The 144,179-nt window shown below is 42.3% G+C and overlaps 2 protein-coding genes across 8 annotated transcripts; one reads left to right on the top strand and one right to left on the bottom strand.

Annotated features, from left to right (window-relative positions):
* The first annotated feature begins 5,542 nt into the window (after window positions 1-5,542).
* Window positions 5,543-45,608, top strand: LOC114589451 (uncharacterized). 6 transcript variants are annotated; one of them, XM_077922346.1, is made up of 13 exons: window positions 5,724-5,991; window positions 7,704-7,904; window positions 23,215-23,438; window positions 24,752-24,870; window positions 26,063-26,319; window positions 29,221-29,372; window positions 29,481-29,609; window positions 30,059-30,226; window positions 32,840-33,007; window positions 38,142-38,182; window positions 40,802-40,917; window positions 42,366-43,709; window positions 45,443-45,608. In XM_077922346.1, the coding sequence occupies exons 7-13, from the start codon at window positions 29,569-29,571 to the stop codon at window positions 45,473-45,475; spliced, it is 1,911 nt and encodes a 636-aa protein (XP_077778472.1). In that variant the 5' UTR covers window positions 5,724-5,991; window positions 7,704-7,904; window positions 23,215-23,438; window positions 24,752-24,870; window positions 26,063-26,319; window positions 29,221-29,372; window positions 29,481-29,568; the 3' UTR covers window positions 45,476-45,608. The 6 variants fall into 6 exon arrangements, with proteins under 6 accessions (XP_077778475.1, XP_077778476.1, XP_077778472.1 ...); XM_077922345.1 differs by having other exon boundaries at window positions 26,063-29,372; XM_077922347.1 differs by having other exon boundaries at window positions 26,063-29,372; window positions 29,484-29,609.
* Window positions 45,609-59,414: 13,806 nt separating this feature from the next.
* Window positions 59,415-119,130, bottom strand: RPS6KA6 (ribosomal protein S6 kinase A6). 2 transcript variants are annotated; one of them, XM_028715941.2, is made up of 22 exons: window positions 118,406-119,130; window positions 106,434-106,493; window positions 98,981-99,097; window positions 95,501-95,582; window positions 94,268-94,348; window positions 93,516-93,595; window positions 91,630-91,736; window positions 90,624-90,661; window positions 85,671-85,813; window positions 85,006-85,076; window positions 83,804-83,892; window positions 81,036-81,100; window positions 78,872-78,974; window positions 78,627-78,751; window positions 77,554-77,679; window positions 74,758-74,847; window positions 72,057-72,215; window positions 71,308-71,469; window positions 70,803-70,879; window positions 69,681-69,798; window positions 68,383-68,523; window positions 59,415-68,274 (listed from the first exon to the last, which is right to left on the bottom strand). In XM_028715941.2, exons 1-22 carry the CDS (start codon window positions 118,577-118,579, stop codon window positions 68,149-68,151), a joined length of 2,334 nt encoding a protein of 777 aa, XP_028571774.2. In that variant the 5' UTR covers window positions 118,580-119,130; the 3' UTR covers window positions 59,415-68,148. The 2 variants fall into 2 exon arrangements, with proteins under 2 accessions (XP_028571774.2, XP_028571775.1); XM_028715942.2 differs by lacking the exon at window positions 118,406-119,130 and adding an exon at window positions 118,366-118,384.
* Between the last annotated feature and the right edge of the window lie 25,049 nt (window positions 119,131-144,179).

Consider the following 144,179-nt stretch of genomic DNA (forward strand, 5'->3'; position numbering starts at 1 on the left):
CCAAGCTCAGTCTGCTCTCAACCAGCCCCAACCTGTTTGCCTTCTTACTAGCAACCAGCCTAGGACATGGCCACAGCTGGCTTCCTCATCCTTTGTCTCAGCCTTCCCCTTTTAGTTCTTGGCAGGGAGGAGGAAAGGGGACAAAACAAGCAATTGTTGGGTCTGCTTGTTGTTGGTTCTGGCTCCACCTGCCTTTGATTTATTCTGTCTTCTGCCACACCAGTTCCAAAGGGCACCAGTCACTATCGCCTTGATGAGTCAAGGAATGGAACATTTCTCAATATTTAGGACCTGTCAGAAATATAAGCTGGTGTTGCTGGTAAATTCTAATTACACTTTTGGCTCTATTCTTTATTTCTAAACTCATTCCTGGCTTGGTATGATCCCTCATCAAATGTTATAAAAGATAGAAGGTTGAAAATTGCACAGAAATAGTTGATTGCCATGGGGGGGGGGGCCGGGAAGTAACGTGCAATCTCTATTACTTCCCATCTTCACTCCCCCGTAATTGCTGGATGTTGAATCTCAATAATTACCCCCATTGCTTTAGGGTTCTTTAAAGGTATAAGAAATAAATACTTGTTCTCCAAAATAATCATTAGTCGCGTAGGACACAAAGTCAGTGCATTAGTCTGTCTTCAGCTTGTTTTCTTAATGATGTAGGAGTTGAACTCCTGCACTCAGGAGTACAAATAATATTTATCTACTTTGCAAGTTCTGCTATTTTAGATCTAGCAGGTTTATTTATTTATTGCCCCCTCCCTTCTCTCCTATATATAAAGGGGGGGGGGAATAGTGATTTCGTTTCTTAGTTCAGTTTATAATGTATAAATAAATAAATAAATAAAATGACATGATGATGAATTAAATGCCTCCTAATTGCTTCTCTTGCAGCTTCTTCCCACCTACCTGTCTATCAAGAATGTCATTAGGACTTGTTTGTAGTTTAGGTTACTCTGGAGCAGGGGTGAGGAATCTTTCTCAGTCGAAGAGGTCCATATTACTTCATAGACAACCATCCAGGGGCCACATTCTAATGAAGGGCAGGTGAAGAACACTGGATGTGATTCTTAGCCTTTGCAGAGTAAGCTATATTCCAGTCAGTGGATTCGACACACACAGTCACCTCTCCATTCTCTATCCAGTTAAGCAAGAGGCATTATACTAATTCGAGGACACATCCTAGCTAGACATACTTGTGGAGGGTGCAAAGCAGTGGTGTGACCTGGGGGCGGTGGATAGGCTTGTTTCTAAGCTAAATCTAGAGGGCTGGAATCCCACATTCAGCCTCCAGCACTGAGGTCCCCACCAATGCCATTGTGATTCTGAGGAGTTTTAGGCAGTATGTTTTTACATGCCTGAAGATTTGGATTCTGGGGCCTTTAAGTGGTTAATTCTGTTTCTATCTTCCCCTGCCCCTTAAAATATGATTCTCCCACAGTTAGTTATACGCCAGGGTGGTACTATGTGGGAATTTATATCTCTAGAAATGCTTTAGCAGTGTCCTATGGTGGCACCTGTTATAGGAAGTATCTGCTGTGTTGTCTACCTGCCATTTAAACACCCTTGTTTGTCAGCTCCTTGAAGCAGGCTAGGTCTGGAAAGGGCTGCATCACAGCCAAGTTCCAGAGGTCATGTCATTTGCTGAAAGGGTTCCCATCATCTAAAGTGAGGGATGTAAGATGATTGTAATGCTTTGTAGTTTTTATAAATAAAATTGATAGCATTCAGCTCAGCTGCACGTTACATTCCAAATCCAAAAATAACCTCTGCCCCCTGACAGAGCCAGTTTGCCAGGAAACAGGGCCTTGTGGTCATGAGGGCTCCACTGAATGACCTGAACTGCCCTTTGGTTGGGTTCAGGATACAGTTCAAAGTGCTAGTTTTGCTCAAGGCCTAAATAGACTCCTGGGTTAAACCACAGAGCCTAGGACTTGCTGATCAGAAGGTCGGCCGTTCGAATCCCCGCGACGGGGTGAGTTCCCGTTGCTCGGTCCCTGCTCCTGCCAACCTAGCAGTTCTAAAGCATGTCAAAGTGCAAGTAGATAAATAGGTACCACTCCGCCGGGAAGATAAACGGCATTTCCGTGCGCTGCTCTGGTTCGCCAGAAGCGGCTTAGTCATGCTGGCCACATGACCCAGAAGCTGTACGCCGGCTCCCTCGGCCAATAAAGCGAAATGAGCGCCGCAACCCCAGAGTTGGCCACGATTGGACCTAATGGTCAGGGGTCCCTTTACCTTTACCTTTTACCAGGGTGCCTTTCTCCCCATGAACCTGCCTGTCCATGCAAGCTCTAGGTTTAAGAGGACACAAGAGCAAGATGATTGTGTCTACTTCCTGCTCGTCACTGTCGCCACATTGCTCACTCACCTGACCTGTCCTTTCCTCTGGGTTCAATGTGTATTTCTGCCAAGGAAGAGTTAGGCAGACAAACCAAGGCTGCTGCCACTTCTCCTTGCTTTTTCTTCTGCTGATGCTTGTTTGCTTGCATACTTAGATCATGCAAAGAGGCAATGGCTGTGAGGAAGAGGAGCTCCAAATAGGTCTCAACAGGTGCGCAAGGATGCTGGCACTGCTGTCTGTTCAAGATCAAAGCCAGCTAGCCTGCCCCCCACCCTGCCCAATATTGCAGGACTAGTCTATCAACCTTGACAACTGAGCATGCTGGCTGGGGCTGATGGGAGTCCAGCAACATCTGGAGAGTCCACAGGATCCCCACCCCTGACTTAGGTCTTCATCAGACGTTCTCTTGGAAGGATTCTCACCCTCAGGGGGTAGGCAAGCAGCTATAGGTGGATAGGGCCATTTTTGTGGTGCCCCCCCCTGCATCCCTGGAACACCCACTGCAGAAATATCTTCTTGGCTATTAATGCTGTCATCGGTTAGGTACTAGGCAAAGACCATTTTATTTTCCTGGGACCTTTGCTTAAATGATTTTTGGCATCTTGCTTCTTGGAATTTTCTTTCTGAAATGGTGATTATCTGTTTTTAAATTTTGCTTCATAAATTGTCTTGATCACAAACTGCAGAAAGGTGGGCTATAGAGAAATAAAATAATAAATCATTGCCATCATCCTCACAGCAGCTTCTTGAAAAATGGATCGCACTAAGGCCGGGTCTTTTTTCTGCCATTATTACAAGCTGAGGAGTAAGGGCCTCAAAATCGCAATGCTTCATATATTCTGAGGAAGATTATAGTGAACTGTACTACTTTGACCTTTTCAGGATTTTTTTTATATATATATCCTCTCTCTCTCTCTCTCTTTTGGCCTTTTGATTTGTTCAGCACTTTCAACTTTCCTGTTTATTAGTCTTGATAACCTGTAGGGAAGAAGACAGCCACATAGCCAATCAAAATGTAGAATACTTAAAAGGTTAAAATCTATGTTTATGGGTCCATTAAATGTTTATAGTCCTTTATGGTCTATGCTGGGCATTAAAATTACAGTCCCTTCTTCTCACAGAAAACACAGTAACCAAAGCTGAAGATGACAAGATATTAATCCCACCTCCCCGAAAGCTGCATTTGAAATTAAGAGTGCCCCAAATAGACAATATTAATTCATGTCTTTGATGATATTAAAAAAAGGAGATGATGGTGTAGAACTGAACCACTCACAGATGTACAAATTGCCAAGGAACTGCTGTGTTAAACATGGCAGTACAGTAGACTGTCTCTTGCACTATCAGTTTTGTGACAGTAAGAAACTGGAGATGTCTCAAAAGATACAGAACATATCCTCATTTATCAATGCCTGCTGTAGTTGGACTTGTAGTGGAGTTGGCTCTTTTATTAAGTTCTGAGTGACTGATTTTTATTTTATTTTGCAAAATGTATCTACCACTTTTTTTATAAAGCTGCTTATATAAAACAGAACAATATATTAATTCAAAAGATCAATAAAAACAGATTTTTTTAAAATGGTAGACATGGGGAAATTATCAAAAGATAGATATTGAAATCCACACTTCTAAAAACAAAAGTACACAGCAGGGTTATGTGTCCAGGAAGGCTTAGCTAAACAGAAACACATTTAGCAGGCATCTAAAACAGTACAGTGAAGGCACCTGCCTAATATAAATAGGCTGTTTGGTTCTGGAAGTAGCTGCTGCCATTCTAAAAAGACTGATTTCTCAGAAGAGAGAAAGAATCATCACTTGGCACTTTTGAAAGTGACAGGTGTCAGGCAAGGGGCATTCCCAGCCCCACTTGGAGATCTCAGGAACTGAACCTGGGATTTTCCACATGCCAAGTGGATGCTGCACTATTCAACTGCAGCCCTTCCTCTGCCAGTGGTTCTCCAACATCTCAGAGAGCGGCATTTACCATTCTGCCTGGAAATGCCAGTGACTGAGCCTGGAACTATTTGCATGTGGTCTATCACTGACCTATGGTCCTTGTGATCTGAAACTCTTGGCTTACTATGAGTTGAACAGGCAAGTGAAAGAAAAGAATCACAAGAAGCCTGCAGTTTGGCCTTAGCAATCCAAGTCAAGCTGATTTCCACTTTGCATATTTCTGTATCTCCATCTCACATTACCATCCAGCAAATCTGCATCTCTCTACTTGTGCTGGCTGCTGATCTATTGATTTGGAGAAGCTCTGATTCCCTCAGCTCATTGACTGCAGATAGAGAAGATATGAAGCAACTGGGAAATCAGGGAAGCAGCAAGCCGAGCAAGACAAATTGGCAAAAATTATTTAACACTGGGAAACCGATCTCCCTACCCTTGATAATACCAGCTATTAAATGGATGGAATTAATATTAATTACCAATAACGAATTGTTTGTGGGTTCAGTAATGAATGTAGAAATATCAGGAAAGACATAGCCTGCATTTTATAGTACATGTAGCTCATTTTCCTAGAGCAGCGAAAAGAAAAATGGTGTGCAGTTTCCAATAGCTATTTCTGATTTCTTCTTACAGGTCACAGGCATCTGTGCACTACATGCTCAGACATCCAAGACTGTTACAGCAGGCTTTTGCACTTTCCAAAAACGGGGAAACAAACATTCTTGTTTGTCTGTCCCAGTAGCCCTAAATTAATTTTGCATAGCATTTAAGATAACACTTAAATTATATTCACACAATACTGTTGTACTCAGGTCCTGCTTGTGGGCTTCCCATAGGCCACTGGGTTGACCACTGTGAGAACAGGATGCTGGACTAGATGGGTCACTGGCCTGATGCCACAGGCTCTTCTTATATTCTTATGTTCTCAAGAACAAAGGAAGAGCCCTAGTCTAGCATCCTGTTCTCACAGTGGTTAGCCAGATGCCTTTGGGAAGCCTCAAAACAGGACATGAGCACAACAGCACTTTTCCCACTTGTGATTCACAGCAACTGGTATTCAAAGGTATACTGCCTCCAGTACTTTGCTCCTCTGCAGTCTTTTTTAAAATTTCTGCAACATGCTGCTTTGCAGGTCAACTAGACCTGGGCTCAGGTTAAGCTAACTATGAGCTGTAGCCAACGTTTGTTCTGTAAGAGAGTGGATAAGATACTAGCCAGGAAGTATAAGGTTCAGATATCATCTCTGCCACGAGCACAGCATGTGGCAAACAGCAAGGCCTGGGCAAAGCTGTAAGTTTCAGTTTCTCTCAGCTTCTCATTTTTCCAATCTTAAATTCAGTTTTCTACATTTCCCTTGGTTTTTGAACAGCTTAGTTCTCAAACAACTTGGAACCCAAATGCTGCAAACCCAGAAGTAAGTGTTCCGGTTTGCAAACATTTTTTTCGGAAGCCGAACATGCTCTTTTTGATTAGATTAGAGTGTTTCGCTTTGGATTTGAGTGTTGCACTTCCATTCTGAGTGCCACGCTTCTGTTTTGAGTGTTTCGCTTCGGATTTGAGTGTTACGCTTCTGTTGTGAGTGCCACACTTCGAATTTGAGTGTTCCGCTTCGGATTTGAGTGCCACGCTTCCGTTCTGAGTGCTACGCTGAGGTCTGTCGGCTGTTGAGTCCTGAGCACACATGCAACACAGAGGTAATATTTGGAACTTATATTTGGTGCTTTTGTTTTTGCTATTTTTTGCATTTTTCTTTTTGCAGCTTTTTGGTTTATTTCTTTTGTGACTGTGTGGAACCCAGTTCAGCTACTGATTGATTGATTGTGTGACTGCGGAAATGGATAAAAGCTGCAAAGCCAAGAGAACCATTAATAGAGCTACAATAGAGGTAAAGAAGCAAATTATTTCCAAGCATGAAAGTGGGGTCCGTGTAAGTGATCTGGCAATGCAGTTTGGTATGGCCAAATCCACAATTTGTACCATCTTAAGAAATAAGGATGCCATTAAAGGAGCCAGTGTTGCAAAAGGTGTTAAAACACTCACAAAGCAGCGAACACAGACAATTGAAGAAGTGGAAAAATAGCTTTTAATATGGATAACTGAAAAACAGTTGGCAGGTAACAGCATTTCTGAGAGCATAATTTGTGAAAAAGCTTTGCATTTGCATGCCGACCTCATCAGAAATACCCCTGGAGCAAGTGCTGAGGGTGAGAGTTTCAGGGCAAGTAGAGGGTGGTTTGATAATTTTAAGAGGGAAAGTGGCATACACAGTGTGGTGAGAAATGGTGAAGCTGCCAGTGCCAACAAATTAGACGCTGACCGATTCATTTTGGAATTTAAAGATTATGTTGAGTCGCAGGGCTTCGTTCCCCAACAAGTTTTCAACTGTGGTAAGACAGGCCTCTTTTGGAAGAAAAATGCCATGGAGGATCTACATAACAAAGGAGGAGAAAGCATTGCCATGAAAGAAAGGCTGACACTTTTATTTTGTGCGAATGCAAGTGGAGATTTTAAGTTGAAGCTTTTGCTAGTCTACCATTCTGAGAACCCCAGGGTATTTAAGAAAAACAATGTCATAAAAAGCAAATTGCATGTGATGTGGAGAGCAAACAGCAGAGCTTGGGTAACAAGGCAATTTTTTATTCAGTGGGTTCATGAAGTGTTCAGGCCAAGTATGATAAAATACCCCAAGACAAAAATCTCCCAATGAAGTGCCTGCTTCTTATGGATAATGCTCCAGGTCACCCCCCAGGATTGGAGGGTGAGTTGTTGGAAGAGTCTGGCTTCATCAGTGTAAAGTTCTTTCCCCCAACACGACTTCTCTCATCCAGCCCATGGACCAGCAGGCCATATCTAATTTTAAGAAGCTTTACACTAAAGCATTGTTCCAAAGGTGCTTTGAGGTGACCTCAGACATGGAGCTAACCCTCAGAGAGTTCTGGAAGAAACATTTCAATATCCTACATTGCTTACATATCATAGACAAAGCATGGAGGGATGTGACTCAGAGAACACTGAAGTCAGCATGGAAGACACTGTGGCCAGAAGGTGTCCCAGAACGTGTATGTGAGGTTGTTGAAGAGGAGTCACCTATTGTTGGTGATATGGTGCCTATGGGAAAGTCCATGGGCTTGGAAGTGAGTAGTGATTATGCGGAGTTAGTGGAGGACCACAAAACTGAGCTCACCACAGAAGAACTTTGAAACAATCTGAAGGAGCAGCAACAGGTGGCAACTGAGGAAATATCTTTGGAGGAGCAGAGCAGAGAAAGTGTGTCTACTGCAATGATCAAAGAAATGTTTGCAAAATGGACTGAAGTGCAAACTTTTGTTGAAAAATATCACCCTGATAAAGCTGCTGTAAGTCATGCCACTAACACTTTCAATGATAATGATATGTCTCACTTTAGGCAAATTTTAAAACATTGGCAAAAGCAAGTCTCAATTGAAAGTTTTTGGGTGAGGAAAAGAATCAGCGGGTCTGAACCAGGTGTCAGTGGTGTAAAAAAAGCAAGGGAAGGCATGGCAGGAGAGGACTCACCAGTTGTGATTCTGGAAGGGAACCCCGACCCCCCCACCCCCCATCTAAACAATGACTATCATCAGTCCAGGTAAGAAAAAATTACATTTTCATTTTTATCATCTATTCTACAGTACTGTTTTATTGATTTTACAGTACAGTATATTGTTTATTGCTTTCATTTTATGGATCAATGGCCTCATTAGATAGTAAAATTCATGTTAAATGTCTGTTTTAGGGGTTGTTTTTAAAAGTCTGTAATGGATTAATTCATTTTGCATTACTTTCTATGAGAAAGTGTGCCTTGGTTTTGGAACGCTTTGGTTTTGGAACGTACTTCCAGAACGGATTAAGTTTGAGAACCAAAGTACCACGGTATGATGTCTCCAATTCAGCAAGGATTTCATAGAATCTTAGAGTTGGAAGGGACCATGAGGGCCATCTAGCCCAACCGCCTGCTATCTTTTGCCCAACGTGGGGTTTGAACCCCAGACCCTGAGTAAGAGTCTCATGTTCTACTGACTGAGCTATTCCCCTTCTGTACAATATGGGGGGGGGCATCTTAGTGCAAATTTCTCCTAATATATATTTGTTTGTATGTGATTTCCCCTAACATAATCATGTCTGCAGTGTCATTAACCCTAAAATAATGGTATATTGTTTTCACCAATATGTTCATTTTGAAAGACGCTTTAACCAATGTATACTGATCACTTGACTGGAGAAGTGCATTGCACAATTCATGAATGTGTAAATTTTGAAGGATGGCTGTGTTTTGATTCACAAATTGTTTTGGAAACATAAAACCAGTTAGGTTTGCCATGAAATATGAAGTGAAATGAAATTCTCCCCCATCCCTATGTTTATTCAAAGACAGACTGAAAGTACTCAATGGAGCTTATTACCTTGAAAGTGTGTTTAGGGTGCAGCCTCAGATTAGCTCCTTATTTCACCTGGAGTATTGTGTCCAGTTCTGGGCACCACAGTTTAAGACAGATATTGTCAAGTTGGAAAATGCTCAGAGGATGATCAGGATGATCATGGGTATGGAAACCAAGCCTTATGAGGAATAGTTGAGGGATTTGGGTATGTTTAGCCTGGTACAGAGGAGACTGAGAGGAGGTGTGATTGCCAGCTTCATATATCTGAAGGGTTGTCACGTGGAAGATTGAGCAAGCTTGTTTTCACCTACTCCAGAGGGTAGGACCTAGACAAATGACTTCAAAAATGGAGATTCCAACTAAACATCAGGAAGAACTTCATAAAAGTAAGAGCTGTTAGACAGTAGAATGGACTCCCTCAGGAGGCTATGGACTCTCCTTCACTGGAGGTTTTAAAGCAGAGGATGGATGACCATTTTTAATTACATGCCATTGAAGTGAATGGGAAAAGCCTGCATACATAGGAGCTCCACAAATGCACTGAAATAGACACGAAGATTTGAATCAGAATTGAGGCTTGATTGTGCCCGATTGTTTTTTACCAACAGTCAGGTTATTTCCCCCTCCCTCCTCCAGGAATTTTAAAAGTACACAAGCTGTGGCCCATTCTAAATTGCACTCATTCCATGTATAGTGAGCGAGCGTTATAGCTTCTTGCCTCTCCATAATCTTCCTTCGTTGACTGGCCATACGAGTATCAGCGCATCAAAAAGCTGGACATTTCAGGCCTCTGCATAGTTTGGAAAGCAATCAAGTTTAAGGGGAGAAATTCTAACTGGCATTAAATTAGCCGCCACCATCGCCATAGCAGCGCTGGTGTTTTATTAAAAAGTTGCGTAAGCACCTTGCTGTGCCATGCACACAGGAAAACAATTTAATTTCCTCTGCCTTATCACAAGCTGCAGAGACAGCACTTCTACACGTAAGGAAGGATTAACGCAAAACTCGGCACTCCAGTGTTGTGATTTATGGGAGGCACGCCTCGAGTGCATTGCATGCCATGACCCCTCCCCAAGACCCAACTGGTCTCATACTCAAAAAGGGCAACTCCATTTCCCAACACATTCAGTTCCAGTTGCTCAATTTTCAAAAGCAACATGCTACATAATTAATTGGTTCCTTCACACTGAAGTGCAAGAATACCATTCTGCATATATATATATATATATATATATATATATATATATATATATAGGCCACAGTTGTTCTTGCATATATAGATCTTTGTGTCTGAGACCATAGAGAAGTAATGCCAAGCAGAGTAGAGAATGCTGGGCTGGGTGGGCATTCCTTCATGAGGAAGGGCAGAACACCTTCTTTGCATGCAAAGGGTTCTAGATTCCTGGGCATCTTCAAGTAGGACCTGCCTGAAACCCCAGAGAGGCGGTGCCAGTCAATGTAGACAATACTGATGATGGGCCATTGGTCTGCCTAAAAACAAGGCTTCTTTCTATGTTCAGAGGAATGAGCATAGCTCTGTCGTAGAGCACATAGGATCTCCAAGTACGGCTTAAAAAAACTGCTGTTTCTAAGCCTGGAGAACTAATGCCAGTCAGCATAGACATTGCTGAGCTGCATGGGCCCTTAGTCTGACTCAGAAGAAGGCAGCTTCATGTGTTCATCACAATTCCATTAGAAAGGGGATATAGCTCTTTGGTAGAGCATCTGCTTTGCATGCAGAAGATCCGAGGTTCAATCTCTGGCATATCCAGGTAGCGCTGGAAAAGACTCCTTTCTAAAGCCCTAGAGAACCACTGTCCACCAGTGCAGACCAGTCATAAGGACCTTATTGCCTTCTGGATATGGTTAGATTATAACTCCCCTCATACCTGACCAGTGGCCATGCTGGCTGAGGCTGCTGGAAGTTGGAGTCCAGCAACATCTGTTGGACAATGGTGAGCTTGATGGACCACAGTTGAAATTGGGGCAATGCTATAGCTCATGCTTTGCATTCAGGAAGTCCCAGGATCAGATCCTGACATCTTCAGTTGAGTTTCCCAGGTGGCAGGTAATTGAAAACACCTCTCTCTCGCTGAAACCCTGTGGAGTCACAACCACTCATAGTAGTAGAGAATTTTGGGCTAAAATCTATCTACCCACTTAGGTGAACAAATAGGCTGAGTCAATGTAAGGCAGATACCTACATCCACACACAGAGAAGTGGCTTTATTTTAGAGCCTGACCACTCTGGAAGAGATGTGGTTCTGCAGCAAAATACACAACCAGTTCCTGCAGCATTAGCTACTAGATCACTGGACTCCAAGAATACAATAGCTGACCACCTCTTAAGAGTAAGATGGGGAATCAAAGAACTTAGGAGAGAAACAAAATATCCTTCCTGAACCTACTGGCCTACAAGCATGCTCCAGAATAAAATTAATAACACTAGAAGCTGTCAGCATGTGACAGTGGCCACGTACCCTGGGAGCGGCTTTGAGTGGCTAGCTAAACCAGGTGTGGGTAGTCAATGGGTCTCAAATCCTCAGTGAGTTAGCAACTTCCCCTGCATGCGACGACAGGCTCTGGTGGATTGAGGAGATGAGACCAATAGTGGGTCCAATGGTCAAGAAGGTGGTTTCTGTACTGTAAAATCTTAGCATGACTAAGCCACTTCTGGCGAACCAGAGCAGTGCACGGAAACGCCATTTACCTTCCCACCGGAACGGTACCTATTTATCTACTTGCACTTTGACGTGCTTTCGAACTGCTAGGTTGGCAGGAGCAGGGACCGAGCAACGGGAGCTCACCCCATCGTGGGGATTTGAACTGCTGACCTTCTGATCGGCAAGTCCTAGGCTCTGTCTAGACAGCGCCACCCGCGTCTGGAGTGGAGTCCCTAAGACTGTTGGGTGGCACCTTGTACGTCTCCTTCTGGCAACTCCTGCAGCCAAGCTGGTGCCAAACATATAGCTCTGCTTTTCTTTGGACCATATTAGTGAGGCCAGGCCAGGGTGTGTGTGTCTTGTCTGGGCAGCCCAGGACTTCCATACATACTCCCTAGGCTTGCAAGCCAGAGAGGTCACTTCGGTGCTGCTAATGGAGCACAAGCAACATGGGAGGCAGAAATTATGAGTTACTGGTCTCTGCAGGCACAGCAGGTGCTGTGATTCTCCAGTAGTTTGACTTCTCCCCCCAAGACACATTCCATTGTCTCTCAAGACAGACGGATGCCAACAACTAATACTAATAGAACATAAATTATCTTTCATAAACTCAAAACTTTGAATCATTTATTACTGCTTATTAAAAAAAAATAGCAGGCAAACACCATAAATTCACATTTGCAATGCAGCTGTCGCCATCCCCTTCTCAAGTCACAAAATTTAATTGTGAGTATAAAAATTACAAGGTAACTTAAAAAGAAAAGGAACTGACTTAGCAGAAAATCCAGGCACATGGCATTCCAATAGCACCCCCTCCTGGCCTCTGAAGTGAAGCTGGAGATAACTGGAAAACAACAAAAAGAAAGCTGCAAAATATGTGTTACATGAAAATGCATGTAACTGTAACCCAATGGCCCTTTTGAAAGAGGAAGAAAGCACATTTTGAGGGGGGTTATGAGGAGCAAAAAGTGGTGGGCAAGGAAGGGATGCTTAAGCCATTCTGCCATCCTCCGTCTTCCTGTTTTGAATCATCCCAGTAGCCTTTTCTCTTTCTTTCGCATTTGCCCTCAGAAACACATATTTTGAGCCTTATAGGGAAGGTGTGATTTGGAGCAAGAAAATGGCAGGTGAGGAACGGTTGAACATTTTCTTCCTTTGTGCATCTGCGCTCCAAATCACCCAAATTCAGAAGCCAGTTTTTCCTTCCCTTAAAAAACAAAAATGAACCAGTAGCAGCAAGCAATGGGTGAACCTCAGTTTCAGCAGTACCTTGTGGATAGTGGACTAGGCCTAGTCCCTTAGTTAGTGGCTAGTTCCCTAAATGTTCCCCTGGCACCTCCTTTCCATAGCCCAGGAAGCTTAGGGAGAGAGGTGCAAAGCTCATGCATGACCCCAATCGCCCTCACAAACCTATGAAAATTTTCACTGCATGCCACTGAGTTTCAGATTTGTTCAGCTTTTCATTTTCCCAATCTTGACTTCAACTGATACGTAGAAATGACTTTATGATCTGAAAATAGAGAGGATGTATGTACTTTTGTCTGGGGCGCGGGTGGCACTGTGGTCTAAACCACAGAGCCTAGGACTTGCCGATCAGAAAGTTGGTGGTTCGAATCCCCGTGTCGGGATGAGCTCCCGTTGCTCGGTCCCTGCTCCTGCCAACCTAGCAGTTCAAAAGCACATCAAAGTGCAAGTAGATAAATAGGTACCGCTCTGGCGGGAAGGTAAACGGCGTTTCCGTGCGCTGCTCTGGTTCTCCAGAAGCGGCTTAGTCATGCTGGCCACATGACCCAGAAGCTGTATGCCGGCTCCCTCGGCCAGTAAAGCGAGATGAGCGCCGCAACCCCAGAGTCATCTGCAACTGGACCTAATAGTCAGGAGTCCCTTTACCTACTGTATGTACTTTTGTAACCCAAGAAAATCTATAATAAACAATTTTTTTAAAAAAGGTTACCACAATTGTCATTTAAAATGGCAGGGACTTACAAGAAAATCAATAGTTATCTCAGTGCACATTTTTCACTTATAGAAATTTTTGCACGCTTAATTTTGTTGGAAGACTACAGTGCAGAATTTGAAGTGTAAATTTCAAGTATTACCTGTACTTCCACCCATGTATTCTTTTGGGAACTGCAAATTTAGGTCACTATGCATAAAAAAAGTGAACTGGACTAAATTTCGCTCATATCACTAGAGGAAACCAGAGACACCTCTGCCCGCTCCACCCCTCTGTAAGAGTAGAGAAACTCATCCAATTGCTTCTAATGTCTTCACCACTGAAATCCTTTGCACATTCTCAGTATAGATAATTATTTATCTCATAGCCAACTTTTGACTTACAGCTGGCAATCCAATGAATGGAAAAGGAAGTGAGGGATAACAAAGAAGCAGAGTTCTTTATTATTTGTGGGGAAATTCTGAATCTTGAGAAGAGTTGTTGAGGGAGAAGAGGGGATCATTACTGTTCCATAGGTGAGAATAGGAATTTCTTTTTTAGATTTGAATTCAGTAGAAAGCGCGTTTTCTCAAAGATGAGGATTAAATAATAATAAATAATAATTTTTTATTTGTACTCTGCCCTCCCCAGCCAGAGCCAGGCTCAGGGCGGCTAACATCATAAAACTAACACAGTATACAAGAACATAAGAACATAAAAACAGGCAATCAATTAATTAAAATACACCTTAAAATTAGTTCAGAGCAAATTAAAATCTGGACAGATGGCAGTCCACGGGTAAAATAAAAGAGATCCCAGCACCGAAAATCTCCTCCCTGGAATAGCGACTCTTACACTTTTTTGCTCTCTAATTCAATACCAGATTGGTGTGATGATGACTGCATTGTTTTAATTCTTTAATTTATGAGATGTAATGACACTCGTTGATTTTGGAAAATGTGAAAACAGGATTTCTTTTTTATTTTGTCTTTTAAAAATCCTTTAAAAAAATATTCCTTTTGTGAATCTACGACTTTGGAAGAAGACAAAGCTTCATTATGTTGGAATGCCCATTATTTTCATAGCAGAGAGCCCCAGAAACCTAAGTGAAAGCAGGATATCTTCAGGAGAAAAAGGCTACGGACTAAACCCTACACAAATCTGGAGTGGATGACCAGCACCATGTACACCATGTCTTGGGCTGATTGCACACACTCATAGGTGCCTGCAGCCAATGGCACTGAGAGTCAAATCTACACCAGAGAGATCAGGGAAGGAAATGTGGCTCAGTGGTAGAGCATCTGTTTTGCATGCAGAAGGCTGCAGGTTCAAACCCCAGCATCTCCAGGAAGGTCTGGGAAAAGACTCCCTGCAATCATTATATAAGGGGCAAAAGGAGGAAATATACTTACTATGCTTTGTACCATTGCAAAGACAATAATATCCTCTTGAATGTGTGTGAGTAGTATTGTTCAATTCCCACACACTCCCTTGGTTTTTGGTGTTGTTGAGTTTTGCTTTTGTTTTTTTAAGAATACTGTAGCTACTTCTCTGACATCTTTATTTTGAGAATGCCATTGATCAGTCCCCTCGTCTATACTGTATGTTCCACATTAAGTCATTATCTCTGCTGTTCACTCCATTAATTCTGCTAGTTTTATTAGCAAAGTTCTGCCGCCTAGTCCTGTAACGGTGACAAGCATTTCGGAAAGCTAATCTGACAGATAATGACTCCATTAAGGGTTGAATACTAATTGGTTTACATCAGGGGCCTGGAATTAATTGATGCAAATAAATTAGCACCTGAGCATGCATCACCCCAGCTTTGGATTTTCCTAAATACCAAGGTGTTTGGGGTTTTTTTAAAAGAAAACTTTGCACCTTCAGAAAAATGTAACTGAATATAAACAAACAGGACAGGTAATTAAAATGTGGCAAGAAAATCTTCCAAGAAAGGTTTAATATTGCCTCCCAACTGATCTGAGGAGGAAAGGGTGCTTAGCTTGCACATTTTTCTTAGGTATTTATGGCTTATATAAAAAATGCTTTTTTCCTTCACTTCCAAGACCCACAATTATCATTATTTTTGGTATTATGGCAAATTATTGCTGCTAATAACAGCTGTTAATCTAATCTATCAAAATGGCACTTTATTACAATTTTAAATGGAGAGTGCAATTTGTGAGGTTTGGGGGCTGTGCACATGTGCACACGTTGATGCGACCTCAGTTCACCCAGTAGCAAACCATATGCAAAAAAACCCCTATCCTCCAATTTGGGAAAGCCTGTTTGTAACCATCTCACCAAATTGGGCAAAGTCTTACCAAAGTCACATTTTGATTCAACATCTTAATTCAAAATGGCGTCTGGTGTCCAAAATATAGATGAAGACCATCTTCGGAACGCTAGTGCTGAGCTGGGAAGCAATACCTTAAGACTCACCCAAATCAGTGGGTGCAGTTTGGATCTGTGACACCAAATAAAGCAAAATCACACAAAACTGGAAGATGGTGTCTATGCAGATGTATTCACATCAGACCCTCCAGGTGTCCCTATTTTCCAGGGTCGTCCCTGATTTAGAGAAGCCATCCCTGTTTCTGATTTGATCCCAGAATGTCCCGCTTTTCCTTAGGATGTCCGTATTTTCATTGGAGAAATGTTGGAGGGGATGGAGTTATCCCACCCCTGAGCTGTCTCAAGGCAATAATAATAATAATAATAATAATAATAATAATAATAATAATAATAATTTATTTATACCCCACCCATCTGGCTGAGTTTCCCCAGCCACTCTGGGCAGCTCCCAATCAAGTGATTAAAAACAGTACAGCGTTAAATATTAAAAACTTCCCTGAACAGGGCTGCCTGTATAATGCAAGGCAATCCTGTATAATGAAGGTTTTTTTTATGTTTAATGTTTTATTGTGTTTTTATGTATGATGGAAGTTGTTTAGAGTGCTGGCGCAACCCAATAAGATGTGTGGGGTATAAATAGTAAAATCATTATGGAATGGGACATCCCAATTTTCATTAGTGAAATGTTGGAGGGTGTGTCACACCAGTGCAGTTTGTTTGTTTGTTTGTTTGTTTGTTTGTTTGTTTGTTGTGGGTGGGTGGGTATCCAAACAATAAAATCATAAAAAGTAAAAAAAAAAAAATGTTAAAAGCAAAAAAGAAACTAAAAACAAACCTCCATAGGCCTGGCAGAATAGAAAAGTTTTCCACATGCTTTTAAAAGTTAGCACAAAAAATGGCCACTGAATCTCCATTGGTATGGTGTTCCACAGGACTGGGCCAATGGCACTGCAGCCTCGAGTTCTTGTTGTCAAACAAGCCCCAGCTACTCAGGGAATGACCAAAAACATTCCTGCAAATGATCTCAGTGAATGAGCTGGGAAATAAGGGTTCAGGCAATCCTTGGGGTACCCTGGGCCCACGTTCTCCAGGGCTTGAAAATAAACACAAGGAGAAAGCTTGATGGGGGATATCAGGCACAAGCATCTATCACCACCCGATTTTCAATCTGTTGCACCAAAAAATAGGCAAAGTCACACCAATGTCATATTTTAGTCTGCCACCTTGATTCAAAATGGTGCCCAGCATCCAAACATAGGTGTAGACTGCCGCCTGCATCTGATCTGACATGAGGCAGATTCCCATGCACTCCTGCAACACTCCAGGTGAGATTGGCCACACACACCAGGCCAAAGCTCTGCCAAACCTCCTCCTTTTGAGGAGATGTGTGTGGTGCTTGGAGGAGTTTAATAACAATGGCTGGCAGGCCATAGAGCTCTTTGGTCCTCATGCATACTGTTGCTACTGTATGGAAAGAGCTCTCCTAGCTTTGGGGAAAGCTGTTGTTCCTTGCAGTGACAATGACACTGCCTCTTCAATGAGGCTGTTTCCAAGGTGCTAATCAAGTGAGATCAAGGCATTCTTTGCCACAGCTCTGTTGCTAAGTGATGATCACACTTTTGGGGCTCACCTTGCAAGACTTTGGAATTCAAACTATCATATTCTAACAACTGTGCCCAGGAAGAGGTACTCTGCACACAGTGTAAATTCCTTTGCGAATTTATCACATATGTTAACATTTCTCTTAATTTTTGCATCCTTGCTTCCTCTTCTTTTTCTTTTCCTTTCTAATGTTTCCACTCTGTGGATTTTGGGGGAGGTGGGGTGGGGGTGATTAAGCCATAATGCATTTAAAGAATAGTATAAATTAACTGAGGAGCTATGTTCAGGGTTGGCTCCAGGTTTGAATGGGTCCACACTCAGCAAAGTGCCTACTGATAAGGCCCTTACTTCACCATTTCCTCCTCCCCGCACCAGTATATTTGGCACAGTGTTCCATAATGAGGGATACGGGCAGCGCTGTGGTCTAAACGACTGAGCCTTTTGGGCTTGCCAATTGCAAGGTCAGCAAATCCTCATGACAGGGTGAGCTCCTGTTGCTCTTTCCCAGCTCCTGCCAACCTAGCAGTTCAAAAGCACACCAGCGCAAGTACATAAATAGGTACTGCTGCGACGGGAAGCTAAATGGCATTTCTGTGCTCTCTGGTTTCCATCACAGTCCTCCATGTGCCAGAAACGGTTTAGTCATGTTGGCCACATGACCCAGAAAACTGTCTGTGGACAAACACCGGCTCCCTTGGCTTGAAAGTAGAGATGAGCGCCACACCCCATAGTCGCCTTTGACTAGACTTAACCGTCCAGGGATCCTTTACCTTTACCCACAAAATGAGGGTTTCTACATCTAGTGAATTGTGGAGAATTCATATAGATTATCCTGACTAATATCATACATATAATTAACTAGTGCATAATCTGACAGTCACAAGTTTATGAGTCTTCAAGGGCAGCCCCACACAGACCACACTGCAACAATCCAGCCGGGAAATTACCAGAGCATGGAGTACCATGGCCAAGTCATCTCTGTCCCAGAGGGGTCTCCAAACACTTGTCTAGCCAGTTTGAGAGAGATTCAAGTGATAGGCTGAAAAGAAACACTGAAATCATTGCATCATAATGTCCTATCAGCTGATGTGACAATATAATGTACCAGATAAACTGATGATTTGTACTTTGCAACTTCCTGACCAAAACATCCAGCTGAAGGGGAAAAAAATCAATGGAGCATCTAGATTGGCAAGTACTCACCAAGAACTCTTCATACCCAAGTAGCTCCCATAAACATTCCTAACAAGACTATTAGATTTATTTATTTGATTTATTTACCGCCCTTCACCATAAGATCTCGCAGCAGTTTGCAAGATAAAAATGCATAGTAAAAGCAAAAATAAATAGTTAAAACAACAAAACAATAACATACCCCTCCCACAAACAAATTTAAAAGACAGTAGAATATTATTCAGACAATGGCCTGGATGAAAATGAATGTTTTTGCCTGATGCCTAAAGATATATATCGAAGGTGCCAGATGACCCTCCCTGGGGAGAACACTCCACAAATTGGGAGCCACTGCAGAAAAGGCCCGTTCCTGTGTTGGCACCCTCCAGACCGCTTGTGGAGGAGGCACACGAAGAAGGACCTCAGATTATGAATGCAGAGTCTGAGTCGGTTCATATCCTCTCTCTTGACTTTCACTTATTGCTAAGTATCGATTCTCAGAACAATTTAGCTAATCATTCACCACCTCACAACTTATGGCCAGTGTAGGATTAAACCTTCTGGAGGCCCCCAGGCAGTCAAAATCTCAGGGACCCCCTCACAGTGATGTAGGTGATGTAGGTTTCTGAGTCAAATTCTTTCAAGATCAAGTCAATATTATTTGGATCCATTGTCACAGGAACCCTAAAAGGCGTGGGGGCCCATAGGTCAGGGCCTACTCTGCCTATTTGTTAATCTGGCACTGGCTATGGCTTGCCACATGCTTCCATAGTTTCACATAAAATTTTGGCTTCAACGCATGCTAGGAAGCAAGTTTCCCCAAAGCATTTTTAAAGACTACTGAACATGAACTGGGTTTGCGTCTCCGCTCCTCCACATGCAGCTGCTGGGTGACCTTGGGCCAGTCACACTTCCTTGAAGTCTCTCAGCCCCACTCACCTCACAGAGTGTTTGTTGTGGGGGGAGGAAGGGAAAGGAGAATGTTAGCTGCTTTGAGACTCTGTCGGGTAGTGATAAAGCGGGATATCAAATCCAAACTCTTATTCTTCTTCTGTGCATATGGGACCCAATCCAGCACTTTTCAGTCTCATTGATTCTAATGAAAATATTCAAGCACATGATTAACTCTTCCATTCAAACCCTTGCTTTTTTTCAAAGTGCTTAACTTTAAAGGCAGCATTACCTCAGAGAAATAATTTTGCTTCCCCATCCATTACAAACTTCCTACTGGAGATGCAAGATTGTAGCTCAGTCTCTTTTGCATGTCAAACGTCCCAGTTTCAATGCATCTCCAGGCCAAATGATCTGGTAGCAGCATCTGCCTGAGATGCTGAGCAACCACTGCCAGTCAGAGTAGACAACACTGAACCAGAAAAGACAATAGTCTAGCTTGGTTAAAGGTACATTCTAAGAGTATGTCTGTCCTTTTGAGGACAGAATTGTTTGTCTGAAGTAAACAAGCAACTACCCCACATGTGCCTACTCAACTGCCTCAGTGAACAGAATTGGCACTACAATGGTACCTTGGTTCTCAAACTTAATCCATTCTGGAAGTCCGTTCCAAAACCAAAGCGTTCCTAAACCAAGGTACACTTTGCCATAGAAAGTAATTGAAAATGGATCAATCCATTCCAGACTTTTAAAAACAACCCCTAAAACAGCAATTTAACATGACTTTTACTATATAATGAGGCCATTGATCCATAAAATGAAAGCAATAATCAATGTACTGTATTATAAAATAAATAAGACAGTATTGTAGATGATAAAAATTAAGATTAAATTTTTTTCTCACCTGCACTGATGATAGTCATTGTTTGGATAGGCAGCTTTTATCCATTTCCACAGTCACACAATCAATCAATAAATCAGTAGCTGAACTGGGTTCCACACAGTCACAAAAACAAATTAACCGAAAAAGCCTCAAAAACAGAAATGCAAAATAAATAGCAAAAACAAAAGTGCCAAATTTAATCCATTCCGGAAGTCTGTTTGACTTCCGAAATGTTTGAAAACCAAGGTGCAGCTTGTGATTGGTGCAGGAACCCCGAAAACATTAGCCCAAAGCTGAATCAGATGTTCAGCTTCTGAAAAACCTTTGAAAACCGGAACACTTACTTCCAGGTTTTTGGCGTTTGGAAACCAAGGTGTTTGAGTACCAACAGTGGCGTAGCGTGGGGGTGCAGGGGGGGCCGGCTGCACCGGGCGCAACATCTGGGGGTTAGGGTTAGGGGGCGCAAATCCACGGGTTAGGGGGTGCAAATTACTTGCCTTGCCCCGGGTGCTGACAACCCACGCTACGCCACTGAGTACCAAGGTACCACTGTACTACTTTGGAACTCCTTGTCTATTGAAATCAAGCAAGCTCCTTCACTGTCCTCTTTTTGGCACCTCCTAAAAACATTCTTGTTTAGACAAGGCTACCCAGATGCTTAGTAAGTTGAGGCAATTTTAATCTACTTTAAGTATTTTATTACTTTATTATGTTTCATAGTTGTAATTTTTTATTCAATTTATTGTTTCATATTTTTGTAAATTGCTTTGGGTTTTGTTTTTGTTTTTGTTTTTTACAATCAAGTGCGGAAAGATGTCAAGTCCCGCAGGGCCCTAGTCTCTTGCGAGAGAGTGTTCCACCAGGCTGGGGCCAGTGCCTTTTGCCAGGGCCGAAAAGGCCCTGGCCCTGGCCCTGGTCAAGGCCAGTCTAACCTCCTTGGGGCCCGGGACCTCCAAGGTGTTATTATTTGCAGACCGTAAAGTCCTCCATGGGGGCATACCAGAAGAGGCAGTCCCGTATGTATGTCCTTAGGCTGTATAGGGCTTTAAAGGTTAAAACCAGCACCTTAAACCTAACCCTGTACTCCACCAGGAGCCAGTGCAGCTGGTGTAGCACTGGATGAATGTGATCCTGTGGCAAGGACCCCATAAGGAGCCATGCCATGGCATTCTGCACCCGTTGGAGTTTCTGGGTCAGCTTCACGGGCAGCCCCACGTTGAGCGAAATACAATAATAGAGTCTGGAGGTGACTGTCGCATGGATCACAGTGGCAAGATCAGGGTGGGAGAGGTAAGGGACCAGCTGCTTAGCATGACGAAGGTGGGAAAATGCCACCTTTGCTATGGCTGCAACCTGCACCTCCATAGAAAGAAAGGCGTCAAAGGTTACTCCCAGACTCTTGACAGAAGGCGCTGGCACTAATTGCACCCCTGCAAGAGATGGGAGTTGGCCCCCAACTCCATGTTGCCCCTTCGCAGCCAGAGGACCTCTGTCTTTGAAGGATTTAACTTCAACCGACTCCCACACGCCCATCTAGCCACAGCTTCCAAACATCTGGTCAATGTGTCTGGGGCTGTTAGGATGGCCGTCCATCAACAGATAAAGTTGAGTACTGATGACAGCCCAACCCAAAACTCTGAACAAGCTGGGCAAGAGGGTGCATAAAGATGTTAAATTTAATTTACCACCCTCCAGTCCTTATGCTTTAAGGGAAGTGCTTACAACTCTGGAGATAAGCAAGCAAGGAAAAGAGAAGTTCCATATTACTGTGGTGCTTCTGTTTCCTTTTATATATATATATCCATAAAGCTAGGTGTGTGTTTGGAAATCCAGGTAATATATTCATTGCCAGTCTTGCTTCATTCAGATATTACAGATAAACTGTGCATTAAACTGATTTGTGAAAGTAGAGTAAACGTTATCGTGGAGATGAGCTCATGTAGCCTTTGCTCTAATTTCATGATGGTTCAAGGAGGGGAAATGGGGAGAGAGGGCAAAAGAAAAAAGTGTGGCACCCACCCCTGGCATGTGCCGTCTAATAGGTTACCCCCAAGAAAGGACAGGAGAGAAATTTGATTAAGACCGCATTTTCCCTAATTCATCCTTTTTGAAATAATAACCAACCAAAACTCATCCATCCTTCAAAATCAGTGCTACTCCAAATTTTACAATACAGTTCTCCAACTGATTACAGTGGTACCTCAGGATGCGAACGGGATCTGTCCTGGAGCCTCCTTCGCATCCTGAACAGAACGTAAGATGCGACTGCGCTTGTGGCGTTTCGCCACTTCCGCGCATGCGTGTGACGTCATTTTGACCATCTGCGCATGCGTGAGCGGCAAAACCCGGAAGTAACACGCTCCATTACTTCCAGGTCGCTGCGGAGCACAACCCAAAAATACTTATCCTGAAGCATATTTATCCCGAGGTATAACTGTAATGTGTAAAAGAAAGAAAAGCATATGCTATGGCGAAGGGTGCACAGAGATGTATATATCGATGATAATGGCACAGTGCTTGTTGAGGAACATTGTTTTGTAAAAGTGTATATGTTAGGCAAAATGGGATAGAAAAGAATGTATATAGTAGGAGAAATTCACACTAAAATGATCAGTTTTCATGAGGACTTTAAAAAAATAACATTGCAAACTTATGAAGAACTGACCTTAAGACTGGGGAAATAAGAAACTGAGAGAAACCAAAACTGACAGATTTGGTCAAACCTCCTCCCAAGGCAAAAGCAGAGAAAATGAAACACAGCATTAGTGCTGGCCACATGCAAGAATTTCTAAATTGTGCATATGTTGCATTTCTAGATCCTGGTGTCCTTTTTCTGGATCCTAGCCTCCCACACTTGCCTCCCGTTATTCTACCAATAATTATCATATTTACATTGAAAAAATATATTCAGCAATATTTTCTTGACTAGAAAAGATGTTGGCTATTCATAGGCAGAAGAAAAGTGTTGTCATGTTTCCACATTTTGGGATCCCCCCCACCCTTTCTTCTGTCCCCAGCAATGATGATGAACTCTATGAAACCAAACCAGAAGAGTTTGTGGGTGATGTAGTGGAGACACAAATGAATGAAGACCCAGAAGGTGGTGAAAAAGAGGAGTATGTTGATGATGAAATGGACTCTGGCTCAGAACATCCCAATGGAAATGATGAGGAACAGCCTGCCACCGAAGAATACACATCCAAGGAAGCTATTAGTCCACAACAAATGACCCAGAAAGCATGTATGTTCCATAATCCCACCTGTTCATCAATAGACAGACTTGGGGGTCTGCAAGAAGCACTTTGCGTAGTTCCCTTCTCATTTGGTGGTGAAGCTGGGTAGCACAACACCTCCCTTCTCACCAAGTTAGTGAGAGGGGAAGCATTCCACAGAGCTGTGCCACCAGTTCCTCACAGCTCGTAAGGACAGAGGAAACTTGTAGCAAAGCTGGGCAGCAGAACGCTGTGCCACTCTGCCACCACAGAAGCCTCCCTCACCTGGATTGCTTCTGTGGCAGTGGTGGGGCAGGATGCTGGCAGGAGTGCTGCTGCTTTCATTTCTGCCACCTGAGGCAGCTGCCTCACCTCGTCTCATGGGTGGGCTGGCTTGGGCCCACTCTGTGCCAAAAGATTCTCAGTCTGCTACATTCATAGCAGGGCACATTTCAGCCGTCTCAGAGTCAGAGGTTTCTACACTACCACCCACAGATCTCCCTCTATTCTCCATCCATGGCAAGCAAGAGGCATTATGACAGTTCAGCCAGGCAAAGGCACTCAGTGTGGATCAACGAGGGTGGATCAATGAATTCTTTCACCTAGGGGATCTCAAGGGCCTGATAGAGAGGCTTGGAGGGGCCTGAGTTTCTCCACCTTTGTTTCAGATGCTCAAGCAAGCCATTTTCATTCAACCTCATTTTCCTCCCACCCCCAATCTTCAACATGTTCTAAACCAGTGGTACCCAATTACCTAAATACTGTGGACCCCCTGTTTTTCAAAAGCCAAGCCATGGACCTCTACTTTTGAAAATGTTGATATCTATGTGTTGGTCTTCCAGGCCACGCTGCCATGCAAATCACATGATCTGTGTGACAGCACAGCACCCAAAATTGTGTGTGGGTTGCATGGACCCCCAGGGTCTACGGACCACCAATTAGGAACCACTGCTTTCAACATTCCATACATCATGTAGGGAAATTTATGTTCAATCCTGGTTGCATCATTTCAAATAAATATGTTTCTGCAGGCTTGGAGACTCCTCTCCAGGTATTCATTAATCACTACATTGACTGACTACATCTCTTTGCTCTGCTGATAGGAGGGACCACCAAGATGGCTGTTATACAAAACAGGCGTAAGCTGCAACTAAATGTTGTAGTGTTTTCCAAAAGAAGTGTGTTCCTGTTCAGAGCTTCTGCAAGCCTGAACCAACAGCCTTCTGATGACATTCAGGCTTCTTTGAAGTGGGAGGGGAGTTTCTCCAGCAAGGCACAGCCTCACAGAGCTCACCTATCTGTAAAGACTTATTTCCCTAGTTATGTTCCTATGATTTCTTAGTCCTAGATTCCATTTTTGGTGAGCTGCCTCCAAAGTCCTTGATCAAGATCAAACTTCTGTTTCCAAAGCCTCCACACCCTCTACAAAGACCACAAACAAAGCCGTTGTTTTTCACTGAAGTAAGTGAACAATGATATATGTTCAAGATTTGTGTGGTGAATTTGTGGGATCAGAGATTTGCAAAGGATCAAGGTAAAGGGACCCCTAACCATTAAGTCCAGTTGGGGACGACTCTGAGGTTGCAGCGCTCATCTTGATTTACTGGCCAAGGGAGCCGGCGTACAGTTTCCAGGTCATGTAGCCAGCATGACTAAGCTGCTTCTGGCGAAACCAGAGCAGCACTTGGAAACGCCGTTTACCTTCCCACCGGAGCAGTACCTATTTATCTACTTGCACTTTGACGTGCTTTCGAACTGCTAGGTTGGCAGGAGCAGGGACTGAGCAACAGGAGCTCACCCCATTGCAGGGATTCAAACCACCAACCTTCTTTTCGGCAAGCCCTAGGCTCTGTGGTTTAACCCACAGTGCCACCCGCAAAGGATACGTAAGTACAATTTTCAAACCCTTGGAGTTGCCCCTGTTTTAGAGTTTTAGCCTCCTTGTATGAGATCTGCAGGGGACACAGATAAATGAGAAACCAGAAGCAAGGAAGAAAGCTGTTTTATTTTCAGATGTGAGAGGAAATTTTGCATTGGATTACGTACTTGTTTTAAACAAGTTTAAAGAATTATGTTATGTATGTGTTATAATTTATTGCAACAGTGCGGCACCCAGGGCCAATTTTGGCTTGCCAGGGGTTCCAGTTTTTGCAAACATCATCTTGTCAATCAACTGACACCTGATCGGTAATGGCAGCTAATGTTGGCTGGCAACAATAGTTCCATGTGCTGTATGCAGCCAACACAGCAGGATTTAACCCTAACACTCATGAGCTAATGATTGGGCCCAGAGTGGCTTACAAATCAATAAAAATAACATACAGTGCTACCTCGGGTTACAGACGCTTCAGGTTACAGGCTCTGCTAAGCCAGAAATAGTACCTCGGGTTAAGAACTTTGCTTCAGGAGAACAGAAATCGCACGACGGCGGCACGGTGCGATTGGCTAAAGTGGTGCCTCAGGTTAAGAACAGTTTCAGGTTAAGAACAGACCTCCAGAACGAATTAAGTTCTTAACCTGAGGTACCACTGTACCTCAGGAAAAGGAGATGGGGAGGGTGGGAGTAGGAAGGTCAGCTGGCTTTTGTTTTCTGTAAGTAAATCTTGGTGTAAGAATGTATCACAGCCTCTTTTCTTCTGTTGTTAATTTTAAGGTTTCCGTCGCTGTTGAAGAAAGAAGACAGGATACTACCATAGATGCTCTTATAAAGGATGAGAAACAAGAAATTCTGAAAAGTCACTATGTTCGCATTGGGGGCATGCTGGTTATGCCTGTACCTGTAGATGGTCCACTCTTCACTGATGAGGAAAAGTGATTGGGAGTCAAGAGACCACCTAGAAAAGCAAAAGCTGCACTACATCTTAGATAATAAAGTCAAGAAAGACCCAAAATGTTGTCCTCCAGCAAGCAGTATGTCAACACTCATAATTATTTGCTCAAAAATGTGACCACAAATCAGAGATAGCCCAGCCAACTTCACACGTATTGGGACATCATGGTTTCCTTGTATAGGAACAAGCCATCGTGAACTGTGGGCTCATACACTACATGCCTCCCTTTTCTTTCACATGCCAGAAAAGGGTTTGAAAGCTCCCACTTCTGGGTTTAAGCTAAACATGATATCTAACCTCAAGGAACTGTGATTTGTTCAAGCAGTGATTTAAGGACAAGACAGGATCTATAGTCACAGTGTGAACCTGGCTTATTGCCATTAGCCATAGTGCTATACTCTCCCACCTTCCTTGAGCAGTTAGAACTTCCAGCAGCAGTGCTTGCCCATGTTTGGCTTCCTTAGAGAGAAAAGGTCAATGGAGACTTAAGGTGTTTTGTAACATTTGGGTTTGTGTACAAATACACATGTAGAGTATAGATGGAGGCAGACAGCATAGGTGTCATGACCCTGGAGTCCAGAAGTGGCAATACACTTAGTCAGAGGCCACAGTGTCACCCAGTAAGGAGTCAAGCTGGTGGTCAGGGACCCACTGAACCTGAGGTTAGCAAGGAGAAGCCCACTGAACCAGATGATACACCCCCAATAACTAAAGCCAAGACATTCATTGGTACCTTCCCCTGATCTCAGGGAACTGAGTACCACCCACACAACCTTTCCAGGAGGTCATCAAATACTGCTATTTTTAGGCCAATGAGATGGCCTTTTAAGAGGCTCTAGGGGTCCAAAGAGGGATGGAGATGATGAGAGGCGACCTGAAGTTAGAAGCTCAAAAGCCAGGCTCAGGTTCAGTGGTCCTCTAATCACCAACATCAGAACCAGAAACCTGGTCTGGCTCTGTAGCCAGTGACACTATAGCCAGTGTTTGCTGGTGCCTGGTAGAGCAGAAGGCAGAGAGGCCAATGGAAGGTGGAGGCAATGGCGGACTGAGCCAGCTAATTCTCATTTTGCCCTCATTCTCCTTCCTACAAAGGTATACAAGGACAACATTGAGACTAAGGAGGCGAAAATGAAAGTCAGGCCCACTCTTTTGACTAGAAGTAAGTCAGGGGGGACGCAGGTGGCACTGTGGGTTAAACCAAAGAGCCTAGGACTTGCCGATCAGAAGGTCGGCGGTTCGAATCCCCGCAATGACAGGGTGAGCTCCTGTTGCTTGGTCCCTGCTCCTGCCCACCTAGCAGTTCGAAAGCACGCTGTGATGGCCTGGGAATCTGATTCAGAATCTGAACCTGAGGAGTCCCAGCCTGCACAGGAGTCCCCGCCTCCAGGGCCAGCTGAGCCGGGGCAGGGGCTTGAATCTGAAGGGCCTGCACCTGCGCCGGATCCTCAGGAGCAGACACCAGATGTATCCACTCTGACTCCAGAGGTGATTGAGGACCCATTGCCTGCAGGTGCGCCTCTCCCAGCCCTGTCAGGGGAAGGTGAAGCTGCCCCTGGGTCCAGTAACCCTCCAGCCTCTCCAGAGCTGCAGATGCTCAGGGCAGAGAGGCAGAGGGAACTGGGTTCTCTCAGGAGGAGTGCTCGCTTTAAGGCCAGGAGAGGCAGGTCACCTGTGGGCCGGGACTGCCCCTGGCCTCAGAGGAGATAAAGGCCACTCAGCCCAGTCCCAGGTTGCAGGAGCAACGATGTTGGAAACCTGTTTCTGCCAGCACCCAGACCTGTTTTTCCAGAGTTCCCAACCACGCCCTGCTTCTTGCTTTGGACCCCGCTTTGCCCTTGTTGGACAGTCTCCAGACCCTTGGCCCAGGACCGGACTCTGACCATGCCTCATGGTAACACCCCCCCCCCCCGGGACCAGCATACACACAGTGCAAGTACATAAATAGGTACCACTCCAGCGGGAAGGTAAATGGTGTTTCTGTGTGCTGCTCTGGTTAGCCAGAAGCGGCTTAGTCATGCTGGCCACATGACCCAGAAGCTGTATGCCGGCTCCCTCGGCCAGTAAAGTGACATGAGGCCACAACCCCAGAGTTGTCCACAACTGGACCTAATGGTAAGGAGTCGCTTTACCTTTAAGTCGGGGGGGGGGGCAGGAACTGGCTGAAGAAGAATCAAAGTTGGTAAGCCAGCCTTCACAGACTGTAATCTCTGACTCAGGTCCTAACCAATTCAATTATCTTCTAACCCCCTTCAGAACAAATAGCTCACTAGGAGCTCTCCATGGTGCTGTGACCACCAATCTATCTTTTGGCTTGGTTCTGTGGGTTCCTCTGCAGTAAAAAAAGCAGGACAATAGTGCTCCCACAAATGAAGCTACTACCTCAAATCAAATCCCCAGAAAGGCACTCCAGCACCAGAGCTAGGCATAATCCCTCACTTCTCTTCAAGGAACATTTTATCGGGATGAGAGCCTGCTGGCAACTTGAGGGAATGCACGTGAAAGTCATAGGTGGGACCGGGTGTCCTGCTCTACAGCACAGCACAAGGAAAGGATCAAACTGAGTGTGAAGCTGGGTGGAGTTAGGCTGGAAACAAGTCAAAGCAAAGTTCAGGCAGGATTCTAGGAACACAGAACTATTGAGCTGCTCCAGCAAAGAACAAGCTGAAACTGAGCCCTTTTATAACAGTAGGAGCAAACACAACCTGCACCTGTGATTCAAGCTGCTGTCTGACTGAAAGGGATAATCTTAGGTCTTCCTGAGTATTCTGCAGTAGAGTGAGCAGACTTTGAGAGGCAGCAGTTGCCTTCATTAAGGCATCTGTATGGCCACCATGGGAAACAGGATATTGAACCTGAAGGAACTTTGTCTGATCCATCAGGCCAATTACTTTCCTACAACAGCCAGAGACCATCCACCTATGTAGCACAGCATAACCTTTTGGCAGTAACCCAAGCACTTCCTATTCCTGTCATTCAATAGTTAAGGCTTGCAGCAAGTCACCCAGGTCCAAAACCCATCTGCAGGATCCCATGACTTGAGGCAATGTGCTGTTAACCTTTGGAGAGCTGCAACAGATGTTCTACTAAACCACCACAGAATATCAAGACCAAGAGTCACAAGGAAAAAGGAGTGTAAGTAAAATTTAACTTGAACTACCTCTTAGCATGGTATCTGGGTTGTACCAAATGGAATCTCAACCTTCCCCTTCATTCATTTTCTCTATCTCTTTATGACATCAGCAGCAGCATCTCCTGCTCAGGCTTCTTCAGGATGACTTCACAATATGAATCTTCAACAAAAAGGGAAGGAAATGCCTGAAACAGAAAAATGAATTCCCCCGGTCTGGCTAGAAGGAACAAGCACGTGAGGTGAAATAATCTTGCACTTCGAGGCATCATTCTGAAATGTGGATAATCCTCTACATGGAAACACCAATAAAATCTAGACAAGGTGTCAGTCCACATGGAGTTTATTATTCCCATTTATAGTGCCCAGTTCAGTATACAAGTAAGATTATAAGGCCTGTTTAGGTGTTCAAAGAGCACAGGTGGATGTAAGGAGCACAGAGAGGTATGCATCGGCCTGGTTACTATGTCCTTGGAGGGTTTGAAAAAGTATTATTTGGGTGTTCAATTGAACATGCAGGGACTCCTCCCCACAACTGGAAAGCCCATGCAATTGGGATTCCCAATTGTGGGGAGGATTCTAAGCTCATTCAGATGAACACATAAACCAAAACCTGAAGCTGTAGCCAATGAGAATGTTATGGGTGGGGACTAGCATGCACATCACTAATCTTCTCTCAATGTCTTTTCAGGCAAAGACATGCAAGGAACTGGAAAGTCCGTTCAGAGGGAGCCAGTACCCACCACCTTCCAGCCAAAACTCACCATCTTCCAGCCAATGCCCAGAACATTCCAGCCAATGCCCAGAAGGTTCCAGCCAAGAGTTTAGAGCAGACACCCATGGCAGACCAGCAGGTCAGGTAAGCCAAGTTATGTTCCAGCCCCAGGCACAGCTGTTAACAGGGTGTTTTGCACAGTCTCGCAAAACAACTCCAAGATCATTCCCATCTCCACATTTCTGCCTGCAGGAGTAAATGAAAGGAGCGAATATGTGAATGCATTTGAAGGGTTGGATTAACAACAACAATAAGAACAACTATGACAATTACAGCAACAGGTCTACAGTGCCTAGGAAGGAGGGTTAACCCTTTCACCCATGTTGCAATCTCAGTGAAAATCCTCTCCACTCCAAAGCTCTAATCACTCTTAAGAGAATGCTGCCTTCAATGCCATTGGCAGCTTCCCATCTGGATTAAGTAGCAATTACAGGAGGTAAAACTTCAGAAGCACCACAGCGGTGGGTGAAGGGTTACCCTTCCTGTCTGCAGATCTTAGACCTGAATCTGATCACATGCCTCTTCTCACGGCTGTTCTTTTGCACATGCTTTAAAAAAATAATCATGCTAAATAGATTTGGGTGAATGGGGCTCTGCCTCCACCTGCTTCCTCTTTGTTCAAGGGGTGACTTTGACTGTCATAGACTCTGGTTCCAGCTACTGTTAGGCTTTGTGCCTTCTCCCTGTCAGTCTCGATGGGCAGCAATTACCACTAAGGCTGATGGGAATTGTAGTCTAACATCTGGAGGGCACCATGTTTCCAATCCTTGGGTAGGTAATTATGCAAATTTATAGACTTTCCCACTGTATAAAGCCATTGAAGCAGTATATATGATCGAACAAAACACAAAAAATGCAAGCTCTAAAAGCAATAAAATCAATTCAACAAGCTCTCAAAACAACGAAAGCATACCAGCAAACTCCAGGAAAAAAATCAACAGATGTAAAATTGATATTCCATAAGTGACTGGGTGCACTGCAGATTAAGCAAAAATTTCTTCAGTAGTTGACTAAACATTATCACGCTATGCACCTGTCTAGACAGACAGATAGAAAGAAAGAGATATTGTTTGCCTGTCTGCTAACACATTCAGGAGCTTGATGCTTTATGTCTCTTCTGTACTATATATTTAAAGCATTATCATACCACTTTCAGCAATCATGCATTCCCCCAAAGAATCCTAGGAACTGTAATTTGCTAAGGATGCTAAGAGGTGTTAGGAGGCCCCTATTCCCTTCACACGGCTAAAGTTCTCTGAGTTCTCTGGGATGAGGAATTGACTGGTGAACAACTCTGAGAACAACAGTCCCCAAGAGTCTTCAGGGGAAGCTCAGCTGTTTAAAGTGGTATGCTACTGTGTTAAATGAAGAGTGCTAATGGGACCAAGGTGGATTATCATCTAAGAGTCAGGATACAGAAAAAATAGAATGAGGTAAGGAAGATGCAAATCAGAAAGGTCAGGTACTAGCTCTTTCATACTGTTACAAGTGTAGTTGTTGCTGCAGGCACTTATGGGAGGAGAAGAACCAGATAGTATTTGATCTCAGCCAGGCCAATGAAAGAAACTTTGCTGTCTCACTCTGAAGTACAGTGGTACCTCGGGTTAAGAACTTAATTCGTTCTAGAGGTCTGTTCTTAACCTGAAACTGTTCTTAAATTGAAGCACCACTTTAGGTAATGGGGCCTCCTGCTGCTGCTGCTGCGCCACCGCCCGATTTCTGTTCTCATCCTGAAGCAAAGTTCTTAACCCAAGGCAATATTTCTGAGTTAGTGGAGTCTGTAACCTGAAGCGTCTGTAACCCGAGTTACCGCTGTAGTCAGGAAAAATGGCTCTAATGGAGATAATTTTTAAAAACAAAACCAACCATCCTTTCTTCAGCAAAGCTGGTCCTGAATTGTTGTCAAAGTATAATCTGCCCAAGAAATGAAGAGTTTTTTATAGATCATGGGTAGACAAACTAAGGCCTGGGGGCCGGATCCGGCCCAGTCGCCTTCTAAATCTGGTCTGCGGGCAGTCCAGGAATCAGCGTGTTTTTACATGAGTAGAATGTGTCCTTTAATTTAAAATGCATCTCTGGGTTATTTGTGGGGCCTGCCTGTTGGTTTTACATGAGTAGAATTTGTGCTTTTATTTAAAATGCATCTCTGGGTTATTTGTGGGGCATAGGAATTCCTTCATTTATTTATTTTTTCAAAATATAGTCCAGCTCCCCACAAGGTGTGAGGGACAGTGGACCGGCCCCCTGATGAAAAAGTTTGCTGACCCCTGTAATAGATCTAGTAAAAGGTGCTTCACACATGACAGTAGGGCACCAACGTTTTTGGGTTGTTGTTGCTTTTTTGGTGCAAGGATGGAGGAGCAATGCCCCATTCCCAATGCTTTTGCGCGACGGCCCCCATCATCCATGATTATCATCCATGCTTTCTGAGAGAGTTGGAATCCAACAGCATTTGGAGCCCCCCCCCCCCGTTTGAATGTGTAGAAGTATGTAAGGAGTGCAACAAGCAAGGACTCCTCCCCAGGACTGGAAAGCCCACACAATTGCGAATTATCAATTGCGGGGTGGGTTCTCTTTCAGATGCACATGCAAATCCTCCTCCTCTGGACCTTCTACTCAATGCTTGAGGCTGCTGGGAATGTTGAGGAGGTTGGGGCTAGCATGCACATCCCTAACCCTCTCTCAATGTCTTTTCAGTCAAACACCTGCAAACAACCAGAAAGTTCATTCAGAGGCAGCTAATACTCGCCACCTTCCAGCCAAGACTCACCATCTTCCAGCCAATGTCCAGAATGTTCCAGCCAATGCCAAACACCTTCCAGCCAAGAACTTAGAGCAGACATCCGAGGTAGACCAGCATGTCAGGTAATCCAAGTTATGATCAGCCCCAATTACAGCTGTTAACAGGGCATAAATTCACAAAGCAATTCCAGGATCATTTCCTTCTCCCCCATCACATTCAGTTTGCTGCCCACCCCCCAATCTGCACCTTTACTTACAGAAAGTCATAGGGAGGTTCTGGCTGTCATTGACTCTGGCGCCACCTACTGTTGGCCTCCGTGCCTTCTGTCCTGCCAGTCCCAACAGGCAGCAATGACCACTGCCCCAAAGGATATGAACTCAGCTTCCTCAGCTTGCTTGCCTTGAACTGGGAAAGCCATTATGTTGCACATTTTGATCTATGCACTGGATATAGAAATATTTGTCCTAAGAAAGAAGTGATGCTGGATTGAGACAAGTGGAGTTTCCAGATTTATTTATTTAAAAGGCAATGCATGTGCACTCATGTGCAACCTGCTCCCACCTGCAATCCATTCAGGGTCGGGCAGAAAAACTGATTTTGCAGGAACTACTTCAGGGATTTTTATTTTTATTTTATTTTATTTTTGAGCAGACCAGAACCAGAGCCAGGTACAAAATGGTGACTCATAGGGTGGAGTGAATTACCTGCATCACCCCATGGGCCAGATGTTGGAGATGAGCTTCATAAACAGGCACACATTTAAAATGAGGCCCCTATCTGCACATTGCATTCAAAGCAGCATTTATACCACTTGAACCAGTCATTGGTTTCCTCAAAAGCCCCTAGGAACTGTGGTTTGTTTATATTAATAGTAACAATGTTAATATTAAAGGGAGTGGATTGGAAATATTGTTATTGCTGCTTTCATAGTTTTCATCATATCTATCTATCTATCTATCTATCTATCTATCTATCTATCTATCATCTATCTATCTATCCATCTCACAACTGGATCCATAGTTGCACCTGAAATTCTCCACCCTGTTTTTATGCAGTGCTATTGAAATGCGACATTTTCAGCCGATTAGTAAAAGTGAATCCTGCACAAAACTTCTCCCCACCCTTCCAGGGCCATGCGATTTATCATAATCAATGCTAACAAGCATCTGATTGGCCACCATTGAGAGCAGCATGCTGGACTAGATGTGCCACTGGCCTGATCCTGCATACTCTTATTGTGGTCTTAGTAATGCAGAATAGGATCATCTGTATGCCAGAGGAAGCTTTGCAACTCAAATAATTGCTCCTACCTCTGTTTCAAGGATCCAGCTCATTACCCTCATCTCTTTGATGCAATATTAAGTTGCCACATTTTGCAGGTCTCCCACTCAAGCTTATTCAAAAGGCTTTCAACCACAGTTGTAATAAATCCTCTAAACAGTCCAGCTTATTCTTCAATTTTGTTTCTTTTCACTGGGCTAGGTCCATAAATTAGATCTTTCTCTTCCATGCCTGTTTTGGATGAATGGTTTAATTAACAAGGGAAGAAACGAAACAAGGCCACAAAAAGAGGGGGAAAAGACAGATGCCTTTTCAAATGTTTTAAAAGCTGTTGAGAAAAATCATTTCAAAGTTTTTTGGGGGGGGCGGGAAGAATTATGAAAGTAACAAAAATAATTCTTCAGCTCTTTCTATCAATTCTGCTGGTCCCACCAGAGTTGTAATCCTCCATCCTAACTTTGCTCCCCTGCCCAAACAAAATATGCTGATGAATGCAGTGGAAATAAGAGAAGCTGAAAATGGGAAATTTAGTATTTTATTACAGGGGTGGGAAACCTCAGGCCTGGGGGATCAAATGTGGCCCTACAAGCATTTCTATTTGGCCCTTGAGACTCTCCTCAGGACACACCCCTCACTGCCCCTTCTTCATGCCCTCCTTGAGCATTTTTGCCTGGCTAGAATGCATCCTGGAACTCTGATATTGTCTCTTCCTTGCCTGGATGGTACAGAGAGAGAAGCCGGTAAGTGTGAAGAAAGCAGCCTATTGTACAGTGGCAAGATTCACATTTGTTGCTCCCTTTGGTCATTCCCACCACCAGCATGTGTCACCTGCAGGGTTGATGACGACAAAATGTTTCCTTTGCATTGAAAGAAGTTCCCTGCAGCTGTTTTATAACTATCTAACAGTGCAACCTTGCCAGCATACATTATATATTAGCAAACCCTCCAAGTGTCCCTATTTTCCAGGGATGTCCCTGATTTAGAGAAGCCATCTTGGTTTCTGATTTGATCCCGGAATGTCCTGCTTTTCCTTAGGATGTCCCATAGGATTATCATTGGAGAAATGTTGGAGGGTTTGGAGATACAGTATCCAAGCCCTGAAGGCAATTCTGTATAGTGAAGGGTTTTTTTTTAATGTTTTCTTATGTTTTTATATATGTTGGAAGCTGCCCAGAGTGCTGGGCAACCCAACAAGATGTGTGGAGTATAAGTAGTAAAATTATCATTATGGAATGGGACGTCTATATTTTCATCAGAGAAATGTTGGAGGGTATGTATTAGGCCCCATCACCCTGTAACCACTTGAAGTCATCATGGACTTCCCACAATGAATCCTGGGAACTGTAGTTTGTTAGGGTCTGAGGGTTGTTAGGAGACCCCTGTTCCCCTCATAGGGCTACAGTTTGCCAAGTGGTTTAACAGCCAGTCCCTCTTCCCAGGAAACTCTGGGGATTGTATGTAGCTCTGTGAGGGCAATATGGGTTTCCTAACAGCTGTCAGCACAGCTGAGGGTCGGGGGTCAGCTTCTCAGTCTCAGTGCTGCCACTAGCAGGGGGGGAGATGGGAGCAAAATTTCAAGCACCAGATTAATTTCCTCCTGAGGAGAGAGCAAGAGACTTATGCTGCTTTGTAATATCCATTTACAAATATAAGGTTGAGCGGCGGGGGGGGGGGGGTGTTGACTATCAGAATAGCGTATTTTTCGCCCTATAGGATGCACTTTTTCCCCTCCAAAAATGAAGGGGAAATGTGTGTGCGTCCTATGGGGTGAATGCAGGCTTTCGCTGAAGCCCGAGAGGCGGCGGTGCGCACCGACCCCTCTCACTGTCCAGGCTTCGCGCAGCTCTCCGCAAAGCGCGGGAGCCCGACGCTGGGCTCCCACGGCTTGCAGAGAGTTGCCTGCATGCTGAAGCCTGGGCACGCTGAGCTCAGCACGCCCAGACTTCGCACAGCTCTCCGCAAGGCGCGGGAGCCCGGCGCTGGGCTCCCATGGCTTGCGGAGAGTTGCCTGTTCTGGGGGCTGGGGTTGGGGGAAGCTCGGGCTTCCCCCGCCCCAGCCCCGCACCTGGGGGGAATAATTTCCCCCCTTTATTCCCCCCCCCCAAAAAACTAGGTGCGCGTTATGGGACGGTGCGTCCTATAGGGCGAAAAATAAGGTAGATGCTGCCTATCTGTATCATAGAGGGACGCGGGTGGTGCTGTGGGTTAAACCACAGAGCCTAGGGCTTGCCGATCAGAAGGTCAGTAGTTTGAATCCCCATGATGGGGTGAGCTCCTGTTGCTCAGTCCCTGCTCCTGCCAACCTAGCAGTTCAAAAGCACGTCAACATGCAAGTAGATAAATAGGTACCGCTCCGGCGGGAAGGTAAACGGCTTTCCCGTGCACTGCTCTGGTTCACCAGAAGCGGCTTAGTCATGCTGGCCACATGACCCAGAAGCTGTACGCCAACTCCCTTGGCCAATAAAGCGAGATGAGCGTCGCAACCCCAGAGTCGGCCACGACTGGACCTAATGGTCAGGGGTCCCTTTACCTTTACCTATATGTATCATAGTGTCAGTTCCTCAAAAGCAAACCACATTGAAACTCCTCCTTTCAGCTAGCTTCAAAGAAACAAATAAATCTCAGGGTTCCAGGCCCCAACCAACTGAGGCATGCTTGATAGCTAGCAGTTAACCAATCATCAATGGCCATTTTAGAAAGCATCTTCTAGCTATCAGTGCTCCTTTAAAAAAAACTAAAAAAACCCCAGCTTTAACTATCAGCTGAACAAATGCCTAGAGGGCAAAAAAATCCGTCCTTATTGCATGACCATAACATTATTAAATATTTCTCCAGCTAATAGTATCGCAGTAGTAAATATGAACCAGACCTTGCAGCCTTTAATTGTATTTTCATTTCAAATGGCCAATAGGTGCTTATTTTGTTTTCACTTATCTAAATGACTCATGCCTAGACACACTGATGTTCTGGAATATGTACACCAAATAAGTAATTTCTTCTCTATTCCACTTGCCGCAGGCTCCAAGGCATCCAAAGGGATTTTGCATACAACCAGGTCTTTAGAATAAATCCCACCTGACTTCTGTTTTGGTTACCAGGATGAGTGTTGAAACGGTAGATAATTAGGATGACGGGGGTGGGGTGTCGAGGTGGCAGACAGAATTCTCAAACTTCTACTACAGAAAAGAGACAATCTCACTGAACCTTTGTAGAGATAAGCACTCATTTATTTGACTTTTCATAGACATCTGAAGGTAGCCCTGTTTCAGGAAGCTTTTAATGTTTGACGTTTTCTTGTGTTCTTTTATATTTTGTTGGAAGTCACTCAGATTGGCTGAGGTAACCCAGTCAGATGAGTGGGATATAAGAAATAAATTATAACAATATTATTGTTTAAGAACATAACTCAGTCATTCTATATCTATTCAGTTCCCAAATGAAGGTCATTCTAAGGCAGGCTTCCTCAACCTTGGCCCTCCAGATGTTTTTGGCCTACAACTCCCATGATCCCTAGCTAGCAGGACCAGTGGTCAGGGATGCTGGGAATTGTAGTCTCAGAACATCTGGAGGAGCGAGGGTGAGGAAGCCTGTTCTAAGGCATACACTTATGGCAGTTCAAAAGCATGCCAGTGCAAGTAGATAAATAGGTACCGCTGCAGCGGAAAGGTAAACGGCGTTTCCATGCACTCTGGCTTCTGTCATGGTGTACCAGAAGCGGTTTAGTCATGCTGGCCACATAACCCAGAAAGCCGTCTGTAGACAAACTCCGGCTCCCTCAGCCTGAAAGCGAGGTGAGTGCCACATCCCAAAGTTGAATTCCACTGGACTTAACTGTCCAGGCCTTTACCTTAACCTTTTTACCTTGTACCTGTTAATAATAATAATATTTTAAAACTGAAAAAGGATAATGTCTTTAGAATTGGTAAAACAATCTATATGACAATGCCTCTCTCTGTTGTTGTTTTTCTCTTGTAGTAAATATAGAGGATCTCCACTTTATGAAAAATACATTCCAGGTATGAAGGTGAACATCAGAGAGTTTGCTTTGCAGGGCAGGGCACACACTTAAGAAATGTTATTATTGTGTTATCTTGTATGATAGAGAGGGAGTGGTAGAGAAATTCTGACTACAGTGGTACCTCAGGTTAAGTACTTAATTCGTTCCGGAGATCCGTTCTTAACCTGAAACTGTTCTTAACCTGAAGCACTACTTTAGCTAATGGGGCCTCCTGCTGCAGCTGCGCCGCTGGAGCACGATTTCTGTTCTTATCCTGAAGCAAAGTTCTTAACCTGAAGCACTATTTCTGGGTTAGCGGAGTCTGTAACCTGAAGCATATGTAACCTGAAGCGTATGTAACCCGAGGTACCACTGTATTTAGACGAGTACAGTGGTACCTCGGGTTAAGAACTTAATTCGTTCCAGAGGTCTGTTCTTATCCTGAATCTGTTCTTAACCTGAAGCACCACTTTAGCTAAATGGGCCTCCTGCTGCCGCTGCGCCGCTGGAGCATGATTTCTGTTCTCATCCTGAAGCAAAGTTCTTAAGCCGAGGTAATATTTCTGGGTTAGCGGAGTCTATAACCTGAAACGTATGTGTCAGAGCTGCCCGAGGTCCCAGCTCACAAAGGACCAACGCCAGTTCGTTGTTATATACAAAAGTCTTTATTGAAGTTCAGTTTCGCTTTCACAGCCGCAGCGCGCAGCTCTACGTCTCTAACTCTAGACCGCTGAAGCTCCGTCTGAATCTCCTCCCCCCAGACACCAGTTTAAGACTCTAGCCTTGCTCCACCTCTTCCTTTGCTCTTTCCTCCTCTGGTTCCGCCTGTCCGCTGGTGTCTTGCCCTTCCTAGACTCTTCTGACGCTGAGTCCCCTGAGTCTTCCCCCTGCCTCCGGCGGGCTTTAGGACCTGGTTCCCAATCCGGGTTTTCTGCTGTCCCGCGCGCCTGTACATTCGAACTTGGCGTGCGCGCCCAGCCGGCAACCTTCCTCCTGACCGTTACACTGCTCCTGTCACTGCTTCCCCCTTCAGGGAGGCTAGCTGGACCTGACCTCCCCTCCGTTCCCCCACTCTCCGATAGAGGCGTGGTCAGCCCTGACTCATCTTCTCTCCCTGCTGGAGGAGACGCTGGCCCTGACACATGGGACTCTTCCCCCCCACTACGCTCTGGTGGGGAAGCTGGTCCTGATCTCCCGCTGCTGCTTTGGGAGTCCCCGCTGGCCCCTTGTTTCTGGTGCGCCCCCCCTGGGACCCCCCTTGCCCTGACCATCGGCGCCCCCTTCTGGGAATCTTCTGATTCGCTGGAGAAGCTCATGGAATCTCTCGGGCCACTTTCATACTCCCCTACGCTACCCTCAGATTCTTCCCCTTCGCTCTCCATTTCCTCTCTCCCCTGTGCCTCTGCTCCTGAGCCCCTGACAGTATGTAACCTGAAGCGTATGTAACCCGAGGTACCACTGTATTCCCCAATCCAGTGCCCTCCAGATCTTTTGGACTACATCTCCCATCTTCCCTGGAAATTAGCCCCCTGATTTGGGCTGCTGCAACTTGTAGTCCAACAGCATTGAGACCAGACTCATTAAGACACACAGCCCACCCTACCAATATCTCCAGCTGACTGTCAGCACTTGTATTTATTCTCAGGAGCCCAGTGAAGATTTATGGAAATAAGCTGTTTATTATTTCCCACTTGCAGTTTCGGGAAATGAATCTGGCATTTCCTCACAACATTCAGTGAATATGGGATTTAAAGCAAAGTTGGAGAACTGTTTCAACCCAGCAGTAGGTGGAGCCAGACTCTCAGATCAATGCATCCAAACACACATATAACCTGAAAGATCATATCTTGCTAGACAGACCTGAACAGGTGTATAACCTTCCCCATGAGAGCCTGGTGGCCAGAGGGGGTTGTTTTGTTGTTTTCATTACTAATGATTTATTTTTGCCTTTACCTTGCATTCTTATCTTGTGAACCGCCCTGAGATCTTGCGATGAAGGGCGGAATATGTAAGTCTGATAAATAAATAATATTTGGGGAATGGTTCCTGTTCTTATGTTAGCTGCATTGTTCTATGCTTTCTGGGTGTCCCATGATCATATTATAAAGTAGCTGTATTCTGCATTATAAATCAAAACACTGCTAGGAATTGTTACCTTCTGTTCTCCAATGCATTTCGTAGCAGTAAAAAAATTCAGTGCGGCATGAGCAAACTCTTATTCAGAAAGTGTGGCCCAGAGAAGAAAGTTTGAGAAACACTGCAATAGAGGATTAGACAATTCAGGGTGAGAAAGCTACCAATGGCACTACTAGCCTTTATGACTATGTTGCGCCTGCACGGTTGGAGGCAATATGCCTCTGAATGCCAGTTGCTCACAGTGCTAGTTCCTCACAAGTGGGGAGAGGGCTGCTGTGCTCAGGTCCTGCCTTTGGGCTCCACATAAGTTAGCCACTGTGAGAACAAGATGGTGGTCTAGATCACTATTGACCTGATTCAGTAGGGCTACTCTTATGTTGTCCTTTTAAGCATCTGTTAAGAACTGAACTCACAGGTGAATTCATAGAAACCACTCTTTACCATTGTGTTGTTGGGTTCCCCCCTCCCTCAAAGGCCTTTCTTATTTCTATCTATATTTCAGATATCGAGTGCTATAATGCCATACTAAAGCCACGAGTCAGCCTAAGCTTTCCTCTGGACTTTCCGAAGCCAGTACGACCTGGTACCAAAGCAAGATCAAGGCCTTCTGCTTTAAAGGTAAGCGGAATTCCTCCAGGCAATTAATAAGACAAGAATTTTTAATAAAGTGCAATATTAGGAGGGGAAAATGCATTGAAATCAATAAAGACAAGACTCTATTTTAGTTTAGTTTAGTATTCAAGTATTTTAGATGTTGTCAAAGCCATATGGGTATGTGTCATATCTGCTACAACATAGTTGAGGAACCTTTGCTCTTATGGATGTTGTTGGACTACAACTCCTGTCATCCATGACCACTGACCATGCTGGCTAAGTCTGATAGGAGCAGGACCTGAAGGGCCAAAGGTCCACAGCCATTAAGGCAGTGATCTACAAAAAACCCTGAAAGGTACAAAACTGCCAACAGAATAGCATGGTGAAATTTGCTTACAGAGCCAGGAAGTTCAATAGAAAATCCACCTGGCCTGTGACATTTCAATGTATATATTTCATATTCTGCAGACTGGATGTTTTGACATGTGCTTTTTTGTGAGAATGCACTGCATCGTGGGCATTGTAGTCCACAGTAGCTATATAAAAATGATTACAATTAAAACTACACTTACATTATATAAGCCCAGATGGGTTGTGTGCATCCTTTCAACCCTTAGCAGTGGCCTTCCATGTTGGAGAAACTCAACAAAGATCCCAGCTGGTGAAGAGGACACCAGAAGGGTAACTTGCCACATTTTGAACTAAGTGAAGCAACACATACAGTGTGTATTACAATCAAAAAGTCCAGAGCCAAAAATTCTCCCTTGGGCCTCCAATATATGAAAGTCTTCCTCCTTCCCTATAGTTCCTCTTGTGTGGGTCCAAGTCTTATGAGATCACCAACCTTGCTGCCAGATTTATACATCACACACATGTCAACTGTGCCAATTCTCTAAGGACAGCTCTCGTTCTCCCCTTCCACTGATATAACACTGGCTTTTGGGGATGCTTTGTTAAAATATTGTTTGTGTGATTTGCTAGATAAAAACAGTGGTCAAATCCCTGTACCCCTGATCTATGGAAGTTAAATCTCTAAGTTGTGGAGATGGGTGCATCTTGCCCCTAATGTACATCTGTACTGATGCACACCCATAGGCAGTAAGGTGCCTTGTTCTGCACTGTCTGCCACTTCTCATGCTGATGAAGCTCATTTTTATAACAGATTGTACAGCAGTTACGAGAGGTTTTTTGAAGCATATCTTTAGCCAAAAGAACAAAAGAATGAACATCTTGGTTTTCTTGAAGCCCCAGGTGTGCCACTGCAAATTAATGAATGCAGTATAGCTTTGTACAGCTAGAGTAGAGTTTTCTACCATGAGAAATGAAGGAGGTGTGAACGTGGCCGTGGAACAAGAGATATTTGGTATGAGAGAGTTGGAGGGTCTGCAGCTGTCCATGGATTCTCTCCTTATCTCAATCCCACTCTCTCTATGTCACAATTACTAACATGCAATTTGATTGTTGCCTTTCAGCAAGTTAAAGTACCACTAGCACCTGCACATGTGCAAGTAGACTTTAAGATCCCCACCACTGAACCACCCAAGCCAATTGCTCCAGGTGAATCTGATGAATCATCTCTAGAACCATCTCTAGAACCAAGCCAGAACCAAGCCTTAGAGAACTCCGAGAAAGCAGATCCAAACAAGTCAGAGGAGAAAAAGAAATTCTGGCACAAGTTGCCTTGTTGGAAGAAAAAGAAGGCCCCTGCATCAGACACTAAGGAACATGCAGGTGATCATACCAAGGTAGATGCAGCTGATAATATAACAGTTACACCTGAAAATGAAGAAAAATCACACCATAGCAGTGTATCACCCCAGACCACTGTGGAATCGCCATCATCACCACCACAACCACCAAAATCACCACCACCCATTTCCCCTTCAGCAACTAAACCTAGGAAAAGAATCAAAGATAAGAAAGATACCACACTGATGGTATCTCCATCAGACATAACCCCTCAAACATCTGCTGCACCATCACCAAGTGATGATGGGGAACAGTCAAAATCACCCAAAGGGATTTTGAAATCATCAGTGGAAAAAATGCAGCCTGGAAAATCTGTTTCCATCCATACACCACAAGAGATAAACAGCACCAAGCCTCCTCCAAAGCATTCAATGACTCATTTTAGAAGTAAGGAAATTTCACCTGTGACTAATGACAGTCCAACCTCTGAGAGAACATCAGCCACTGATGAAACAGAGCTGACTTCTGCACCTACCACATCACTCAGATCTCAGAGGCGCACACCTCTGTTTGCCAGAGCTTTTAAGCCACCACTAAATGTTGCCGGGAAACGTTTTGGAAAGGGAAAAGAAGAAGGCAAAGTTTCCACTGTTGCAGCTTCAGAAACACCTTTTCCTGAGTCTCACACTACTAATTCTGGAGATCAAGAAATTCCATCTCTGACATCTCAGCCGGCATTGGAGAAAACAGTGCCCACATCACCACCTGGCATGGTGCCTCCTGATTCGGCGCCCAGATCACCACACAGAAATTTGCCGCCGCCACCAGAAGATCAATTGAACACAGAGGCAGCTTCTGCTCTCACTACCTCTCTCAGATCTCAGAAGCGGGCACGTATTTTTGCCAGAGCAAGTACACCATCCCAAAATGTTGCCACTACTCATTTCAGAAGTGAGGAAATGTCACCTACAGCTGACAGCAGCTTGCCTCGCCCAACGCCTGAGAAAACACCACTCAAATCACCCACCACTTCTCCCAAAGATACTGAGAAACACACAGCGGTGCACAAATCTTTCTTCACCACAATTCCAACAGGATCTCTGGAGGAGGTGAAAGCTGCACGCCTAGTAAGTTGTTTCTCTTTTTCTTCAAAACATAAGTCAGAAATGTTGGTGTAATGAGGTCAAATAGTTGGTGTAAGGCAGTCAAATATTATACCATAGGGAAGAGGGAATATTGGGTGCACCACAATCAGAACTTCAATAAAAAAAAAAAGGTAAAGGTACTCCTGCCCATAAGGGCCAGTCTTGCCAGACTCTTGGGTTGTGCGCTCATCTCACTCTATAGGCCGGGAGCCAGCGCTGTCCGCAGACACTTCCAGGTCACGTGGCCAGCGTGACAAAGCTGCTCTGGCGAGCCAGCGCAGCACACAGAATGCCGTTTACCTTCCCGCTGGTAAGCGGTCCCTATTTATCTACTTGCACCCGGGGGTGCTTTCGAACTGCTAGGTTGGCAGGCGCTGGGACCGAACGACGGGAGCGCACCCCGCCGTGGGGATTCGAACCGCTGACCATGCGATCAGCAAGTCCTAGGCGCTGAGGTTTTACCCACAGCGCCACCCATGTCCCGACTCAGAACTTCAATACAGATAGTCTAAAGTTTAAAAAGCTGCAACATTGCTTGTAAATTACAAGTGCTCATTGGCCGAAGCTTTAGAAAACAGGAGCAAATGTATTCATACTGAGCAAACTAGTAGAATCCTACCTATCTTGCTCATTCTTACATCTGACATTCTTGTGAAATAGCTTAGTTATATAGAAGTTTCCTCAGAGAGACACTCCAACATGAAATGGCAGAAACAGGAGTTTGTTTCTATGGATGCAATGAAGGGATTGAGAACCTTAAGCCTGAAATTGTAATGTGCGCACATCCCCTCAGCCTCTCCATCTGGCCCTCAGGATTTTCCCTAAGCCACACGCCGCAACTGTGCTGCTGTGTACCCTCCTTAAGTCATTTTGCCTGGCTAGACTATATCCTTGAACTCTGATAATGCCTTGTCCCAAGCATACACAACCCACAATTAGGACATGTGATTGGACGTTTGGTTCTTTAGTGTCAAAGCACTCAACTACATCAGCTTCTAAGGTGCAAAAAATATATGCACTGCTCCTGCTAAATAGCTAGTGAGGCATCTCCTTCTTCAGGCTTGTGCTCTGACCCAGATATCTGGAACAACTATGCAAACATGCCCCTTTCAGCACACATACTACCCACTGTTGTGATGCCAGCAGCTGGTGACCTCCTGTCCCTTTAAACCCCTCCTTGTCCTTGGAGACAGCAAGGGAAGAAGCAGAGGAGATTCTAATGGCCTAGCTCTCTCTGCATCTGTCTCTGTGCCTTCCTGTAACTCTTCCCTGCCTCCTTTTCTCCCATTTCTGACTCTTCTTCTTCCCTCTGCCACATGGGTGGTACAGAACCCCACAAATCACTAGCCTGTTCCCCTTGATCATCCTCCTGGTCCCCTGGCTCCTCTGCTCACCCTTCGGACTCCTGCCTGTACCTGGCATGCTTCTTGCTTTTCTGGGTGGAGAACAGAGATGGGTGCATGAGTACGTTTAGACTAGTAGACAAAGGTAACATTCACTTTTCCCCCCCCCCTCTGCCCACTTTTGTTTCTGGCCCCATCTACTACCTGAAAGTGGCCCTCCGAAGGCACTACTCTCAGATAACTGTGTGCAGAAATGCATTCTTGTATGTGTCTAAAGTGGCAAAACTTGCATTTTTCTTTCTGCAGAATAATTTGTAATCCTTCTTGTTGTTATTAATTCCATTCTCATGCCTTCTATCTTCCTCATTCCAGCCTGGAGCAAAATGGGTTCAAAAATTCCTTTAATAAAAAGAAAGGAGGAATGATTTTTTCAGTTCTACCACAACACTTCTCTGGGGATTCTTTATGCAGCAGCTGGTATCAAGGAATAGCTCTTCCTTTTATTAAAAGCTAACAAATAAAACACATCCGCCAACAACCTGTGAGTAGTGAGTTTATTGGCATAACTTGGTAATTGCCTTGTTCATGCTCAGTCTGTAGAGCATGAGACTCTTAATTTCAGGGTCGTGGATTCAAGCCCCACATTGGGCAAAAGATTGCAATATGCATTGCTAAGCATTGGCCTAGATGACCCTTGCGGTCACTTCCTACTCTAAGATTCTGCATCTGATATCAGAATCCTAAGAGGAAGGCAGCCCAGAAGTTGCAGGACCACGGACAGTTCCAAGTAAGCAGCTTGCTCTCACAAAGGTTAAGAGCAGACTGAGTCTTTAACAACAACAACAACAACAACAACAACAACACGTTTGGTGTGGTTCCTTGCCTTTTCCCAGCAGACATAGCATATGAGGTTGAGTGTCACTGCTTTGTTATTTTGCCAGCTGCCACTGCAGCTTGCCAGGGCAGGGCAGGGTGGTGGTAAAATCAGCCAGCTGCAACTTCAGATATTGAAATGTAGCTTTTGAGGTTTCCCCCCAAACCAGCCACTTCTGCACCATTCCCTGTGTACAGCATGTCTTTGTAGGAACTATAGTACAAATCACTTCATGCTCCCAAAGTGGATCCTTTGAATCAATGTGTCAGATGGAGAAATGCTAGTGTGAACTACCTTTCCCCTGGAATGCTGGTATCACATCATGGGCACTTCCTCATATTTTTCTCACTCTGATACAGTCTGCCAACTTAACAACACATTTCTCTGCAAGTTCTGGCTTTCTAGCAAAGACCACTCATTACAACGTGTACTAGAGCAGTACTCCAATTTGGCCAAGTACACCAACAGAACAGACTGACAGAAATGTGGTGTCAAGATAGGCATATAGGAAATAAATGCAGTGTGTCCATCCTGGCTTTGGGACAAATGTGACAATATAGCTTCAGCAGTTAATGTGATTGAACACATTTTTAGTCTTGGGAGGTGGTGGTGGTGGTTGATTTAAACAACTCCAGCAATGCAGAAACCTCTTTATAAATCAAACTCAGGATTTCCCTCCATGATGTTTGGAAAGGATACCATCATCTTAAGAAACAGAGGCTAGATCCAGACACATCAAAAAAGCGATTCAGTTAAACACGTTGTAGACTTCATGAAGGGAAATCCCGTTGGTGAAAGACGGAGAACCACAGCACCATCTGGTGTCACAGGGTTATAACACATATAAAGTGTTTTTGTTTTGTTTTATCTTTATCAATATGGCTGTGGCATAGAATCAGTTTGTAATGAGCCCTGAAAGAGCAAAATGCAGCGGACTAGGAGACAGTGCAAACATTCTTGAAATGCACACTATTTGGAACAGAGGTGGATGGTGCCCCTTGGGACTAGTAGGGCAGGGGGACTAACAGTGATAGTCAGAGTCACCCCCCTGGTTGGTTTAAGGAAGGAGGCTGGCTAGCTGAGGGCAGACTGAGCTTGCTGGGCCAGTGCCTCATTCACACTAATGGACCAGTCCACACTGGCTGGGGGGGGGGGGCACGCAAAGTACATGTGTAAGGTTATGCATGTTGTGAAATAAGTGGATAGGACAAAGTTTTTTCTACTCAGCTTCCACACTGTGAAACAATGGAATTTGCTCCCATAATAGCCAGCAGCCAGGGCAGCTTTAGTGGGGAGAGGTAGACATTTTCATGGAGGGAAAGGCTGTGGGTTGCTACTAGCCATGATGGCAAGGCCCTCTACCATTATTGTACTGAAAAGATTTTTTTAAAGGGAGGCAGCAAGGGGTTGGAGCAACTCCCTTATGCACAACAGTTATAACATCTGGAGCTCTTTCATTTAGAAAATGTGTAAGTAGTTGTGTGGCGGGAGGAGAGACATGATAGAGGAGTAAAAAAAGTAACCATGATGGGAGAAAGTGTATAGAGGGGTGCCCCCCCCTCATAACACTAGATCTCTGTGGCATCTAATGAAGCAGAGTTTCAGAAGGTTCAGCAGGCTGCCTCATAATACGATCGAAAGTCTGGCAGTGCAAAGCCACCTCTGTCTTTAGTATCTATCAAAATTTTATACTTTATTCTTCACTCCCCCCCCCCCCCGCCAGACAACTCTTGAAATATCTCTTTGCCATTCCCTAAAGCAGCTAGTGCTATTTGTTACTGGTATTGTTTGGAACAAGAACAAATGCAAGATATTCATCTTTAAGGCTGAAATCCTTCCTAAAAATGATAGTTTCACCTTCCCCCATATTTCCAAATCTTTTTTAATGAGTTTCAGAAGATTCAGGGCAGACCAAAGGAAATACTTCACGCAGTACATAGTTAAAGTATTAAATTCCCTCCTGCAAGATGCAGCTAGACACATTCATGGAGAATTAGGCTATAAATGACTAAAGGGAAAAAAGTTAAGGACCCCTGGATGGTTAAGTCCAGTCAAAGGCGACTCTGGGGTTGCGGCGCTCATCTCACTTTCAGGCCGAGGGAGCTGGCGCTTGTCCACAGACAGCTTTCTGGGTCATGTGACCAGCATGACTAAACCGCTTCTGGAGCAACAGAACACGATGACGGAAACCAAAGTGCATGGAAACGCCGTTTACCAGTACCTATTTATCTACTTGCACTGGTATGCTTTTGAACTGCTAGGTTGGCAGGAGCTGGGACAGAGCGACAGGAGCTCACCCTGTCCCGGGCATTCAAACCGCTGACCTTCTGATCAGCAAGCCCAAGAGGCTTAGTGGTTTAGACCACAGCACCACCCACATCCCTTAAATGGCTACTAGCCATAGTGGGTATGCTCACCTTCCAGTGTTGGGGCAAGCATGTCTCTGAATACTGGTTTCTGGGGATCACAAGCAGGAAGAGTGCTGTTGCACTCATGTCCTCTTTGCAGGCTTCCCAGAGGCATCCATTTGTTTAGGAGGCTGGACTAGTTGAACAGGATGATGGACCAGAAGGGCCATTAGAATGATACAGCAGGGCTTGTATAAATAATGCTTGAATTGACTCATTGTTAATTTAAATTAAAATCCATGAGTATTTTTTTAAAAAAATGTGTATTTTTGAAGTAAGTGAAACAAAGGCCATTTACACATCCATGATGATGATGAAGATTTACTGTTATTTAAGCCTCATGGTGCAGTGGGTCTATGTATCTGGTTGTTAACCCGAAGGCTTGGGTTTCGAGCCACCCAGGGACAGCTGTGGGCAAGATTCCTACGTTGCAGGCGGTTGGACAGGATGACCCTCAGTGTCCCTTCCAATTCCACAATACTATGAAATCTATGAAAAATCCTTTTTTATTATATCCCCCCCCCCCCGTTGAAACCCTGCTCCATAATTCATTGAGCTACCTTAAAAGAATTAAATACCCAACTGCCCAAGGCTCAGAATGTGTTTGTGGAAGTGATGCAAAGTAATAAATGACAACAAATTCTTAAATATTAATTTGGCCTCCAGCACTTAACAGAATGATTTGCATGAAAAAATCTGAGACAAAGCTTGCATCAGTTCCGGTAAGGAATTTGCTAGGAACTTCCAGCCACTACGAATCTTTCAAAAGATGCTAGTTTGAAGTTCTATAACAGTATACTTCAATTCAGTCATGACCTCCCGCTTGACACATTAAAAAAAAAAAACTTCCAAAGAGAAATTTGGTAATTTCCTGGGAAATCATGAAAGTTTAACAAATTACTACAGAGCTTATTCCTAATTTTTGTATATGATAATTTAGAGAATAAATGATGGATATAAGGCTGCAGTTGAACCTCTGTTTTTTTCCACACAGAAGCACTTTTAAAAGTTAGGTCACATCTGTACTATGCATTTACACCATCAGTTTTGGCTCCTCCAAAGAATCCTCGGAACTTCAAGGGCACTGAGAGTTGTTGTTAGGAGACTCCTAATCCCTCTTCCAAGGGACCTCTTGAGGTTGTAGCTCTGGAGAGCAATAGGGGTCTCCTAAAGCTATGGTTTTCCCAGTAGTGATGTATGGAAGTGAGAGCTGGACCATAAACAAGGCTGATCACTGAAGAATTGATGCTTTTGAATTATGGTGCTGGAGGAGACTCTTGAGAGTCCCATGGACTGCAAGAAGATCAAACCTATCCATTCTGAAGGAAATCAACCCTGAGTGCTCACTGGAAGGACAGATCCTGAAGCTGAGACTCCAATACTTTGGCCACCTCATGAGAAGAGAAGACTCCCTGGAAAAGACCCTGATGTTGGGAAAGATGGAGGGCACAAGGAGAAGGGGACGACAGAGGATGATATGGTTGGATAGTGTTCTCGAAGCTACCAGCATGAGTTTGACCAAACTGCGGGAGGCAGTGGAAGACAGGAGTGCCTGGCGTGCTCTGGTCCAGGGGGTCACGAAGAGTCGGACACGACTAAACAACAACAACTCTCAGCACCTTTATAATTCTCAGGATTATTTCGGGGAAGTCATCACTGTCAAAGTGGTATAATAGTACTTTAAAGAAATGATAGGGATATGGCCTTAGACTGTATTGTAGTAACGAACAGCAAATTTTCTTTTTATGCGGTGGTTGCCTCTTTCTGCCTTATAGTAAGATCCACCACTGGCAAAGCACGAATCACCTTTACTTGTGTAACACATGAAAGGGAATAATCTCCCTCCTCAAATAGCTAGCCATACAAGGAGGCAGAAGCAGGGATGTGGCCGAATCGTCCATGTTCACTGCCTCTTTGCAGCTTCCGCAGTTAGCAGCAAAGCAGCTTCAGCAGCTGCAATGCTAAGCCTCATTTTCTAACAGGAAAAAGTATCTGAATCTTTCCTCATCCTTCATTTTGGAGGGGTGGGGTTAGGATAAGTGTCTTTCACCCCTCCCTCAGTGGTGTTCAGTGGCGTAGCGTGGGGGGTGCAGGGGGGGGGGGCGGCCGCACCGGGCGCAAAATCTGGGGTTAGGGCAAATCCACAGGTTAGGGGGTGCAAATCCACGGGTTAGGGGGCGCAAATTACTTGCCTTGCCCCGGGTGCTGACAACCCACGCTACGCCACTGGTGGTGTTTTCCCATTGTTTGAGAACTACTGATTAAAAGGGTATAGAAACTCAGGAGTGCGACTTAAAATAAGGTTACCAGAGTGGCTTGCAGCAATCAGTAATATAATAGAAAAGTTCCTGCCCTCAAGCATACAGTCCAAAAAGGCAAGGCACAAAGGAAAAAGAGTTTCGAAGGCAGGAAGAACAGTGCAAACCCGGACACTGCTTCTCACTAGCTAAGTTATTGTAAGTCTTCTTTCCAATAGGATTTGGTGGAAACAAGGCCATTGCTGGGGCTCCTTCATGGGCCAATGGATTATTTACCCCCATGCCCATGATTACCTTTCTGGGAGACAGGGGAACAGCTTTCCAGTGGCCCTTGGTCCCCTGGCTGAGACCAGAGCATGCTGTCCTTCAGCTCTGCAGTCCTAGGGCAACTGTCCATTGGACTCTGCTAGTCTGCTAGGGGAGGGGAAACCAAACACCCTGTATAGGAACACGGGAATCTGCTTTATCAGTTCATCTAACTCTGTATTATCTACATTGGCAAGCAGTGTTTCAGCAGAGTTTCAATCAGGGGAGATTCCAAGCACTGCCTGCCTGAGAATGAACCTTGGACCTTTTGTGTGCAAAGCAGATGTTATTCCATTGAGCTATGACACACCTTTAAGAGAAGCTGCTGGTCCTCTGGCCAATGGATGGAGGCAGGAGAGTCTCCCCTTTGCAATAAAGCTGCTTTTTTTTCCCTTGGAGGAAGTGGGTGCAGCCTCCCAACCACCTTTAGGTACTAGGTTATGACACAGTCCATAGTGGGCTGACCAGAAAATGTAGCTCACATGGCTAAAGTGCGATCCTAAGCATACTTACCTGGGTGTAAACACACTGAACACAGTGGGACTTACTTTTTAGCAAACATTCCTAGGATTGCATTGTGTGTCAACTCTTTAAAACTGATGGAAAGAGGTTACATTTTTAATTGAAAAAGATGGAATTTTATTACATTTTTGAAAACAAAGAAAAGAAAGATGGTTAGTACCCAGTAACAGCAGTGTTTTCTCTTATGTAAACTTCTTTCAAAGCAGTTATTTCATTTGTATAACCATGTATGTTCAAAAAGGAAAGTAAAAAGGATATAACACATACACACACACCCGGGGGATTGGTTTATTATTATTATTATTATTATTATTATTATTATTATTATTATTATTATTATTAATGCTGCAATTAGCCACTGTAAACTGTTATATTTTTTATTTTCATGGAATCTTTACTTAAAACATTCATTTATTGTTTTTATTATTATTTTAAGTATCTGTTTGGTTTTGGAAAGATGTTGGCTGGCCCAGTTTCAGACTGAAAATAAGAGTGAATAATCAAATGCTACTTTATAATGCCCTAGGGACTAATCCTGCTCTAGTTAAAATAGAGCAAGAATCATATAGAATGGAGAATGGCTCCATCTTCTGACCAAAGAAAAGAGTATGAAGAGGAAAAATAGAGGGAAATTTCAGCATGAGCAAAAATGTAGTGGGACAGTTTTCATATTATCTCTCTGGAATGGTTAATCTGATTTGGAGATCCACCTTGACTGGGGAGGGTCAGCCTCCACTGCTTCATACTATTGACAAAATGAGCCTACGTGTGCTTACTTGGAAGTACATCTCAGTAGTTCAATGGGGCTTAGTTGATTGAAGAATTGTATTTCTATGATGCTTTCCATTCAAATGAATCCTAAAGCTGCTTACAAAGAATAAATAACAGTACCAGAACAGAACATCACAAATATATCATAAATCATATAATATAATTAACAGATCATCAGTTAAACAATTACAATCTATAAAATACTATTTAAAAACCAACAACTAAAGATAAAACAAAAATCACAATTACAGTATTAAAAAATCAGTGTAACGCTGCTTGTAATGCTGTTTTACATCATTTCCCTTCTCTGATTATCAGTCTCTTGTAAGTAAGGATTGCTGCCTAAGGGGGGGGGGGGACAGAGCCCCGCCTTTTGGGAAGCTGCATTGTGTTGGGAAACTGGTAACTGTTCAGAACTGGGTAATCAAGAGCAAGGGCAGAAAGAAAACAGATCCAGATCTCCTGGTAGACTTCTGGTTGATTTGCAGTCAATCATCAAGAGTTTCTGATTTTCCTGATTGATTGGCATCTTGTCCCTCTGAACTTCTGCATCCCCCGCCTGCAAATTAGGACAAGTAGTGAAGATTGCTGACACAGCTTAAGTTTAAGAGAGAGAAAATGCTTGAATCGCTGCTGTGCCTATTTTAATAAATGTTTTAACCTTCCACCTTCTTCTGGCCAATGGAACTCAATGGAAGGCAGATTATACAGCAAACATTTAGAATAAAAATTAAAGGACAGTAAAAACACAATAGGGGGGAGAGAGAGAGCTTTGTATGTCCAAGGATCACATTTCCCTTTGGGGACAGTATACCAGTGGTGGGTGTAGCTGGAGACAAAAGTAGGCAGGGCTCGACCAATTACACAAACACATAGGCACATACTCTCTTCCTTGTGCAGACACAAACATCCATTCATATTTCCTTCCATCCATTTCATACTCTTCCCCATCATTCTCCCACCTCCCCTCTTCCATCCCTAGCTGCCTCCCACCCTCACTGCACAGTTGAGCTTTTCACAAAGGCTTTTCAAAAGCCTAACTATTGCATTTGGGGAGGGGGGAAATCTGTGTTATGGGGCAACATATAAATGACGTATCAATCAATCAGTAAGTTTATTGTGCTAGTCAAAGGCCATGACAAAAGCAAAAGCACAAACAGTTTCAGACTCAAAATATAAATCAAGGCATTGGCTGAAACAAACAGAATCATCAGCTCCTGGTGAGACTATAACCAGGGGTTCTCCACTGCTATATACAAAATGTATTTCGGATTTAGACCTCTGAATACCCCTTACAGTTCACAGCTATTTTTTCCAAATCCTTCTACCTAATCTCCTTAGCCACCAACACGAAAAGGGTCACACTATGTGTCACTAATGTGTTGGAATCACTCAGTAACCACAGCGCTCAATTGTGGGATGATTGCTTCCTTGAACAAACAAAGGTTTAAAAAAGCTGGGGGGGGGCGTGTATAAGGGGCAGTATAACAAATAATGAATAATATCTTCCACCTCCAATTACCTGCATATACAAAATCTATCTGCGTATGGAATCTTTTTGTAACAACCAACCAACACTGCCGAGGGCATTGCTTGAAAGCGCAACTCAATAAAGGTGGATATTAATGATACAGGCAGGGGTTTTGACAAATAACTGGCTCTAAAATGCTCCATTTTCAGTACAGAGGAACATGGGGAGCATTAAGATGATTTAATTGCTTCTAAGTTCCTTGGTATGCAGGCTGAGACCCTACCTGCCCGTGGACTGTCTCGCCAGAGTGGTGCATGCTCTGGTTATCTCCCGCTTGGACTGCTACAATCCACTCTATGTGGGGCTACCTTTGAAGATGACCCAGAAACTGCAATTAATCCAGAAAGCAGCAAGACAGACTGGTGACTGGGAGTGGCTGCTGGGACCATATAACACCGGTCCTGAGAGATCTACATTGGCTCCCAATACGTTTCCGAGCACAATTCAAAGTGTTGGTGTTGACCTTTAAAGCCCTAAACGGCTTGGCCCAGTATACCTCAAGGAGCGTCTCCACCCCCATCGTTCAGCCCAGACACTAAGATCCAGCGCCGAGGGCCTTCTGGCGGTTCCCTCATTGTGAGAAGTGAGGTTACAGGGAACCAGACAGAGGGTCTTCTTGGTAGTGGTGCCCACCCTGTGGAACACCCTCCCATCAGATGTGAAGGAAATAAGCAGCTATCTTATCTTTAAAAGACATCTGAAGGTAGCCCTGTTTAGGGAAGTTTTCAATATTTAATGCTGTATTGTTTTTAACACTCGATTGGGAGCCGCCCAGAGTGGCTGGGGAAACTCGGCCAGATGGGTGGGGTATAAATAATAAATTATTATTATTATTATTATTATTATTATTATTATTATTATTCAGGAGTCTAAACAGTGATGCCAATCCCTGGTTAGTGCTTATCCATCTTCAGAACCTCCTTCAGGTCCTGCAGGCAACTGTAACCAAGACTGCTTTGAATGTTTAGTTTCCCCCAATGTATGTTTAAATTAATGAAATCATTTCATTAATTTAGGCCTCCTTCCATAATCTGCTTTCTTGTTCTTGAGCAGTTTCTTATAATCTGCTCTAGCATTACTCGGTTTTTCCATGGATTTTGCTACAGATTTCTTCTGGAAAGCCCTGTTAAACTTTGCCAGAACTTTCATAACATCTTTACATTGTGCACCAAGCCAGCTGTATTGAACCATCTGAGTATATTGTTTGAAGCTTTTGAATTTAATAACCTGGGTCTGGTGCAATTTGTGGGAAGGTGTCCACCAGAACTGACAATTCATTTTCAAAGCTCTTGCACAGAATCATCATACGAAAACTAGATAATATCTTTTGAGCATTATTGCTTAAATTGAGTGACCATTTCAATCTTTTCACACCCAAAAGCTCTACAGAAACACCTCCTGCCTGAGGAAGACATTTTATTAGGGGACCTAATAAAGGGAAGTGATCACTTTCTGTTTGTTCTTGCCCTTCAAATATTTCCACATAAGAAAATAATGAGGGTGGTACTCTAATTATAATCAACAACACTTCCACTGTTTAGATAGCTAGAATAGATCAGTTGGTGGAGCATGAGTCTCTTAATCTCAGGATTGTGGGTTCCAGTTTCACCTTTAGCAAAATATTCCTGCATTGCAGGGAGTTGGACTTGATGGCCCTTGGGGTCCCTTCTAACTCTACAATTGTATGATTCTAACTATATGAAGAATGGGACGCGGGTGGCGCTGTGGGTTAAACCACTTGCCGATCAGAAGGTTGGCGGTTCGAATCCACACAATGGGGTGAGCTCCTGTTGCTCGGTCCCTGCTCCTGCCAACCTAGCAGTTCAAAAGCACATAAAAGTGCAAGTAGATAAATAGGTACTGCTCCAGCGGGAAGGTAAACGGCGTTTCCATGCACTGCTCTGGTTCGCCAGAAGCGGCTTAGTCATGCTGGCCACATGACCCGGAAGCTGTACGCCGGCTCCCTCGGCCAATAAAGCGAGATGAGTGCCGCAACACCAGAGTCAGCCACGACTGGACCTGATGGTCAGGGGTCCCTTTAACTAGATGAAAGAATGTAAACTGACCATCTGAGGGCTCCATGAAGAATGTTCAAATCATGAATAAAAACCCCATCCAGCAGTTTCATACACTGCGGATTGTATTTCTTGTCCAGGAAGTAGCTTGGTAAAAGAAAAATGCCCCCCAGCTTTAAACACAAGGAGAGTACGACTCCTTCTGAAGCCCTTCCTGCAAACAAAGTAAGTAAAGGGAGCTAAAACCACGAGAACACAAACACAGCCCTTCTGGATCAGATCAAAGACCCACCAAGTCCAGTAGCCAACTAGATGCCTTTGAGAAGCCCACAAGCAAGACCTGTGAGCAACAGCATTCTCCCCACTTGCTTTTCCCCAGCAACTGGCATTCAGAGGCATATTTCCTCCAACGGTGGAGACAGAACACAGCCATTGACAGCCTAATCCACCATTTGCCTAACCCCTTTTAAAGCAATCCAAGTTGGGGGTCATTGCTACATCTCATGGTATTGTCAGAGAACTTATTGAAATTATAGCATGCAAATTGAAACGTGTGTTGGAAGGGTTTAGCAAGCGAAGGTTGGAATGTGAAGGTTGTTTTTGCAAGAGAACCATGAGAGAAGAACAAAGCAGCACGTAAGCAAGAGGAAGGAGATAAAGATGAAGGCCATTGCTATTTCAGAAGGCGGTTGAGCTATGCTGTGTGACTTAGCTGGCCAGAACAGTTGTTGTGTAGGAATGCTTAAAGTTTAACTATTGCTATGCTTTTTACATGAGGTGGCACTTTCTGCTCTAGGCAGTTAAATGGTGTCCATTGCAATGCTAAATAAATGCCTTGCTTTGCTAACCTCTGGAGTCTGGATTTTATTGGCCATTCCAGCCCAAACCTGCAAAGTACTGACTACTGAAACCCAATATTTCCCCATTAGTAGAACATTCCATAGTTTAACTACATGCTCTGTGAGGAACTATTTATTTTTGTCTGTTCTGAACCTTCTAACAATCAGCTTTATTAGATGACCCCAGACACGAAAACTAGTGATCTTTCTCTTTTTAAAAACATTATCTGAGTCTTATTGCATATTTAAAATGGTTCTACACTTATCTGATTTTTAAAAAATGAAATTGCCATATACAAGTAACTTTATAAAGAAAGAAGAGCCCTTGCAAAAGGGTCTGTTTTTCATCTTGCATACTGTCATTGCAAGCAGGTTGGAGGTGCTTGACAAACAAGGAGTGGCACATTTTCCTGGTTCTGGTGTGCTCTGATCTGCTTGCAGTTATGATTAAGAAGATGCACCCTTTGGAAGACCAGGAAGAAGTGCCATTGGAAGGAATTGATTTTGCATGGCAAGCAAGATAGGGCCCGTGAGCTATGGGTGCACCGTACACATTAGTTTTCATTTCTTTTCGTTAACACAGCTGTGAAAATTGGCTTGGAATCTCTTTTACCTACAGTCCTTTAATATCGAGATATTGCATTGTTAGAGTGTTGTACTAGGACCCGAGAAGCCAGGGTTCAAATCCCCATTTGGCCATGAAGCTCACTGGGTAACCTAGGGCCAGTCATTGTGTTTTGAGGATAAAATAGTGAGTAGAACCCTAGCGGGTGGCGCTGTGGGTTAAACCACAGAGTCTAGGACTTGCCAGTCTGAAGGTCGGCAGTTCGAAGCCCTACGACGGGGTGAGCTGCCGTTGCTCGGTCCCTACTCCTGCCAACCTAGCAGTTCGAAAGCACGACAAAGTGCAAGTAGATAAATAGGTACCACTCCGGCGGGAAGGTAAACGGCGTTTCCGTGCGCTGCTTTGGTTCGCCAGAAGCGGCTTAGTCATGCTGGCCACATGACCCGGAAGCTGTACACCGGCTCCATTGGCCAATAAAGCGAGATGAGCACCGCAACCCCAGAGTCACCTGTGACTGAATCTAACGGTCAGGGGTCCCTTTACCTTTAGAACCATGTATGCCACCATTCCTTGCAGGAAGGGGGGCATCTAAATGTACTGGTAATTTTAAAAATTGCTTTTTAAAGAAAAAAGCATGGCAATACCTGTGCAAAGTGAAAAGCTGCTTAGTACATATTTTTATAAACAGAACCAATGTATGTTGTGAGTTGGTGGCAAAATGACACCTGAAGGTTGTGATGTTACTTTTTTGAAAATCTTCATGGTTTTGAAATATCATTTTGACTTATTATTTGCCATGAAGCATAACTTGAACAATAAATGAATCAAGGGCATTCTAGAGCATTCACTTGGGGCAATGGTTCACATTTTAGTTTAAAAATACCAGTTGCTGCCAATGTATCTTTGCTTCCCCCTTTCTGCTTATTCAGGTGTTGCTCTCCCCCTTCCCTCCATCCCCTTCTATGTATGTCAAAGGGACTATTAATAGGCTTCAGAACTGCCAGAACAAGGACATCCAAATTTGATTCTCATGGGAGAGGAAATAACTGCTCCAGCTTGATGCAGATGGTGAGGTTTATTCCAATGCCACACATTGGGTTTTTGCAAAGTGTTGCAAAAGTGACTTTAAACACACACAGAAAGAGAGCAGTGTTCTAGACATAAACCAATGTGCACGTAATTCTGCAAGTCAAGGCTGGTCCAAGACATTTTTCTATCTGAAAGGACAAGACAACCCACCCCCACTTCTATATAGGAATTCACAAGGCCAGTAATCGAATATTACTTCAAAACTGGCAATAATATGGTTTCCTCTACCATATCCAAGAGCAGCAGACTAAGGTGTGCAGAACACGTTGTGTGACAAATAAATTCTTATCTTCCAACCATGCACATCTGCAGGAACCCCCACACCCATCCCATGAACCATGGAACTTAAGAACATAAGAAGAGCCCTGCTGAATCAGGCCAGTGGCCCATCTAATCCAGCATCCTGATCTCACAGTGGTCAACCAGGTGTCCATGGGAAACCCACAAGCGGCACCTGAAGATAAGTGATTCTGTGCATAGCATCCAAGACACGCATTCCATTTCCAAGAGGACTTATGCTAGTGCAATGGAACTTCCCCCCCCCCCATGTGTGCCCTGCACTCCCCCCAGATCTGTTCTGCAGGGAAGGGGGAACCCTCATAACAAATTTAGAGGAACATGGGTGAGGGAGGAGAGGGAGGAGTTCCATTGTGCAAGGGGATGTCACTATGCTAACATAACTAGTTACCTAGAGCTGCACTAGATGCAACCACTTCCTTCCTTCCTTCCTTCCTTCCTTCCTTCCTTCCTTCCTTCCTTCCTTCCTTCCTTCCTTCCTTCTTTTTCAAGCAGGTTTCTAGCATTTGTAGAACCCAAGATACGAGACAAAATGTAGACAGTATTCTTATTTTTTGTGAGGTTAGCCTGCTCCCCAATTTCAGTATTTTACTTTGTGTCCCCCCCCACTCCTTCCCCAGGGGGGAAAATCCTATGCACACTTGTGTCCAACACCTTGCAGCTGCTCCCTGCTTCCCAGCACCCACCATCTCAGACAGCTACTTCCTTATAGTAGGGCTGACCCTGCAAAAGATTTCATTGGCCTTCACGTGATCCCCAACACCTGTGGAGGAAGGGCCAGAAGGCTGAGTGCATTCCTTAAAAAATAAATGAAAAAAATAAAGGAGCCCCATTTAGTTGTTATAGAAAGAAGTGGGAATTCAAACAACTGAGTTCTAAATGGAAAGTTTTATTTCATTTCAATTGAAGCCCTCCTAGAACAGCCCATACAAGTCACAGAAGGGTTACAAGAGGATTGAAGAGAGCAAGAACACAGTGTCATTTTTAGATTACTTATAAAATGGTGACCCCTTGCTATGCCTTATTATTATTATTATTATTATTATTATTATTATTATTATTGAAATCTGATGACTTGGGAGATAGTATTAAAATGCATAACCATTTCATGCCATCCAATAGGATGGAAAACATAGAACTTACAAGCAAATGAACAACTGGATCTCCTATAGAAAGCAATAAGAAACATAAAGGATATGCCTCTTTTAAAACTCCTTCTAAAGTAGGAAATCTTTCTCTAATATATCTGCAGTATTGACTTTTTGATGCTTTCAAGGAATAGGGGAAACTCTTGATGTATCTTCAATACCAAAGGTACAGGCAGCAGAATACTGGCTAGCCCCCTCCCCCCCCCCTGAAAATAATAGCAAATACAAACGGCACTAATGGAAACAAAATGAAATAGTTCCAAAGTTATGAAAAAGAACAAAAAGGAAACAAATAAAACATTCAATACTGAGAATAAACTGAGTACCCCCCCCAAAAAAAATACCATTGTACATCCCTATGTGAAAATGAGCAGTAAGCCAATGCACATATGCAGATGTCAGATCTCACAGGCATGTTCCAGATTCACAGCTATCACTCACTCAGCATTTGCTGCGTTTGTCACAGGTGTTCTCCAAAAATTGGATCAGGGTCAAGTAGCCCATCCTACTGCTACTGACACATGCAGGTGTGAACATGTACACGCAGCAGGTCTTCACACCAGTTCTTGTACGCAAAAATGCTTCCACGTGGCCCGGAACCCTGAGTGTCTGGGGCTCCAGATCAGGAGGAAAAGTCTTTGCACAATACATGAAGGCCCTGTCCTTGCTGGTGTTTGTACCGTACATATAGAAAACAGTTGGGGGGGCTATTTAGTGGGCATGTAGGGGCAAAGCCTAGTTTCCCTCTCATGTGTTGGGAGCATGCATTCTGAAGAGGGTCAAACATGGACTTGTTCCTCTTTACGTCAAGCATTCACACCCGTTAACATGAAGTTGCACTTGTTCCAGTCACCCTATTTTTGTAGCACTCCAACCCAGTGTTCTGTGCCTGGGGGGAAAGGAAACACTTTACATAGACAGACATTCACTGTGATTTGAGGTGCGTAAAGTAGGAGCCTGCTTCATGACTTTTCTCAGCCTCTGAGGCCCTTCCCAATGTTGCCAGAGTGATATTGGATGGTGGGGACGAGAGGTGTGTATTTTGTTTACAGCATTTATACCCTGATCTTTAGCCAAGAAGGCTGTCCGTGTGGCTTCCAAAAATGTGTCCTAATAGGGATTGTACCCATATCTCTATACTATACTCATCTGCTGTTTTTACTTGTATTTTATATTGCTGATTTTATACTTTGGCACCATCTTGAGTTGGAATGTGTCTTGAAAGACAGGGTATAAGTTTTATTATAAATATGTGTTGCCACAGGAAACTTATCAAATACTGCTGTACCTTAGTGAGGAACCACCACTACCTGATGAGCTTAAAGGGTTTGCTTTTTTAAAATTTATAAGTCCTTTGAAACTGTATAATTCCAACACTAGTGCATCCAGCTAACTATGGGGGGGGGGGGGGAATTAAATGACATCTCTCTCTCTCTCCCTTCTCCTCTCAGAAACATGTATGAAGCCAATAGTGTGAATGACACTCTTCTTATGAAAAGGCTTACAGTCCCAAGAGAACCAGTACAGGTATATGCTATGATTAAGCCCTATAAGTTAGGGCAGGGGTTGCCAACAATTTTTGCAGCACTGAGCACATTTGAAATTTTGAGAACATGCTCTGGACAGCAGTGACACCAGTTGCACAATGGTGCCACAGGGGTGTAGCATAAGGCAAAATGGCTGGTGTAGAGGCATGCCCTAACACAAAACATCTACCACATCTAAAAGAGCAGAAAAAATAGACCTTTGAAATCTGCTCTAGGGTTGTGGGACTTTATGGAGCACATTAGAGGAGGTGGGCATGGGAAGAGGAGGAAAGGGAAGTATTGTGTGAGTGGAACTCTGATTGTGTAGAATTGGATTCAACTTTATGTTAGGAAGAACTGGTGCTGGCAACATGCTCCCAGAATACGGCACCTATTCCTGTGTGACAAAATTTAAGAGGGCTGAAGAGAAGACGTAAATGTCAGCAATGCAGGCATTGGCACAATCTTTACCTTACTCTTACCTCTGAACACACAAACACACACACACACACACACACACACACACACACACACTATTCCACAGCATGTGTACAATCTTAGTGGAGCCTCTTACAATTGAGAGGAATTTAAGTTCAAGTAACTGTAGGAGCTTTGATGAAAAACTAAGAAGATTCAAAACTAAAAATGATCAAAATTGTTTCACTTGGCAAACCTTATGAGTGAGTGTGAGTGTGTGCATTATAAAATATATCTTGTACCCATGGACCCTTAAATTTAAAGATGCTCCTCACAAAATTTCAAAGGAAGCAATAACAAAAACACAGATTTCTATGCTGTCTTTGGCATATGTCATGATTCAGAGAGAGAAAGCATACACTATCTTTAGCAGCATGGATGCAAGATCAACATACTATGTAATACAATACCGGCTACATCCTTAAGTAGAATGTAATACAACACAAACTTTAATGTCAATATATACAGAGCCTTAAAAGAAAACTTTTTTTTTAAAAAAAGGAAGACAACCTGAACAAAATAAATACAATATGATACAAATCCACAATGTTTTGAGAAATGAATGTTATAACGTTAACAACAGGGTTGAAGTGGGTAGGACTTTTTTGTGACTTTAAATCTGTAAGAAAATGCTGTACCCTCAAATAGCATGTATTTAAACACTGCGTAATTTGATGTCACATGATGCTTTTTCCAGGTTTTGAAATTCACAGCCAGGCACATGCCCAAACAGGTTCAAAAATGTAAACTAGGCAATGGTCTGGTTCCGACATAACATTGAAGACTACCTAGGTTAATTAACCATAGGTTCCCATTATGTCTGAAAGGGGGAAGCTATAGTTACAAAGCTCAGGACAAACCAAGAGCTTCAAACCTTGTTCCAATTTTAGGACCTATAGTTTACCACTTTAGATGTAAGAGGAAACTATGACTAACTCAAGTATGAAGAGGAAGGAAGCAAAGAAAGGGCAGTGAGGACAAGGCCCATGCATATCTTGGCTTTATACACAGAGTTGTGTTATGTCTGAATCAAACCATTCAGTGCAAGAATGCCAAAGTGCTTGGGACGGTGGAAGAATGCAGCATAAGTAAAAGTCAATTGCAACCACAGTTTTCCCACACCCCTTTTAATATGAACATTTCCATCCTAGAAAAGGGATACCGCTTCTGCTCATTTCTTCAGCAACTTAACTCAACACAAATTTTCAGTTTAATAAAACTTTTCTGAAGAGGGTATTCAGGAACTATATCTGGAAGAACTGCCCATGTGTCATTTAAAACTGCATTTACTTACATGAACCCCCCACCCAAAAAAAGATGGCTTTTGACTTAAATTTGTTTTTTAAAATTCACCTATTAGTTTCAGCTACTCAGTATCTCTACTTCCATTGCAAGTCTATATTAACACAGATAACTAATTTTATAATTATCCTCTAGCAATACTGCAGAGTGGGAGCAACCATCCCTCAATCCTCATAGGAGACAAGGGGCTAAAAACCACTGAGACCTTTCCCTGTTTAAGTTGTGCTAAAATGAAGGCAACTCTGCAAGGACTCTAATGCATCTGCACAACAACTGCTATTAAGTTCAAAGGGTGTGCATAGTAGAGTTTTCTAGCGCATTCATAAACTTAGCCACTGTGTAATTGGAAGACCCTTCCCTTGTTGTCTAACACAGATTGGGATCATACTGCCAAGTGCAGAATGAATACATTTCTGTACAGGCACGACCACCACTTTCCACCAACAGGACTATTCTAAATATGGGTATAATTGGTTTGCCAAAAAATATAGCTCCTATTGGATCACATACTAAAAGTAATCCCTGTATTTAATGCTAATGTATTTAAATGACGTATTTACAACAAACTTAACTAGTGGCTTTTAAAAAATGACAAAGAGTGCCCATTTTTAATAGGGCAGATTCAACAAGTGCTATAATATAAAATCTGGGCTTTGAAACACACATACCGTAATTTGGTTTACTGAAGCCATCTTGAAGTCACACAGGTTATTTCTCTTTATATAATGCATCTGAATACAAGTGTGTGGATCCTTTGCTGCTCCATCAATTGACACAGCTGTGCCTGTAGACTTTTCATGCTACGCTACTGTGTACTTGCCAGGAAACTGTTTCTGGCTTCCTACTTTTTCAGGGCTTCCTCCCTGTCCCAAAGGCAAGGTAGAAAATCAAAGAGGCTGTGTGCTGCAAGTTGCACCAGCATTACCCAATCTTTCTGGGTACCACTGCCCTAAAAGAAGATCATCCTAAGAAAGCAGCTTTGCCATAAAGATGTCAGTCACTGTTTTTTTCATGCAGTTTACCAAAGCAAGAGGCAAGAAAAGTGGGCCACAGCTTGGAGAAAGACAAATGTGATTAAACAATACACTGATTTTCCAACAGGTATTTGGGCATGGAGAGCCTCACAGAACCCAAACGATGGGCTGTGATATCATGATAAATAATTTTGTCACATGTCTATGATTTCTTTAGGTGATTGAATTAAAGCAGCCTATGCACATGCACCCCAAAGGTAATTTTTAAAATTTGTATTGCATTTTAGCAATGTGCAATAATATTTCAAGATTCCACCTATATAATCAAATTGGAGGAGACAGTATGTTAATCACTCAGCAGTGGTGCTCTGAATGCAGTAGTCCTCGCATTGGGAGCTCCAATTAAGCACAGGTAGATTTTTAAAGGAAAAATATTTCACAAGAAGCAACACTTTAGATGACAACTAGGACACAGTTGGTGATAGAAAACTCTATGGGGAGGGTGGGAATCTAATCACACAGGCACAATGGAGTCTCAGAGCACATAATCAAGACCATCGAACTGGGATTAGTTGACTCATAGAATGGTTACATTTACCCTCACAACAGCCAATTCACACTAGCCAGTGGTCCTCATGAATGCTTGCAAATATACAGGGCCACTTTTGAGCTTTTGCTTAGGAGATGCCATTTATATGAACAGACAGCTCCACACATGGGGCTGTGTTGCAATTTCTACAATGACAGCAGCTCTAGAAATGGGGTGCTGTAAGTGTGGATGTCGAAACATCCACACTTTCAGTTTGCCACACAGAGGTGGCAGTTCATTCAAATTTCATCTCCACATAGAGGTCCTTGTATAGGTGCCACTACCTAGTGCAACCCAGCTCTTAGTGCAGTAAAATTCATTCTGATAGGTAAAAGTCAGGATGCTAATCCACTTTAGCATATGGCAACCTATGGTATGATCATTCATTGTAGGGCTATCACTGTGGATGTTCTGTATGTGCTGATGGCACACACACAGAAATAATTTAGTATCTTTCAAATTGCCTGTCATGAGTCTCTGAATAAGGCACTTCACTCTTTCGGCATAAAAACAAAAAATGAATCAAAGAAGTGGTCCATTTAGCATGGAACCCTATTCTGGTTTTATAAGGAAGTGCACACTAAATCCTATATTCCATCCCCTGGTATCCATTCTTCTGCCTTTTGGTGGTGAGGATGAAGGGCAACAATACATTTGGCTGGATGCCCTGATCCCCAATCCTAATTGACAGTGATGTTTCTAACTTCCATTACTGCTTTCCCTAGAGAGAATTATCCATGTCCTAGCCATCTTGCAGGAAAAACAAACAAAAGTCTGGTGGCACCATAAAAAGAAACGCATTGTGGCAACTTGCATGGATCACAGTCCATAAAATAAGATGTAACATCACTTTTCAAATCTGCTCCACATTACTTTTGAGGGGGCGGGGAGGTTTAAGAGGGAGAATGCCAGTACCCAGGGCTTTTTTTCAGCCGGAACTCACTGCAACTCAGTTCTGGCACCTCTCAGGTGCGCTCCATTGCCATTAGAAGTGAACAAGGGAGGCATTCATGGTGAATTCTGGCATCTCTTTTTCTAGAAAAACAGCACTGTCAATGTCTAGTTTTCCATTTCACAGAAGGCACTCTTGTCTTCTCCTACTCTATTATATTCTGTGCTTTATGCTATGTAAGCATAATTACAAACGTGAATAATTTTGTCCTAACAAACAATTCCATCTGCCACCCTCTTCTTTCAACATAGCTGGATGCTTCTATTACCTTACAGTCTCCCACAGATTTAGCTAATTTGGTATTACCAACAAACCAGCATTTGTTCATAGCAGCTAGCACAGAACAAGGAAGTTTTGAGCTCAAATCCCCATTCAACCATGGACCATGAGCCAGTCACTATTTCTCAGCTGGTTAATCTCACATGGTTTTTATGTTTCAACTCTAGTTCAAAGGATCTGTTGTGAAAGGTCCCTGCCCCAGGACCCAGGAGAGAGTCATCCAGTCAGAATAGACAACCCTGGGCTATGTTTGCTGACAAGGTATAAGGCAGTTACATAGATTTGGGGAAAGGGAAGGACACACCAAACACACTATCCAAAATTCTTTGGAAGAGTGGGACTTTAAACTGTAAAATGTTAAGTCACACTTTCACTGATGAAATAAATGAGGGATCTATAATCTTCTTTACTCATATAATTTTATGCTCATAAACTAGGGCATATTATTGTAATGATTTATTGAATTTAGAAACTGCATTCTATTTCAGGTGTTCAGCTCCAGCTGCTCTGTTATTCCCAACGGAAGCATCAACAAAAATGATATGATCTCCCAGCATATTTAACAATATGTAAATAGTTAAAACTAGTTATGTTCTTCATATTTAGTCACATGGAATGGAGTTTCTTTTCCCTGACTGCATTAGTGGTTATTTCAAGAACTCACAATAAAAAAGGTGATCATATATTATCAACATGAGGGTTTTTATTGGAGGAAGGTTCCATCTGATCTCATCTTGCAACATCTCAGAAGCATATTTTGTGGCCAAATATTGTGAGATCATTATACAGTCTAGGCTAAGGCTTACTGAAATGTGCTTCTTTTAAAATTCACATCTTTGGGGTAACATACACCAGTTTGTAAATCCAATGTGGGCTAACATGTTAAGCTGCTGACCTTATGCTTAAGATTGGTTATGGCCACAACAGCAAGAAATTGCAGATTTTTCTCTACTTTTTCCATTGAGACAAATTCTCCAGAACAGATTAAAAAAAATATTTAGAACACATTTCAAAGTTTAGATCTGATCCAGAACTTCAAAGGGCTTAAAATGGATATTCATCTTTGAAATGTTTATAAAGGGTCTGGAAAAAAACGATGTACTAATTTCCTACAGAAAGTATGAATAAATTAAAAAACATTATGAAATGTGAATATGTTGGTTTTTTTAATTAAAAAAATCAGTATCTTATAATTCATGGTGAAATAACATCTAATGGTGGAAAGGGAAGGAAACAAGAAGAGAACACAGTGGACTATCAAGGTAGCTTCAATTGCCTGTCAAGAGTAATAATGGTAATTCTATAGGTTCTTGCTCTAGAGGGCTTGTATTTAAAACCTCAGTGCAGAAACAATTATCAGCCCTTCTACAGTAAATGAAAGGGCACAGCCCATGTTTTGCAAATGTATACAGTACTGACAATGGAACACACCTAATCCCTTATCACAGAATGATAATATTGTTGGAGGGGGGCTCATCTAGATCACCTCACAGTCCTAGATATTCTATACCTAATTGTCTTATTCTATACCTAAAGCATACCCAAAATGCCTACTCACCCTTTTCTTCAAAGCCTCCGAGGATGGAGATGTCACATGTATGTTAAAAATATAGTAGGCTTTATCATTCTAACCACCAACACCTCACAGCAGTCTTACACAAAAGCACTCCCAGGCTGACCAATCCTACAGTTCTAGTGATGGCTTTCACACTACGATGAAGTGCAGGTTCATGGCTGATTCCCTTTGTACATTTTCTTCAGTTGCCTGTTACCAGGCATACTTGGGGCTTCCATTTTAGCATACATGAGTTTTGCACCGGCATATCCTTTTCAGTTATCCTTATCTTGCTGTACCAATGAGTTAAGTGAATGGAGTCCATTGGTAAAGTGACCAATTTACAAAACTAGAGCACATAAGTTTGATTTTGTTTCGTTATTTTACAATAGGGCCAGATAGCAAAAATACTAAAACACTGACTATTTTCTTTCAATTTTAAATTTACAACTTGAGCAGTGTTGATGGTCCCCTAAACCATTTATTTATAAACTGGGAAAAACTATACAGTATTTAAAAGTATTAACATAATGCAACAGATCTTTGAAAAGGACCGTGTACAGAAAACTCTTCATGATCATTATGATGTACCCTGATGCTTTGTTTCAATGAATCACTGACACTTCCTGCAAAATGTGTGATGAATCCCACTGAACCTGTGGATATCTTCTTTTTCTTCAACAGAATTCAAGTAGTGTAGGAGGAACTTGTATATGCCTTTTAAATCACAGGCCAGGCAGATACAGAGCCACTTATTGAATTTTTTCTCTTGCTCCACTTTGGTTAAGTGCCCCGGTGGAACTATAAGTCGGTTGATGTTAGCTTTTTCATGCTCCGTCGTTGAGCTAAGCTTGAAGCTGCAACAGGCTCCAACACAGGCTGAAATGTCTTGTTATTCAGTGCAGAATAGGTGGCAGCCATGGCACCCTAAAAGACAATGAAATTAAAATAGATCATGATACCCTCATGAAGAATAACAAAACCAAAACCCCAATCTCCCACAGGTATCAACAGATTAATTAGTTCCAGTTTTACCTTTACTAGATGAGGTGCATCTTGCCTGTTTAGCTGGTAATGTGGCAACTGGTCCCTACATGCTATCCACGAATGCTTAAGAACTTGCTCTGCAGTATATCGCTGATGTGGATCTACATGCAGCATATGAGATAGCAAATCCTAAAGCAAATTGGACAGATACAACTGTTACAACCAAATCTAAGCAGTGAGAGATTGGACCCTTTTTGTCTTATCAATCATATAATGACATTCAAGTGATCTTTCTTCTGAAGCAATTAACACTCATACAAAGAGAGAAGCCCAAATGAAAAAGAGCACCATGTGTGCATCAGAGCCCACATGAGTCTCTGAATTTTCCTCAGAGATTTAAACATACAGTAAATTCCAAAAAAGCAATAGAGCATGTTCTAAATTTTAATTTTGTATAAAACAGTCTCATGTTGCTTTATGTTGCTTTTGGCCAGCACTCATAACCCACTTAGGCATGCTGCAGGTGTAATATTTCCATCTCTTACAGAGAACATTCTATGTGAACTATTAAGTCTCAATTGCATTTCGTAAATTCAGTAGAATAGTTTCAGAAGTAGTAAATTATACATGTTATCGACTTTTAAATAATTATTGATCAAAGGTGCTATATGTGATGAATACATATACTGTTTGCATTTATTCTATTCTACGGGTGACATCAAATATTAGTCATACACTGAGTGGAACCAGTGACGTCAATTGACTTACGTCCATTTATTTTAATAGGTCTATTCAAAGTTTGATTTAGTTTAATGTCACCCTATGCTTTTAACTGTGACCTTTCATACAGTTTTAAAATTCCACTGCTTACCTATAAATCTAAGCTAAACAAGAACTTCTGATTTCAGAGATGAGGTACAGTAAAAGTCTCAGACATCAAATGCCATAGGAAAACAGGATAATTGAATGTCAAAATAAATGGGCTCATAATTTACATGCCATCTATTCATATATATAGAAATTTAATGAGTTTTTAAATAATTAAAGCTCATGCAACACAAATTCTACAACAGCAGCTTGGGTCTGAGTTTCGTAAATAACAAAACAGGTTGCTTTTTCTACCTCCGATAAATACCTTAGGAGCCAAAAGTGACAGAGACCAAAGTGATGCTTTCAGTTCTGCTTCAATACAAAATTACCTTTCAAATGTTTACAGAGAAAGGTCTTAAAGGTAAGTTTGCTGTTGATGTCATAGTTTGAATTATTGATCCTAGCCAAAAATGTTATTCTGATGTTTCACACAGTTACCTGTATTTTATAAATTATAAGATAAAATACATTTACACCTTTGCTGCGTCTGAAACAGTGTCCCAGTTGCCTCCACTTAAAGAAAAATTCCCACTGCCTATTCGTAACAGGATTTCCTCAGGGGTATCATTGGGACCATTGGCAAAAGGAGTATACCTGGGTTCCAATACAAAAGAACAAGATTAGAATATTACAATAATTTTAACAGACATCACTGAAGCCTATTGACTATGAGGTGTCAAATTTCATGTAGGATGGCACTTGGTTCACCTGTGCTAGACTATAGAGAAATAGCTACAGCCACATAAAAAAAACAGGTATAGTGGTTAGTGTGCTGGACTAGGACCAGGGAGACCACTCAGAGATAAAGCTCACTGCATGATCTTGGCCAGTCACTATCTCTCAACCTAACCTACCTCACAGGCTTGTTGTGATGGTAAAACAGAGAGAGGGAGAAGTGTGCAGGTTTCAAGGCGGGAGTTGGGAGGAAGTCTGCAAAAACTTACAAGGTGTCTGTGAAGTTAACTCTTTATTCAAAGAAACAAAGAAGTGCAGGCCTAGCGATCATAGCAACTCTTCCCAGTAGATCTTGCCCCAATTAGGCCGTTAAGAGGACTGAAGGTCCCCACCTTCCACTGCTCTCTAAAGGTTCCTCCTCCCTTGGATCCTTCCCCAGGAACCTGAAGCTCCTTCATTTTGTCTCTCTTTGCTCTGCCCTATTCATCCCTCTTCATGTTCTGAGAGACCAGGGAGGAGGGGAGCTGGTCACAGCAGCAGGGGGAGACATATTGGCTTCTTCAGCAGCCTGTTTCCACTCTGCCTCTTGGTCCCCCTCCTCACCAGCCTATGCTTCTGCTTCTGGACTGCTCTCTGCCACAGTCCCTTCTTGCTCACTAAACCCTATTAGCTCTTCAGCTTCTCAAACCTCCTCTTCCCATTCTGCTCCCTCTTCTACTACTTATCATTGTCCTGCCACCCATCCCATGGCTCTGAGCCTTCTTCCCCTGGGGGACCCCCAGCTTGTGCCTCCCACCACTCTTCCTGCATCCAGCCAGTGCATGACAGTACAGCACCTTGAGCTCCTAGGAGAAAAGGTGGGCTATAAATATAATAAATAATAAAACATTCAGTGCAATGATTAAATGAAAAACACTTCTTACCCAGCCAACATTGTATAAAGAAGGACACCCAAGCTCCAGATATCACAAGCAGCATCATATCCCTGTCGCATGAGAACCTAGTGAAATAGAGAAGAATAAACAGTTCAATTTTTCTGTCATGAAAAGACTGTAATTTGAAAGTCCCAACCAACAGCTTAAAAGAAAATCTCAAAAATATGCTAGTTACAATAGCTACGATTTCAGAAATGTTCTGGTTAAAGATGACAACAGTTAATATTGAAAATTGGTTTCTATGCATCTGCTTTAACAGTTAAAAGAACAAAACGTATTGTTAACATATTTATTTTGCAAAGCTTTGTTAACTGCCTTGAGCTATGAGAACAGCTCTCTATAAATGTAATAAGTAAACAATTTGATTAAAAAGTAACAAAACAATTAACCTTTTGCAATTAGAAGATACAAGGCAAATAGATAATATAATGTAACTACTTTCTTGAGATGTCACAAGAGCATGTGAAAATAATATACAAGAAATTCAGCATACCTCTGGCGCTACAAAGTTGGCAGTGTAGCAGGGGGTTAAGAGAAGCCCATTCTCCCCCCGAAGTTGCTTTGCAAAACCAAAATCACAGATCCTGATGGAGTCAGCATTATTTGAGTCATCCATATATAAAATGTTACTGGGTTTAAGGTCTCGATGCACCACCTTAAAAATACACAAATGTTAAACTGAAAACTGAAAAAAGCAGGAAATGATCATTTGGAGCTTTTTCAATTTTTTTTTAAAGAAAGAGACAAATACTTCAGATGCAGAATCAATACAACACGCATGTGGGCCCAATATGGGTGATCTAATTAGATACTATTCATAGCATAAATGCAACTTAACCAGACTGCTGATTTAGACTGCAATCTTAAGAACACGGGATAAAGAATAAACCCTATTGAGATTGATTAAATTTATTTTTGAGTAAGCATGCTTTCATTAATTTTTTTAAGAACTGATGCTTGCTTTTCCATCATGAAAGCAGATCCAGATTTTAGTCACTAGTGGAAAAAAATAAAAACGACACATTTTTCTTTTGCCTACAGATTTCAGAATAAATTACTATTGTAAATTTACTTTTACGTTATTGCTTACCTAATCAAAATCTTGAACACAATATCCTACAGTCCTGTTTACTATGTAGAGTACTGCCTAGTTTAAAGTTACTCCACAATATTAACAACATATTAGAATGTATACGAATGTAATTACTATACTATACTATAATCAAAATGGACATAACTTACTCCTTGACAATGAAGGTAGTCAACTGTTTTAGTGATCGTAAACAATACAGCACTTGCTTCCCGTTCTGAGAAATACTTTTGTCTGAGTATACGATCCAGTAGTTCACCTCCTTTCATTAATTCAGTGACAAGGTAGATATATTTACCATCATCATACACCTGCGGAAATTAAATGCATATGAGTAATGTAAATATTCCCAGGCACCTGATTACTTGAGAAAAGTGAATCAGAGTCATATAATATATTCAACTAAGTTTAACTCAGCACAGACCTACTAAAGTTCATATCCCTAACAGAGTCATGCTTATTAATTTCAATGTATCTACTCTGAGTAAAATGACCAAAAAAAATCTGAATTACAAAGTCAAATTCCAGTATAGGAAGGGCATCCCTTCCCTGGCAGGAAACAGGATCATGCAGCCCAGGCAGCAGGATTTAATCTCCACTCAGCACCAGATGAGCAGAGACAGAAGATCAGCCCAAGACTAGAGGATTTAAAAGGGAAAGAGGAGACTTGCAAAGGCTTTTGCAAGGCTCCTCTGCCTCCAAATACCAAATCGTGTGCCAAACTTTCAGGCAGCATTTTGCAAGCAAAGGCAGGGTGCAAGAGAACTCCTCTCCATTGCATTTGCATGCAAAATGCACCTTTCTTTCTCCCCTCCCAGTTTATTGATGTGAAAGAGAAAAAGGAAGGCACATAGACAGTGGATCCTGTCTTAAAATACCTGTCTTAAAGCACACTTTGGAGCCCCCACCCCATCCTTTAAAGGAGGTGGTCAATACTTCAAAGGGTGCTTTGCAGCTTTAAGATAGAATGCTAGAGTGTTTACCATTGCAAGTCTTTGTGCATTTCTCTTTTAAAACTTCAACAGTGGCTTGAAGGAGAAGTGAAAGACAACGTGCAAAGCTGCACAAGGGATTTTGACAGGTGGGTATTTCTGTCCACCTTTCATTATTATTATTTATCCAATTTATATACCACCCATCATCTGAAGAGCAGAAGGTGGTTTACAAAAACCACAAAAAAATCATAACATAATAACAAACGAACTCCTCATACCCTGTTTAAAAGGCCATAGGTGGTTTAATTAGGCAAAGGCATAGGAACAGAGAAATATTTTTGCCTGGCACCTAAAGATATGCAACGAAGGCACCAGACAAGCCTCCCTGGGGAGAGCACTCCAGAAGCAGGAAGCCACCGCACAAAAGGCCCCCTTCTCATGTTGCTGCCCTCCGGACCTCTTTCAGAGGCAGCACAGGAAGTAGGGCCTGATATGATGATTGCAGGGTCTGGGTTGGTTCCTATGTGGAGAGGTGGTCTTTGAATTATTGTATTGCAGTCCTGAGGCTTTATAGGTCAAAACCAGCACTTAGAATTGGGCCTGGAAACTAACTGATAGCCAGTTTAGTTGGTCCAAGATGGATGTTATATGCTCAAACTGCCTTGCCCAGTAAGCATATTGCTGACAATGTACTCCAAAATTCTGAATGACCCTACTCAGCAGTTTCATGTGGATGTCAAAAAGCATTGGGGGGATTGAACCCTGAGGAACCCCACATTCCAGGCTCCAGAGGAGTGAAGAACACTCCCCAAGCATCACCCTCTGGAAATGACCATCGAAGTAGGACCAAAACCACCGCAACCATTGAAGTAGGACCAAAACCACCGCAAAGTGGTGCTACCCAGCCATAATTTCGACAGTAGCTCCAAAAGGGTATCGTGGTCGATGATATCTAAAGCCACTAAGAGGCTGAGGAGAATTAACAAGGACAAATTTCTCCTGTCTCTCTCCTGAAATATGTCATCATGCAAGGCGACACAAGCAATTTCTGTGCCACAATTCCGACTGAAATGGATCTAGAAAATCAGATTTTCTAAGATACCAGGTGATTGGCAGGTGCTCACCTGTCAAATAAGGCCCTGAGCGGCCTGGTAAGAATCTGTCTTCTAGAACCAAAAATATTATCCATCCCTAGTTCTAGCAAATTCAAATGCACATTTACTAAGGCCACATTGGTGTTTCATTTCATTATCTGCGTGAGTCCATAAACCAAATGAAACCACGTGCAAATGAATTCCAGGCAATGCTAACATACTACCAATTCCCACAGAGATTACATCATTTCTTATGTAGCAAGGTGCACAGATATATGTGTGGACCTCTATGTATGTCTGTGGGGTTTAGCAAAAAGGCACAGTCTCCCCTATAGCAATGGTCACATGGACAATTGAACACATGGCGCAGCATTACAGTGGAACCTCTACTTACAGACATAATCCATCCCGGAGGTCCGCCTGCTGGTCAAAATGGGATGCTAGAAGAGGTGTCTTGTGCATGTGCGCATCTGGCGACAGTGCACTTTTGCGCATGCACAGACGGTGGCAGCCGCTTCTGCACACACGCAGATGGCAGAAGTCACTTCCACACATGCGTAAATTGTGGCAAACCGGGTGTTTGCTTCTGGGTTTGCCGCAGACGCAACTTGGAACATCCGTGAGACAAGGCATATGTAAGTCAAGGTTCCACTGTACATTCTGTTATGGTAATGGGCTTTTAATGAGGCACAGTGAAATATTTTCCTGAAAATTATTAAAGAGGTTGAACTTTCTATATTCTAGTGAAGAATAGCAAGAACTTGTTTTACTAAATCCATGTTTACAGATAGTATGCTTTTTCAGAAACCAAGCAGAATACATACATCTTTTAAAGTGATAATGTTAGGATGCTGTCCATAGCGCATCAGAATCTCAATTTCTTCAGAGGGATCTCTTTTACTTTTGTCAATTATCTGGAAATATTAAATGGCATGCAAATGTTACACATTAGGTTTTTTAAAATGAAAACAGTTTTATAGTAACAATAAAATGTAAACAACTTTAAAAACCTGCAAACCACAATAAACAGAGTGTTTGTAGGCATACATCTGAGCAAGTGCTTTACCTCTGAGAGAGGTAATTTCAAGGAGTGCAGTCCAGTTATTAAGACCATGTAAATAGTATGCTTTTTCAAATAAAATTATACTGAGTTGCAATACAAATGACTGGCTTGTTTATATGACAAAATGAGATCTTGCTACACTAAAAGAGAAGGAATCCAGGTTGGATATTCTCTGTACTACTCTCAGCTCATGTAACAACTACTAAGATCAGTAACATCTTTCCAGTTTTGAGAGCTCTGCAACCAGCATAAAATAATCCCAATTTTAGAGGGTTTCAGAATAATACCACATAAACACAGAGAAAAGGATTCCTCTCAATTTTTTGTTCAGTGATAATATTATTTCTTAAAGACTATGTTGCACAATGTTTTCACTGCTGGGCAGTTACATATGAGGTGCCAATATGGGAATGACAATTCCTCCAGCACACATTGTATCTCCCCACCCCATTTTTATTGTGAATCAATTTCACAGGTGATGTGTGAGCTAGCTTGAGAGTCCCCCCCCCCCCATGCCGACTGAAAATATATTAAAAGCTTGGGTGCCCATATTTTATTCAATTGGTTTGTTTTTAATTCCTCTGCAAGGTCTTTTCCCCACACAACTTTCAATCCCAAGAAGGAAAGATAAGCAGTATTTTTTTTAAATTGCATAAATCTTTGACAGCAGGTCTTTCAAAGATGTTCAAAAAATGTGAGAGGATGAATCACCTGTTTTAAAATAAAGGAACTGGAGATAAAGTAATGAACTTGCTGGAGAATTAACAAACCCATCAGCTTTTTAGTTGCTTTTCTGACAATGGGCTACCATTAATATAAGAACATATGAATCTATAAAGGCCTTTTCTTTGAAATGCCTTGAAGGAAGTTCTTTTTTCTTGACAGTACAGAGCATTTGTGTTAAATGGGAAGGACACAGTGACAACTTCTGCCATTTACAGTGGTACCTCGGGTTATAGACGCTTCAGGTTACAAACTCCGCTAACCCAGAAATAGTACCTCGGGTTAAGAATTTTACTTCAGGATGAGAAAAGAAATCATGTGGTGGCGGTGCGGCAGCAGTGGGAGGCCCCATTTGCTAAAGTGGTACCTTAGGTTAAGAACAGTTTCAGGATAAGAACAGACCTCCAGAACGAATTAAGTTTTTAACCTGAGGTACCACTGTATACCAAAATTCAATCAAAGAGAATAGGAAGAGATTATCCATGTGTTGTCATTTCTTAAAGGAAGAGGATGTTATGTTCACTTTCTAGCCTCTTAGGAATTATAAGCATGGGGGGGGGGGACGTGTAGCACTGCACACTACCACCTTATCTACTATTGACCATCAACTGAATACAGTGGTACCTCGGGTTAAGTACTTAATTCATTCCGGAGGTCAGTTCTTAACCTGGAACTGTTCTTAACCTGAAGCACCACTTTAGCTAATGGGGCCTCCCGCTGCCGCCGCGCCACCAGAGCACGATTTCTGTTCTCATCCTGAAGCAAAGTTCTTAACCTGAAGCACTATTTCTGGGTTAGCAGAGTCTGTAACCTGAAGCATCTGTAACCCGAGGTACCACTGCACATCAGTTGGTGTTCACAACTCATGCACTCAAGGTTTCTCTTTAGCCTGCGTGTTATGATGCTCTGAGAAACAAGGACAGCAATAGAAGTGAGGATCTGATCACCAATTGGCCAATGTAGGTCTTCTGACTGGAGGACCACTAATGACTGAAATATTTACTTGTTTCAGTATATTATCAGCTTTATCCCCAAGTGCTCTGTTGATTATCAGTTATAAAAATATTTTTATTTGACTTCTGCTTTATTTTGAAATATGTATAGAATGCTTAATCAGAAAAATCTAAGCAGTGTACATTGTTATTTTAGTATTAATAAGCACAGATGAGATCAGCAAAGCATAAAAACAGAATGTACAACACTAAATTATATGTCTGGGTTGGCAATGCTGAAAGAAAAAGATTTTCAGCAGGTGTCTAAAACAATACAGTAAGGCCACTTGCCTAGCATCAATAGGCAAGGTGTTTCGAAACACAGATGTGACCGCACTAGAAGATTGACACATAGCTACTATGGAACATTATATAGCACTTGTAAATAGCGCAAGTTCTGCAGACAGAAGCTGTCCAGAAAGTACATATGGAGGAAGGCAATCCTCCAACGAAACTGGTCACAAGCCGTTAAGGGCTGTATAGACCATTTATTTATAGAAGATAAAGAGTACTGTGGCATCAAAGAGACTAAATCTTTTTAAGTGTCCTAAGCAACTCCAGCAGGACATTACAAAGATATTCCTAAGTTGCAGGATACTCCCTTGGGTACATGAAGGTAACTATATGTAAGCAAGAATACTGAGTATTTATTGTAAAGCTTACAGTTGAATAATGTTTTAATAACAGGCTGCTTTATAAACATTAGAGTGAAAGGTCTTTGTTTTAAAAATGTACATTTTTGTATTCAGCAGAAATAGTTAAGTATGGTTAGAGGAAAGAGATCTAAGATCTATTAATAGATTTGCCAGTACCAACTATGGAGAAAGGAACTCCATATATACCTTCACAGCAAACTCCATGCTTGAAGCCATGTGGATGCAGCGCTTACACACTGAATATGAGCCAACACCAATGTCCTCCTTAAGTTCATAAGCATCTGTGAATAGTGCACTGTTCCCATGAAGTTGCTAAAAGCAAACAAACTGTTGTTTAAAGCTATACACAATTCTTAACAATCATTTCATAAACTTCAGTAAACGATTCAGTTCCCAAACATATGGCAAATATACTTTTATTAGATGCTTCTGCAGTGTGCCCAGAGTGGTACAATAGGGCAGCAATGAGAACCATAAGGGCACAGAGCTGCAAAACAAGATCACAATTTATTGGCTTAACTTAACTACTGATAGTTTTGTCTGCCTCAAGTAGGACCCTAAGGACAAGAAAATATAGCCATGAACTGTAAGGGAGATGCAGAGATCTAAATAGAGACCATTATTTGTGGTGTGACACCCCTTTTGTTTATATTTATTTTTGATTCAGATTTGTCATGGCCAATAGCTAGTACAATAAAGATATTTGGATTGGATTGGGCATTGGAAGCCTGATGATCTGCACCTAAATGTTAATTGCCTTATGTAAGATGTGAATAAGATATCCTGCATAAGACATGCTCCCCGCCCCCTGAACCTCCAGAAAAAACAATCCTCAGCTGGGAAAATGTGTGTACTAGCTAGAATTTTGAGACCGACAAGTTTCATCCTCTATGTTTATTTGTGAACCTGCTACAACAAGGGTGGGCAACCAGATCCAGTTGGCAGACTGGATTCTAAAATCCCTCCACCTTCCCTGTGGGCCAACTTCTCATACGATGCTACATATGAGGTTCGGTGCAATACAAATGGGTGTGGCTTGGATAAAACTGCCTCGCGGGCCAATTAGATCTGTGAGACAGAGGTCTTCCACGGCTGTGCTGGAGGATTAATATTCAGAAAATAGAAAATATGCATCTTGTATAAGCAATATTTGCTTAATAAGCAATTACTGCAAATCTTATGACTACACCACTGTAAGTAGCTATTTCAATAGTTATATGTGTATACAGGACCCAGGGTGAGAAAATGAAACCTTTTACCTGTACTATTGGCAATATGTTGTTGAGAGGGGAGATTTTGTGGTCTTCTATGGCCGTAGTTGCGACAAAGCTAAAGCCTTTGAAGAGCTGGTGTGCATTAGCACTAGGTGGAACTCCTGGAGAATCTAATGATTAAATTTACAATACGTTAGACAGCCCATAATACATTTTTTCTGCTGCAGTTATGGATTCTTATTTCACTTTTTGAAAAATAAAGACAATTTACATTTGTTTTACCGTATTACCTTTTGGTGTTTTTGCTGTGAATTCTGGATCAAAACAAAATGTGTCTTCTGGCCTCCCGGAAGCAGGTTTAAATGGAGGCAGAATCTCTCTCCTGTATAGTTTCTGAAAATGGAATTGCAATATATTATTTCCTCATGAAGGCAAACACATCACATGCAAAATTAAAGCATCAAAATGTAAAGTAGGTATCTCTCTTTAAGTTGGGTTCACCTGATTCTCTAGTGTGAATCTGAAGAACTTCCAAAAGGCTACAAAAAACAATTCTCTGCATGCTTGAGTGGGGAAAAAAGACAAGAAAAATATCTTTCTCCCGACTCACTTCTTGCACATAATGGCTGAACTTGCACATTAACGCTAAGCCATGGCTTAACAGTACATGCATGAGTTGTAGTGAGCCCCAGTGAAACATTGGTTTTCTACTCTCACTTCTTCTCTTCCTGTAAACTTGGAAAAAGGACTTCCACAGAGAATGGTTTTATTCTAATAAGATATAAGACTATGAAGATCTTAAGATGGAGACAGGAAATGTAATGATATTGAATTGTTAATAAGATCAAAAATATTCAGTACGGCAAGTATATTTTGGACATTCCACTGACTGTTGGCATCCATCAGCAAATGTTTGGTAAGCAAATAAAATTGATTAGATCAAAGTTTGATCTAATGGTAAATGAAAGCAAGCCAGAGACAAATGAAATGAAAAGTGGAATCAAAGATGATACAGAGACTTTGGAGAAGAATATGGGTAAAGGATTGGCAGAACCAGAGGGTGAAATGGTAGAGTTGGAGGGAACAGATAGTGAAATAGAAAAGCCCTTAACAAGGGTGTTTGGAGGAAAGAAACAGCCAAATGGTGGAGTTCGATTCTGCAGGAATGGAATGAAGTCATGGATGGAGAGAGATGGGATCTGTAATCAACAGAGCTGAGAAAAAAATGCTCTCTCAGTGTACAATTTTGAGTGAACTCAGAAGAAAAAGCTATCAAACCTCTGGCCCTTTTCTTGGAAATGTTTTTTAGATAAGGATGCAAAACCACATCAAACCCAACAGGAAATTGGAACTGAAGACACTGAACTGGGTATGAATTAATGGTTACATAACAAAAAAAGAACTATGTAATAGTATCTCAATATAACAACAGAGAGACTTATGTGGACAATGACAGAATTTTTATTGTTATTGTTAAATATGGAGGCATGATCGTTGATATGTTTGATCAAAGAAAAGCCATTGCTGTCTTTTATTAATAATAACAATTAGATAAAAATTAGAGTATGAAATGGGAAAATGAACAAATTTTAGACATTTAGGACTGAAGGTTGGAAATGGCCGCTTACCTGGTGCCAGGGTGGGTGGCAGTTGTGGTGTGTCGCAGCTGCCCCTCTACTCCCCATGGGACAAGACGCCACATCATAGTGGCTAATTGTTTGGGGATCCACAGGAGAGCACGTCATTCTCCAAATTGCCAAATCAAGGGCATGCTTTAGGCTGAGATTGGGCAGTGACCAGAGTGGATGTCTTCACTCTGGTCTGACACCTGAATATTTAGACTGGTTGTGCCTGAGTTCAGGACCACTATGGTTTAATAATTGCTGTATCTGGAGCCAGGAAGGAATTTTCCTGCAAACAGATTGGGCCCTATTGGAGGTTTTGTCTTCCTCATAGCAAAAAGGCATTGAGTTGAGATGAAGTGGTGCATCACCTCTACCTCAATCAGGTGTGATCTAAGAATATCCCATTAACAGGGAATAAATGGGTCTCTGTCCAGTTTAAAAGGCTATAGATTGTTTAATTAGCCAAAGGCCTGTGAGAAGAGGAGTGTTTTTGCCTGGTGCCTAAAGATACAGAAGAAAGGCTCCTCAAGCATTCCACAACTGGGGAGTTCCCACAGAAAACACTCACTTTCCTGGAGGAGATACATGAAGAAGGACCTCAGATGATGACTGTAGGGTCTGGGTTGGTTCATATGTGATTTCATCTCAGTCTCCCTTAATGGTTTTTTTCTTCTTTTCTTTTTAGAAAATAGGTTTTCTAAATAGATGCTAGAAGTACACAATGTTTGGCTGCTTGAACAATTTGATATATCCCACATTTATTTATTTTTTTGAAAGGCAACATTACAAAAATGGAGTGTTAAATTTCACCCTTCTTTTATGTACTCACATTCCAATCAATGGTTGAAAAGAAAGGATGTCTCTTGATTTCTTCAACCCCATCAGGACCAGCTCCTGTCATTTCAGGAAATGAAAGGTACTAAATCAAACAGCGTAAAAAAAAATATTGTGGGGCATCCAAAGAGGCTTTGACGTTTAGTTTCTCAAATAGCACCTCTCTACCTTACCTAAAATATATTGGAATATCGTTTCAAAACTAAGGGTTTTGAGTGATAGTTTTGAAGAGCAGACTGTTGTCTCTTAACACAATTTAGCTGACATGCCTCAAACCTTGGGCACTTTTTGAATCCCAGCCTATATTTAGTAACAAGATTTAAGAAAAAGTCTGAGGATATGGAACACATCTACTTATAGCATTTGAAGTGAAATAAAAATTCCAGGATTGACCACATGCAGTTTTTTCACCTTCAGGTGTACCATTGAAAATGCCCAGGACATTCTATACAAGATCTCAAAGTAGCTGTTTTACTACAAAGGAATTTCAGAAATAGACTGGAAAGAGAAGCTGCTGAATTGCAAATCATTATCAAACTTAAAAACCATGGAGACACCTGGCCTGAATAAAGACATTGGATTCTTATCTCACTATACATGACAAAGCCATTTTTCACCTTCTCACCCCTTGCTTTTTCCTGTAAGACCTACTGCAGTCGTTAATAGTCGTCAACAGGCTCATCACAGCTATCTGCCAATCACCCATCCCCACCCTCCTCTGAGTAATACCCCTCCCCACCTTCTCACTATATAGAAGGATCTGGCAACTTCTGTTTCAGTGTATCTGAAGAAGTGTGCATGCACACGAAAGCTCATACCAAGAACTAACTTAGTTGGTCTTTAAGGTGCTACTGGAAGGAATTTTTTTTGTCATGAAAATGAAAAAAGAAACAACATTGTTTATATCAGGTACTGTACCCACACATACATCACTACCCAAAACAAACAAGCCCCTGTCACAGTTATTATCCGACTACTATAATTTTATCTTTGGGAACACAGTATTTTATTAGTTCACAACAGAATACACCCCAAAGGAGCTGCATAAACTACATCAATATAAGGAACCGCTATCCCTCTGTAAGTTATTGCAGACCAACTCCCTTCAGCCAGAGTGTGCAAGTTCAATGGTCAAAGATGAGGAGTTTTAGTTCAGCAACATCTCCGGGGCTACAGGTTCACCACCCAAACTACATTATTTTGAATGATGGCTCATTTTGATGAAGCATGATTCATTATAACTTGAACACAAAGAGTATGATTCATTATAACTTGAACACAAGCAGAAATTACAGTCAGGCTGTATTAGAAGACAGAAAAGAAGGGATGTGAGGCCACCATCTGTCCTGTCATCTGGCAGCAGTCATTACATCAGGCTGCAGCAGAGAAAGAACAAGAAGAAATGCGGAGGACACACCATTGACTCCACTGAAAGACCAGCAATGCTACTTAAGTTTTCCACTCAAATAGGTCATTAGAACAACTTGAACTCAATTTGCTTATTTCCTCCTTTTTCCAAATTTATTTTCCAGGAGAAATAGTATAACCTTTGCATAAGCCAGGACAGACTATAAATGCAAAGCTAGTGAGACAATTGAATAGCAACTTAATATTTAACACTCAAGGAAATGCTTGGTTTGAAAGCATCTTTAAGACGTATCCCTCTGTGGTTTTGCTAAGATTCAACAGAATGAATCTTTGATAAACAACTAAATAAGCAGGCCTTAGTTGCTTACAATATAGGCCAGTGATGGCGAATCATTTAGAGACCGAGTGCCCAAACGGCAACCCAAAACCCACTTATTTATCACAGAGTGCCAACATGGCAATTTAACCTGAATACTGAGGTTTTAGTTTAGAAGGGGAGGTTGGTGCATCCACGTGGAGAGAGAATGGAGCAAAACAGTGGTACCTCAGTTTTCGAACAGCTTAGTTCTCGAACTGCTTGGAACCCAAACACTTCAAACCCGGAAATTAAGTGTTCTGGTTTTCAAACTCTTTTCGGAAGTGGAACATGCTCTGTTCGGAGTATAACTTCTATTTTGAGTGCCACACTTCCATTTTCAGAGTGAGGGAAGGCAGGCTGGGTGGCAAGTGAGCAGGCACCTGCCGCCCTCTAGTGCTGGGTCCCTCTGCCGCCGCAGCCGCCGCTCCTCAGCCGTGCTTCTCAGCTGAGCTGCCAAAACCTGCTTCTACTTGGGTGCAAGCAGGAGTGGAGGCAGGGATTTCTCAGAAGTGGAGTGGAGGTTTCACGCTCCTCAGCTGAGCTGCCCGATCCCATTCCTACTTGCGAGCAAGCAGGAGCTGGATCGGGCAGCTCAGCTGGGGAACGTGAAGCCTCCACTCCACTTCTGACTCCGTTCCCATTGGCCCTGGCCGGAGGGTGTGTGAAGCCTCAACCTCGAAGCAGCAGGAGGAAGGTGAATGCTTGGAACTCTTGGTGGCCCACCAACGCAGCAGCGCACTTTTGAGAATGTGCATTGCGCTGTGTCCTCCCCACCCACAGCGGAGGTTCCCCAAGGGAAAACACGCGCCCTGGAGATTGTGGCTACGTTTTGCGCGCGCGCACACACACACACCCCATCTGAGGTGCTTCTACTTGGACACAAGTTGAGCTGAGAACTCGACACGCTGCCCTTGCTTTCTCCCCTTGCCTTCTGTGCTGGGGCGACAGCGCGCGTGCCCACAGAGAGGGCTCTGAGTGACCCCTCTGGCACGCATGCCATAGGTTCACCATCATTAATCTAGGTGATACAAACTTACCTAACCTATTTGAAGGATTCCTTTTAAACAACATCCGGAGAAGACTTTGAGCTTCAGTACTAAGAAACTGTGGCATGCCTAGTTTTGCTCTAGAAAAAGAGAGAATTCATGTTCAAAGTATACTAATTAAATAAAACAAAGACTATGATCTGTGCAATACACTTCAATGCAACAAAGAAGTATGCAGTTCAATTCAATTACCCTAAAAGAGCACATTTAAAAGGGGTTTAACAATTCATGTCATCCACTTTCTATATTGCATCTTACACAGAATTGTATATTCTTGTTCATCTATTCCAGATAAACAAACAATTTTCTGGGAATACAATACTCCATTATGCTTTCATGAGCTGACTATTTAATCAGAGTTCTTTGCAAAGCTTTTCTCCCCATTCCGTAGTCCAAAATCATTGAGCAAGTCACCAGAACAGATGATCATTCCCTATGTAGAATCAAGTCCCAAAAGCACTCACTGTGGCTGGAGAGGGGCAAGAATCTAGTATACAATTTGGCAAGTAAAAGTGTTCATCACTTTTCCAAGAAATATATCTGATACTATACAATAGCTTTTTAAAAAGGGGGGGTGTGAACTCAGTGATCTTAACCTTTGCACAAAAACCTGTCAGCATCGCCAGAGCAAGTTTCTTGCAACACAAACCAAAAGCTATGGTTTGCAACATTGTGCCTCTGCTGTTGGCAAGCCCCAAACTAACCCAATTCTAAAGATTAAACCCTTTTACTGTAGGTTTAATAAGCAAAGACCCTCTAAAGCAGGGGTAGTCAACCTTTTTATACCTACTGCCCACTAATGCATCTTTCTTGATGGTAAAATTTTCTTCCCACCCACCTTTGCTTGATGGAAGGAGGATTCAGCTTGTGCCGTAGAACCCCCTACCGCCCACCTGGAATCCTGAAACGCCCACTAGTGGGCTGTAGGGACCAGATTGACAACCCCTGCTCTAAAGCATAGAAGACATTAAAATTTAATGAAAATGCCATCTCCAAAATGTAATTTGTTCATTTGTAGAATACATTTTCTAATCATTTAGGTCATAAAGAAAACTGCATTTTTACTCTATATTTTCTTTCATTCAATTTAAAGATTATATGGTATTAGTCAAATATAATTTGTATTATACTTTCTAAGTTGGAAATACTTAGAAATAGAAATATTTTGAGATAGAGAACAGAAAAATACTTACTTGAGTATCATATTCATAGTTTCATTTCGATCTTTACCTTGAAATGGTAGTGTACCAGTAAGCATTTCAAACTGGGAAAGAAACAAGCCCAGATCAAACTTTTAGAAAATCTAATTTTAATTTGGAGGAATTTTGAACTGGGGGTAGGAAAACAGCAAGAAAATAATAAAATAGCTAGACGTGGAATTTATGATATATCTCCCCATGAAGTTTGGAGGGCCATTAGTTAAAATGCAGCTATACTATTGGCAATTGCTAGTTTGTTCAGCCATAGCACATACAGACAACAACAAACAAAATGCCCTTGGCTAAAATTCAGTCCATGAGTTTGTTGTAGTAGTTCATTGCCACAATAAAAAAGCACAAAGGAATATAAGATTCTTCAATCAAATGGTTATGCTAAAATGTATTAAGGTTTTCATTGTCAAAATATTGTGTGGTGAAATGTTTTCAGTTGCCATACTTCAGTTATTCAACACACAAAATAACTACAAATTTCACACAGAAGTTAAGTATATTTTAAAACAAAAACTTTCTTAGATTTTAAGGTGGGCAATATAATGCTATATCAAATATCTTGACAATCACAAAAACATGTGGACAATGGCAACAACACGCAGCATATCTGATTGTCATGTAAAATTAGGTAATGAAATATACAGTACCATAAGAACACCAAATGACCACCAATCAGCACTCTGGTTGTGGCCTCGTCTGTTTACAACTTCAGGAGCCATGTACTCTACAGTACCACAGAAAGAATAGGCTTTCTTTTCTTGATCCACGGATTCTTTGCTGAGGCCGAAGTCTAAAATAGTATTATACAATATTTCACATAAAGAAACTTTGTGCCACAGGGGTTGCAAAACATTACAAGCCTGAACTGTGTATTTTTAGGAGTAAATATACTATCCTATAGCCCATAGGGCAGAAAAAATGGGATGCAAAACAGCTGATCAAGGAACTCTCAAATTAAACAGAAAAATAACTGAAACATTTGCAAACTGCATGATAACACGGTATTCTTTTACTGTGTTATTTCCTGTACTATAATAGCTTCATGTGCTCAGGGTTAATTAATATTATATTATTGGCCTAAAGGCAAAATGATGGAAGATACAAACAAAGTGGTTGCCATACTGTTCCACCAATATATGAGCTTCAAGGACTCATGTGAATATTAATAAGTCACCCTTGGCTTATTATACTTCAAACAAAATTAAATAGTTTTTTTTAAAAGTGGATCTTTAAAAAAAGCACTATGCTGGAAGACTGAACATAATCTGTACATACAATATAACATTTATTTTCAGGTATGCTTTCAGTGCTGCTCAACAGTGAATACAAGGACAGCACAGTTTATTAAATAAGTTGGCCTCCTAACAAGCCATTCTATATACACGCAGGTCCCACTATCTGCCCACTTGTTACCCGCAAATTCACTTATCTGAACACAAGGAATTATGCCCAAATCTTGTTATATACACAGCTGACTCAGAAATCCCAACAGCCAGAGTTTGCTCATTTACTTATTTGCTTGTGCTTTGCTCAGCAGCAGCAGCCATTTGGGGGCAGAAATCATGGACAGAGGGAGGGGAGAGTGAGATCAGACAAATCAGAGAGCAGGAGAAGTTGGACAAATCAGTTTTTCCTTTGTAATTCTTTTGCTGGTTGGTTGCAGCCATTTTAGGAAGAAACCATGGTGGGACGGGGCAGAAAAAGATCATGGATTGTAAATGTTCTCATAGGGAAAAAATGGAAATCATTAGCTCATTGTGTGAATGCTCACCCAACAAATGATTCCCTGGGAACTGTAAGTGGGATCTGCATGTACAAACCTCTTGCCAAATTCTTGCCGTACAATATAACATGAAAATGTTCATCAATGGCAAAACTATTACTGAAAAGTCTCATTTTTATCTAACATTAGGAATTATGGCTGTATTTTTAAAGCCATGTAGAAACATGCCAGTAGCAACTCATATTAACAAAGCTGCTGCTTGGTTTAAAATCAGTTTGCCTCCAGCTGCTGTGATTGAAGTTTCAAGGAAAGAACAGGTTACAAGAATCATGTCCAGCTTTCTGTAAAGCTTTTTCAGACCATTTTTTTTAATCTTTACATGGCTTCCACCAGTGTCCAGAAGAACAGTCTGCAAGTTAATCCAATGTACAAAGGCAAATCCAGCCAAGAAAAAGTAAGGGGAGTGTGTGTGTGTGTGTGTGTGTGTGTGTGTGTGTGCGCGCGCATGCATGTTTAACTGTCATCTGTAATACTATCTCCCTCCCCATCAGGATTTAGTTTAAAGCTGTCCTGATCAGGTTCACAAGACTCTTAGCAAACATATTCTTGCCAACTGCTATGAGGTGCAGCAAATGCCCATTTACAAGTTCACATCATAACCACATTCAAACATAATATCATACAATCATATTATTAAATCAATCAGCCATCTCATTCAATCATAGAATCATTCATAATTATAATAGCATTGCAATACAATTATAATATCACAATTACATAATCATAAACACACAACACCATACAACCACACAATCAGATCAATATCATATAATCATAATATTTTCCAATCACAATATCATAACAATGCCATCACCAAATATCATAGCCCTCACCTCCCCAGCCCACACACCCCACCCCGGCTGGCCAATGCAAAACGAATTTCAAGGAGAGGGAAATTAAGCCTCTCCCATATTACACTGGTCATCAGCAACATGCGTTGGAGGAGCTGGATATACCGTAGGTTAATATCCTTCATTAATGATCATATGATATGATTTGATGATTGTACAATATGATAGTGTGATATTGTGATGGTATGATATTGTTATATTGATTGTATAGTTGTGTGACCATATGATATTATGACTGTATGATTTTGCTATTATGATAGTACAATATCATGATTATATACTATTATATGATATGATTGTTTGATATTATGATTGCAGGGTATTATATTATGATTGTATAATTTGTTTTAGCTCCTTGTGCCCCTTTAGAACAATACATTTCACAACTTAATGTTGTCTTCTACAAAGATTCATTGACTTTGTTAACAATGCCACACCAAAAGCTGAGTAAGCTTGACCAAATAACATGTTTTCTCATTTTTTTTTGCTGTGGCTATGTGAAATACTGCCAAAATTCACTCATAAATGCCTACTTTGCTTTTTTGTCCCTTATAATAAAGCTGAAGAGAATTTAAAGTGTGCTTGCTAACAAGCAATTTTCAACTATATTTTAGCATTTTTCTTTCTATTAAAATTGCAGCCTGCAAAATAATGCAATATTCCCCTCCATGACAGAAAGAACATTCTGTTCTAAATTCCAGTTCCCCTATGACTGCAGAAGCAAGGCAAAGGGACATTCCAGACCTATCCAAAGAACAAGACCCACCAACTGCTATTCAAGAAAGAATGCCAGCAAGTGAAGATCAACCAGGCCCAAACTGGATGTAAAGACATGCTTAGAGACCGGTACTTTGTTCAACTGACCAGAGGTACTGATCTTTCACCTCCCCTTGTTCCTTTTCTCCTAAAGCCATTCTCTTCCTTTTTTTCCCCTCTTATTTTCTTTTTAACTGAGGGTTCAATGACAGGTGGGATTGCCAAAGTATTTCTTCCTGAAACCCTGCTCCCTTTTCAATTTTTTTAGTCCCTCCCACAAGTGTGTAAAGCTGAATCTGCGTAAATAGTACTTCTATAGACATATACAACATTTAAATCCAAGGTGCATTTCTGCACTTATACAACATTCCATCTACATGAGAGAAGTGTACTAGGTCTTCTTCCTGCTTGTCTTTGATGACCTTTTATATACTTTGGAGATACTAGAAGCAAATATTCTGTGTCTGCTATCATTCTGACATAATCCTTCATCTCTCTCATCAAACAACTGTGACACACAGATCCTTATACAAAACTAAGACATTAATACTTTTGAGGCTACAATCCTTTGTGTGCTTACTAGGGGGAAAACACCACTAAACAGAGTCTTACTTCTGAGTACACATGCAGTGGATTATTCTGTAAATTTCAGCAAGATGTCAGAAGGTATCCACCAATGAGTTCTTAAATAACTAAATGGTCAAACGGCTGAGCTTCTATTTGAAATATTTCCACCTGATTTATAAATTTCACCTAAACTCTACAGTTACTATGTTTAACTGCTTGGGGTTTTTGTTATTTTTACTTTATGTGTCTTTTTTTATTAAACCACTGTGAAGAAAAGTGTCTAATACATTTATAAGCTGAATAAATATATATGAGGGCAATCTCAATAGCAAATGAGCTACAACAAATAGAAACCATGCCTGACAAACTGGGCCATCAAACTGGAACATAATATCTGCTTCCATCATAATTTTGGACCAAGAAATGGATCTAACAGCTGACATCCTCTGCAGAAAAGCAGAAGTAGATTAAAAGAATCATGAGGATATTAAATTATACTTTGGGGTTCTAACCCACTCAAAAAAATGCAGACAAGAACTGCTTCCACTTCACTGTTGAAAATCCTTTCAACTAGGATCCAAGGGCACTATTGCAAAAATAGAAGGCATTTCCTTTGGGCAGCTGAGGTCTCAATTTCAGAGACCCCTCTTCTTGATGCAGCCTCCGAGCTCAAATCCCATTCTGTTTCAGTGACTCCTTACAATAATCAGATTATTTCGCAGAAGCAAGGCATTAGTGGTGAAAAATTATATTCAATTCAGAAGCTAAGCCAATAGATTAAAACATATTGTTGCGGAATAAGTGCTTTGGCCCTATATACCCGAATGACCATCTCCACCCCCATCATCCAGCCTGAACAATGAGGTACCACTCAGAGGGCCTTCTAGCAGTTCCCACATTGTGAGAAGGGAACCAGGTAGATTACCTTCTCGGTAGTTGCACCTGCCCTCCCATCAGGTGTTAAAGAGGGGGAATCTACACACATAAAAACACTGTGAAAATGTTTTTTTAAAAAAATGTTTTGAAAAAGGCATTGAATTTTGCATAGCTCACTATTACTATCTAGTGTCACATTTGTATATTGCACTTTACAACACATTTAAAACGTTTTATTTGCAGCTGTGTAGCCGAGTCCAGAGCTAAACAATTATATAACTTTCCGTAGACATCTGAAGGCAGCCCTGTATTGGGAAGCTTGTAATGTTTGATGTTTTGTTGTGTTCTTTTATATTCTTGGGCAGGGTACAAGAATGAATGAATGAATGAATGAATGAATGAATGAATGAAATTCTTCTTCATCTTCTTCTTTTTCCCTGATTTAATTAAAAATCTCCAAGAAGTGCTTAACAGTCAACAGGATGGTGCATGAGAATATGTGAGCTTGCTGGCTAGGACTAGTGGCTAGGACACTGGAGGGAGTCACAACAGCTTACAACCTGGCTAGAAGAAAGTCATTTCTGGTTATATGCACAAGATCCTGGCATACAATAACCTCTAATACTCTAAGTCTAAAATGATTGAAAATGCACAAGAAAAAATGCACATAATAGCTGTGAAAAACTCAATGCAGTATCTCCTGCTACAACTTTTCAAGATACTTATATAAATATTTTTAAAAGGTTATGTTGGTAAGTTCCACCTACCTGTTAACTTGATATGTCCTGCTTCATCAAGCAAAATGCTGAAAATTAAAATCCACATTCACCAATACACATAACAGGAGAATTTATAATACATTTAATTTAGCAAATGAAATAATAAATAAACCAATATTATTTATATACAGGCATTCCCCCCCAAACCTTATGTGGAGGTTATGTTCCCAGACTCCGCACATATATGTGAAAAATGGGGGGCGCTATTGAGAGAGGCTGGGAAACAGCTCTCTCTCAGCAGATCCCATCCATCCCATCAGTCTTCCCCAGGCAGCTATGTACCCTTGGACATGCATGCCCTGCCTGCCTTCAGTGACCAGAAAGTTGAGCTGTGGGTTGGTAGCTGGGTGGCTCCAGGTGCCCAACACTGCTGCTGGACTTCTCGGCACTCTCTCTAGTAGTCTTGGAAGTTGCTGGAGACCGTTTATTTTTTATCTAATTTCTCCCCCACTCCTCGAGAAATAATGTTGCTGCCTATTTGTTGGGCAGCAAGGGAGAGGGCGATCAGAGGGCAGAGGGACTCTCAGATCCTGTCCAATAAACAAAACTGACACAAGCGAGTGAGCGAGGGATGGGCAGGTGGGCAGAGGCATGGAGCACCCCCACCCCACAATGGCTCTGCTGCCGAGGAAGAAGAAAGACAAGGAGGGTGCGTTAGTGGAGGCGGCAAGACAATCAGAGCGGCCGTGCAAGCTGTTTTCCCCCACTCTCCAGGTCTCTCTTTCTCTTTTCGCAGTGCTTTGGCACAATTTCCTGGTTTAAATCATTTATTTATTTCACGGTGATGCGTCTAAACATGGTCGCACGTGAATGGAATGCGCGTAAGTGGGGGGGTGCCTGTATTATATTAACAAATATGCAATACTCTATTTTCAATATATATTAGAATAAAATATCTAAACTTTCATGTGATTCTATATTTTGATTACAAAAAAGGCAAATAAATCTTCGAACAAGAGTACTGTAGTAACGGATAAAATACATTTTACTTTACTTTTCTGGCTTCAGGTCCCTGTACACAATTCCCAAGCTGTGCAGATGATCCAAAGCAAGGGCCAGTTCTGCGAGGTAGAATTTCACATCTTCCTCTGTAAACATAACCTAATAAGAACTATATAGATTTACATTCTGATCTTGTTAAATTTCTGCATATCTAAGATGACTATAAACTCCCGTAAGATCTAAAAAGCTGTGATGCATGTATCCCCCATAATCCAGGATGATGGGAGCTCAGGCTGTATATAGGCCATCAGAAAAGACAAGCTAGAGAGGGCTAGCATAAATCCTGCTAGCTCCCAACGGAACAGATATTCAGATCATTCCTCCTTCTTCCCCTCACCCCTGCTAAAAGATGACTGGGATGGACAGAAGGGAAGTAGAATGATGCTAAACTCCCTAACAGATCATCATGTGCTCTTCTTGCACACCCACTCCCTCCACATGAAATAAAGATCTGAATGCAGTCCAGATACTCCTTGGTATAAAAATGCTGATAACTGATTTCAGAAAACAGCCATTTTATAAAAATATTCTGCAACTTGGAATGAAGTAGGTAGAAATGTAAATGCCAAAGTAGTATATATGAAGTATAAAAATATTTATAGAAGAATATTTATAACAGGTGGAAGAGATTCAAAGCAGAGTCAAGATTTTCATTTTCTCTTGTTCCAAGGAAAAGTAAATACTTAAACACACATTCCCGTTTTAGGAATGAGCAGTTGTAAATGGGAGGCATATTTCTCAGTCCATACTGTATACTGAACGAATTACAGGACAATCCTATGTATACAGGCGTCCCCCCACTTACGCGGGGGTTACATTCTGGGGGCCCCGCACACGTAAGTGAAATTGCGTAAAATGAGGAGCGCCCCACTTTATCAGGGAGGGTGTGTGGGGAGGAGAGAGAGAGACTAACCCCAGAATTTGCCCAGGGCTGCTGCCAAGCCTGTCTCAAGTCCATCTGTGTGCCCGAGGGGAACCAGTGTAAACAGTGCTGGCAGCTGGCCACGGAGAGCAAGGGCCAATAAGAGCACCCAGCAGAACTATCACAAGAATGGGGACGCGGACACGCAGCCGAGTGGCAGGGAGAAGGCATCTCCCGACCCCACATCAATTGAAGGCTGCCTTCCCTTATTCAGTAGAAGCCCAGAGCGACTTCAGGGCAGAAACCTCGAGCAAGGGAAGGTCTGTCTGTCTATTTGTTTGTTTGTTTGTTGGCTATCCACATAAATGTGGTCGTACATTAATGGGATGCACATAAATGGTGGGGTGCCTCTACTTCTCAGAAACATCCCACAGATTGAGTGTGCATAGGATTACAGCCTTCAGCTCATAAAAACCAAAGGAAGTTATTTAGGTCTAGAAGGAAAAAATCTTTTATTGGCACAAATCAAGATGTCACAGAGATGTGGCACGGTTCTGAGTTCTCCAGAATTCAAGATCATGGAACAGAATCCAGAAACTGACCTCATGGTTACTACATCAGCCTTATTTTTGTACTCTTTTGTTTTTCTTCACTCTTGTCACTCCCTACCTTGTGCAACATCTTGCTTGGTGAACAGTCCTGGATAACTCAAAAGCTTGCCACACTTCTGTGACATTTTGTTTGGTCCTGGTGAATGTTCTTCCCAATCACGGGTTCAGGAGCCTTACCCAAAACACACCCATTACTGGAAACTCTGCTCATTTAATTAAATAGGCCCAGCTACTTACAGTTTCCTAAGTTGGTATGTCTTTATGATATATGTACTAATGTATATTCAATATATATCATGCAATGCACAAATGTGGAAGGACAGGGTAAAAATGTAAAATTACAAGATAGTCCATTTTGCCTAATGTAAATATTAATTTTATTTTCAAAATTATAGAAATACGTACCTCTTTGGATAATCTTGTGAACACATCTCCTCCCCTGAGAAAATCCAATATTAAATATAGCTTCCCTTCAGTCTGAAAAGCTGATTTGAATAATCATAAGAATACTTCATCAAAATACTAAATTAATACCCGCATGCTTATCTAGAACTCTAAATATTTTAATACTATTTACAAATTAAAAGTACTCAAGACTTTTTCTACAGCAAAGATCTAATTTTGTATCCAATTTTACAATTAAACCTTTAAAGAAAGCAGACAAAAGCCATGAAAGTTAAATTCATCACATGCTTGCATTCTTATTTGCATAAGTAGAAACCTCAATCTAAATTCAAGTGAACTTTATTGAGACAAATAGGCTTCATGAGGGAGTAGAATTAGCACTACAAGTTGGTCGTGTTGAGGCAGAAATTCCATATTTAGCAATGTGGTCACAGGCTACCAAGATGTCATACATTATCAGTGGTGTGAAGGGTCCTTTTAAAAATAGCTTCTTCTAAAACTACGGCTATTTCCAGATTGTCCAAGAACAATTTTAAGACAGACCAAATAGTGCATTGAAGAGCTCATTCAGTCCAGGGATTGATCAATGTTAGTTTCATGCATGTTCACTATCCGTTTATCATGCGTTCATTCATAATTAAGTTCTATTTTGCTTTCCCATCAGTCAGCAAATTTCCCCAAAAAATCTGTAAGAAAATGCTTATTAGAATTTTCATTTAAATATGAATTTCAATGGACACAAAAATACTCACCATAGTGCAGTTTGACAATAAACGGATGATTTACTTCTACTAATATATCTCTCTCCATCTTTGTACGAACTCTATCTCGAACTGCAAACAGAAATGGCTGTTATCTATATTAAGCAAGCTACCTGAATTAAATCAGCCGCAGAAAACTTTATAAACAATCACAGTTTTGTTAAATGGCTATTTTGACTAAGAATTTGAGGGATAATATATACAACAGGCAGAATTCACCAAGGAGTTTCTGTACACAAACCACTAATGTTTATTCTACAAAATGACTCTCCTTCACTGGAGAAGGTTGGATGGCCATCTGTCAGGGATTCTTTAACTGTGATTCCTGCATTTCAGAGAATTGGACTAGATAACCCTTGGGGTCCGTTCCAACTCTACAATTTATGATTGCACTGGGTCACCAACCAGATTCACACACACTGCAACAAAAAAGTCAAGAGAAATTCACTGCAGTAGTATGATTTACAGGTATAACACGATATATATGGAGAGGCCATATTTTAAAATCCATAAATCACTGCCATATCTGTTTAAACCTTTATTAAGACAAGCCCTAAAAATATGTCATTTAAAGCTAGGGAATAAAGACATGCTTTTGAAGAGAGTGTAGTCTTCAACCTTGTTTTCAGTGTTCAGGATAAATACTGGAACAAATGCCCCTCAACATGTGCAGAGTCCTTTTCACTTAACAGGGATATTCTGTCACTATATTTTACATCAAAATGAGCAACTGCCAGGCAGGATAAGCCCAGGCACTTTTTAGTCAGGATATCAAGCACTAATTTAAGATGAAGGAAACAACTGGTTTAAACAGAAGTCTGCCATCATTAAGCCACACACTTTGAAATAATCAATAAGCAAAACCCATTGAACTATTTCAGATGTATGCCCTTGAGGACTGCAGCCAAACACTTCAGTCCTACAACATATTTACTTAGGATATAAGTACCTTCAATTGAACTTGTAATTAACTTTAGTATAGGAATGATTATTAAACTATAAAACAAGGCATGGTTATAGAAAAATGTATTCACATGGCCCCTAAAGATAAGTAATGAAGGAGTCAGGAAAGCCTCCCTACAGAGAGCATTCCACAAACGGGAGCCACAGCAGATAAGGCACGTTCTCCTGTTGCCACCCTCTGGGCCTCTGGTGTAAGGGGCACATGAAAAAGGGGCTTTAGCCAATGTAGTGTATTTTTTAAAAAAATAAATGCAAGCAAACCTTTTAAAGAAGCTTTCTTCAGAACTTTCATTGCATACAGCTGTCCAGCATCAGGACCAAAAATTTTCCTCACGAGGAAAACCTAACCAGAGAACAGAGATTAAATATTTTACAAATGCTTACGAATTATGCACAATGATTGCTTTTGAAAAGCTAATGTGAACTTGTAATCCCTTAGTGCAGATGTTTTCAAATTTTTTGGGTCCATGGCTCTCTTGTCAAACTACATTATTTCTGCAGCACCGCTGTGGGGCTCAAAAGCCCAGTTATGTCACCCCTTGCCTACAGAGCCAGCAGCCCCTCATCCCTCCATTGTGGAGGGTTCTCTCAGCCTCCTTCTCCTCTCCTTGGCAGTCCTCTGGGCAGCTACAGCTGCCCCCCCCCCACGGTCTCTGAGTTGCCCCCCTGCCCCAAAGTGAGGTGCCTCCTCACACTGCACCAGAGGGGCCTAGGAAGCACCCCCTGGCCAGCCCCAGAGGCACCATTCACCTGAAGAGCTTGTAGTCAGGACTGCTGCAACAGCTGTGCAAGCCTTTGGGAGGCAGAGTTGCAAGAGGGCATCAGAGGAGGGAGGGAAGGAAAGTGGGACAGAGGCCAGTGTTGCCCGCGGCACCCCTGACCATCATTCAAGGCACCTCGGGGTGCCACAGCACATTGGTTGAAAACCACTGCTTTAGGGAAAGGTCTTGTTTCCCAAATCTATAAAGTACTAAACTGAAATGTTGCCACCTCTCACAATTATAAAGGCATGATAGGGAAAAGATTTGGGTGATCTATTAGATTATACCTTATGGAACAGAATCCAGGTAAAAGCCCCTTTTAAATCTGCTCCAGTAAGAACCAGGAAAATGCACTTAAAGGTATGCACTAGTTGTATAATTTTATTATTGAGTAAAATTACTAAAAAAGCATTAGCTATGTATTGGAGAAATTGTAATGTCACACGGTCATTTATCCACCTGCAGTGGCAATACCCCCAAGTCTTTTTGCTTTGGAAAAAAGTAGGCCTTACCACAAAACAAGATACCCACTTTGATCCTAAAACAGCACTTCTATCATACTACTCACAAACTGATCAACAGCTTTCCCAGAAGGATCTTATTACTCACCTGATCAATGCAGCATGGCTTACAATTGCAAGGTATTAGAAGACTGTAAATGCAGACCTATTTTGAGACCTCACACCCCCGGGACTTAACATTAATGGACAAAGTGACAAACCATGTCTAAGAGAGTTGAATAGACAAGAAAACCACTGCTTTTCAATCAACCTGGCACAGTTTTATTACATATGCAACATTGATAGAACATGGTTATAGACATCCTAGGACAAATGACAACTTGCGGAATTATACCTGTTTAAAAACTTAAATGTTATTACATATACATTTGGTGCTTCAGGAGGTGTTTAAGAAGTAAAAATGATAAAATATTTTTAGGGGAGTGATTACTGAAGTACGCACATGGTACATGCTCCAGTGTTGAAGTCAAAATACAAACTTGCTTTCAGGCAAGCAGTAAGTCTGCAGATAAGGAGAATCCCAGGACCACCAAGTGGCCAATATGATAATATGTCAGATTAGAATAATCCTTCCCTTACCTAGCTGACCTGGTTTTTTCTAGTCCCAATTCTACAAACTGAATGCTATAGAAATAAAAACTTAATGCAGGCAACCCCAATTTATGCACGGGTTACGTTCCAAGGCACCACGCATTTAAGTGAAACTGCATATATTTGGTATGAGCTTTCGTGTGCATGCACACTTCTTCAGATACTGAAGAATGCATGCACACGAAAGCTCATACCAAGAACTAACTTAGTTGGTCTTTAAGGTGCTACTGGAAGGAATTTTTTTTGTTTTGACTATGGCAGACCAACACGGCTACCTATCTGTAACCGCATATATTTGAAGCAACATTGAAAAAGCCTGAAAACTTTGTTTTGTCCCCACCCCATTCTGCCCATTTGTGACATTTTCAGGGCACTTCCGGATTCAGCACAATGTGCATGGGCACAATCGTGCACATACTGAACCGCACAAATGGGGGGGTTGCTTTTATATCCACAGCATGAACTAATTAAGAGGCTGTGTACTCATGTAAAATAGAGGCTAACTTGTACCTACTCTTCCATGTGACCTATAAATATTAAACACAAAGGTGAACTATTGTGTTTCTGGGGGAAGAGGAAGGGAACTGACAGAGAACCACATAAAAATACTTGCTTTGAAATATTACTTAGACTTTAAATTATTTGCAAACCTGTAAAATTTGCCAGTTTGACTTCTTCCCAGGTGCTCTAGAATATATGAAAGCTCCCACTCTTAATTCATTTACTCTGATACTGGTGCAGAGGCTAACTATGTCAAGTCACACCATGCTTAAAAAAGATTATGAACTACCCTTAGCCCCCTTCCCCCAACTTTACTTTCATTTTTATAACCTAGGCATGCTATTTCAGTCCAAGTGTTTTAGCTGAAACTAGTTAGCAAACCAACTTTCAATAATAGCTGTAAACTGTCATTTGGATCTAACAGCTGGTAACAAAACTGCTGATTCAGATGTAACACTTAACCATAGTTAACAATGAAACATAGCGGGAAGGAAAGTATAAAATAGCAGTGGATAACCTTTGACCCATAAGGCACTGATGAACTTCCAAGTCCCATCAGCCCTAGCAGGCATGGCCAATGACAAGGGATAATAGGAATTGTAGTTCAGCAAAATCTGCTGAGTCCCTATGCCTGATATAAAAGAAGATGATATAAGCGGGAAGGGAACACTCCTGATCCTCTAACCATTGATTGGTTAACTTCTGCATTAGGCCTATAAATAATATAATCAATTTTCAAATTGTTATAAAATGTTAATATCATATAAAAATATTTCCACACCACCCAATTTTGAATTTTCAGTGTAAAACTTATCTATAAGTGAAACTGCTAATGAAAAATAAAAATGCATTATTTAAGTTGTGTTGAATCTAACAACTCATTCCACAAACACGCACATTTTAGTGTTTTAATAGTAGTGGAGATGAATACACATCCGTTTAAGGGTCACTTTCATAGCTTTCCAATTATTAGTTATATGCCACCCATCTGACTGGGCTGGCCCAGCCACTCTGGGCGTCTTCCAACAAATTATAAAACCACAGTAAACATCAATTGTGTTGGCTAATCATTTACGCTCAGTAAATCAAATATGCCTTTTCCATCTTCCACCAAAAGCAATATGTACTGTTTCATCATAAAAATGACTAAAATACTTTCGAAAAGTAAAACGTCTTGTGAAAGCAGTGGAGAAGGTATTAGTGTATGTCCTTTGTAAATTTATTATAATAACTCTCCAACATAGATAGCTCACTATACAGTCATTAAATACAAATCAGGTATGTCTTTAGATGAATGAACAGGACTAGAAATCAAATATGACATGAAATTGCATTATTTAGAATAAACAGTTCTAGTTTTGTCTTACCTTTCCAAATGATCCTTGACCAAGGACTTTAAGTAATTCAAATTGTGCAGGATCTGCTTTTTCACATCCTTCTTTCACATGATGAGTAATAGGTATCTCTTTCACAACTCCTTCATCCTATTCAAATAAAAATGAATAATAACGACCACTGAAATAATAATCTTTACTGCCCCCATCTGTCTACTTTACTGTTTGTGAAGGGGAAATTATTTATAATTTATTATTCATACAATCTACAGCTAGTGCTATAAAAATAAGCTGCTCTGCCCATAGATGTATAATCATAAACAATATACCACTGCCACCTATCAGAAGCCCTACTACAAATTATCCAAAAAGTGAGGATGGGTGATGGGTTGAATGTTAGCCAACAAACTGAAGCTGAATCCTGAAAAGACAGGAGTGTTATATGTTCAAATTTCTGATGTCGAGAAGGAGAGAAAACAGCCTGTTCTGGATGAGGTTGCACTCCCCTGGAAGGAGCATGTTCGTAGCCTAGGACTATTCCTAGATCCAGCATTGTCACTTGAGGCCCTTGGTGGCTGGGTTTGCCTATTTTCAGCTACAACTGATTTGCCAGCTACAGCCTCTTTTGGACAGAGATTATTTGGTCACTGTACTCCATGCTCTGGGAAATTCCAGTGTGCTCTACATGAGGCTGCTGAAGTAAACTTCAACTAGTCCAAAATGCATTGCCCAAAGTATTGGCTGGGGTTGCTTTTAGAGCACATATGATCTATATAACCCCTTGTTTTAAAATAGCTGCCTGGGCCACCAGTTCATTACCAGGCTCAAGGTGCTCATTTTAGTATTTAAGCCCAAAAAAACATGGGCTCCAAATATCTGAAAGACCGCTTCCTTCCTTACAAACCCGCTTGGTTGTTAAGATCAGCGGGGGGGGGGGGGGGGGCCTTGGTAGTTACACTTCCTGCAAAAGTTTGGTTGCCAATGGCCTAGGAGAGGGCATTCATTCCCTGTGGCATCCACTTAGTGGTAGAATTCCCTCCCCATGGAGGTATGTCTGGCCTCTTCACTATACAACTGTTCAGGAATACTGATGACACACCTCTTTACCCCATGGCCTTTGGCACCTGAGATTCATGTTTACAGAAACCCACCTATTCTGGTGAATGTAGAATGTTTTAATTGTTTTTAATTCCGAATTTCAAAGTGTTGTAACACACCCTGAGACCTGCTGGTGAAGAGCAGTGATAAATAATATTTAAATAATAATAATAATGGGAAGGACAATTCAGGCCTCTATGATCCTTTCATAGTAGACTGTTCCTTTTTCTGTTGAAAAGCTCCTGTTTTTAGGAAACCACTGAGTGGGGAGGATACTGCAGGCAATAGTTACAACATTGTCCAAGTCCTCTCAGAGACATAGTCTCTAGCAGATCCTTATACTGGTTGTGAGGAAGCAACAAGATTATCAGACCTTGAGAGTAATTCATTGTCTACAAACAGAAAATAAATGCTTAGGATATGAAGCATGTTGCATGTTTTATCAACATAAAATTACAAATCACTGTGCAAGGTAGTGTAAGTTTGGGACTATGGGTAAAATGTTGCTTAAATGGGTAAAATGTTTGACAAAGTGTTTACAGTTTAAGTAGGCTAAGTGGTTAGAAGTTAGGTGTGAAACGAGGTGAATAAAACAGAGATGACAGTCTCATAGTCATGGGGGAAGGAGAAGGCTAGGAATGCCTTTCACCACTTTCCTCTGGTTTGCCAACTACAGCTGTTCCTGGACAAGGATAGCTTAACCACTGTCGTCCACACATTGGCAGCTTCACGGCTAGATTACTTTAATAGGTTCTATATGGGGCTGCCCTTGGGTCTGATTCAGCAGCTCCAGCTGGTGCAGAATGCTAGTATTTAGTTTATTTGGTCTGCCATCTTGATTCAACATGGCACTTGGTGTCTAAACATAGGAAGTCTGCCTCTTCCACCTTGGGAATCCTCATGCCAAGTTCAGTGAAAATATTTTCAGAGGCATCCAAAACTGCATAGGTTGCAACTGTCCTGCCAAATTTGGCAATGCTATCTTCAGAGCCATCCAAATTAGTACTGGTTGGAACTATTGGTTCAAATTTGGCAAAGTCATGGTAAACTGGGTAACAATATCTTCAGAGGCATACAAATGGATGCTTAATGCCAAATTGGGCAAAATCACACCAGTCATGTTTCTGTCCAGCATCTTGATTCAGAATGACAGCCAGAAGCTCCACGTTAACAAAAATTGCTGTCCCAACCTCAGGAACCTTCATGCCAAGTTTGAATCAGTGCAGTTTGTACCAGTCATACGAAAAATCAGACAAAGTCGTGCCCAAGTCACGTTTTGGACTATCATCCTAATTTGAAAGTGCATCTAGTGTTCCAAGGTTGATAAAAAAAATAGCTGCTCCCACGTCAGGAACAATTGTGCCAAGAATGAAATTGGTGCAGTTTGCACCCACTGCACTGAAAATCCAGTGAAGTTACACCAAAATCATGTTTCAAGCTGTCATCTTGATTCAAAATGGCATCCAGTGTTCCAACATCAACAAAAACCACCACCCTCACCTCAGAAGCCTTCATGGTTTAGCAATAATAGCTCAAGAGGCATCTGCATGGAGAATAAACAAACCACTTTCCAAAATATATAGTAGATAATGAATATATACAATGTTCTCAGACATTTACTGCTTGAATTTCAAAAGATGGTATTAATCAACAAAGCAAGTTATTACCTCAATATGCATAAAACACCTTAGACACCTCAGTATCTGAATAACTGTTCCAGTTCCTCACAGTGATGAGAAATATAGAAAATAAAAGGCTTACATTTTCAAAACTGAATATTTAAGATGTGTAACAACAAATCTGCTTTGTTTTTAAAGAACTCAGTTTCTTCCAACAATGCACTGAAGATATAAACACCACTAAGAACTTCAATTGTATATAAATGCTGACATCAGAGCCTCCATCTTTCCCTCACATAAGATTAGAAGGCATCTAAGTACTGTCCTGACACATATTAAAAATTCATCCCTCCTTTTCTTAAGGAAAAAACTGTTAAAATGCTAGCATTCATGTTGCCTAGTGACAGAAAAAACAGAAGTCATATCAATAAGCTCTAATAAAATCTTTAATAGCTACTAGTCACGTTTTGGACTATCATCCTAATTTGAAAGTGCATCTAGTGTTCCAAGGTTGATAAAAAAAATAGCTGCTCCCACGTCAGGAACAATTGTGCCAAGAATGAAATTGGTGCAGTTTGCACCCACTGCACTGAAAATCCAGTGAAGTTACACCAAAGTCATGTTTCAGCTGTCATCTTGATTCAAAATGGCATCCAGTGTTCCAACATCAACAAAAACCACCACCCTCACCTCACAAGACATTCAACAATGCTGTTTTCATATTTCAATAAACTGGAACATTTGCATGAAAAACCATTTTAGTCATTCATCTGTTTCTATTTTCTTCTTCCACCTTAAGTTACTATCCTATGACATCACAATTTGTTTCTGTGGAACTTGGCAACAGTCATTAAATAAGAATTCAACAGGAAAAAGCAATCATACAATTGTCCATGGAATAGTCTCCTGTAATATAAATCCAAGGTCCTGGCTGAGTAATTTTAGATCCCATGTGCTATTCAGTTATATTCATTAATTTGAAAAAACTACATTCAGTGTATCCTAAGAATTGAGTAGCAACCACGTAATGTAACAAAAGAAAAGAACTTGGTCACTCAACAGCTGTTCAGTGTGGGCAGCAGCAAAAGAAGCAGAGCATAAGTATCAGGGAGAGAAACCAGGTTTTATCAACAGTATAGTGCTCTCAATCACTTTACTTCTGTTTCAGATTTAGCCTTCTGCACATTTTGTTCCTTGGACTACAGCTCTTTAAACCTCTGTTGTCTTCTACTTTCTTCCTGTTATTGTAGTCCTATCTTCATCTACCTACAAGTTTGATCTGCTAAAGCCAACTTCCTTTAGTTTCTCTACTCCAGCCCCTTAATTAAGATGTCACAATCCAAAACATCTGCAACATAAATGAAGGTCCAGGGGGGTAGTCCAGAATATTGTACCAATTCTGCTGCAGGTTGTCAAGCTGGTCCCACAGTACTATTACTTCTTCTTCTTCCTCCACCCTGACTTTAAAGCCAAAAAAATCAGATCACACAACCACCATCACAGCCAAAGTTGAGCAACCAAGCTATGAACAAGTCATCCATCCTTTTCAGGTCCTGATTTGAAGAACTTGCTCTGTCTGCCCTATGATCTATAAACACCAACCTCACTCACTGTTTCCTTGAATACTCATTGTTATGTAATTTAGAACTGCATGTGGTATTTTATTGCTTGTAAAATAAAGTATCAGGTATGAATATTATGGTGCGTGTGTTTTTAATGCAGATACTCTCCTTGCCTAAACTAAGACTTCTTCCGTTTTAAAATGAAGCACACTACTAATAAGCAGGAGTCCGCAGCTTAATAAAGGCAGCAACAATTTTGCACTGAGGTTCCATTCCTGGCCCCCACACGTATCAGCAGAACATGGATAAGCACCTCCTGCCCCTATTCAGCCCTCATTTTGCCTTCTTCCAGGTCCAAAAGGACCTGTGCATTGGCAGTCACACATCAATTGGACACACCTAAAATGGTTGCTGCCTCTATCACACTGCTTCAGTAACAAAAGAAGCCACAACTAGCAGAAGCCACCTTCTAACAAAGGTGAGACAATAGTTCCGTCAGATCTAGAGTCCACAATCCTAGGACTACTTGGCACCTGGCCCTGTCCTCCAAAGCTCTTATTTTCCCACTTCTTTCCTGTTCATGCAGCCTTTTATATTACCCAGGCTTTACATCAGCTCCTATACAGCCCGCTGCCAAGTGGACTCCACTTCCTTTAGTTACTCTATTCTTGACTCCAGTTCCTCTCCATCCCCAGCATAGAACTATTCCTCAATTCTAGACTTCTTCAGAGTTGCCTTTCACCTAAATTTAGCTATCTCTTTTACACTTTGTAACAAAGCACTCTTGGCTACAACAGCAAGCTGCTTATCAAAAAGCAGGACTGAATCAAAAATAACTCCCAGGTTCCAAAGCAGTTCCAGTGGGGAGATTACAGCCCCATAAATTATAGGAAGATCTATCATCACTTCTTACTTGTCTGAATTCAACTTCAATCTGTTACCCCTCTTCCACTTGACCATAGCTTCTGGACACTGATTTAGGACAAAGACAACAGCATTTGGAAACTTAGTAACTTAAATTTAGAGCTGGATGTCATCAGCATATTTGATTAAGACTGTTGTAAAACCACTAATGAAGAAACTCTCTTCAAACCTTGAAGATTTTAACCAATCATCAGCTGGTCAAAAATACCCACAAATCACCTTCTTAGGCAAGCTACTTGAGCAAGAGGATGAAACTGATTGTCTCGTTTCATTTCAGTCTAGTTCTAGGCTTGTTCTTGGCACAGAAACTGCCCTAGCCAACCTAATGGATAACATATGCCAGGATAAGGGAAGTGCTTCCAGAGGAAACAAAGTACTGACAGTTATTTATAAAGCACTTCACAACACTAGGCACCTACTGGAATGGCCCCTCACCCACCAAATACCCTGTTGGAATGATTCCAGAGATAGGGGAAGGCAGGCAAAGACCAGCTCCAGGGCTGGGCTGCTCTTATTTTAAGCTTGTGTGGCTTTTAACGTATTAATTACATTTTATTAATATTGAAAACTGGACTGGGGACATGTCTCAAATATTCTCTATCTCCAGTCAGACACAGAAATCTTTTTCTGCCTTTGTCCATGTTTCAATGCCTTCCAAACTAACAACTTCCCTTCCCTTCACAAAATATGCACTGTAAGGATTCTGTGTTGCCTCAGCAATCATAATGTTTGTAAATGATATTTCATGCCATCACATCATCTGAGCCAATCTGTGTATTGCCACCAAGTGCAAATAAGGTATACTGCCAGACATTAGAGGAATGGGGAATATGAAACATCCCCTACAACAGTCTTCCCTAACCTGGTCCCCTTCAGATGTTGCTGGACTATAACTACCATCATCCCTGACCATTGAAAAAGCTAGCCAGGCTGATGGAAAGACACCAGGTTGAGGAATCCTGCTCTTAATGTATGCAATACTCAGAATCATGTGTGCCTAATATCCAAGATAGCACTCATTGCCTAATATCCAAGATAACACCCAGGCTGTGCATTCCACAGATTGCTTATGTAGTCACTATATATAGCACTAATATATAAACCAAAGAAGAAGCCAACTAATAAAAAAGAATTAGACCCAATAGCACATCACTCAGATGCCAGTACTGATGTTAGAGACCTAGAAGTTTTGCTTACAGGTCAAGCATTAGAAAACAAAAAACTGGATCCCCTGAGAAAGAATTTGGAAATTATTTAAGGCATCAGAACTTTACTATATGATTATCAGTCAAATGAAAATCAGAGCAAAGTAACACCACACAGAAAGTCTAAGGAAATTAAATACAATCCAGAACACTGTTTGTATACCTTTACTGGACAGAATGCCTATAAAATTAACATATTTGCCATAAACACACTTGAATCTATTTCAGGCTGGCTGGTACTGCTCAAAAGTAATTTAAACATCAGAAAAAGTGGTGGTGATGATGATGATGGTGATTCATTTATTTATACCTCACCTTTTTCCCTGGCGGGACTCAAGGCAGCTTACAGATAAAAACAAAGGCCACTAAAAACATAGTGTCTTATGATAAAACATTTTAAGAACTATTTTTTTCTTTCAACCAGGCTTGTAACTAGCACCATCTAAATTGCCTATGGCAAATAAGCATGGTTCCATTCCAAGTGATCAGGAAGAGCTTTGCATAACAGGCCCTCTCCATTTGTTAAGGCTATAAATGACTAACCAGCACATGTAAGCAGGCAGGCAAAAAATAGTTCTGTGAACTATTAAGTATTAAGCATTTATTTTCAAGACTGCTTTCAGTAACAATAAAAATAGATTCTAAAAATTATAATAATTTGTAGTTACTTCTTCCTTCTGAAACAAAATGTCATTCAGGCTGCCTGCTGCCAGTATACGGCTTTCCTCACCCAAACAAGCATCAGATATGTATCCAACACATATGGAACAAAAATTCATTAAAAATACTACTTGATTTGCATCAATACTGCAAATCTTGAAAGTCAAACTATTTCAAGCAAGGTTACATATCATCTATGTGCATCACCTATGTCATACACTCGGGCACGTAGGAAAAAAATCCTGAACTTTTCTACTGAAGAAGCAGGGTAAATTTCTATTACTTCTCTTTTACCTCTCATTTTGTCCTCCAAGTTTTCTCCTAGTTTGGTTCCTAAATAAAGCATCCAAAAGAAAATATGAAACTCAAAATATTTTGATGGCAGTTCCCACCCTTAAGAACTTATGCATGAACTTACTTCATAGGAATATGGTTCTCCTTCCTCCATAGGTTCATCCACCACTCTAATGCCATTCAGCTGCAGAAATAAATGAAAAATGAGGTTTAAACAGAAAACTTGAATAGAATTGCAGAATATATCCAATACAAGTGTACTGGTCATCACATAATCCCTAATTAAATATCTTATTTAATAACCTTTCCAGAACACTGCTCAGAAGGGCAGAAATCTTAACTTCCCCCATTAATTTCAATAATGTACAATTGCCTAACACTCCTCTTAAAAAATGCATGTTTTCTGCAGAGAAAAAGACATAAAGCTGAACAACCAGAAGTTTCAGATTATTTATACCTCTGGGTAGTATAAATACTTTAGATAATGTCAAATGGGTATTTTTAAAATTAAAACACCAATTAGTACGGATTCCTGTTCTGGAATTATAGTTGGAACCTGATTTATTTTTTGTTTTGTTTTTCTTTTTAATCAATTACTTAAATTGCCTTGATTTAAAAGTCAAATCACCCAATTGACAGTTTTCAAATAGGTAAAGGTCATAAAAAGGGGAAATAACTGTCCGTCCATACGGCTTCTATGGTTCAAACTAGAAGAAGGAAATTTATTAAGAAGCATTAGAAAAATTATTAAAAGTTCAACAGCTAAGGAAGAATATGGCTTTCAATGAGTAATCATGTATGCATGTTTTGTAACAGAACTGCCTGTTTGAAAGCAAGATAATTAGCAAGATGGCTCAGAGGGGTCTGCCTCTACGAAGGAAACTGCCCTATACAGAGTTAGATCATTGGTTTATCTAGTTCAGTATTGTCCACACTGACTAGCAGAGGATTTCCAAAGCTTTTGATTGAGTTTCTCCCAGCCTCACCTGGAGACACAAGGAGCTGAACCAGGGATCTTCTGCACGCAAAGCAGATCTACAGCAGTTCTCTACTAAATCTAATTTTATTACAATTGCCTCCATTTAATAAGAGCCGTAACTGTGCTAAGTTACGAGTTGCTAAATTTGATTAAACAGTTGAATCATACAAACAAGGATATGCACTTGCTCCGACATGTAGAATAGTAATAATTAAAAACTGGAAAAACCTGCTAAAGACAATTATTCATTTTGCTATATTAATTACCAAACAAGTCACCCTCCTGTGGTGTGCATACATATATATCATTACAACAAAACTACAAAACTTCCTGAGAAGTTCTTCCCCATTTTATCCTCATAACAACCCTGAGAGGCAGCATAGGATAACAGATAGCAATTTGCCTATGGGACTGAATGGCTATTTGAACTCTTTTGTCAAATGTTTTTCCAATGGAAAATTATAGAATTTAATACACTTACAAAAGAGAAGATATATATTACTTGGAAAATTATTTCCACTGCAAGAAAAAAAGGGAGACTCTTCTCATTCAGCCAATCTGGATTCAGTCCCAGCATCAGCAGTCAACACAGAGGGCACCTGCTGAAGCCCACTGCTGAGTCAGTCAGCTACTGCTCTCTGTGGAAGCTGTGGCCAGGCTGAATTCCCAGTTGAGCAGCAATAATACACAGACAATTTCCCACTACAAGGCATTCCTGGCGCCTGTGCTCAGACCATATCTGAAGCTCTGTGTGGCTTCCTGTACTAAGATATTGAGTTTGAGTGTTGCTGGGAACAGGAGATTGCAATCTGTTGCACAAATCCTCAGCGGGATTTGTAAGGATCTTGCCTGCCTCCTTCTCAAAAAACGGTGTAAGTCTATTTAGACTCTAAGTTTACTTCATTGAATCCTTCTCACACTTTCAGTTTAGTAAAGTGTAGAATGTGTTATGCTATAGCAAAGATAACTTTGTTCAGTTCACACATAGAGCATTGTCTCCCAGGTAGCACTGTTAATCTTAGATCTAGTTTTAAAAGTGCCCAAAGGCAAACTTGGAAAATACATGGCCATGCCACACTTTCAATAAGGTAAAAGCAAATACAGGAATCATATAGACTTCCCAAAGTATACTGGTGAGTAAGAAGGGCACTTAGTTTCTCCTGCACCTGCAAAGTCTTCCTTGCAAATGCATTCCAGCATTAAAACAGAAAGACTGTGTTGAGAACCAAACGTTTTTCTTGTAACATCTAGTTGGCCCTAAACTTTGACTTCATTTAAAGAAGGGGAGAATACTTCAAACAGTGCTTTTGAGAAACACGTTAAGGCAACTCCTGCAGTCCCACTTCAGATGAAACAGGAGTATAGAGACTGCCTTAAAACACTTCTCAAAAGTGCAGTTTGTGCACTTCTCTGGCAAGACCATACATGGACAGCAGCACAGTTACCACTGCTGCTCAGCCAACTGCTGGAGAAGTGTAGGAACTGCTTCAAACAGTGCTTTTGAAAAGCATTTTAATCCCCACCCTTCAGCAGATAAGTGGAGAGTAAATCCTTCTGCCTTGCCCATGCAAGCTTGTTCCCTGCTGGGAGCAGGGCATGCAGCCAAAGCAAAATTAAACCCTGACCTCCCACCCATCAGCTAACATCATCAGTCACATCAGTGGATGGGCATGGTTAAGGGAAATGGTCTTTCAGGTCAAGATTGGTTCATAGACCAGAGGTTCCTCACCCTTGCCTTAGGAGGTCTGCTCAGCAAGTATGCTTTGTCTTGCAGCCACCACCAACTGATCTGAACAGCTTCAAAAGCATCAGCAGTTAATTTCTACTGAAAGAAGTTAAATACATTCACTGCATTCTAATATCTGGATTTGGTTGCTCGAATATTACTTTTCAATCTCAAACAACTAACTTCATTATCAACACAGACATAACAAAGTTATCATGTAAACCAAGTCCACTATTTGATTATTATTTTCAACAAAAGCTTAATATTCAAAGCACCATTCAATCACCACAAAGAACAAATTAAATGCTTGCTATCAATAAAACAGCAAGTCTCAAAAGCCTCTTGTGTTTACGTTCACACGTAAAGCAATTAAGCATTTACCTAAAATAAAATACCTTTCTGCAGATGCCAGCCCAATCTACCCTGTAAGTAGTAGCAGCTTATATAAATTTTGATTATTCTTACTAAATATGTTTTAAATAATCTATTTTATATACATTAAATTTCTTCTTGCACAACAAAAAATCATTTCTTGTTTTGAAACCCTAAATCCATTGATACATTAGCTCCCCAATAAAGACACATTTCCAGCAAACTGAAAAGTTAGGGCAATTGTTTTTCAATGCAGAGACAAACAAGGGGCTAGTGAAAACAAATACTCATATGGAAGAGAGAGTTCTGCAACATTAATTGAACATCCCCCCTCCTCATATTGGGGTCCATAAACTGAGTTTGAATTCTGGAAAGACGGAGGCATGGTGAGTGGCTCCTCGATCTGAGAAATAGTCAGTTGTCTGTATTGAATTGGTTCAACTCCCTCTGGTGGAGCAGGTGCACAGTCTGGGGGTACTCTCTCACTTCTAGGCCTCTAAAATATGTATCATGTATGTGGGGGGTGGGGACGTACTGTACTATGAAACTAATGAAGCTTAAGCTTCAGGGCCCCTAATCTCAGAAGGGCCCCTGAAACAACTTTAGTCCACATTGCTTTAAAAAAATGGCCTAGTAGACCCAATTTTTGCTGCACGACTCAAATTGAATTTTTTTTTTATGTATATATTTCAACAATCTCAAGGTTTGAGAGTCAACAGCACAGATGTTTTGAAGGAGTTGTGATCTATCATAGAACAACCCCATTGAAGAAGATAATAGATTTTTAAAAGTTTAAGTGAGGTATGGAGAACCTTTGACCCTCCAGATGTTGCTGAACTACAACTCCCAACAGCCCCAGCAAGCATGGTCAATGGACTAGGATGATGGGAGCTGTAGTTCAGCAACTAAGTTTCCCCACACCTGTTCTAGGTACACAATGTCAACAGGATGACCTATATCTATATGCCTGCGGACACTCTGTATACTTTCTTTTACAAATCCTGCACTGGACAGGATTGTGTTGTTGCTAACACAAACTGGGAATCAATGGGGTAAGTAACAACAGGTCAGATTTAGACAAGACCCAAAACTCAGAACTACACTGCCTGAAAATAGGTATAACACATGGACTTCAGATTTAGACAAGACCCAAAACTCAGAACTACATTGCCTGAAAATAGGTATAACACATGGACTTCAGTGTGAGCTTGAGTGTCACTATGGCTTCATCAAAGTTTTTTTCAAAAGCTTGAGAAAACCTTTCTTCAAAAGCTTTAGAAAACTATGGTTGTTGCACTTTTTAACCTAGCTCCACAAAATTCCCACCACTCTAGAATTTTATTGGAAGGGGCAAAGCATAACCACCAAATATTGTCCACCAATATTTTGGACCGGGGGAGAAGAGAATAAGTAATGCAAGTATTGTACCCCTTCCCTGGTTGAATCATTAAGGCTTTCAAAGGTGCTTCCCCTTGGCTTTAATCAACCAATACCTGGGATAGCACTGTGGCTCCCAGCCAGAGGGAATAAGTGAGGTAGTTTGCCTCTTGCTGCTTGTATAGGGGCAACTAATGCTTGCTCTAATATTCACCTATGATGCTGCAGCAACTTTTTCCCAATCTAGTCTAACTTTAGTCAAATTAATTTTTTCAGCATTTAATGAATTTAAAAGTTGGCAATAGAAGAAGTGGCTGCCCTTTTCCCCCTTCTTCTTCTGGAATTTATTGTAAATATAAATGTCATAATATTTTGGAAAACTATCTGTAAATAACAAATTACAAATCTAGTAAATAAGATATATAGAAGGTTGAACTGTGAAATGATAGGTTTCAAAGATCAAATACTACCTTTCAAATCCCTTTAAACACTATGCTTTTCAGTGGATTTATTTCACACATTCAGCTGCAAGTCCTCATCTTGAGCTATCAAGTAAATTTTCGTGCACATGTGAGACATCGGCCTATAACCATAATAGAAGTTAAAAAAATTTTCCTTCCAGTAGCACCTTAAAGACCAACTAAGTTAGTTCTTGGTATGAGCTTTCGTGTGCATGCACACTTCTTCAGATACACACATCTGATGTGTATCTGATGTGTATCTGAAGAAGTGTGCATGCACACGAAAGCTCATACCAAGAACTAACTTAGTTGGTCTTTAAGGTGCTACTGGAAGGGGGGGGGAAATTGTTTTGACTATGGCAGACCAACACGGCTACCTATCTGTAGCCATAATAGAAGTGTAAAAGATGCACAGGACCTTACCAGTGTCCTTACTGTCACTGTTTAAAAGCAGAAGGTAAATAAATATGTAAAAAGATTTATTTCCCTTTAAAAATATTTCCTCATTTATCCAGAATTCTTTAATTCAGCCCTCATTTTTAATTCAGCCCTTAATTTCAAAAGAGGGCAAATGAACTCTAAAATTACAGCACCTAAGTAAATTTCCAAATATAGAGTTATTACTATTAGACATTTGACACTACCTATGATTGTAAGAGATATAAATTCCTAAAAGTTCTCCTGCGCACACAGAGTACTCTTTGGAAAGTACAACTTTGCCAGGGATGTTCACCATAACTGTGTTCTGTTTTGGTGAACTGTGAACCAAGATAAATGAGAACACTTTCATAAAATTAATCTAAGCAAAGACCATTGTAAAAAGGCTACTAGAAGAATTTATTTCTATCACATAATGAATATAGGGACAAAGTTGATAATCCAAAGATGCACTCTTCTTTCTCACCAATTCAACAATAAGAACACACACAAAAGAGGCATTGAGCTGGCAAAGCAACAGAAAATGCAAGGTTCAATTCATATTCATGACAATATTTGCTGTCTCCAAATCCAACAGCATTGTCCTAAGTAAACATCCTTTTTGTTATGGCTGAATAATTTCATTTCAGGCTACAATGTTAATCTGGCATATGACTTCCTCATAAACTTCAAAGAGTGAAGAATGCATTTCCCACGTACAATTCTAATTTTTAGAAAGTATAAAATAAAAGAAACCAAAATATTAAGTCTTGCCTTAATAATCTACTAAACCAAACTAAACCAAAAAGCGCTCCCTCTCTCTCATGCACACACATCAATTTTACATTTTAAATGCATAATTCTGTCTAACCCCCCCCCCACACACACACACACATACACCTCCAGAATATTACAGGAGGAGCAGTTCCTGTAACAGCACCCACATACCAAATGTGCAACTACTTGTAAAGCTCCATTAATTGTCCAACAGTGATGTCTGAGAATGGACACTGAAAATGTTGCATGTGTACCAAGTTTACAAATATACCATAACTATCTACAGTGATGCTACCTGCAAAACTCCATTACTTTTATGATAGCATCTGAGAATGGACACTGAAAATGTTACAAGTGAATCTTAATCTGTGCTCTGTTAACAAATATACTGTAACTGATTCCAGACATTTCACAATTTTAGCACAGATTCAAAAGAGATGTCATCTGTTTCTTTCTGTATCATACATGTATCTGTTCAACATAAAATTAAGAATCACGACTAATAAATTATTTATAGATTGACTACTTTTAAACCAATGTTAATTTCAAAACATTTCTGGTTGTTTTGATAGTATGCAGAACCTGTACGACAATAGCTGAAGATCCATAAGATTAATTTGACTTACATTTAAATCCTTGATTTTAAAGCAACTAACAATTTGTGGAATATTGACAAGTATTTTTTAACATTTAATCTAAAACTCCCAGATTTGTACATAGTAGTAGCCCCATACTCCTAGTACTTCACTGAAAAATGATCCATTATAAGCGATCTTCTAGCAGGTACCAGTTGGTACCTTTCAAATAGTAAGCAGGATAGTGAAGTTGGAGTGGGGGGGAACAGGAGGTACTGCGGAAACAGCACCTGTTTATGCATGAACATTCTACTAAATTTCTGGGTAGGGGAATACAGTGGTACCTCGGTTTACAAACTTGATCCATTCCGGAAGTCCGTTCTTAAACCGAAACCATTCTTAAACCAAGGCACACTTTCCCTAATGAGGCCTCCTGCTGCGGGACCCTTCCACTGTTCAGATTCCGATCTTAGCCAGAGGTAAAGTTCTCAAAATGGGACGCTATTTCTGGTTTTGCGGAGTTTGTAAACTGAATCATTCTTAAATCGGACTGTTCTTAAACCGTGGTACCTCTGTAAATTAAAACTATGGTTTTCCAAAGACAGATTTCACCAGTAAGACACAGTATTTAAGACATGCTTAGGATAGAGGCAAGCTTGACCTGCTTTTCCTACTGCAAAGTTTTGTCATCAGCTATACCCCCACTGTTCCAGCTTTCAGAGTAGATCATAGTGTACCAGAAAAAAATATTGGGGGGGGGGGCAAGAGCTAGAAGGGCACAACCCTTGCCCACAGAAGTTTCATGCTTTTGCTTCTAGGCGTTGTTGCCACTGCTTAGAAGCCCTGCTTGGCAACTGGATCCTTTGCACATTAGTGTAATGTGTAATTTGGCCCTACACCTGACAAAGTTCAGTGGAGTTTACTTCCACATATGCGTAGGATTGCAGTGTTAGAAGACAGTAATGACTACCGGAGGTGTGACATGCATATTAGTTTTTTGTTCAAATAAGTAACTTAATGAGTTACTTTAGAAGAAGAGGAGTTTGGATTTGATATCCCACTTCATCACTACCTTAAGGAGTCTCAAAGCGGCTAACAATCTCCTTTTCCTTCCACCCCCACAACAAACACTCTGCGAGGTGAGTGAGGCTGAGAGACTTCAGAGAAGTGCAACTAGCCCAATGTCACCCAGCAGCTGCATGTGGAGGAGCGGGGATGCAAACCCAGTTCACCAGATTACAAGTCTACTGCTCTTAACCACTACACCACACTGGCACCTAACAATATGCTACTTTGCACACAGGTTCTTTAAAAGAAGGCTAAAGTTGTTGTTTTTAAACAAATGCTGCTATGTTGTATTTTAACAATTTTGAGTATAAACACCAATCTTGTTTTTATTTAGATACTCAATAATGAATTTTATTATAGTATTTTCCTAAATTACTAGGGCACATACACCATGAGGGGAGTGGGTGGCGCTGTGATCTAAAGCACTGAGCCTCTTGGGCTTGCTGATCAGAAGGTCGGTGGTTTGAATCCGCATGATGGGGTGATCTCCTGTTGCTTTGTCATAGCTTCTGCTAACCTAGCAGTTCGAAAGCACACCAGTGCAAGCAGATAAATAGGTATCATTGAGGCGGGAAGGTATACGGTGTTTCCGCATGCACTGGCACTCGTCATGGTGTACTGTTGTGCGAGAAGCAGTTTAGTTATGCTGGCCACATGACTCGGAAAGCTGTCTGTGGACAAATGCTGGCTCCCTCAGCCTAAAAAGTGAGAAGAGCGCCCACAACCCCATAGTTGCCTTTGGCTAGACTTGACCATCCTGGGGTCCTTGATCTTTACCTTTTTTTACAGACCATGATTAAGGATTCAATCACAGAAATATTTCAAAGTGTATACTGCTATAATAGAGAATTGCACAGCAATTACAGTGCTCAGGCACAGCACTATGGACACATAAACAGCGAAGGTATAAAACACCAAGGATACAATCCTGCACAGTCATGCTGCTTAACTCCCACTGATTTCAATCCTATGCACACTTACTTTAGAGTTCAGCCCCATAATCTGTATGACTTACTTCCATGTATAGAATCTGGTGTTATTTAAATCTTCCTACCTCACAGAGTAATAAACTTTCAATTTATAGTCTCATACATTTACAACATAAAAAAATATCATCTTGAGCAATGAAGGAGTTCTTCTAATAGAAGTGGACCAATAAAAACACTTGAAGAGCAACCAGAGACTAGTCTGACCAGTTTTGAAACAGTATTTAGATAAGAATGTTCATTAACATAGCATATAAATTTGCATTTGCCTATTTTTTTTATTTATTAAATTTATATACTGCTCTGCATCCGATCTCAGGGCTGTTCACAAGATAAAAATACAGGATAAAAGAACAAAATAAATAGTTAAAACAAAAACCCTCCCTACAAACACATATATTCAACTCTCTTCTGCCAATCTCAGGAACATGGGGTCTAGCACAAAGTTTCTATATTCAATGGTATTCTGTACTAGAATATTATTACTTGCACAATGTGATTTTTTTTTTAACTCACACTATGCACTCAATTTCCAGCAATAGCTACATTAGGACTAAGGAGATTCCAAAAGCTGCTGCTTATTTTTTTTACCATGAAACTGCTGAGTATCTTTTTTTTTTCAAAAAAGTGTTCCGACATTGTTGAAACTATCAATTTTAATGCATCTAGAATGTTTGTTTAATGACACTTCTGATGGTGCCTGGGACAAAGGGAAAAGTCAGTCAGACTGCTAAAATTAAGCCACTGAAAGCCAAACAAAAGCCATTCTGACAAAAGCTGTTACAACTGGTAGAATGTAAAAGATCCTGACATCAAACAGTATTTGATAACATCCTGGCAATGTTAGTATACGATATAGAAGTTGGGCATACCACTTTACAGAGAACATTTTATTCATCTGAACAATACTTTGAAGACTCTAACCTTGTACAGTGGTACCACGGGTTAAGAACTTAATTCATTCTGCAGGTCCGTTCTTAACCTGAAACTGTTCTTGAAACCTGAAGCACTTTAACTAATGGGGCCTCCCGCTGCCACCGCACCACAATTTCTGTTCTCATCCTGAAGCAAAGTTCTTAACCTGCGGTACTATTTCTGGGTTAGCAGACTCTGTAACCTGAAGCTTCTGTAACCTGAAGCGTCTGTAACCCGAGGTACCACTGTACAAGCTGTTTTCCATAATAAATGAGCCCTTGAGAGAATAAAAGGTTTACCAGCTTCTCCTTGGCTTAGAAACAGTTACTACATAGGTTCTTAGATCCTCTAAGGACAAATAAGGCTCAAAGTGTAGGTGGTTTATAAGGATAAAGAAGAAGCTGAAAGATGGGACAACTGAATGACTTTTAAGCTGAACCAGTCTTAAAGAGATGTTTAAGGAGTGGGGGCTTGTTTTGAGTGAAGCTTGGGGTGGGGGGTCAAGACTATGTTTAAGAACACATGATGCAGAACGCTTGCTGAAGCTATGCAGGTCTAAGTCTAATGCACTGCCTCATTGCGAGGCCATCTGGGACCCCCAGAGCTCTATTAACACAGTAATAAATATAGTGAATTGTATTTGAGGTGCTTGAAAGTAGTAAAGCAAAATCAGCTAAGCCAAAAACAGCATGACATCTTCCAAAGCAGATACATCCAGAAAGGGTCATTAGTAATTCCTTATTTTTATTGCTAAGTTTTGCAGAACATTCCTTATGTCTGTTCCCAATTTATGTAGTTGACAGATGTCACCACACCTCTTGTTTTTAAAATGGAATGTTAGCATCACTCCGGTAGGACTGATACAGGAAATATGGCAGGAATCTATAGGTCATTAGGGCTACTTAGAGGAGACACCTCAAGGGCAAAGAGCAGCAGGCTCTTTTGAGAAGTTCAAACAAAATTTGTGGAATGGAAAGGACAATTTGGAGCCTTTCAGAATTAGGATATTAGATGCAAACCATAGCAAGATATTTCAGCAACAAATTCAAAATAGTTCATCTTCTTAAGTCAACAAACACTGAAGCAAAGAGGAGTAACTCACTACTGCACCATGGTAGTAAAAGAGGTAATTTTTGTGAGAGTAAAGTATTAGTTAAGTAAGAACGAACTCAAGAGTCAGTGCCTTGTTGTGAAGGGGAGACAGCTAGCAGGGTAGAGGAATGATGTCTTGATGTCTGGGATTAACTACCAGGAGAACTAGGGTGAACAAAGTAGGAAGTGGTTGTTAATAAAAATAGATGGAGATGGATATAGAAGTGTAGAGTGGAGGCATCTGGCAACTGTTTAGAACCGAGCATCTTTAGGACGCAGAGGTTAATTTGTCAAGGTAAGGATGAAAGACAAACAGATGTGGACAGGATCTGCCTTGGAGAGGAATCTATCTGGTAAAAGTATTTCAGTGAAAAAAAAGTGAAACCTGAGGCAGCAATGGGTAGATGGACAAGAAGAAAATGATAAGGCAATACTTTTTTGAAAACCAAGTGGTTGTAGAAAGGGGGGGGACAGTTTTCAGAGACTTTTGGGTGTCACTGGATCCTGTGCAGTAAAAGAACAGAGACCTGGAATTCGGAGCTAGAGAAAATCGAAAAGAGAAACAAAAGGGAGCAGCTTTCCGTTTCAGGATTCCCTTGCATTCAACTGCATAAAGTGAGTTAGCTCTAAAATTCCCGTTCTCTGATGGGGCTGCTAAATCGACTTTTGAATAAGTCGAGGTTCTCAGTCCTCTCAGGGGGGCAAGGGCAATTAGCAAGGCCGGAGTTAGTGAAAGGGAAAGAGAAGGTGCCAGCCAAGACGGCAGGAAAACGGGCGAGCGGAGGATGCGCGCAAAGAAGAGATAAGAGAATGACAGCGCAAGTTCAGCTGTTGATGGATGGAGGAATCTATAGAGGATTGACAGGAAGGCATGATGGAGAGGGACAGGTCAGAATAACGAAGGTATTGAAAATAAATAAGGGGGCGGCAGGTAAGCAAGCAAAAGGCAAGTTGAAGGACCAGGTGGAGTCAAGGAAGATGGGGGGGGGGGTGGCATGAAAGATACCGTAGGGAACGCATGAAAACGGGGTGGGGGTGTCGATTTGGTGTCACGAAACTCCTCTCACGACCCCGGCCGGCCCCCCCCCCCGCCGGCCCCTTCTCCCTCAGACCCCTCCGGAACCGGTTCCCGCATCCCTGCGGGGAGAGGAGGAGACGAAGCACCGAGGGATGGGAGAACAGCGGCAAGCCGGTACTTTCCCCTCCGCCTCCCTCACTGCCCACCACCGGCAGCGCCACGCACGCCCCCTCCTCTTAAGCCGGCGCTGCCTCTGCCTGCCGCCCGCCCGATCCCCCCTCAGAACCTTTTACCTCAAGTTCCCTCAGAAAACCCAGCCCGGGACTCCCTCACCTCTCCGCCTGGGCTGCTGCTGCTGCCGCCGCCTCCTCCTCCTCCGCCGGAGATCTCCATGAGGCCGGCGGCGGCGGCGGCAGGAGGCGGGGGCGGAGGAGGGCAGGAGGAGGGCTCCGCTTCGGGCTCAGGCTGAGGCTCCTCCGCGCCCTCCGGCGGCGCGAAGGGCACCATGACTGTGTGGCGGCGGCGGCGGCTGTCGTCGTCGTCGTCCTGGTGGCGGCCGCCGCGCTCCTCCTCCACCTCCGCCTCCTCCGCCTCTCCTCCTCGTTCTCGCCCAAGCGGCGCCGCGGCGGGCAGGGACGGGGCAGCCGTTCATGCTCTTCCCCTCCCCTCGTGCTGAGGGGACGGGAAGGAGGAGGAGGAGGGGGAGGGAGAAAGGAGGGAGCTTCGCCCTCCCTCGCTCGCTCGCCTTTCCCCTAGTCAGCCGAAGCCTCCAAGGCTGCTGCGGTTTCGCTCATCGCTCCCAGCCTTTCCATGCAGTGGCCCGTCGAGGAGGAGGAGCTGCTGCTGCTGCTACCCGGGCAGGCGGGGGCGGCTCCGTGTTACGCCGACCTCCCCTCCTCCTCCTCCTCCTCCTAACATGGCGGGAGGAGAAGGCCGTCGCTAAACCGGCGTCTCTGCTTTGGTGGGCTGTTGGGTGAGGGAGGAGTGATGTCAGGCCCGGGTAGAGGAGAATTCCCCCTGCGGGAGGGGGGAGTTGCGAGCATCACGCGTAGGGTGGTGGGAGGGGGTGAGAAGGTAGAGTTGGGGAGGGAGGGGGAGGTGTGGCGTCAGCGATTGCGTGGGCTCGGGGAAAGGTGACGTCGGTGGCGATGACGTCGGCACCCGCCGCTTTTCCACCGCCACCCATCTCGTCTTCCTCTCTCCCCCCCCCCCCCCACCGCACCACCACCGAAATGTGCAACGCTGCTCGGATCAGAGGAGGGAGAGAGATTTGGCTGTTTTAAATAATAAAGGCTATTTTATACTCGAGATGAGTTTTGGGTTGGGTGAAAGGGGTAGCGGGGGGGGGGGGCGACAGAAAAGTAGTGGAAGAACCAATTTCCCTTTTAAAAAAAAAATAAAAAAAATCCAGATGCTATTGAGACAGTCGTGCTGCTGTTGCAACTGAACCACCCTGAAAGGCTGCTGCCGCACAGTAAACCGGTTAGGGCTGCAGCTCCAAACGTTTGCTTCCACCCCCCCTTCAATGTTCCATTTAGTTATTTCGTGGAATTTGCATACCTCTTGACTAAGAAGAAGAAACCTCAAAAAGAATAAAACAATAACATCAATAAAACAGCTGTGACATAATAAAAGAGTGATTAAAAAATAGCTATAAGCTAAGGACCAACCAAGTTAAAACACACCAACGTGCTACATATTTGGGCAGGCTTGCCTAAACAAGAATGTTGGGTTTTGTGTTGTTGTTTTTTAAAAAAACGCAGGCTTCAAAAAGAGTACAGTGAAGGCACCTGTCTGACGTCAATAAGTGCTGCCACACGTAAGGTGGATTTCTTACAAGTGCAGAATGGGTATTATGTGGCACCTGTAGCAGTGCCAGTTCCACAGATCAAAGCAAGTCAGGTATATGGCGTAAGGCAATCTCACACTTAAGCTGCTCCCAAGTTGTTAAAGGTTTTACATACTTGAACTTGGCCCAGTAGCAAGTCAACAACCAGTATAGGTCTCTGAGCACAGGCATTATATGCTGACAAGGTCTCACTCCTGCCAGCAGTTGTGCCACAGCCTTCTGGATCAAGTGCAAAGGAAGCCCCATATGGAGCACATTGTTGTAATCCAATCTTGGATGTAAGCAATGCATGAACTACTGTGGCCAAGCTTTCCCAGTCCAAGGTGCTTCTAGCCTCTGAGGCTGCCTTGGTCTCCAGTGACAAAACTCGATCCAGGCAAACCCCCAGACTGTCAACCTGCTCCTTCAAGGGAAGTGCAACCCTATCCAGAAAAGGCAATTGACCAATTTCTCAGACATGGGAACCACTCACCCACAGTGTCTCTGTCTTGCCAGGATTCAAGTTCAGCTTGTTTTTCCTCATCCATCTCATCACTGTCTCCAAGCACTGGTCTAGGTACTGCATGGCTTCTCCCTGTTCAGATGCTCACTATGCTCCAAAAAGTGGCCTAAATTATATTGAATGAATGCACTTACTAGAGAATGTGCTTACCAAGTCCCAATGAACACAGGAAGCAGATCCTGTAAAATTAAGTTGCAACAAGAATCTTTGACGATTTTGTAGTCTTAAGACAACTACCTCTCTGAAGTAAAAAGTGATGGGTGAAAAGATATATGCAAACTGGGACCTTTCTTCCACACCAGGTTTCAAGGACCTGCTTCTAAGAATGTTCAGAGTGCCTTTCTCCAACACTAAGGCCTGTGTACTTTACTGCTGATTGCAAGGTGGGTAACCAGTAAGACACTGGGCTTAGCGCCACATGCAAAGTTCAGTTTTTGCCACACCATATTATCCCTATCTCCATAAGCTCTTGAAGGGAAATGTGATGTATCACAAGACAAATTTTGTATGCACTGGTTGAAGATATGCACTGGTTGGCTGAAAGTTGGCGGAATAATATTTATATAATACTTACCCCCAAATGCTCAAAGAGTGTCACATGAATTCTGATAGTTATTGTTAGAACATCCCTGCAATATGAGTTACTATTATTATCTTCACCATATTGGGGGTGGGAAAGGTTTAGTGACAGCAGGCATACAACTAACTCATTCTTCTTTCGTAAAGTAGATTCAAAGCTATTTAGAACTTAAAAGTTAAGAACCAGTACCTTGAATTGTGCCTGAAACTGAATAAGCGTACAATGTAATTCTTTATGAATTGATCTAGTAATATGCATCCTGCTATCCACACCAGGCAGAATTCAGCTTCAAGAATTCTGAAGTTTCTAAGTCATCTTCAAGGGCAGCCCCACATATAATTTACCACAGCAGTACAAATGGAAGACTAACAGGGCTGGAGGACTCACCATAGCTAGGCTATCCCTAACCAGGAATGGCTACAACTGGGCAAATTAACCTAAGCTGGTAAAAGGGACTTAGAACCACTTGAGGTTTCATTAACAGAGCTGGATCAAGGAGTATTCCCAGACTGTGCACCTGCTCTTTCAGAGGGAGTGCCAAAACATTCAGAACAGGAAAAACAGCAAGCTCCCAGACCTGAGAACCACCTACCCACAGCACCTTAATCTTGTCAGGATTCAGCATCAGTTTCTTGGCCCTTATCCAGCCCATTACCTAATCCAGACAACAGTTCTGAAATCCTTTGAGATGTTTGTAGGCTGTCAACTTCCCACACACCTCTCCCTGGCATTTCCCCCTTTTCTTTTCTTCAGCCTTCCAACCTTTTGCCATCGCGTTCATCCTGCTCGTCTCCACCTCTTGCTTATAATATATTTGCTTTTGGGTGAAAGGCAGTGGTTGCGGCAGAGCAACTGCAAATGTTCTTGGGCAGTACTAATTATCTGGGTTTAGCGCACGTTTTGGGACTGAACCAGCCTTGATCTCCCTGATAGATTTCCTTTATGAAAAGCAACCCTGTGTTACTCAATCTTTAAGTGGTGTTTGATACCATTGACCATTGTATCCTGGACCAGTTGTTCAGGATTGCTATCAGAATCACTGTATTACTTCAATTCCTGCCTGTGCTGCTGAGTCCAAAGAGCACTGGCAGAATGCTCCTTGGTGGCTGTCATTGTGCTATGGGGTTCTGCAGGGCACTATTTTGTCCCCAGTGCTATTTAGCATCTAAATAATTGAGTCAGGAGCAGTCATTCAGAGTTTTGGAGCACAGTGTCATCAGTACTCTGATGACACACAGCTCTGTTTCTCCATAACATCTTAATCAGGACTGGCTGTGCAAGCTCTGGACCAATGCCTGAATGCAGTGAAGGACTGGACAAGAGCCAATAAATTAAAATGAGAATCATAGAATTGTAGAGTTTGAAGGGCCCACACGGATCATCTAGTCCAACCCTCTGCAATGCAGAAATCTTTTACTCAACATGGGGCTCAAACCTACGACCTTGAGATTAAGAGTCTCATGTTCTACTGAATTTATGTTTTGCACCACATTGATAATTTATATGCAGGGGCTATCTATAAATATTTTAAATAATTAATAAATAACTATTTAGCTAAAATTACTCAATGCCTACATCATTTCCCATGTTAGATACTAGAGTATTGGTCCAACAAGTAGAGTATTGGTCCAACAAGTAGATTAGGACCCACACATGGTCTGATTTATGGTGGGTCTCATCTGTTGTGCTAGATTTCTGTTGGTTTTTTTTAAGAGCAGCAGGAAGGGAGAGTGCTCTTGTGCTTGAATCCTGCATGTGGGTTTTCCACAGGCATCTGATCAGCCACTGTGAAAACAGATGGGCCATTGGCCTGATCCTGCAGGCTCTTCTTATGTTCTTATCAACATTAAGATGAAATCTTTAAAAGGTTGGTGTTTACTACTCTGGATGCTTTATAATAAGCCTTATAAAGCCTATTCTCAATCCTTTGTAATGACTCTTCCTGAGCTGAGATGCCCTGTAATCAAGGCCAAGTTTGCCTTTGGATGAGTGAAAATGCAAGCAATGTAGAGAGGTGTATGTTTTCCAGAGATGTGCATTCTGCAGATTTTCACACTTCTGACTGTGCATTCCCTTTCTCTGAATATTGTGGTCTCTTGTTAGGCTTCCCACATTTGCATTTGTAGGTATCTGTAGATGTGTGCAGCCAACCATGACTTCACAAAGTAATATGATAAGGGCCCAAAGATGCAAATCCTTAGTTTTCAATTGAGGCATGGCTAGGCTTCAGCAAAAATTTTAGCACCATTCCTATGATTAATTCTCTCTCCCACCATTTCCTGTGACATAACAGAGGAAACAGGCACTGCAGCCACTTGTTTGGGCATCTGGCTTGGCTTCTTTGCAGGAGCTAAAAGGTGTAGGAGAAACAATATTTATTCCTCCTGCCCATGCCATTTCCTTGAAACAATCTGTGCCCAGTGACCTTAAAAACTCATGCTTGGGTGACTAACTGGAAATACCTAATGCAAGGCAGGGACTGTTTTGGGCAGATTTGCACAAATACTATGTTTGTACCACATTTGTGATGGTACACACTATACAAACAGGGCTCCTCCAGTCCAGATGACCATTCATTCTGATTCACTTACACAGTGATTAGACTATGTCCAGTCTTTACTGAGCATTCATTCTGATTTTGTAGGTGGTAGTTACACGACAATGAATATTCATCCTGGTTTGCTTGCAGGTGTTTACACATGTTCCCATTGATTATTTGTTTCCCCCACACTTTTCAGTATTTGCACATAGCAAAAGTCATTAAAAGTCATCATCTGAGGCCCTCCTTCATGTGCCTCCTCTGAGAGAGATCTAGAGGATGGCAATAAGAGAATGGGCATTTTCTGCAGTGGCACCCTGTTTGTGGAATGCTCTCCCCAGGGGGGGTTCACCTTTAGGCACCATGCAAAAACATTCCTCTCCTCCCAGGTCTTTGGCTAATTAAACAATCTATGACCTTTTACACTATGGGGGACGCTATTTTTGTTTGTTATTATGGTATGTATTTTGTGTGTTTTTTATTGTAACAAATCTTTGGATGAAAGGCAGCATAGAAAATTAATAAATAATAATAAGAATATTAAGAAATGGATTTGTTTCATTAGGAATGCAGAGCATTGAATCCAGTTTAATTGTACAAGCTTAAATTTCCAGTATGCACTTGAATCTAATAATAATAATGAGAGTCATATGTAAAACATTTATTTCTGCTCTCCACTGTTTCCCAGCTACAAACAGGGACACACTTCTGTGCTTTACCCAACACATAATATTTTCCCCTATCCCCCTTCAGCCCCATCAAGGCACTCTATTTTTAGGGCTACAGTGCTTAGTATATTACTGTAATTTGTTAGACTAAAAGCATCTTTCCTCAATTAATCAAGTAGAAATTGCCCTGATTCATTGCGCGCGTGTATGTGTGTGTTATGAAAACCTAAAAAACTACCACAGAAATTCCAGAGGATTGCCAACAATCCAGAATTAAATACATTATGAATCAAGGTTTTCAAATCATCTCACACACACACACACACACACACACACACAGAGAGAGAGAGAGAGAGAGAGAGAGAGAGAGAGAGAGAGAGAGAGAGAGTTTTAGCCAACTAAATGTTACTCAAAGTAGTTCCACTGAAATTAGTGGAACTAAATTACTTGTGTTCATTAATTTCAATGGGTAAATTCTGAGGAGGACTAACATTGGATATAAGCTAGCTAGCTAGGAAAACGGAAGATAATAAGCATCCTTTTCTCTTTTGTCTTATATAGGAAGGAATGTGCCTTTTGAGATTATGCCTGCTATAACTCACACATGCATCATTTTAAAACAAAGAATGCATGTTTTTGGATACATATATTTGTTTCCTTATGCAAGTTTAATTGACTACAGCTCATACAATCAAATGATTAAATGTCTTTAATGTTCTCTACCTGTTGTATTTACCGTATATTTTGCTGGTCATTGTGCTGTCCTTACCTGTGTACTCCGCTTTCAGCGGAGAGGCATCACCAGCTTCTGGGGGATCTCATTCTACCTAGCTGCTGCCAGGAGGGTCACTGCTGCTGAGTTGGAAAGGGAACTGGAGGTGCAAATGAGTGCTGGAGGACAAAAGGGGCGGCGACACACAGGTGATCCTGGGAGGTTTTCCAAGCAAAAAACAAGAAACTTAGTTGATTTCAACAAGAGAGGAGGGGTTTGAAGGTGAGTAGCTTTCCTTGGATTTTCAGTTGCGTGTGGTTTTTTGGAAGCCAATCAAAAGATGTTCTGTAAGACTCTCTCTCTCTTTCTCTCTCTCTCTCTATATATATAATAGAAATAGGTGAAGGCAAGACATTTGCACATTCCAGAGGTCCCAGGTTTCTGAACAGCAGGTGTGGTGAGCCACTCCCTTGTTCATGACAATGAAGAGATTGTGGTGGGTAATGTTCTCCCACTGGATTTTGTCCTCTGAAGTCAAGTTGCTGCATAAATGCTGTGCTTGTTCACAAGCAAAACAAAATAGCAAAACAAGCAAAACAAAACTGTGTGAGCCAAGGTAGCAGGGCAATACCTGGCAACACCTGCTTACAGACAGACCTCAAAATTTCGTGGAAATGTTGCCCTTTAAGATTGGCTCTACCAACGCACATTCAAGGGTGTCTTGATAGTTTTGCTTTCATATGGCATCACTTGTGACTTTAGAGCATCACAGAAAAAGCTAGAAAGTGAAGAAAAAACAAAGCACTTGGGTCTGTCATTCCCCCCTCCCTATTTTTTTGTAACATTGGCAAGAATGATGGAACAATCTGGTCCACCACATGGTTCAGGAGAAGATTCTCTCTCTCTTGTTCAAAGGCAGTGTTCACATTTGTAAATCTGGGTACAGGCTCCAGGCTGTTGTAGCGTTGTTTATCTGAAAATGTTGGGAAGAACTACATGTTTTATTCAACTAACCATAATAATACACTGTAACACAGCTATGTGATTCTAAAAGAGAATTGCAGTTCATGGGTGCTGATATATCTGCCTTCATGTAGTCATTTCACAAATGGCAATATGAGTTGATTTAACAAAATATATATGGTGACTTCTTCTGAAGTTTAGAAATTAGGACTGAATGTTGTTTGTTTGTTTTTAAAGGGCATTTGCAGCAGAATTTGGCAGGTTGCAAGAAAACTCAACCTAGAACTCAAAACAATCATGGGTGTAGGTCATTGGACTTTGGGACACAAGTATCACAGGTGGAGATAACCAGCAAGCCAAGTAAACCATGACCAGTAACCCAAAAATAAACCTTGGTTTCTGCTCATTGTTTGGTGAGAAACAAACCATAAGCACTGGTTCAGATATAATGGTAAGCAAGCCTATGAGTTGCTTGCTTGCTTGCTTGCTTGCTTGCTTGCTTGCTTGCTTGCTTGTTTGTTTATTACATTCATGTCCTACCTTTTTCTCCAAGGAGCTCAGGGGGGCATACATGGTTCTCCTTCTCCTCATTTAAGCTTCACAACAACCCTGTTAGGCTGAGAGGCAGTGACTGGCACAAGGTCACCCAATGAGCTTTATGGCTGAGTAGGGATTTTAACCCTGGTCTCCCAAGTCATAGTCTAACATTCTAACCACTACACCACACTAGCTTTCATTGTGTCATAATCTGGGGAGAAGCATAGGAGCCAGCTCCTGGAGGCCGTGGGGACGTCGGCCCCCACAATAAAATATTTGAGGCTGGGCCCCCACACAGTTGATGGGCATTCCCATTCAAATAGTGTGTGTGCACTGTGCCATGTGATCAATTTCGCAGGGCGGGGCTTATCTGGGCCCCCACAATATTTTATTCAAGTTGGCACCCCTGGGAGGAAGTGAACCTGGCACTAGTCATAAGCGGCGCACACCCACCCACCCCACTGCTCATTCTCTAAATATTTCCCAGCCTTATGCTACAGGGAAGACCTCAAAAGCAGTTAATTCTAAAGCAACAACATTTCCCATATTTTCCATGATGAATTACTGTCCATTGGCACATATATTGGCCTGTATTCAAGTAACTAATCTCTCTTGTGGCCAAATAAAGCACTTTCCCACTAATATTTTTACCACTGTTAATTCATCTACAATCACATTAAAGGTTAAATTGTTGTCCATTTGGATGTTGTCCTTTATAGGACTCTCCTGCCTTGTGCTGCTGGCAAATTTCAATATGTCCAGATCATGGGTATCCTTAAATCTACTAGCAGTTCTGCAAAAGGTCCTTTCTTCCTCTCCTTCCCACTCTTGACATAGATTGGAAGGAGCTAACTCCTTCTATCATACAAATTGCTAATCAAAGGTCTCCAGAGATATGATCAAGAGGGTCAATCCTTTCAGACTGTCTGCCAGTAATTCCCTTTCCACCTCTTCCCGGCCCAACCCAGTCACAGAACAGCTGTTGTATGAAACAAATAAAATCAAACAATGAAACATATCCTCCAAGTGTCCCTATTTTCCAGGGACAGTCCTAGATTTACAAAAGCCGTCTTGGTTTCTGATTTGATCCCGGAATGTCCTGCTTTTTTAAGGATGTCCCTATTTTCATTGGAGAAATGTTGGAGGCTATGGAGTCATGTGCCCCCCCCCCCCCGAGCAAAGGAAATAAGTAACTATACAACCTTTAGAAGACATATGAAGACAGCCCTGTGAAGAGAAGGTTTTAATGTTTAATGTTCTATTATGCTGTGGGTTAAACCACAGAGCCTAGGACTTGCCGATCAGGTTGGTGGTTCGAATCCCCGCGACGGGGAGAGTTCCCGTTGCTCGGTCCCTGCTCCTGCCAATCTAGCAGTTCAAAAGCACGTCAAAGTGCAAGTAGATAAATACTTCCAGCGGGAAGGTAAACGGCGTTTCCGTGCGCTGCTCTGGTTCGCCAGAAGCGGCTTAGTCATGCTGGCCACATGACCCGGAAGCTGTACACCGGCTCCCTCGGCCAATAAAGCGAGATGAGCGCCACAACCCCAGAGTCAGTCATGACTGGACCTAATAGTCAGGGGTCCCTTTACCTTTTACTATATGTTTGAAGCTGCCCAGAGTGGCTGGGGCAATCCGGTCAGATGGGCTGGGTATATATAAATAAATAAGTATTATTCCATTATGGAATAGGACACCCCTATTTTCATTGGATAAATGTTGGAGGGTATGATGAAGCATCTACAAATAATATAGGGATCAGCCCCTACCTTAGATTTATTTATCCATTTAACAAAATTTATATACTGCTTGACTGCAACAAAACCACTAAGTGGTTTGGAGGATATATTGAAACTATAAATAAAAACAGTAAAATCAAGTAATTAAAAATATTTTTAAAATAATTAAAATCAGCAGTAAACTACAAAGGGAAGAGAAGTAGGATAGCGTATGGAAGGGACTTTGCTATGCAGTTATGCATCCTGGTTTTCCTTTGCTTGTTCCAAATCTGGGCTGTACGTAGACAGGGACTGGAGTGCATGAACAGCAGCCAATTTGCTTTGAGATGTGCCGTTTTTCGTTCCATTTTTAAATTATCCATTATGAGACAAGCCTTCAGTGCTATTTGCCCTCGCACTTGATGCTACATTATGAGGTGAAATAATTGTAAGTGCACTTTTGCTATATCACCTTCATTATAACAGCTAATCCATACTACTCCCCAGCTCAAATGTTATTGTTCTGTTAACTGGTTTCCTATCAGAGAAAGTGGAGAGAAAAATCATTTTAGAGAGACCACTCATTTTAGACTGATTGCTTTGTTTCTCAACAACCTTGGTTTATTAGCAGTGTGCTTGTTGAGTTTTAAATGAGAACCACTCTCTCTCAAAACAACATGGTAGAAAATGTTCTCTTTGCAATGTCATGATATTGCTATGAATTGTTAGACTTGTTGCTGACTTTCTTTGTGTAACTTAACAATGAGTTCTGATTGCATGCTATTACTGGTGGCTGGCAGGAGGGCATGGAAAGCTAAATGATAGGAGACTGGGATGAGAAACAAAATTCAACAGTCCTTACTGATAATAGGCACCACAGAGTTAATAATTTGTCACTGCACTCTGCCTCTGGTGCCACTTTTAAGAGCAAGGGCCAACCTTAAAATTTTCTGAATAGACTGAGACCTAGAGAAGACAGGGTCCTAGTAGGAAGTGAAAAGATTAGGCAGCTGGCTAATTAGGGACCAGAGAGAAGATCAGCAGGGGAAAGCCATGCCACAGGTTGCTATTTTATCTCTATGGGAATTAAACATTTAAATGAAGCTGTTGGGAGGGGTCATTAGAAGGTCTGGGGCAGGGGTCTGCAACCTTTAAGACAAAAAGAGCCACTTGGACCCGTTTCCGAAGAAGAAGAAAAACCTGGGAGCCGCAAAACTCGTCATTATAAAAATAACGTTTTTGTCACTTTTTTATTATTTCTTTGACCCCTCAGAATTACTCCTCCTCATAGAAATAAACGTTAAATTAACAAATTACCTTTTTGTGTGTGTGTGTTCTTCACTCACCTTCAAAACAGTGACCAGCGTAAAAAGGTAAAGGTAAAGGTACCCCTGCCCGTACGGGCCAGTCTTGACAGACTCTGGGGTTGTGCGCCCATCTCACTCAAGAGGCCGGGAGCCAGCGCTGTCCGGAGACACTTCCGGGTCACGTGGCCAGCGTGACAAAGCTGCATCTGGCGAACCAGAGCCGCACACGGAAACGCCGTTTACCTTCCCGCCAGTAAGCGGTCCCTATTTATCTACTTGCACCCGAGGGTGCTTTCGAACTGCTAGGTTGGCAGGCGCTGGGACCGAGCAACAGGAGCGCACCCCGCCGCGGGGATTCGAACCGCCGAACTTTTGATCGGCAAGCCCTAGGCGCTGAGGCTTTTACCCACAGCGCCACCCGCGTCCCCTAGTGACCAGCGTACATGCCCCCTTTCAACGCACTGACCAGCGTACATGCCCCTTACAATGTAGCGGGCGGGCGGGAAGGTGACGTCGGGACGGTGCGTGACTAACGCACGCACTGCCCACATGCGACGTCACAGCTAGTACAGCGCCCGCCACAGTGGGGAGTGTTGGGGCGCACAATGCGCCTCCTCCCCTTGCTAGTATCCGCCCCGGAGCCGCGGCAAAGGTGTAAAAGAGCCACATGCGGCTCCGGAGCCGCGGGTTGCAGACCCCTGGTCTGGGGTAAGGTGCCATCATTATGCTGATGATACTCAGCTCTGTTCCTCCCCAACAACTAAATCAGAAGAGGCTGTGCAGTGCCTGGATGCAGTGTTGTGAATGAAGAAAAATAAACTGGAGGTAATGAAATGCAGTCTACTGATGTTTCAAATAAATAAACAAATGGGAGTAATGGAAAGGATCAACCAAAGAAAGGGGTGAACGCACACACATGTGTGTGTGGACTCTGAAAGGTTAGGGGGTCTAAAATGGGAAATTGGCAGCCAGGTGGCCCAATGTATAAATGAAAATTAGTGGGGTGGGAATTGTTTTGAATTAACTAGAAGAAGCTTTCATTGCAGGTGCCTAGAAAATATACAGGTTTTACAAAGGGTGTTCTCCTTCATGGAGAGCACGTGTTGCAGTGGGGGCCGACAGGACACTCCAAAGTTGTGGGGCGAGCTAATTGATCGTTGGCCACTGTTGTGATTGGGCTTCCCTTGTTGTTGGGACAAAGTTAATGTTGCCATTTGTTGATTGACAGCCAGAAATGCTAAAACTCCCTGCAGGAGGCGTAGAGCTTCCTCTTTACGCTCCGTGCATCAGATTGCCCGTCCCCCCGCCCTATATTTAGGGTTGTTCACATTGACCTTGCTATGCCTGTCATGGGGTCGTCTGCTCTTGGGGCAGGGGCCTGGTAGGAATTTTGTCCATCTGGCTGATTGGCTGGGGCCATTTGGTTTTTGCCTACTGCGTATCAAATCGTCACAACTTGTAAGGTTTGCGGTTAGGCATTGGTTTATGGTTTGGTTGGTTGAGGGGCATGGATTGGCTGTGCCTGCCCCTCTAATGCTGCTGCTGCAAGGGATTCCGTTAAAGGAATACAGGGGCTCACTATTGCTTTTGTCCAACCCTGTCAAGGGGATAGGGCCACGCAAGAGCCCCTGGTTGCATTTGGGGAGGGCTGAGGGCAGGTTCCCTGCTCCGTCGCTACCCTCAAGTGTATTCCCCTTTTCTGACTTTCGCAGGCATGCGCAATGTCAGTCTGTCCCTCCTGGGGGGCAGATAGTCGCAACCAATGCCTAAGCAACCACTCACATTTTTGTATTTTAATAAAGTTGTGGCCAAAAATTATGCCAAAAACCTTAAACAAAATTTCTGTGTGATGTGTGAGTTATTTGGGGTGGCCCTGGGGACCTCAACACGCAAGCTGCTGTTATGACATAAAGTTCCATACATCTGCATAATTTACCGAAATTGCTTTCTCTCTTTTTTCATAATGAAGGCTTTAATCACACTCCCTTGCCTTCAGATTCATCAGTGGGTTATATCTTCATTGTTATTCTTTGGCCCACATTGCTTAACTGCATCAACTTTACTCTCAGTGATGTCACCCACTAATGGACATTTAATCTTTCCTTCACATTCCAGCTCCTAGTCTTGATTTACTGTCATAGTACCCAGTACCCAGAATTCTCATTAACGCTCCATTTCAGGAATGCATTCTTTTCCAAGAAAGCATTTAGGACACTTTTATGTCTGTGGTTATACATGATACGAAACGGAATGCATCTTAAAGATACATATAAGGCTAAATATGTTCATAAGAGTTTTCCTAGATCCTAGTCATCATTTAAAATTATTGCGAGGAAAATCTCAAGGTTCTCTTGCATACAAAACAGATTCTAATGGGAGAGAGATAACAGACATGTATTACATTGATTTTCTCCCCTTCCGTCAAAGGGATTGGGGTTGCATCCATAGGGTCACTCTGTTTGTCCCCATAATGACCCCCTCAGGTAGAAAAAACAAAGAGTAGCACCTTAAACACTAACACATTTATTGTAACAGGGGCTCCATGGGCTCAGGCTCACTTCATCAGCTGAATGCAGTGAAATCTTAGTTAGCAGGTATATAAAGGTGAAAATAGTAAGGTGGGGGATGAATGGCAATTACAGTGAGTTACTTACATGTATGTTAAATAGGCAAACATTTACTTTTTTACAGCAGCAGATTTGTGCATGGATTATAGTTACAAGAGATTCCAATTAAACATCAGGAAGAACTTTCTGACAGTAAGAGATGTTCAACTGTGGAACAGACTTCCACAAGAGGTGGTGGAGTGTATTTCCTTTGATGTTTTTAAGCAAAAGTTGGATGTCCATCTGTCATGGATTTTTTAATTGAGATTCCTGCATTGCAGGGGGTTGGGCTCGATGCCCTTTGGGTTTCCTTCCAACTATACAGTTCTGTGATTCTACTTTGCATTGCTGAGATGGTTGTGTTACCACCTATAGTGCAGCTGGAAGCAAACAAAACCCCAAAAAGCAAAACAAAAAACAGCAGATACCCTGGCACTAGGTAAGTTAATTAACACCTGTAGCATGACCAAATAAATAAATAAATAAATAAATCTTATGAGTCAATTTAATGCACAAGTGATGTCATGGAACTTTTTAATGAACCTCTGAGGTATGTTAGGCACTAGGAAAAAGAGAGAGTTATTTATTTATTATACTCTACGTGCTGATTTTCATCATCAACAAGAAGTTCTTAAAGCAGTTTACATAGTACAAGTAATTTCGTTGTCCCCGAGAGGGGGCAATGACAATAAAGATATATTATTATTATTATTATTATTATTATTATTATTATTATTATTATTATTATTATTATTTAGGAGAGGTTTTGAGAGCAGTGGATTTTTACACATGGATCTCCTCCTGCTGCTGAAAAGACAACAGTCAGCACCAGTCTAGTATACAGTACTTGCAGAGAGCATTCCACATCAAGGATGCCATCACTGAAAAGACATCTGCTACACCTCACAAGTTCTCAGTGAATATGACATGAAGATATATCAGAATGTATAGCACTTGTCTTCTATGTAACACACACACAACCTGTAAAGGAAATGACACCCCACACACTTTGGAAAAACTGACCCAGAAACATAGATCATTGTATTTTAATATTCTGCTGGAAGCTGCCCAGAGTGGCTGGGGAAACCCAGCCAGATGGGTGGGTAATAATAATAATAATAATAATAATAATAATAATAATAATAATAATTAGTGTTGCCTTATATCGTCCTGATTCACACATTAAGCTGGATGAATAGCTCAGCTGGTAGAGCATGGGACACTTAATCTCAGTGATGTGTGTTCAAGTCCCACACTGGGCAAAAGATTCCTGCATTGCAGGGAGTTGGACTAGATTACTCTTGTGGTCCCTTCCAACTCTACACTTCTATGATCAGCTATGTGTGTTCTATGATCCATGATCACTTTATACCAGGGGGTCAGCAAACTTTTTCAGCAGGGGGCTGGTCCACTGTCCCTCAGACCTTGTGGGGAGCCGGACTATGTTTTGGAAGAAAAAAAAATGAATGAATTTCTATGCCCCACAAATAACCCAGAGATGCATTTTAAATAAAAGGACACATTCTACTCATGCAAAAGCACGCTGATTCCTGGACTGTGGGTCAGATTGAGAAGGTGATTGGGCCGGATCAGGCCCCTGGGCCTTAATTTGCCTACCCATGCTTTATACTGTAAAAAACAACAACCTGGTTCAATGTGACTACTACTGCAGGCTGCTACATGCTGCTGAAATCACATGTGCTTTGCTTTTCTGTTGCTGCTGCTGCACTTCTAGGAAACAAGCCACAATGTGCTTAGCATTATGTTTAAACCTGGACTCATGCTTTGTTTCTAAACAAACCAGGATCCTGCATTCATATGCAATGCAGGCCAGAACGTGGTTTATTTCCTGGCAGTGCAGGCTCGGGGCAGAAATGAAGCATCAGCATGATGTGTATTCACAATAAAATGAAAGGGCCTCTGAGCCTTTGGTCCATCTAGCTCAGTATTGTCACAGACTAGCGGCAGCTCTTCTGGGTTTCAAGGCCAAGCTACATGAGACGATAAATGCCATATTTGCATCTAATGTGCAAGGTTTCTAAAGTAGAAATTGAATTAGCTGGAGGAATTGATAATCCACACTATCACAGCAGGCATGGAGAAGGAATTTAATCCTTTCTTCCCCTACTGTGAACCTGAGGAAAATCCTCTGAATAACTTGAACTTGAGTGGGTTTGTTTCCTTATCCCTCCCATCCTTTTCCCTTTTGTGTTCTGAGGGCAGTGACTGTAATTTGTAAGCCACTCTAGGATCATTTTTTGGCTGAAGAGCAGTGTGTGTGTGTGTGTGTGTGTGTGTGTGTGTGTGTGTGTGTACAGGGGTACCTCGGGTTACATACGCTTCAGGTTACAGACACTTCAGGTTACAGACTCCGCTAACCCAGAAATAGCACCTTGGGTTAAGAATTTTGCTTCAAGATGAGAACAGAAATCGTGCTTCGGAGGTGCAGTGGCAGCAGCAGGCCCCATTAGCTAAAGTGGTGCTTCAGGTTAAGAACAGTTTCAGCTTAAGAATGGACCTCCGGAACAAATTAAGTTCTTAACCCGAGGTACCTCTGGATGCGAAAAGGATACGTTCCAGAGCCCCGTTCGCATCCTCAAGTGAACACAACCCGCGTCTGCGCTTTTGCACATGCGCGGGTCATGATTCACCACTTCCACACATGCGCGTGACATCATTTTGAGCATCTGCGCATGCGTGAGCAGCAAAACCTGGAAGTAACACGCTCTGTTACTTCTGGGTCACCACAAGCACAACTCAAAAATATTCATCCCAAAGCATATTTAACCCGAGGTATGACTGTATATATTTGTGTGTGTGTGTAAAGGGACCCCTGACAATTAGGTCCAGTCGTGACCGACTCTGGGGTTGCGACGCTCATCTCACTTTATTGGCTGAGGGAGCCAGCGTACAGCTTCTGGGTCATGTGGCCAGCATGACTAAGCCGCTTCTGGTGAACCAGAGCAGCACACGGAAACGCCGTTTACCTTCCCGCCGGAGCGGTACCTATTTATCTACTTGCACTTTGACGTGCTTTTGAACTGCTAGGTTGGCAGCAGCTGGAACTGAGCAACGGGTGCTCACCCCGTTGCGGGGATTCGAACCACCAACCTTCTGATCAGCAAGTCCTAGGCTCTGTGGTTTAACCCACAGCGCCACCCGCGTCCCATATATATATGCAAGCAAGCAAACAAATGCAGGCTTGTGCATCAACAGGAAGGCAAGAGATTAACTACTGGTATCTGCTACAGTGGAGGAAATATCCCATGACAATTCCTGATTGGTGCAATGTTGCAATGATCCTATAAGAATCTTTGCACTTCTTGTGGCCCTGAAGTCTGCATGTGTTCATTATATTGCCAAACACACATCTCAACCTTTAAAAGAAATGGCGTTCATCATGTGGTGCATAGGGCATGGATTTTGAAGCATGCTCTAACAAGTGAATGGGAAACAGTGCCTGGAAAGTTCACTTTTAAAAAGAAACTAGTTCAAGTTCATCCTGTCCAAAAAGGAATAAGTTCCAGATTGTCCTTTTGCAAAATGAACTAGTTCAGTTCTAGCTAATCCAAATGAACTTTTTAGTTTAGTCTTGGCAAAAGAAATTCAGCATTCAGTATGTTGCACAAGCTGATATGCAGAAGTATAGGATCCAAAAGTAAATCAGGAGCCACACACAAGCAATAAAATGTCAGACAAAATGCCAACAGGCTAGGCTTTCCCCATAATATCTTTTTCAAACTAAAAATGGTTTCTCCTGCTTAATATGTGCCAGATACAGTGGTACCACGGGTTACAGACATTTCAGGTTACAGACGCTTCAGGTTACAGACTCCTCTAACCCAGAAATAGCACCTCAGGTTAAGAACTTGGCTTCAGGATGAGAACAGAAATTGCACAGTGGCAGCAGGAGTCCCCATTAGCTAAAGTGGTCTTCAGGCTAAGAACAGTTTCAGGTTAAGAACGGACCTCCGGAATGAGTTAAGTTCTTAACCCAAGGTACCACTGTACACAGATGTTAAAAGCACAAGGCACCATTTGCTGCTGCTGTTGAAAGAGCATGATTTTTTTCAGCAGGGAAGAGATAGGAAATGCCTCACATCCCTTTCTTCCTTCTGATTGCTCAGCGATAGTGATTACGTGACTAAGTGATCTTAGGAACAGCACTGCCTCCGTAGTTGCATAATAAGCCTTAGAGCTTTGCCTCCATGTTTTCATGGACATCCAGTTGACACAATTGTTTTTATTTATTTAAGAGTCTGGGCCTCCTGCTGCATGATGCGGGTGTGAAGAGAATGAACATGAATACACACTAGAAATCGTTAACAGTTTTACTGCAAAATGAATTTAATTCATCTTTAGTTCATCTGGCAATTATGAAAACTAGGACTCAGCTATAAAGCTACAAATAAAACATTTTAAGTGTGTTTTAAGTGCAATATACAATATGCATTAGATGGCAATGGTGAGCCTTATGGAAAATTCAACATATTTTTTAAAAAGCATTTTCAGAACTTTTTTTTTTATATTTGTGTATAGATTCCACTCTACTTTCAGGTGTAGTTCAGAATTTTTTTACTCGAAGCACTGTGGGAAAGTAATGCAGATGTTTGTTATCACCGTGTGACTAAGACAAAAAGGGTGGTAGATACCAGCAAACTATTGTTCCTGAAATAGAAATCTTGCAATCAGAATCAAAAGAAAAGAAAAATCCAGTTTATCTAAAATCTTGATAGCAGATACTTTTTTACTGCTATTCTTGCTGTAAAACGGGGGGGGGGGGGGCTGTTGTTAACAAATTCCAGTCGGGCAGACGCATTTGAAGAGGAAGATAAGGTGCAGGGCCAGTGAGGGGTGTGATCTGGGGGGAATCCCAAGGCCTGAACAGAGGGGTCTGGAGGACCTCATTACTGAAATTCTCCGTTCGTGCTGTAAAAGATCAAGTTAACAAAGCATAGAAAAGATCCTGACTATTAGCAAGGATGACCAATGAACTTATCTTCAGGCCTGTTGTTTATCTAAGCTAGGGGTGAAGAACTCTTTTCATCGTGAGGGCTGCAGCCCCTTCAGAGGTAGGCAGGGCCAGAGGCAAAAGGCAGTGGAGCAATTAATGTAAATTTTACCTTTGTATAGTAGGCTAGTTTCTGCACACACTCACAGTCCCCTCTCCATCCTCCAGCCAGTCAAGCAAGTGGCATATTAGAGTTCAAAGGCATGTTCCACCTGGCAAAAATACTTGAAGACAGTGCAAAGCAGTCTGGGTAAAGAGGGTGTGACCAGGGAGAGGGTCTGACCTGGGAAGAGTCCCAAGGGCCAGACAGAGAGGCCTGGAGAGTCACATATGGTCCCACCCCTGACCCAAACTATGGCTTTCCAGCTAGGGGGACCCTAGTGTTTTTAAGTGTCAAGATATGAAAATGGAGGACAAGCTTCCTGAAAATACAGTTTGCCTACTAAACTTTCCCTATAGTGTGCAGCCAAAGGAGGCTGCATTGGGTCTGTTCTAGACAAAGTTTCCATCCATTTGGAGATGTGGATGAGGCCCAGCAGGCTTGGACAATGACCTGTGTAAAGAGTTCGCACACCAACAACCCCCAAATCTTCTGCAACACAGAGAAGTTCCCTGGCAGTTGTTCAGAAACAGTCAATGTAGAAAAGTTTTCCCAATGGCAGATCATAGAATCATAGGATTGCAGAGTTGGAGGGGACTCCAGGGGTCATCTTGTTCAATTCCCTGAAATGCAGGAATCTCAACTAATGCATCATGTCCTAAACTAACCTGCAATCTTAATGAGAATACAGAATCAGCAGGATGCCTTGCTCTGTTAAGCACCTCACCTTGAGTATTAAGTATCATTCACTGTTGGAGATACAGTATCTCCTGGTATGTCCCGCAGAGGACCCTAAGGTCCATGAATAATAATAGCTTAAAGATCCTGGGCCCTAAGGAAGTCAGACTATCCTCCGCCAGGGCCAGGGCTTTTTCAGTGTCTGCTACGACCTGGTGGAATGCTCTGCCCCATGAGACTAGGGCCCTGCAGGACTTGATCTCCTTCTGCAGGGCCTGTAAGACAGAGCTATTCTGCCTGGTCTTCAATTTGAATTAGCCTGATCCTCTATTCCCTTTCCCCTTTCCTCATCTTTGAAGAAACACTTTCTGGGACCCCACATTTAAATTCTTATTCACACACCTCCTTGCTGGCTCTAGTAGGACCAACTTGGCCAGTTGGCCCTGGTGATCATTCAATGTCTACTGACTGGGGTTTCCCCCCCAAAAAATGACCCCTGATTTTTTGAATTTTATTGATATTGATGCTGCATTTTATGTTGTATTCTGTGCTGTTTTATGCTGTTTTTAAGTTGCATTTTAATCAATGTTTCATATTTGCTGTTAGCCACCCTGAGCCTGGTTTTTAAACCAGGAAGGGCGGGGTATAAATAATTTTTTTATATTATTTATATTTATATTTATATTTATATTTATATTTTGGGCTATATACAAGTCCCTGATACATATTTGTATGGCTGTTGTGATATGAACACTGCTCACTCCTAACCAGTGGTTGCCAGAACAAGCAACCGTTGTCAAGATTATAGTTAAACTTTATCTGACTGACTTTTCTTTTTCTTTTTCTTTTTTGCTTGCAAGATTTCTATTTCAGGAACAATAGCCTGGCAATTTCTATCAATCTTTGCATCTTAGTCACACCTTGATAACAAGCTAACCTCAGCTCCTTTCCATTCTTTTCTTCCTCTTCCTGAAAAGTGCTTTTAATATCAAAAATAACTAGATGCCATGAGAACAATTTTTTCAGGAAAAGATATGTATATGGTATTGAACATACTTTTCAAATATTGTTCTCAGCAAGGTTAGGGTGACATGTATGTTCTCACATTCACAGCAGTGCTTTGAGACTCTCTATTGCTGCGTATGTATAGCTTGCTTAAGGACCAAGTCCTTGAATGCAGCTATTTTAATGCTGTTCCTAAGAGCCTTTAGGAAGAGTGTATGTAGAGTTCCAATCACAATTTGTCGAAAGGTGTGAGTTCACAGTTAGGGGTACTCATTATACATCTTTGTCACTTGGGACTCAAGGGACTTCAATACCTAGGAGTGCCTTTTACCAGTTTCAGCTATTCCTGGGCAGTGATAATCAGATGACAGTGGTCCATGGATTTATAAAAGATTACTGCAATGTACCAAAAGGAAAGGGACGCGGGTGGCGCTGTGGGTTAAACCACAGAGCCTAGGACTTGCTGATCAGAAGGCTGGCGGTTCGAATGCTCATGATGGGGTGAGCTCCCGTTGCTCAGTCCCTGCTCCTGCCAACCTAGCAGTTCAAAAGCACATCAAAGTGCAAGTAGATAAATAGGTACCGCTCCAGCGGGAAGGTAAACGGTGATTCCGTGCGCTGCTCTGGTTTGCCAGAAGTGGCTTAGTCATGCTGGCCACATGACCCGGAAGCTGTACGCTGGCTCTCTCGGCCAATAAAGCGAGATGAGCGCCGCAACCCCAGAGTCGGTCACAACTGGACCTAATGGTCAAGGGTACCTTTACCTTTACCAAAAGGCAGTGGTTCTCCAGAGTGGAATCTTCCCCCAGCTCTACCTGGAGATGCCAGCGATTGATCCTGGGATGTTTTCCATAAAAGGCAGGTGCTGTATCACTAAGCCAGTGTTTCTCAACCGGTGTTCCGCGGCACACTACTGTGCCGCGAGACGTTGCCTGGTGTGCCGTGGGAGGGAGGCGGGCGAGTCGCACGGCGCCTCGGCGTCGGGCGGCAGCAAGCCCAGGAAGCGGCCCAGCCGGCCGGGGTCGCCCGCCTGCAGCAGCGCCTCGCACGCGCACGAGACCTGCTCCGCCGAGAAGCGCTTGGAGAGGACGCAGCAGCCGTCGCCAAACCCGATCCTCCTCCTCCTGCTCCGCCGCCGTCCTCTGGCTCTCGGCCGGGAGGAGCCTGCGGCGACGGGGCGGGCGCCGAAGTTGGCAGAAGTTGGCGCGCCTCCTCGGCAGCGCCTTCGTCCTCCTCCTCCTGCCTCTGCTCTCCTCCGGCGGCGGGGGTGCGCCGCCCTCCCCGGCCGGGGGGCTCGGCGGGGCCCGCGGGGAAGGAGGCCATGTTCGCGGCGCGCGGGATCGCGGCCCCCCTCGCCCGCCTCCGGCCTGCTCCCCTCCCCCTGCGCGCTGCCCTAGCGCTGGGGGGGGGGGCAAAAGTCTTTGCTCCCCCCTGCCTGCCTTCAAAAGCCCTCCCTTTGCTCCCCCCTGCCTGCCTTCAAAAGCGCTGCGTTTCTCCGCTCTCCCGGGAAGGCAGGCAGGGGGGAGCAAAGACTTTTGCCCCCTGCTGGCCTTCAGAAGAGGTCCAGGACCTCTTCTGAAGGCTGGCGGGGGGCGAAAGTCTTTGCTCCCCCCCGCCTTCAAAAGCTGTCCGCCCAGGCTTCGCGGACCTCTCCGCAAGCAGCAGCAGCACTGCCACTGCTTGCGGAGAGATGCCGGCATGCCGAAGCCTGGGCGCGCTGAGATCAGCGCGCCCAGGCTTCGCGGCCCCGCCGCCCGGCATCGGGGCATGGTCCCGATGGCGGGCGGCGGGGGGAGGCGTTCCCGCCCGCCCCCGGCATCGGGTCATGGTCCCGATGGCGGGCGGCGGGGGGAGGCGTTCCCGCCCCACCGCCCAGCATTGGGGCATGGTCCCGATGGCGGGCGGCGGGGGGAGGCGTTCCCGCCCTACCGCCCGGCATCGTGGCATGATCCCGATGGCGGGCGGCGGGGGAGGCGTTCCCGCCCGCCGCCGGGCATCGGGACATGGTCCGGGGCTTTTAAATTGCCCCGGAACAGCGGAGAAGTCCCCCGCTGTCCCGGGGCTTTTTAAAATGCTGGCGGGCGACAGCGGAGGCTTCGCTCCCGCCCGCCAGCATTTTAAGATCGCCCCGGACAGCGGAGAAGTCCCCCGCTGTCCCGGGGCTTTTTAAAATGCTGGCGGGCGACAGCGGAGGCTTCGCTCCCGCCCGCCAGCATTTTAAGATCGCCCCGGACAGCGAAGAAGTCCCCCGCTGTCCCGGGGCTTTTTAAAATGCTGGCGGGCGACAGCGGAGGCTTCGCTCCCGCCCGCCAGCATTTTAAGATCGCCCCGGACAGCGGAGAAGTCCCCCGCTGTCCCGGGGCTTTTTAAAATGCTGGCGGGTGACAGCGGAGGCGCTTCCCCGCTGTCCCGGAGATTTCCCTATGGGCTTTCGTCTTGCGAAGCAAGCCCATAGGGAACTTTGTCTTGCGAAGCGCCTCCAAAACGGAGAACCCTTTCGTCTAGCGGGTTTTCCGTCTTGCGAGGCGTTCGTCTTGCGGGGTACCACTGTATTAACTTTCCTTTCCCCTCCCTTCGTCCTTCCTACTTTTACTCCTGGGCTCCTCCCCCCTTTGCGCAGCCACAAATCAATCTCTCTCTCTTTTTTCCCCTCTCTCTCTTCTTTGCTCAGACGCAAAAAAGCGCCGCTTTTTGGAAATCCAGACTGCTGTCCCCGCTGAAACGATACTTTAAAAAAGGAAGAACCCACTGGCTCTTATTTCTGTTTAAAGCAGTAGATCCCGAACTCTTTTGGCCCACTGCCCCCTTGGTTCCACATCCCCCAGTGTCCCCTATGCTTACTCTATAGAAAGCATTACAGGGGTTAACGCGGCTCGCTAAGGAAGATATTAATAGAATTCTGCATTTGGGGGGAGACCCTAACAGTCATCTACCATTACCTTCTATGCTGTTACTATTTTTTTATTTTTTTTTACATAAGTAAAAAGTGACCTTTCCCCATCTGGCATGGTGGTGTGCCTCGAGATTTTTTTCATGAAACAAGTGTGCCTTTGCCCAAAAAAGGTTGGGAAACACTGCACTAAGCTACAACCCTTCCCTGGGCTGCCCTTGCGGATGATCTAGCAACTGCAGTTAGAACAAAATGCTGCTGCTGCAATGTTGCTCTCCATAGCAAACCATCCTCAGCACATGACATCTTCATTGAATCAGCTGCATTGGCTACCTATATGCTGCCAGGATAGGTTTACAGTATTGCTACTTGTTTACAAATCCCTAAGCAACCTGGGACCAGGCTTCTTGAGAAACTGCCTCTCTCAATACACCCCAATCTATCCATTACATTCCATGGTAGAAGACCTCCTATTACTATGGACAGCTCCTACTCTTTGCCTTGTGTCCACCTAAAGTTGGGCTTTCTGTGTGGTGGCCCCTTTAGTGTGGAATTCATAAACACTTAAGATAAGGCATGCTTCAAAATCTATTCTATGCTTAAAACATTTTTTTCTTCACCCAAATAATTTACCCAATTTTTAAAATAATTTGTCTGAATTCTTCTTCTTCTTCTTTTTTAAAAAAGTCACCTGATCATCTTCTTGTGTTTTGCTATTATTTTAACTGCCTTATTTTTTTCATGAATATTTTATGATACTTTTTGGTTTTCTGTGCACTGCTCTGAACTTTTAAAATGTGAGTGGTCTATAAACCTTCTTAAAAATAATAATAAATATTAATCAAGAGGGAAATATAGAAGAATGTTATCCAACTACAGGCTGGCTTATCATTGTCCATATTTCAGAAAGCAACTCTAAATAGCAAGAGGTCAGCTGACAGTGAGGCTTGGAGAACGCCACTCCAAGCTACAGATCAGTCCAAGTGAAAATAAGCCAGAAACAAGAAGTCCCATGTTCAGTCCTAAGTAGACGGTAGTGACTGACACCGACACAGAATCCAAACTACTCCATCACTAACTCAGCAGCTACTCAAGCTCCCTCATTTAGAGGTAGGGCCATAGTTCTGCAATAGAGCAGATCCTTTGCATATAGAAAGTCCCAGGTTCAATCCCAGACAATGGACTTGTCCTGATTTTCTTGCACAATGCTTACGTGGAGGTCAGACAGTGCCTGGTCTCCATTGCACATTCATTCTGATTTGTTTGCAAGGAGGTTACAGTATATAACAACAATCGTTCATCCTGATTTGTTTGTGCAGCAGTTATATGTCTTCTCATAAATCAGTCATTCATCCCATCTTTTCTTCCTGCGCTTCTCTGCCACTTTCCTAAAGTCAAAAGGTCCAAGTTCCCCCCTGCACAAACCTAAATCTCCAGTATGTGACTGAAGTCCTGTCACAAATAGTGATGCTTCAGGCCACCTTAGAATTAAGTAGGAGCTAGCTTCAGAGCCAGTGCCATGGTTTCATCCCTAGGAAACACGAACCAGTCATGAAGAAGGGTGACTTATCCTGTGCAGACCACCTTTCTTATAACTTGGGATAGGTGAACTTGCAACTCTTGGCTTCCCTCAGTTTCTCATTTTTCTTATCTTAAGTTCAGTTTTCCACATCTCTTTGCATTTATTTTCTTAAAAAATTATTCATCAGCATTTTAGTTCGAGTTTCTCACGACATGCACATTTTTGTATGCAATTTTGCTTAATATCACATTTTGGAAAGCAATTTTCCCCAGTACAATGCATTTGTGTATGGTTTTTGTTTTGTTTTTTTCCAATACAGTGGTACCTCTGGTTACGTACTTAATTTGTTCTGGAGGTCCGTTCTTAACCTGAAACTGTTCTTAACCTGAAGCACCACTTTAGCTAATGGGGGCCTCTCGCTGCTGCCACGCCACCGCCGTGCGATTTCTGTTCTCATCCTGAAGCAAAGTTCTTAACCCGAGGTACTATTTCTGGGTTAGCGGAGTCTGTAACCTGAAGCATATGTAACCCAAGATACCACTGTATATGCATTTATATGTACACTTTAACACCAGTGTATGCATCTTCGTACACATTAGTTGGCTGAAGAACTGCATTGCAAAATTCAGAGAAGTGTGAATTTTGAAAGATGAGCATGTTTTGGTTCACATATTGTTTTATAAATTATGAAATAGGTAAAGTCACCTTTAAATGAAAACCGAATTGAGTTTCTCCCTCACCCCAACCCATAACCACAGTCACTTTTATACACATATTGGATTACCAATTGGACTTTGCAGCTTCAAAACAGACTGACGCTCGAGGACCTCTCCTTTTTGAAATTAACTGTGGGGACTGACTGTTCTAAATAGTTTCGTCTTGTATTGAAGCACTGTCCATGAAAGCTGTGCCATTCATTTTCC

This window comes from Podarcis muralis, chromosome Z (genome assembly GCF_964188315.1).
Source record: "Podarcis muralis chromosome Z, rPodMur119.hap1.1, whole genome shotgun sequence".
Classification (NCBI taxonomy): Eukaryota; Metazoa; Chordata; class Lepidosauria; order Squamata; family Lacertidae; genus Podarcis; species Podarcis muralis.

Excerpts from the sequence above, each read along its gene's own strand:
- LOC114589451 (XM_077922349.1), top strand. The coding sequence starts at position 29,569 with ATGAATTCCCCCGGTCTGGCTAGAAGGAACAAGCACGTGAG. Across the intron at positions 33,008-38,141 it reads GAGGTAGACCAGCATGTCAG|TAAATATAGAGGATCTCCAC; the intron begins GTAATCCAAGTT and ends TTTCTCTTGTAG. Across the intron at positions 38,183-40,801 it reads TTATGAAAAATACATTCCAG|ATATCGAGTGCTATAATGCC; the intron begins GTATGAAGGTGA and ends TCTATATTTCAG.
- RPS6KA6 (XM_028715941.2), bottom strand. The coding sequence starts at position 118,579 with ATGGTGCCCTTCGCGCCGCCGGAGGGCGCGGAGGAGCCTCAGCCTGAG. Across the intron at positions 99,098-106,433 it reads GAGAACCATATTCCTATGAA|GATGAAGGAGTTGTGAAAGA; the intron begins GTAAGTTCATGC and ends TTATTTGAATAG. Across the intron at positions 77,680-78,626 it reads ACATATTGCCAATAGTACAG|CAACTTCATGGGAACAGTGC; the intron begins GTAAAAGGTTTC and ends GTTTGCTTTTAG.